Source organism: Arvicanthis niloticus, chromosome 7, assembly GCF_011762505.2.
Source record: "Arvicanthis niloticus isolate mArvNil1 chromosome 7, mArvNil1.pat.X, whole genome shotgun sequence".
Lineage (NCBI taxonomy): Eukaryota > Metazoa > Chordata > Mammalia > Rodentia > Muridae > Arvicanthis > Arvicanthis niloticus.
In genome coordinates this window covers 22,364,003-22,482,814 of record NC_047664.1, presented here as the reverse complement: position 1 = coordinate 22,482,814, position 118,812 = coordinate 22,364,003, and the positions used below count along the sequence as shown (strand labels likewise).

The 118,812-nt window shown below is 43.5% G+C and overlaps 2 protein-coding genes across 12 annotated transcripts; one reads left to right on the top strand and one right to left on the bottom strand.

Moving 5' to 3' along the window:
- Positions 1-15,410: 15,410 nt before the first annotated feature.
- Positions 15,411-42,664, top strand: Rab1a (RAB1A, member RAS oncogene family). The gene is made up of 6 exons (XM_034508480.2): positions 15,411-15,852; positions 30,640-30,712; positions 33,837-33,932; positions 38,700-38,795; positions 40,165-40,296; positions 40,445-42,664. Exons 1-6 carry the CDS (start codon positions 15,830-15,832, stop codon positions 40,640-40,642), a joined length of 618 nt encoding a protein of 205 aa, XP_034364371.1. The 5' UTR covers positions 15,411-15,829; the 3' UTR covers positions 40,643-42,664.
- Positions 41,952-64,459, bottom strand: Cep68 (centrosomal protein 68). 11 transcript variants are annotated; one of them, XM_076938084.1, is made up of 8 exons: positions 64,316-64,459; positions 57,825-58,000; positions 54,844-56,289; positions 54,103-54,225; positions 51,621-51,717; positions 50,275-50,352; positions 48,721-48,807; positions 46,316-46,457 (listed from the first exon to the last, which is right to left on the bottom strand). In XM_076938084.1, the coding sequence occupies exons 2-7, from the start codon at positions 57,957-57,959 to the stop codon at positions 48,725-48,727; spliced, it is 1,962 nt and encodes a 653-aa protein (XP_076794199.1). In that variant the 5' UTR covers positions 57,960-58,000; positions 64,316-64,459; the 3' UTR covers positions 46,316-46,457; positions 48,721-48,724. The 11 variants fall into 11 exon arrangements, 9 of the variants coding, with proteins under 9 accessions (XP_034365011.1, XP_076794203.1, XP_076794199.1 ...); XM_076938083.1 differs by having other exon boundaries at positions 46,326-46,465; XR_013111742.1 differs by lacking the exons at positions 48,721-48,807; positions 50,275-50,352 and adding an exon at positions 41,952-45,359 and having other exon boundaries at positions 46,292-46,457; positions 64,316-64,458.
- Between the last annotated feature and the right edge of the window lie 54,353 nt (positions 64,460-118,812).

Here is a 118,812-nt window from a genome sequence, read left to right as displayed (position 1 = left end):
ATGGGCAGCGATGTAGCCTCTCCCAGGTAAGGGTGGGAGGTAGCCAGGTGGATTCTGGGAATGTATGGTGGTTGCCTTGGCAACGATGTAGGGGTGGCCTAGATGTGATGTCACTGGGCTTGGAGCCTCATACCAACATCTATGGCCTGTTATACTACTGACGACCATATGGATATCTATGATCTGTGCCACAGCCTGAAGCCATGTTGATGTCTGTGGGCAATGCTGGCATCGGGAGCCCTGTTTGTAGTCTGCTGATGCCAGAAACCCCGTGGAAGCCCATGAGCTATACCCGGAGGTCCATAAAGAGCCAATTACTGTTTTGGCAGTGATATCGATGACTGTTGAGAAAGAGGGACATGGAAGACTTCTGTGACAACCCCTTCCTCCACCTCTTCACTCCTCCAAATACAAACTGCCTAGACAGGAAGCCATTGGAGAGAAATCTTAAAAATTGTGATAGAATGTTGGGGTGTAACTCCTCTCCACAATGGATCACTTCCAGCAGGGATGAGAGGGGAGCAGGACTCACTCTAGGGGGACAGACCACTGAGAGTTTGACCAGGCCCCAATGATTATATTAGATAACACAAATTGATTTTTTTTTTTTTTTTCTGGAAAGAGGTCACAAAGGCAGGGTGGTGGGCAGGACAGGATTGGGAATCGGATGTGATAGGGATGGATGATGTGAAATCCTCAAGGAATCAATGAAAATATTGGAAAAAGATTACAGAAGGCTACTGTTTTGGCCGAGTCTTACCTGCACTAGGTCCTTCCTAACTTGGCGGTTCTCAGCCTTCCTAGTGCTGTGACCTTTAACACAGTAACTCACATTTTGAAGACTCCCAATTATAAAATTATTTCCATTGCTACTTCATAAAGGTAATTTTGCTACTATTATGAATGGTAGTGTAAATATCTGTGTTTTCCTGTGGTCTTAGGCAACCCCTGTTAAAGGGATTTTCGATCCACAAATTGGGAATGATTTGTCTAAACTGATTCAGAAAAATCAGTAGTTCTTCAAGCTGTAGAGCTGGCTGCCAGATGAAGCTCTGTGAGAAATCAACCACATGAGTGAGTCTCCCAAACAAACTCACTTTAACTGGCAAGATAAGAATCACACCCTCCTCCCCTACCTTGCTCTAATCCTCTCACAAGAAGGCAACACCTGAAAAAAAGCTGAGTCAGCCTTTTGCCCCTGCCCTTGGCATGCAGGTAAAGGCAGCTCTCTTTATCTCCTGTTTCTGTCGTCTTCACTCCTTCCTGTCCATAGAAACCAAACTGTTCTGCTTACTAGGGGACAGGGCACTCCTTACAGTTTATGGGAAGAAGAGGTGCTTGTTTCCAAAGAACATAGAGCCACCAAAGATTTAACTTAGTTGTCATTAAGGCCTTCGACACAGTTTTTCCTAAAGTTTTATCAGAGCAGCCTGAACCTCAGAGGTATCAGGAAGACTGGATATCAAACTAATCACCAAACAGCACACCTTAAACCCAGAGTCAAACCCCGCCTTGCTCTTTCAAACTAAGTAGCTGCTGCGGCTTCTGTTTCCTCTTGGGCACAGACACATCTCCAAACCAGAATCCAGACAGCCTGTTTGACCACAGCTGAGCTCAGGCAGGAGGATATTCTGGAACTGGTTTTACTGTTGTTGGGCAAGAATTTTAATCTGATGTTAAGGTTGCCGTGCATAAATGCTCACTTGTCCTGCTTTTTAAAAATGCATTTATTTAAAAAGAAAATAGGCTTATATAAGAATACTATTACCAGTTTTTAGAGCTTTGGTCATGTTTCTGGGAATACAATATTTAGATATTAGAGCAGAACATAGAGGTTTTATGTGTGAGCATGTGCCTCTGTGTGTGTGTGTTGTTGTTTGACCCGGACCATTCCCCACTTTGGGATGCCAAGATGTCCCGGGCTACATTACTCCACGCTGTCCCACGTTTGGGGGCCAAGTGCTCTGGTCTGAGGGATCAGTCAACAGGGTCTAGCAAGGGAGAGAATCTGATCAAGTTCCGTTTATTGAAAGGAAATCCTGGGTATTTATAAGTACAAGCAGGGGAACACAGCTGAAGATACTTTAACACATGCGCCTTGCAGCCAGGGGCACTAGACAACAAAACAAGATATGTGGGAAAAACAAGATATCTATCAGAGTGCGCTCAGCTGTTGTAGGCTGTTGAAAAACAAGTCTCTTGTCAGGGTATATGGTGCGAGATGGCTGCAAAGCTGATAGCCGCTTTCTGCTAGGAGTCGGCTCCCAACAGTTGTTGTTGTTTGATTGGTTGTTTTGTTTGTTTGTTTTGAGGCAAAGTCTTGCTTTGTAGTCCTGGCTTGCTTTGAACCTGTAGTGATCCTCCTGCTGCAGGCATGGTGGTGCACACTTGTAACGTGGACATTCAAGAGGCAGAATCAGGAGGATCAGGAGTTCAAGGCCAGCCTAAGCTATATGAGAACCTGTCACGAAAATTGAGGGGAAAAAAAAAAAAAAGGGAGGGAGGGAGGGAAAAGGAAGGGAGGAAGAGAGGTAGGTCAGTCACTGTAAACACAGTGGTAGTCAGCAATAAGGTTCGTCCCTCCCTTAACTCTCAGAGTGTATCTGTTCCTTTTTCTATCTTGTTTATCTGTCAACAAGTTCTCAAACACTAACAAGATTCTTTCTGCCAAAGGACATTTACCCATGCTCTCTGCTCCTCACACTCCCACTTCTCCATCTAAGCAAGGACTTGTTTTTGCCTCTGTTCTAACACAGGTTGTTCTTGTTGACCTCAGGAGAGGATATGAGATGCCCCAGTTATATATTTCCATAGCACTTTACTTTATCATAACATGTTTTGTAATCATAACTACATATCTTCAGTTGGCCAGTTATTTCATTTCTTTCAAGGAGAGCATTTTTAAAAAAGATTTATTTATTTATTTATTTATTTAGTATATGAGTGCACTGTAGCTGTCTTCAGACACACCAGAAGAGGGCGTCATATTCCATTACAGATGGTTGTGAGCCACCATGTGGTTGCTGGGAATTGAACTCAGGACCTCTAGAAGAGCAGCCACTGCTCTTAACCATTGAACTATTTCTCCAGCCCAGACAGCATTTTTTTTTTTTTTTATGTGCTCACTCATGGGCCATCTTCATGGTTGGTCTTCTATTATCTGATGCTTTTATCAAGATAAACATTGTTCTAGGAAACTCTGACCCAGAAAGATAAAAGTTGTGAATAACTTTATTGTTGATTCCAGGGACTTACAGGAAGACTAACTCTTCAAAATAAAACACCAGAATGACAATTTATTTACCAAGATTCTTGGAATCTCTTCACTCAGTTTCCGAACAGTGCTGCCAGTCCATAAGCAACCCTCATACAATGCTTACCAAGGCTTCTCTGTTCTCTGGCCCCTTTTGTGTGTGCGTGCGTGCGTGTGTGTGTGTGTGTGTGTGTGTGTGTGTGTGTGCCTTCCTATGTGTGCATGTGTGTGTGTTTTGTTTTTTGACATATGTTTTCCCTTGTAGCACGGGCCCACCTTATGCTGACTGTGAAGCCAGGCTGGTCTCTAACTCACCATGATCCCTCAACCTTCTCTCTCCAAGTGCTGAGATTAGAAGCATGGCTACAAGCCTGTCTTTGCTATCCTCATTACAACACTCACCTTAACGTCTAGTTTTGAAAAAGAGCCTAATCTTGCCCTTACCTGCTCTGAGCTGCTGAAAAGACTGTCTAGACAAATGTTATGTCTTGCCGCATAAGCAATAAACTGAATTCTATCCAACAAGCTGCTTTGGTGAAGTCTAGGGAAATTTGTTTCGGTCTTTCTTCCTTCCTTCCTTTCTCTTTCTCCCCTTCTCCCCTTCTCCCCTTCTCCCTTTCTCTCTCTCTCTCTCTCTCTCTCTCTCTCTCTCTCTCTCTCTTTCTTTCTTTCTTTCTTTCTTTCTTTCTTTCTACTTTGATACAGGATCTTACTATGTTGCTCTGACAGTCCTGGAACTCACTCTGTAGCCAGGCTAGCCTTGAACTCATATATTAACCTGCCTCTGTTTCCCAAGTGCTGGGATTAGGGAATGCACTATCACATCCAGCCCATAGAGAGATATTTTTAATACTAACATCTAACAAATATGTATATTTAGTGTTTGTTCCTCCTTCTCCTGCTTTTCCTCCTCCTCCTTCTCTTCCACCTTCTCTGCCTCCTTCCTCTGTTTCTTTGCCCTTCCTAGGAAGCTGTAATTAAAGCCATGGTGGAAATCAGTGATACTACAAATTTAAGGAAATAATTGAAACTGATAGACAGTTCTCTCTCATCAATTTATGTTCTTCACAAGAATATAGACCTGGTCAGCTTTGATCACAATGTTGTGAAGAATAGATGCTTAGATTATAATTGATGGGGTAGGGTAGCTCAATGAACAGATGAAAACCAAGTCTCTGAGTGTGCACAAGCAGCTTTTCTAGATAAGGCTTTCTGGTTGAGCCTCTTGATGAAACCAAATTGAGGGGGAAGGGGAAGCCATTAATCTCAGGTCTTGGGAGGCAGACGCAGAGGCAAGCAGATCTTGGTGAGTTTGAGGCTACTTTGGTCTACATAAGGCAGGTCCAAGATCCTGCCTTAAGAATAAAACAAAAGTAAGAAAAAGAATTCCCACCTTGTGGCAGCTTGTCATGGTGGTACATGCCTTTAATCCCAGCACTCGGGAGGCAGAGGTAGGTGGATCTCTGTGAGTTTGAGACCAGCCTGATCTACAGAGCAAGTTTTAGGTCAGCCAGAGCTACACAGAGAAACCCCATCTGGATAAAAACTCTACTTTGTCAGTCTGCTATGGTTAGTTCTCATGCAGTGCAGCCTGGCCTTGACCACACTGTGTAGCTAAGAATGACCCTGTACTCTGGTCCTCCTGCCTCTGTTTCTCAAGTGCTAGAATTACAGGCATGTGTTTCCAAACCCATTTTCTTACCCTTCCACTTTGACTCAGTTCCAGGAATACCTGCTAACTGAGGCAGGTAAACACATAGGGAAGGGCTTAACAACCTGTTTGGGCTGTATACATACCCACCTCCTCACAATGTACCTAGAAATCTGTGACTCAGTCTGCAGGGAGCTATACACACACACACACACACACACACACACACTTCCAAATACACAGTTTTCTCTTGTCTAGACAACCCTTATTTGTAGATAGTTTCCATTCAACCTTTGGAGAGTAAGGGGCAAATCTGTTCTGAACTAGTTTTGGGCACATGTAAAATAGGACAGACTGTGTCCCCTGAGTGAACTTTTAAGAAAAAAAAATCCCGATTTGCTGTCTTGTGTCTATATATAATTGGGTATGCATATGATTAAAATTAGAGGCATCATGGGAAGGGACAAGCACAGTAAAGAAAGGTTATATAACTCATCTGTCAACCAAAACAGTGGCCTGCTCAAGCAAACCCCTGCTTCCTTTAGACCCCATAAAGAAGCCGCATGTCATAACCTGGGGCCCTAGCATATGCTTTCATTCATGTAGACTGCTGTCATTCTTGACAGCATAATTATAATTGGTATTATGGCTTTGCTCTTGGTAATATTTTCTTGCTGTGTAGCAGTCTCTGTGAACCTTTATTACAATTCTTTGACTTAAAGAGCAACAATCTGGAAATATTCAGTATAGACATAGACATCAATCACTGGTGACACAGCAGTGTAAGATTTTCTAGGTTTTCAAAAAATTTACCTTGTTTTTCTTTTGATTCTGGGGGTCAAACTTGAGGCCTCTGCATGCTAAGAAAGTGTTCTACCATTGAGCTACGTCTTCCCATGCCTTTACAGAATTACCTTTTTCTTTGTTCCTTTTTTTTTTTTTTTTTTTTTTTTTTTTTGAGGCAGAATTTGATTCTAGAATTTTACAAGCCAGCACACCAGAGCACTTACTATAAGATTTCTATAGGATGATGTGGTGGTTTGAATATGCTTGGCTCAAAGAGTGGCACTATTAGGAGGTGTGGCCTTGTTGGAGGAAGTGTGGCTTTGTTGGAGGAAGTGTGTCACTGTGGGGGTGGGCTTTGAGACCCTCTTCCTAGCTGCCCATGAGACAGTCTTCTGTTTACCTTCAGAACAAGATGTAGAACTCTCAGCATCTCCTGCACCATGCCTGCCTGGATGCTGCCATGCTTCCTGCCTTGATGGTAATGGACTAACCCTCTTAAGCTTAAGTCAGCCCCAATTAAATGTTGTCCTTTATAAGGCTTGCCTTGGTCATGGTGTCTCCTCACAACAATGGAAACCCTAACTAAGATATTACCATATAACTGCTAGCTGTTTTGTTCAGGGGTTGATTTAATTTGTTTTGTGTGTGTGTGTGTGTGATGTGTCTGTTAGTTTGTGAGTGTGAGTGAAGGTGATACGTGCTGTGATGCAATGCACGTATGTGCTGAGGCACACATGCGGAGGTAGGAGAACCACTTTGGGTCTTGGTCCCTATCTTCTACCTTGAGACAGACTGTTGTTGCTGTTGATTATGCCAGGATATCTGGCTCACAAGCTCCGAGAATCTCCTGCTGCCTCCCAGCTGCCGATAGCAGCGCTGGGATTAGAGGTATGTAATCCCAGCTTTACATGGGCTTGGGTGCATTTAATACTCACACTTGCTCAGCACACACTTTTAACCACTGACATATCTACTCAACCCCTGACTGTCTTTTGTTTGAGACAAGGGCTCAAGATGTAGCCTTTACTGGTTCTATGTGGGCCACACTGGCTTCAAACTCATGGTGATACTCCTGCCTCCTTCTCCCAGGTATTGGTTTCAGGCACATGCCACCACATCTGGCAAATTCTCTCTCCTTAGTGTCCTCTGATACTTCCTTTATAAAGCAGTAGGAGGAGCTTAGGGGAGTCAGGAGACAAGACCATTAACTTCCCTCTGGGTTTGGCTTCCTGTCTAAAAAGAATCAGTGGTTCTGTACTGGATGCTTTCCAAGTTTCTGTACTGCAACAGTATGCTGTCCTCTCATCAGAATTTAAGGATACAGGCTGCAGCCCAGGCTTGTTCCATGAGAAGAGATCTCAGCTGAAGGAATACAGGGATGTCAGAGCCACAAGGACTCCACCTTTTCCTCCTGGAGGTGGCAGAGATAACTTCCCTATCTCCCTAGGGCAATAGGAGAGTGTCTGCAAGTTTGGAGAGGAGATGACTGCATAGCAGTGGGAAGCACCTGAAAAGGAAGTGGGCCATAGTTAAAGGTGGTTAGGCAAGGTTGAGGATGGGGGAGGGACTATCTGAAGAAACTGGGTGCTGGTGACTAGGACATTTGAGTCCTGAGAACACTTTAACTTCATGGCCCTGAAACTTTTCATCCCTATTATTTACTATTCACAAATCAAATATTGTACCTTAGAGTTGTTGAAATAAAATGATTTAATTATGCAATCATTGTGAGCTAGAAGAGCCCGCCTCTTCCTCAAAGATTTTTTCCTAGTTAAATTTTTTTTAAAGAAAAATTTAAATAATTAGATTTACATATCTTATGTGAGAAGGTTTTGTCTACATGTATGTCTGTGTACCATGTGTGTACATGCCCATGGAGGTAAGAAGAGAGGATATCAGATCCTCTGGAACTGGAGTTCTGGATGGTTGTGAACTACCTTGTGGGTGCTGAGAATCAAACCAGGTCACCTGAAAGAGCAACATGTGTTCTTAACCAGTGAGCCATCTCTCCAGCCCATGGATACGTGGTCTGTGGATGACAGAAGTAACTTAGCTGGTGGGATGTATACTGTTAGGGCTCCCCAGTCCTGTTGATGGCCACTGCTGCCACCCTAGGGTTCAGCCACCAAGTTGACAGCACAGCAGAAGTTTCCAAAATCTCAAATTATACATGTAGTATATAATTATATGTATGCATTTACATATGTATATATAGATATATGTAGGACTAATAACAGTATTATGTTCTGAATTAACATCAGCAACAGCTTTTCCAGGTTCTAAAGTTATGTGAACAAAACTGAACAGACAAAAATATATTACAGATTTGCATGCCACCCTTCTGAGGGGCCTTGCTAATCTCCGTATCTTCCCAATTTTAATTTATGTACTGCCAAAGCAAGCAAAGGACCTTGAACTTCTGATCCTCCTGCCTCACCTCTCTCAAGTTGGAAGATTTACAGGTTTATGTGGTGACTATCAACCCCTTTCACTGAACTGTCAATCCTAACAAGCTGAGGATTGGACTAAAAGGCCTCTGACGAGCTCGGCAAACCCTCTGCTGAGCTTTACCCCCAGCTTGAGAGCCTCTCTCTGAAGCACAAGGAGACATTTTAGGAAGCTAACTCTTGCTCTCGCTCCCAGCCCAGTGTGTTCCTTGCTTTTAACTTATCACTGGCTTTGGTTATGGAGATTCAAAGAGTTTGTTATGGGGGTTGGAGAGATGGCTCAGCAGTTAAGAGCATTTGATGCTCTTCCAGAGATTCCTAGCACCACTTGTGACTGTTACAACTTTGTTCCAGGAGGTATCCTGGCAATCCAGAGCCAAGGAATACTACAAAGTCACACCACACAACAAACCTCACATACACATTTATTGGGAGGGACAAACCCTGGAGTGTGGCTGCCTCTGATGGGGGAGGGGGAGGAGAAAAGAAGTAGCAGGGAACTGAGAAGACAGGACTTCCATAGGTTTCCTTGGAAGGGCTGTGTGAGGATTGGTAAAATTTTTTGTGGCCTGATCTTGAGAGCAAGCTTAGCGGTTGGTGGGAATTTTGTGCTCAGGAATTGGTGGGATTCTGTGTCTTGTTCCTGGCTTGGGTTTGGTGTCAAGTCAGGGTCAGGATGTTTTTCCTTTTACCCTGGTCCTTTTACCCTAAGCCCATGATTGGCAGCTTATAACTGCCTTTAACTGTAGCTCCAGGGATCCATCACTCTCTGCTGGCCTCAGCAGCACCTGCACACACGGCTCATGTACTCACAAACACAAACTCCTCCTCCCTCCTCCTCCTCCTCCTCCTCCTCCTCCTCTTCTTCCTCCTCCTCTTCTTCTTCCTCCTCCTCCTCCTCCTCCTCCTCCTCCTCCTCCTCCTCCTCCTCCTCCTCCTCCTCCTCCTCCTCCTTCTTTTTGTTTTTTTGAGACAGGGTTTCTCTGTGTAGCCCTGGCTGTCCTGGAACTCACTTTGTAGACCAGGCTGGCCTGGAACTCAGAAATCCGCCTGCCTCTGCCTCCCAAGTGCTGGGATTAAAGGCGAGCGCCACCACCGCCCGGCTCTTCCCCTTCTTCTTCTCTCTTTCTTCCCATGGTGACTTTCTTGGCCTCCTTCCTTGGGGGCCAGAGAACTCACCCAAGAAGCAGCTTTCCAATAAACCTGCATTTAATCTAATCTGGTTTGTATTGGCTCATTTCAGTGGCAGAGAAATAACTTATCAATAATGATGATGATGAAGATGTTTGTGTCTCCTTCAAATAAACCTGGATGAACAAATCCATTTGGCCCAGTTAAATGAGCCAACCCTAGCCCCACAGAGCCTTTCCCAGGACCATAATTTAGCTTTAAAGCATTTCCCGCCTTGTGTTTCCTGGAAGGCGAGCGAGTTCCAAAGCCCAAGTTGGCTTTGCTCCCCTTTGACAGACTTCTATTTTGGCAGGCTTTCTCTGGGGTGTGTGTGAGGGGCACTGAGCAGAGCCTTGCACTGGCTAGTAAGAGCTTTCTCTCGAACTGAGTCTCATCTCTAGCACCAAGGCTGTGCGTGTGGCCCCCGCCCCCCCCCATGTGTGTGTGTGTGTGTGTGTGAACGTGTGAGCGTGTGTGAGCGCGCGTGGTATTCCACAGCAGCCAGCTATCCTCAGAGCACAGAGCCTTCCTTCCCACTCCATTCTTTCTGTTCTCTCACGTTGTTGGGGCCCTTGCTTCCCTGTTGGCAGGTGAGCTGGGTATTTCTGTTATTTTTAGCTCCACCTTTCCCTGCAAACTGGCAGATTCTATCTCCTTTAGGAATCACCCCTCCTTTCTGTTCCTGGTAGACTGCCCCTGGACTGGACACACATGCTCTTACCATAAGGAATCTAGTTACTCTTTAACAGTTAGACGGATCCTTTTACCTGCAGGCTCCACACAGCTCCTGGGTGCTTGGCTCACCACAGGCTCCACACAGCTCCTGGGTGCTTGGCTCACCACAGGCTCCACACAGCTCCTGGGTGCTTGGCTCACCATCTCATATTCCTCCGCGTGGTGTTGCTTTGCTTGTTGCTGACTGGTCTACACTTTGTAGTAGGCAGGGGCTCCTCATGATCTCACCTAAACCCAGACATCTCTTACCTTAGCTCCCAAAGAACCTGGACCAGTAATCCTCAAGTCAGTGTGCACATTCTGAGTTAAGTGGCTTCTTCTCTCCAATTTCTATAATGATCAAAATTTCAGCCTTTTTTTTTTCTTTTTTTTTTTGGCTGACCTCATTCATACCAGTGACCTAGCTGAAAATACTGAAACCATTTTCTTCTATACCTTCACTCACCTCTTACCATTTTCTAAATGCCTGATTCATAACTGACTACTGATATATATGACAAGAATTCTCTCCTGTCGTGAAACTAGGCAATGTCCCCCCCTCCCCCACCCCCTTGCTAAGGTCCCATGACAGGGCGGGTGGTTACTGATAGGAGAGCAGAGGTAAAGCTGCAAAGGAAAATCTTTACCTAGTGGAGATGATGGCTCCCCACTAGCCACATGGATGGAGTCCCCTACCTTAGTCTTCCCCAGCACATACACTTTAGGCCCTCCCTGAGATCACTAGGCAACATGCAATTAGGGCAAAATTGCATACAAGGAGGTGGAGAGTGTCTGGATATTGGACACTTAGGCTGGAGTCCCAGGGCCCTCCCACTCCCTGCATCCATGAAGGCATGTCAAACAATGGAGAAGTCCAGTTGGGATGGTCTTTTCAAACAGGCATAGCTGAAGCATGGAGTTGGCTGCTGGTTTGCTCTGAGGGTAGTGCTATACAATCGTATACAATTTATATATAAGTGAATTACAATCTTAATTTTTTTAATGAACTTGTTGTGGTTATTGTTATTTTTGTGGTGGTGATAGCGTATGTATTTATGTACATATCACAGCATACCTGTGGTAGTCAGAGGTCAGCTATGAGGAACCAAATCTCTCTTTCCACTGTTAGATGGTTTGAGGAACAAACTCAGATTGCCAGGCTTTCACAGCAAGCGCCATTACCTATGAGCCATCTTGCCGGTACTAATTTATATTTTTTGGATGTATAGGACTGTGAGTTCTTTTGGTGATGTTAGGACTCAAGCCCAAGTGACCTGGGTTTAGATAAGCACACTATGAAGATACAGGCTATTTCCATCAAATCAAAGACATACATCCTTTGTGTCTCCTTTCAGAGAATCCCTTCCTCCCATCCCTCATTGCTGGCAGTCTTGAAGGCCACACCCTTTAAGTGACATTTTGCACTTTCCACTGCCGGCCTTGTCGATAGTCTCAGAAGTTTCTAACTGAATGGTAATCTCCTTAAAGAGAAAGAGTTGTAATCATACAATTTTATTTTTTTTTATTTTTATTTTTATTTTTTTTTTGTTTTTTTGAGACAGGGTTTGTCTGTGTAGCTCTGGCTGTCCTGTAGACCAGGCTGGCCTCGAACTCAGAAATTCTTCTACCTCTGCCTCCCAAGTTCTGGAATTAAAGGTGTGCGCCAATTTTATATTGTTTAAGCACACATTGCAAGTGCAGCCAGGCATGGTAGGGCATGCTAGAAATCACAGAACAGAGAGCTGAGGGGAGTTCGAAGCCATCCTCAGTTACACAGTGAATTTGCGGCCAGTCTGAGTTCCATGAGAACCTATTTCAAAATCGCAAAACAAACCTGCCCTTCTCCCCACAAACCCAGATCAAGGTCCACATACATTTATTATGTACTGGATCATATATATCTAAAAAAGAGAATGGGAATGAGGGAAAAAAAAAAAAGAAAAAGAAGGGAAAACCCAGAAGGGCTGGAGAGAGACTCAGTTGGTAAAGGTGGTTGTTGCTAAGTTTGGTATTCTGTCTAAGAATCCATTTGCTGAGACAATCAAGTCCTGAAACTTGCTCTCTGCCCTCACATGTGTGCCCTGACACGTATCACCATACACCTACATATCTCTGCCCTTCTCACAATTATTCCCTGACATGTACCCCCATATACCCACACACATCTCTGCCTTTCTCACATGTATTCCCTAACATGTACTTCATACACCCACACATCTCTGCTCTTACATGTAGGCCCTAATGCATACTCCCATACACCCACACATCTCTGTTCTCACGTGTGTGCCCTGCCATATACCCCCATACACCCACACATCTCTGCCCTCACATGCCCCTCCCCCCCATATACTCACACACAAAATAAATAAATGTGAAGAAGGAGGAAGAGGGAGGCGGCACTGGAGAGATAGTTCAGTGGTTAAAAGTAATCATTGCTCTTGCAGGAGATGAGAATTCTATTCCTAGGACCCTCTGTAACTTTAGCTCCAGAGGATCTAATGCCTTCTGGTTTTCCCTGGGTACCAACACACATGTGTAAATACCTACACACAGACGCAGACACATACATACATAAAAATAAATCTTTTTTTCCTTTTTAAAGAAAGAGCCAACCTTCCTAGGAGAGTCCTTCTGCTTTGTCTGTAATGCTGAGACTCAAACCCAAGCATCACTCATGACGTATCTGTGCTCAGTTGCTGACCATACCTCTATCCTGTAGAAAGGTTCTGACTCAACTACAGGGCAGTAGCAGAGTACATAGTATTTTAATGAATTATTCTGTGATTGTAAACAAATTTCATTTTTGAGGGAGTTTCATATGAAGCTTAGATTAGAACTCACTATGTAGCTCAGACTCTCCTTAGATTTCTATCAACCCACCTGTCTCAGCCTTTCTGGTGCTGGGATCACAAGTGTGAGCCACCAGTGTTTGGATTATTTTGAGTTATTAATCTGAACTATTGGTAAAAACTTAAACATAAAATATATTACAGTTTGCACCAGCAAAACTTGCTACAGGTATGTTTGGGGCCGGGGAGATGGCTTGGTGGGTAAAGTGTTGCATACATACTTTACCCGAGGATCCTCTGTCCCATGTGAAAGGCGGTGACAGACAATGCACTCGTGCTGGAGTACAGACACGTGTCAAGGAAGAACTGTGCTATAGACGTCACACTGGTCTGTTCGTCACTTAGGTTAAAGGTTACTAGAAGAGAATTTGTTGGGAGATGATTGTTAATGAAAGAAAGTTGAGCAAAGTTTACCTCCATGGAGACAGATAGATTAAAAAAAAAAAAAAAAAAAAAAAAAAAAAAAAACTCCATGGAGTTTTGGCGGTAGTATCTCTGTATGGTGGTACTACCCTCTGTAGTGTTTTCCTTTCAGAGAGTCTGCTTTCTATTTTAACCTTTATGCTTAAGCCTATATTAAAATACCATCAGCTGGGCAGTGGTGGCGCATGCCTTTAATCCCAGCACTTGGGAGGCAGAGGCAGGCGGATTTCTGAGTTCCAGGCCAGCCTGGTCTACAGAGTGAGTTCCAGGACACCCAGGGCTACACAGAGAAACCCTGTCTTGAAAAACAAAACAAAACAAAACAAAACAAAACAAAACAAAACAAACATATGAAATACCATCAATAAAACTCCAGCTTGGACTGGAGAGATGGCTTCTTCGGTAAGGGCACTTTTTGTTCTTGCTGAGGGCCCATGTTCAGTTCCCAATACCGACAACAACCAATTGTAATTCAAGTTTCAGAGTATCAAATGCTCTATTCTGGCCTCTGAGGCCAAGAGGCACATGCATTACACACATTCATACGTACAGGTAAGACATTCATATACAAACTCACAGAGAAGTACCTGTTTCTGCCTCCCAAGGGCTGCAACCAAAGGCATGCTTCACCATGTCTCGCTTAAATGATAAATCCTAAGACAAAACTAAACAACAATAACAACAAAATCTTTGCTTGAAAAATTGAGTTTGGGGACACCAGAGTGTTTATTCTGTGAAATGATCACAGGAAGTATAGTGGTCCAGGGTTGTAAAGACGTGTGGTACTTCATTCATCCCTGTAGGGTCATTTCAGAAGTTAACATGGAAAAGAACCCAGGAGGCAGAGGCCAGGGAAACACTGAGTTTGAGGCTAGCCTGGTCTACAGAGGGAGTTCTAGGACAGCCAGGGCTACACAAAGAAATCCTGTCTCAAAAAAACAAAAACCAAAACCCAAGCACCACCACTAACAACAACAACTCTGTATGTATGGTCTGATGAGGCTGTCAAGAAACATGGAGGAATTCCAGATGGATATGTAAAGATGTACTGAGTATATGGTTAGAGATGAGAACAGCTTCTTTTGCAATTTTGGTGTCACAGAAATTCAGAATTTAAAAGTAAATCTGCAGTTGTCCTCAGGAGATAATATTCTTGCTTAAGACAAGTTGGAAGATAAACTTTGGACAGTGTATTATACTATGCCCTTTGTAATAAATAACCCAAGATAATGTGTTAAAGTTTAGTGGAGATTTAAATTCCTGAGCTGATTAAAGTTAAGACCAGTAGGTCTAAAAAAAATGTATTAATATCAGCTCTGGAGTCCATAATGAAGAGTTTCATGCTTAAAAAAAAAAAAACCACTTATATTGCCCAATTTTGCAGATGGACATAGAATTAGTACTAATTAATAAAAAACAAACAGCAGCAGCAACAACAGCAAAAAAAAAAAAAAAAAAAAAAAAAAAACAAAAACTTTATAAACCAACCCAACCCCCAAAACCAATTCAACTTTAAGTCTAGGCCTCAAGTAGGAAGACTGGTTAAGGCTGACTTTAGCTTGTGTCTTAACAACACAATGCGGAGCCTTTAAAGGTTGGGAGGTCGAGACGGAGGAGCAGTTTCAGACAAGTAAATCTGGCTGTGTGTTCAAATGGACGGGGCAGAAGAGAGCCTAGAGTAGGGTCCACTTGCTGCTATTGCAACATCAAGTTGCTAGAGTAAAACGGTTAAAAACAAAATCAGAAAAGGAGTCGAGTGAGTGAGAAAGCGCAAGGTCTACAGAGGCCGCTTGAGTTTCCTGCTGTCCTTAGAGCAACCCCAGACCCTGATGATATTGGGCCCCCGGGGGTCTTGACAGAGCAGAACTCTTCAAGCGGTCCCCACCCCGCCTCACTCTGTCCCAGGGTTCCTGGGAGCCCCCTCCCCCTCCGCTGCGGCACCGCCCTCTGCCGGGTTCCTTCCTCCTCCCCTCCCGGTGGGGCACTGACTCGCCCAGCTGCCACGTCTCACTGATGACATCAACACAGCCCGGTCGGCCTTAGCCAATCCGCTAGGGGGAGTCCGAGTGAAGTCCTAGCCAGCAGGCCAGCGGGGAGGGGAGCAGGAAGGGCGGGGTGTGGGGTGAGGGAATCCGGACGGGGCGGGCGACAAGCTCGCAAGTGCGCATGCGTACAGGGCGCAGGGCCTAGTGGGAAGCTGAGTGCAGGCTGCCCTCGGCCCCGTCAGGCTGCCTAGCGCGCGGTGTACTCACGACTCTCTTTCCCAGCGTGCCCCGCGACGCTGCCGCCCTCTGGGCCGCGACAGGCCCCTTGGCCTAGGCTTCCCCAGTTCCTGGTTCGCCGGCGGCCATTTTGGGTGGAAGCGATCACTGAGTGGCGGCGGCTGCTGATTGTGTTCTAAGGGTCGGAGTAGGGTCGACGTTTGCTCTACCGGAACAGCTTAGCTCCTTCCTCCCCTTCCATTACCCGTGGCGCGGAGAGTTGGGGCGGCGGCTGCGTCAGCAAGGGCGGTGGCGGCGGCGGCAGCTGCAGTGACATGTCCAGCATGAATCCCGAATAGTGAGTGCAGGAGAGCCAGGGCGGGCCGGGTTGAGGGCGTCCGGCCTGGGGTGAAGACCGCCAGGAGGTTCGCTGCGCAGCCCTGGGAAGGTCGGCCGGGCGAACGAGATCGAGCAGCCCGAGGGCCCCATTGTCTGAAGGCCGAGGGCCGCAGCGGGGAGGGGTCGGGCCTCCGGGCCGGATCCGAGGCTCAGCCGGCGGGGAGCTAGGTACAGCGGCTGGGCGTTGGGGAATGGGCCTCGGACACCGGCCAGGAGGGGCGCGTCTCTGGAGGCAGTGACGGCTGGAGGAGGACTTGTTTTTAAGGGGAGGTAGGTGGGAGAGCTCTGCTAGAGGGCACTGTCAGACCCTGCGCCGGCTCTGCGGAGCTGTCAGCGTCGGCAGGGAGGAAACCAGCTTTACTTGTAAATCCCGAGCTTGTTAGAGCTCTCTCCCGGTTGGGTTTCAGGTAATATGGATGCTTCTTGGGACTGCGTGGGTTTGAGGGGAATGAGAAGATGGTGAGAAGCTATTTACAATGTTTAGTTTCCTTTTGGGCTTGTCTCCAGGAAGAGTTGTGTTAAGAATTGTGAAATGTGACCCTTCTAAAATCCTGGACATTTGTGAGATTTTTGTTTTAGGGGACACATGAGTCTCCCAGTCACCTTTTGTCTCCAGTAGGTTAACAACAGCAGCAACAACAAAACTGAACTAAAAATAAACGAGAGATGTCTTTCTGGTACCACCAAATTAAAGTACAAGTTTGCAGACAATTTTGAAAAGAAACGAATGGGGCCTTTGATGATAGAGCTGTAAGTTTTAGATTACCTGGTTGAATGCCTGTAGATAGGGAATGAGGTTCCATGACGTGTCATGAAAAGTTAATGCATTCCTTTTTCTTGCTTACTCAAGAAGTCACTCTAGCAGATGTGGCACACCTGGCACCTTTCATGGGACCTGTTCTTCTCTTTTCTTGGATAGACATTTGTTGGGCTTTCTCTTTGAACCTAAAATTCTCCTATGGTTTCCGTATATGAAAATAACTTGAAGAGATGTCATTTTTACTGTACTGTAGTGTCAGAAATCCTTAAGAGAGAGGGATGTTTTTTGTTTGTTTTTTAGTAAGAGAAATCAGTATTGTCCTAAAAGCTGGGCTTATTTGTTGCTTTGGTCAGTTACTGCTAAGTGTGTCCCCATGAAAGGGCCATCCGTCAGCTCAGCTGACTTGTCATGTGTGTGTCACATGGCTCTTGCAAAAGACCTTGTAAGTTCAAGTTTTCTAAGACTGTGGTTTAATACTGAAATGTTTCTTTCATTTGTGTTAAGCAGAAGTCTTAGTGTCTTGGTAGAATTTGACATATTTCCTCCTTATTGTGTGTATATGTGATTGCAGGTGCACCGGTGCCACCGTGCTTTCGTCAGAGGTCAGGGGACAACTTTTGGGAGCTTGTTCTTCCTTTGTGGCTTCAGGGAATTGAACTCAGATAAGCACTTTATCCACAGAGCTTTGTGGTTGGCCCAGGCTTTTGTACTTCTTTAAGAAGTTGGGAACAGTTCATCTGGTGACACACTTGCTGTGTTGGCAGCCCTTCTCCCAGGACAAAATTAGTTTAGTTAAGCAAAGTTGAATTGGGGTTCCTAGTTAGATTTTATGGAAACAGAAAAGAACATGGATTTGTTATATTAGGAAGGTTTCTAATTTCTATTTAAGATTCCTGTTCTATTTGAGAAGAGTCCTATATTTGTTACATATGTATTTAAATATTTTTGTTATGCTTCTCAAAATTCCTAATACTACAACCCTTCAATGCAGTTCTTCATGTTGTGGTGACCCCTACCCATACATTTCGTTGCTACTTCATAACTGTAATTTTGCTACTGTTATGAATTGCAGTGTAACTGTCTGATATGCAGGATATCTGATATGTGAGCTCTGTGTAAGGGTCCTTTGACTCCCCCCCAAAGGGATTGCCATTCACAGGTTAGAGATATCCCCTGGAGCTGGAGTTAGAGTACTTGTGACCAGCTGGTGTGGGTGTTGGGAATGGAAGTAGAGTTTTCTGCAAGAACAACACATATTCTTAACTACTAAGCCATCTCTCCAGCCCTTGTTATATGTATATATTATTTTAATTCTGTAAATGACAAAAATTTGATGTTACTTAGTCTTTGTTTCTCTTTTTATAAAGTAGTATAAAAAGTCATTTTTACTACCTATTAAGGTAGCAGTGTGGTTCGTGAGGAGATAAACATTTTTTTTTGGCCAGCTATCCAGATCATGCTGTAAGTAGTGCAAATCATTTTAAAGTAAGCTAGGACATAGGCGTGTGAGCCTTAGCCTCGAAGGGCCTGTAGGGCCTGTGACAGAACATACAAAATAGATCCCACACATGTCAAATACTAGGAGATACAGCATGGAGCAGAACAGTGTGATTTTAGGGTAGAGTCACTTGTTCTGGTTGGCTGTTGGGTTTTGGAAGACTGTTATAGAAGAGACATGTAAGAAAATTACCAGTGCACCAGTAAGGTAGTTCAGCAGACAAAGGCCTCTGCCACCTTTGTGGGTTCCATCCTTGGGACTTACATGGTGAAAGGTGACAATTGGCTCCTGCAGGCTGTTTTCTGGTCTCGTCACATGTGTCCCTCCCAATAATCTAAACATATAGTGTAAAAAATAAAGTTATTAGACAGAAGTGAGGCAGGGAAGACTTTTCAGGAGGGAAAAGGAAGAGGAATGGCTAATAAATAGCAAGACTAATAATTCTTTTTTTTCTTCCTCCCTTAGTTTTAAGACAAGATCTCATTGTGATGTAGTCTTGGCTCTCCTGAAACAAACACCCTGTGTAAATGACGCTGACTTTGTATGTGCAGCAGTCTTCCTGTTTCTGCCTCCCAAGTGCTGACAGTACAGATACGAGTCACCATGCCCTGAATGGATAATCATTTAGTCATTCTTTCTTTTTGAGTTCTCAAGTATGCCAGTATCTGGCTTATATTTTCATTCTAGACTATGTAATAAATTGTCCAGGAGTTTGAGGAAAGGATTTATGAAACTTCCTTAAGGTTAGAGGTGATGATAGATATTTTATTACTATCACAAGTACAAGTAATATATCAATAATGATTAAGTTATAATTTGTCTCATGTGTTCTCTCTTTCTCTTTGTGTGTGTTTATGATCTGAAGAAAAACTAATTAGAAAAACTAATTTGGTAGAAACAAAAAAACCTGTTATCTTTATGTCAGAAATGAAGGTAATGTCTGAGTCACTTGCATTTAACTGAAAGTGTGATCTGAACTGTGGTAAAGTATATGGAAGGGTCAAAACTTTTTTTTTCCTGGAGATCTGAAGAAAGCTTTGACTTTTTCCACTTATTGTATGTTTGGAGAGGGGCACATGACTGCTACAGTCAGTGTGTGGAGGTCAGAGTGCAACTTGCAGAAATCAGTTCTCTCTGTCTACTCTTAGGGCGCTGGGAATCATACTGTCTTTAGTCTTGGCTATAGGCACTGAGATATGTTGCTGGCCCAAGACTTGATTTTCAGAACTAGGTAGTAAAGCAGGCAGTGATTATTCCAACACACTGACTGAAAATATTGAACAGTGCTAGGGGTGTAGAAGCTTGTACTCTTGAGCACTTGAGGCAGTGGCAGGAGGGTCACTGGAGGTTCCAGGCCACCCCAGGCCACTAATGTAGAATAATGAAGTCCAGACTGTCAACAGCTCTATAGAGATTTTGTCTTGAAAGAGAGATAGACAGACATAAACACAGACTTAATATTAGTCTCTTACATGAAGTAGTTGTCCTAATCTATTAGCTTCTACGAAAATTTTACTTATTTTTTATCATGAGACAGAGGATCCCAACCTGGCCTCAAGCTCACTTTATAACTGACGATGACCTTCAACTTCTGATCCTGTCTCTACCTGCTGAGTGCTGAAATGTGAGGTGCTGGCAGTTGAACCTATAGCTTTGTGTGTTAAAGGCTACCATTCTACCAGCTGAGCTCTAGCACTGGCCTTAAACTTCACTGTGTGCATATGTGTACTCGAAGATGAACATGTATGAGTGCTGGGCGTATGTGTATGCATGTGTGCATGTATTTGGTGGTCAAAGGTCAACCTTGGTTTCATTTATTAGAAGCTGTTCATTTTATTTATTTTTACCTTTTATTATTTTTATGTGTGTGAGTATTTCCCCTTATTGTGTGCATGCAGTGCCCTAAGAGGTCAGAAGAGGCCGTCTGAATTATTACAGACAGTTGTGGCCTCTCATGTGGTTGCTGGGAACCATGCTAGGGTCTTCTGGAAGGACAACCAGTGGTTTTAACCATTGAACCACGTTTCCAGCCCCTATTTATTTATTTTCTTGAGACAAGGTTTCTCACTGGAACCTGGAATTCACAGAAATGGTTAGGATGCCTGGCCAGCTAGCTTCAGGGATTGCCCTATGTATACTTGTCTGTTGCTGAAATGACAGGTTTGAGATACCACACCATTTTTGTTTGTTTGTTTTGTTTTTTAAATAAAGTGGGTGCTTGTGATCTAACTGATCCCCATGTTTGCCACACACATAATGAAGCATCTCCTAGCCACCAAAGTTTAAAGACTTTTTAATAGAGCCAGGTGGTGATGGTGCAAGACTTTAATCCCAGAGCTTGAAATTTTTATTTTATTTACTCTCTCTCTCTCTCCCTCCCTCCCTCCCTCTCCCCCCCCTCTCTCTCTGTGTGTGTGTGTGTGTGCGCGCGCGCGCATGTAGGACAGCCTGTAAGAGTAGCCTGTAAGAGTAAGTTTTCTTATACCATGTGAGCCCTAAGGATTAACCTGAAGTCATCAGGCTTGTTTATTAATTAAAGTGACAAAATAGCATACATAGTATGGTGGCTCATCATGTGATTCCAATACTTGGGAGCAGGAGGATTGCCTGAAGTTTGAGGCCACCTGGGCTGGGCTACATAGTGAATTACAGACCAGCCTGGGCTTTGTTTTAAAAAGCTAAACCGATCCAAACCTCACTGTGTAGATGAGAATGACTGAATACCCATTTCCAAGATGCTCAGATTAAAAGTGAGCAGCCTTCCCTGAGCTTGTGCAGAGCAGTTTAATGATGGTGATCTTTTCTTCCCATCTCTCCTCCACTTTAAAATGAGATTCCAGATTCCCTGAAAATGTTAGCAGTCTTTCAGACTTTGCTTTTCTGAAATAGTTAGAGCTGTTTCAATTAAGTGCCTCTTCCTTTTAAGCATTTGATAATAAAATTGGGCCAATCAGTTATCTGTGTGACAGTGTATTAATATCATTCCTGGCTTTCATGTAGCTTTCATTAGTGTTGCTCTTTATTTTTACTGCTTTGTTTGTGAGTGTGTATGTGACTGGTAATCAAATCCAGTACTTGCACAGAGGCAGATGGCCTCTGTCATTCTATACTCCAACCGTTGGAGAGAAATTGGAAGAAGAAAAGTAATTAGAACGCTTACTCTGTAGAATGTGATTTTTGAGTGTCTAGAGCATCACTCTCTGTAATTGTCAGGTAGACAGGCAGCTGTTTGGAATCTTTACAAAATGTTCAGGCTGAAAATCTCTGTACCCAGGAGATTTTCTAATTTTTTTGTAATCAGGAGTTTAAAGCCAGTCTTGGTCCCAGGGCAGCCTGGCCAACAGACTTGTCTCAGAGAAAGAGTAGGAGGAAAGGAGAGAAAAGAAAACCTGAGTGCCTTTAGTGAGCTATTTTAGATGTGACTTACTTTGTATTACTCTCTGCTTTAATCTCACATTGGAGTTACTTAATAAGAGATATTGGCAAAATTTTCCCTCTGTCTTTTAAGGAGAAGGGAGTGGTCCAGTAAAGTCTCCCAATACGAAAGTAAGTATATCGGGCTGGGGAAGACACGCTGATTAAAAGCATTGGCTGTTCTTACAGAGGACTCAGTTCAGTTCACAGCACCCACATGGATGTTCTAGAGGATGCAGGTTCAATTCCCATAATTCTAGTTCCAGGGGATTCAACTCCCTTTTCTAGCTTCTTCTGACACCGGGCATCCATTAGACACAGACAAATATGAAGGAAAAACCTCTTCTTGTTTTCCTGTAGAGGCTGAAGAGGCTGAAATAAATTGCTACTTTGGTACTATAACGTGGTTAAATTTTTTTAAATTTAGTATTTATGTTTATAGGTGTTTTCCCTTCATATTTGTCTGTACCTAATGGATGCCTGGTGTCAGAGGAAGATAGAAAAGGGAGTTGAATCCCCTGGAACTGGAATTTTGGGAATTGAACCTGCATCCTCTAGAACATTCTGCATCCAGTGCTCTTAAATGCTGGGCTATCTCTTCAGCACCCCTAGAATATAGGAAAAAAAAAAAAAAAACAAACCTGTGCCAACAGGGATTGAATTTATGGCCTCCAAGTGCATCCCCCCCAATCCTAAAATTTTTAAATTTGAGCCAGATAACATTTAGATAAATACCTACTTTAAATATTCATTGAGAAGTTTTTTTTTAATTCTGATTTTTTTAAAGATTTATTTATTTTATGCATATAAGTACACCCTTTCAGTCTTCAGACACACCAGAAGAGGGCATCAGATCCCATTACAGATAGTTGTGAGCCACCATGTGATTGCTGGGAATTGAACTCAGGACCTCTGGAAGAGCAGTCTGTGCTCTTAACTGCTGAGCCATCTCTCCAGCCCAGAGAAGTTTTTATTATACACACACACACACACACACACACACACACACTTACACACTTACACTTTAAAAAAGATTTATTTTTATTTTATGTGTATTGGTCTGTAGGAAGGTGTCATATCTGCTGGAGCTGGAGTTCCAGGCAGCAGTGAGCTGTCACGTGAGCTGTCATGTAGGTGCTGTGAATTGAACTGAGTCCCCTGTAAGAAACAGGCAGTGCTCTTAATCAGTGAGTCTCCAGCCCGATAGATCCACGTTTGTGTCGGGAACTTTACCTTACTAGATCATCTCCATGCTAGGCATATACTCCACCACTGAGCTTTCTCCAGCTTTTATTTCAACATAGGGTCAGAAGGGGAGTTCAGGCTGGCCTTGAGCTCCCTCTGTAGTTGGGTAGGCCTTGAACTGTGATCCTTCTGTTTTAGCTTTCTAGGTAACTTTAGATTAAATGCCTGCCACCAGGCTCCAATGGAGAGATTTGAAAACAGGAAAGAGGGTGTTTGAGTAGGGACTAATGACATGTTCCTGTACTCTTAGAGTGGGCAGAGGAAGTTTGGGAGTCTTAGGTACATAGTTCTGACAAGAAGGGTTTGTGAAGTTTATATGGTGGTCCATGCCTCTAATTCTAGGCTACTGAGAAGGCTGAGGCTGAATTGTAAATTCCAGTTCTAAGTCTTAAATGTAGAGATGCATCAGCCACAGAATATGAAATCTATAGTTAGGTCTAAGTGGCCTTTGACCTCTTTTAAATACTGTGTGGGTTAGTCTTTTAAAAGTTTCCTGAGTGTTTAAGTTAATGTATCAGTTCTGTTTTTCTCTTTCTTGTCTGTTGGATGTTTTTTATTGGGAACTTAGAAGTTGTGAAGTCTTTCTGAGAGTGAAAAGCCTTGGAAGCCCTTGCACTCTTGAACTCAGAGCAGCTATGAGCACTTACGCAAGACCTTCCCAAGATTGAACTATTGACTTCCTGTCAAGTATTAGAAAGAGGTTCTCCAACACAGCCTCCTGAGAATCTTCAGGAGCTAATGTTTGCTGGAGGAGGGAGATAACGTTTTTTCCTCAGTGGTGTAGCCACTGGCAAGGTGCCTGTGCTCCTGTAAACGCCTTAATGAAATTCCTTGCCACCCCTGCCTCCCATGGAAGTAGAGGGAGGATTAGTTGAAGAGGATCAGTGACCCTTGGGATAGGACAGGAGAGGACCATGTGAGTATGACTAAGATAGATATGAAACCCATATTAAAATTCATAATGTATAATTAATGGATGCTAATAAGTATTTTTGAAAAAGCCTCAGTTCCAAAGACTTAGTGTCAAAGTTGTATTCACAGTTTCATGTAAAGAAAAGGACTGATCTGGCTAGATTGGCTGGCAAGAAGCCACATGATCCTTAGCTCTCCCCACTGTAGGGATTACAAGTGTGCTGTGCTCTGCCCAGCTGTTTTTGTTTGTTTGGTTTGGTGTTTTTGTTTGTTTGTTTGTTTCCTTTTTTTCCTTTTGTTTTTTCAAAACAAGTTTTCTCTGTGTAGAAACTGTCCTGAAACTTGTTTTATAGACCACTAGGCTGGCCTCAAATCCAGAGCTTCCCAAGTGCTGAGATTAAAGGCATGAGCCTCCACCATCTGGCTGTTTTTTATTTTTTAATTGAAATTTTTGAAATTCTGATTCATTACTGATGTTCTTTTTTGGTCTAGGATTCAATCCAGATTACGGTGCTCTATTTATATCACATTAATTACCTTTGTTCTGAGGTCTCTCCTGTTTCATGGTCTGGCACTTGTTAGGGTTTTTGTCTTTTTGAGATGAGATCTTGCTTATGTAGCCATTGTTGCCCTGAAGCAGACTAGAAACTTGTAGGAGAGCATTCTTTTGCTGTCTCCAGAGTGTAGGCATGTGCTACTATGCTTGGCTTAATGGTTTTAACAGTTATTTATTCTTTCTTTGTTCCTTTTTTTCCCTCCTCCCCTTCTCCTCTCCCCCTCCTCCCCTTCTCCTCTCCCCCCTCCTCCCCTTCCTCCTCTCCCCCTCCTCCCCTTCTCCTCTCCCCCCTCCTCTCCTTCCTCCTCTCCCCCCTCCTCTCCTTCCTCCTCTCCCTCCTCCTCTTCCTCCTCCTTTTTTTTTTTTTTTTTATTCCCTGTCTGAGACAGGGTTTCTCTGTGTAGCTCTGGCTGTTCTGGAACTCATTCTGTAGACCAGACTGGCCTTGAACTCACAGAGATCCTTCTGCCTTTGCTTCCTGAGTGCTGGAATTAAAGGCATGTGCCAGCATCGCCTGGTCAACAATTATTATTTGAGACAGGTTCCTCTTTTTAAAATTTATTTTTTTTTATTTATCTGTTTTTTATGTGGATGGATGTGTTTCCTGCACACACATCTATATCATGTGTATGGCTGGTGTCCATTGAGGCCAGAAAAGTTGAATCTCCTGGAAGTGGTTATTGATAGTTGTGAGTTGCAGTGTAGGTACTGGGAATTGAACCCAGGTCTTCTGGTACAGCAGCCAATGCTCTTAACCCTTAGCCACTAAGCCATCTCTCCAGCCCCATAAGCTTACTTTATGTTTTTAGTTTATCTGTATATATGTGTATCTGTGTGGGAGTGTTTGAATGTTAATACAGGTGCTTGTGGAAGACCGAGGCATGGGATCTCCCTGGAGCTGTCATTACATCCAGGTGGTTGTGAGCCAAATTCAAATTCTCTGAAAGAGCAGTATGTACTATTAATTCGGAGCCATTTCTCTAGCCCCAAGATAGGTTTCTTACACTCAGGGCTGGCCTTAACCTCACAATTGAGCTGAGTATGCCCTTGAGTTTATGGTCCTCCTTTGTCTTCTACAGGCTAGGATTACAGCATGGACATGTGCTTTTGGGCTGGGTTTCTGTGGTACTGGTGATTAGACCCAGGGCTTCATGTATGCTAAGCAGGCATTCGTCCTACTGAGCTATCCTCAGCCCTGCTCTGGATATCTTTGAAGTGTGCTTAGACCGCCTCTTTACATTTGTCTGTTGCTTTATTTTTCTTTTTTAAAGATTTTGTTTATATTTATTTTATGTGTATGTTGTGTTCCTGATGTCAGCACAGGCCAGAAGAGAGTGTTGGATCCCCTAGAAGTGGAGTTATAGATTATTGTGATCTGCCATGTAGCTGCTGGGAACAGAGCCTTAGTTTTCTGCAAGAACAGTCACTGCTGGGCCACCTTCCAACCACACCCACTTCCCCTTTTTTGAGTTAGAGTCTTACTGCGTAGCCCTTTCTGATCTGGAGCTAACTAGGTTGCCTTTATCTTATATTGATCGTTGTCTCTGCTTCTCAGGTGTTGGAATTACAAGTGTAATGAATTCATCTGATTAATTTATAACTAGATTAAGGTTCTAGATTTTGGGGAAATGCCACAGAAGTCAGTGCTCTCTCTGTTCATTGCATTGTATCAGAAGTCTTATGATAACTAGAATGGTATTTTACTCATCATTCTGATGATGCTATTACTGGAACATTGTTGTATTTATAACTGGAAATGACTTTAACTTGGAGACCTGCTTGTGCCCTTTAACACTAGTGCCCTTCTAAAGCACCTGTCCCCCTTTCTCTTTTATTAGACACTGAACAGATTTTTAGTGTTCAGCACAGCTCCATCTCCCAGGGAAGAAGGGTTTAAAGCAATTATTGGATAGAGAATGCTAAAACCAGCAGTGTAATGCCAGGTGTGCTGCATGGCTGTAAAACCAGATCTTGGGTAGTGTGGGTGATCAAGAGTTCTTGGGCAGCCTTTACTTCATTTGGAGTCAGAGGCCAGCCTGGGCTACATAAGATCCTGTTTCATAAGAAGTTCCTCCCAAACAACCAAAAACCCACCAGTGCAGTAAATACTTGGGAGGATATAATTTGAAGCCACATAAATACCTTATTTTTCCTCTTAAGTTCTACCTACTAATTTTAACTTTGCCTGCAGGTTTTCCTCTTGGTGATCTACTTGTTTTCTGTTTTCCTTCTGTATGTGCATGGAAATTCTATAAGGAAGAGTTGGTTCTCCAATTTATTTAGTTAACCATTTATGCCACAGTGGAACATAGTATATATTTATTATTTGAGTTATAATACAAAATGTGGTTATATGTATTTTGTGGCTCAAATTTTTCTGGTTTTGCCTTTGAGAGAGCCTTAAAGTTTGCTCTTGTATCTTTTTTAAAAACTTGAGTAAAGATGATTATAAATTATCTTTTCTCATGCCACTGTTTTCCTAGTAAAGCTTATGGTTAGAGTAAAGCTTATGGTTTAAGAACTAGGCTCTTTAATATTACCTCTAGTTTTGGTTGCTGGCTGTGGTTTTGTTTTGCTGTCTTGAGACAACAGAGTCTCCAAGGTAACCCAAGCTGCCCTTGAACTGGTGGCAGTCTTCTTACCTCAGCCTCCAGAGTGCCAGATTATAGGCAGATACCACCAACCCCAGCTTCTGTAATGGCTTTGAATTACTTGAAACTCCATGCTCAAAAATAACATTTGCAAAATTTTAGAATATGTTAAGTTAAATGATTTTTTAAAAGGTCAATGCTATAGCCAGTAACAGTGTTTATGTATCTTCCATCCTTGTCATTGTGCTGAATAAACCAGAGGAGTTGACCTTTAAGCAGTGATACTGGGCTGGAGAGATTGGTTAAGAATACTGACTGTTCTTCCAGAGGTTTTGACTTCAATTCCCAGCAACCACATGGTGGCTCACAACTATCTGCAATGCCCTCTGGTGTGTCTGACGACAGCCACAGCATACTCATTTGTGTGTGTGTGTGTGTGTGTGTTTTGTTTTGCATGTATGCCCGTTCACCATGTACATGCAGTGGTGTCCTGGAGTCCAGAAGGTGCAGAAGGTGTCAGATCCTCTGGGCCTGGAATTACATGTGTGTGTGTGTGTGTGTGTGTGTGTGTGTGTGTGTGTGTATGTGTATATATATATATATATATATATATATATATATATATATATATATGAATGAATAAAATAAATAGTTCTTTTAAAAAAAAAAGCAGTGACACCTCAGGCATCATTGGTGGTCTAATTCAGTCTTTTATTGTAACAGGACTCAGGACAGTTGGCGGAGGGTATGCTTGTTCAGACAATGTCAAATTGGAAATCTCAAATTTGGCAACTTGTCTGTGTTTCTTTCTTTTTGATTTGTAAAAGACCTGGACATGAAATTTAGGGTCTGGCGTGTGTTAGGCAAATACTCTGTTGTACATGTACAGCCCTCCTTTACTGATGAACACATTTTAGTGTGTGTGTGTGTGTTTTGTTTTGCATATATGCTTGTTCACCATGCACATGCAGTGTCCTGTAGTCCAGAAGGTGTCAGATCCTCTGGGACTGGAGTTACATGGTTGTGAGCTGCCACGTGGATGCTGAGCATCTAACCTAGGGCCTCTGGAACAGCAGCCAGTGCTCTTAACACTGAGCCACCTCAAGTGCTGAGACTTTTTGTTTGTTTGTTTTAAACATAGGGTCTCGTGGATTTCAGGCTGGTCTAGACTCTTCTGATCTTCCTGCCTTCACCTCCCAAGTGCAGGAATTACAGGCATGTGGAACTATGTACAATGTACTAGGGATTGAATGTAGAGTATCATGTGTGATAGATATGTGTTCTCCCAACTGAGCTATTGTGACCCCAGCCCTGATTTATTTTAAAATTTTATTTTCTTCTGTGACCTCCGTTTTATTGCTGACCAGCAATTTAGATTTATTCTTTTAATTCTTTTGCTCAGATATATTTAGGAGTAAGTATACTGTGGTAATTTGGTAAAATCAAAAGGATGTTTAATAGTACATACTGCTCTGCAAATAGAGATAGGTAACAGTTTATGAATAGTCACAAAGATAATTATCTCTAAAAGTTGTATATCTTATATTGAAATTATACTTTCTTTAATAAAAAATAATTTCAATGGATAAATGGTTTTTAAAAATTCAGTCACAAAGCTAAAAATGAAGTGTACCTTCTGAAAATATGAAGTTTTGATTTTTGGGGTGTGCTCTTTTTGAAAGTGCTTAGACTATGGGAGTAGTCAGACTTAGGAAGGACAGAGAGAGTCCTTTGGGAGGCAGTGGATAGATAATCTGTTGCCTTTGGGTCATGGAAGATATTTTTTAGTGATGGTTTTTGAGTTAGTCCTAGCAGTGGTGATACTAGAATCAAAATCAAAACCTGTGCCATGGGTGGCCCCAACAAGCTAGGTTTGGCCATTCATCTTTGGTAAGCCAGTCAGAAGAGCCAAATTAATAGCAAAAAGCAGGGAGGGGGACATTTATTCAGTGCGACACATTGGGAAGAGGGGCAGAGAGATCCAGCAACACCTTGAGTCTCTCTTTAGGGCTCTGACATGTGAGGTCTAAGTAGAGGGCCACAGTTCTCTATGCAACCAATTAGTCTCTGTCAGAGTGAATTCTTGCCTACCATTGCTTCAGTCTCATCCTACAAGGTGGTCTGAGAAATTGCTAGAACTGTGTGCTGGCACCAGGCTTCAGTGCTTTTCTTTTCCTAGCATGAGATTCCTGGGGGAATCTTTCAATTCCCTGGTGTTTGTTGTTTCCAGTAGTGGCATAGCTAAAAGGGAAGCTAAAGTTTCTCTTTGAAATATTCTCATTTCTGGGCCAGGAAGTTGTTTCAGTGGGTAAAGACTTGTCCATCAAGCTTGACAACCACAGTTAACTTCCTAGAATGTACATGGTAGAGAGGACTAACCTGCAAGGGGTCCTCTGACCTCCATGTGGTATGTGCATGAACACAAAAAGTTAATTAATGTAAAAGGAAAGCTGGATGTAGTGTCACATGCCTTTCATCTCAGTCTTAGTTCAGCGTCTAGATGTATCTCTTTGAGGTGGAGAACAGCCTGATCTACATAGCAAGTTTCAGGGATACAGAGTATTAAAAAAAAAACAAAGCCAAATCAAAATAGCACCAACAAAATTCTTTAGAAAAATTTCTTTTTCATTTTAGGCATTATGGTTACACTGATGAATATATGTATAATCAGAGTCTAGCAAGTTTCCTTCCTATCCTTTTTGATAAGGTCTTAACCCTATAGCCCAGGCTGGCCTGAAGCTCTCCATGCAGATTAGCAGTCTCACCTTGGCCCCTTAGAGGGATGCCACCATGACTAGCTTTAGAGCCAACATCCCCCCCAAGCGCCCAGCTATATATGCTAGGTAGGCTCTCTACCCATGGTTATCATCTCTAGCTCCAGAACCTACTTGTCCAGGTTTCTGAAGACTTACTTCATTCAATAAGCTTAAAATGATGGTAGCATTTTATTATGTTTCTAGAGTTCAACATTCAAAATACAGGCTTTCAGGTGCTTTAAATATGTGTATGGGTGTTTTGCCTGCATGTATGTATACCCTGTGATGCAGTGCCCTGGAAGGCCAGAAGAGGGCATCAGAACTTCTGGGACTGAATGGAGTTCTTGGGAGTACTGGGACTCACACCTGAGCCCTCTGCTAGAGAAAGCCAGTGCTCTTCACCATTGAGCCATCTTTCAGCCCATATGCAGGGACATTAGACCTAGATCTAGGAAAGGATCATAGAAATTATTTTATTAAAGGATAACTCTGTATAGTGAGTCATTTGGTTTTCAAATTTGAAAGAGAGACTTTAGTTGTTGAGAGAGAGTCTCATTCCAGGCTGGCCCTCTAACTTGTTATATAGCTGAGGCTGGACTAAAACACATGATTCTCCGGTGTCCACCTTTCAAGTGCTTGCTGAGATTATATGCATGGACCACTAAGCGGGGAGAAGCTAATTTTACTAGGTAGAAGATAACCTTCTCTAGTCTGATAGGGTAGAAGGCTGGAATTTGATTAGCATAAGTCTCTTCAGTCCCCTCAGAATAGGACTCACATGAGATTCCTGTTGTTGATTCTTTGGAAGAGGAAGTCCACTCATCTGAGAGACCATGGCAGCACTGCCTCCCCTACTTGAGTGAGTAAGTCACCTGTTCAGTTGGGCACCAAGGGCTGCTGTTAGCCTTTTCAGGACCTGCAGTCTTCAGAACAAGCTGCTTGTTATTAGCTTTCTCGTAGAACTTACAATATAACATGCTTTTTATTAATGTGATTTTCCTTCTCTTTTTGCAGTGATTATTTATTCAAGTTACTTCTGATTGGTGATTCTGGGGTTGGAAAGTCTTGCCTTCTCCTTAGGTTTGCAGTAAGTTGAAATTAAAATACTTTTACAAATAATGGTGTGCTTAGTTGTACAAATAATGCAGTGTTTTTGTTTGTTTTATTTTGTTTTAGTTAGACAAAAATTAAACAATTTTATATAGAGTTAATTCTTTCAGAGTTTATATATCCAAGTGCTCCCAAACAATGTGCCCCACCCCCAGTGGTATCTTAGACTGTTAAATAACTGGTGTTTTTAAAAGAAATTCAAGGGAAAGCTGGGTGTGGTAGTACATGCCTGTAATCTTTCCACTTGGGAAAGGAGGGGTATCACTTTGGGCTTGAAGTCAGTCCAAAAAAAAAAAAATGCAGTGCAGTATGGTGATAAGTTAGCGTCTAGTGCTCGCTGTAGAGGCTGATTGAGTCCTGTACTCAATCTCAGCTGGAGAGTAAGGTGAGATACTTGGCCTGTATTAAAGTGACCTGAAAAGAAAGACTCAAGCCATATTTTAATAGACTGAAGAGGAATGTTAGCAGCTGGAAGAGTGCGGGGTCACATGTTACATGTGCTGATGGTGACACATACAATCCTGTAAATCAGATTCAGCTCCAGAGCTGTGATAACATACGTCTCTGTAGACTTCTACTTTAATTGAAATTTGAAAAAGATCTTTAAGGTTTTGTTTGTTATTTCATAAGCCACTTGGGGCTAGTGGCTACCATATTGCCTAGGCGTTTACGTCATATGCTGTCTTTACTAGCGTCTGACTTGACTAAGTTGAGGTCCATCACTGTTTGCAGAATAATCTTAGGTATTGCCTTACAGTTCTGTGATGATTAGTCTTTCCATTCTGGATTTTTTTTTTTAAGTTATTTATTTTATTTATGAGTGATCTCTCTGCACATACACCATCTTGCCAGAAGAGGGCGTTAGATCCTATTATAAGATGGTTGTGAGCCACCATGTGGTTGCTGGGAGTTGAACTCAGGACCTCTGGGAAAGCAGTCAGTGCTCTTAACTACTGAGCCATCTCTCCAGCCCCAATTCTGGATTTTTTTTTTTTTTAAATGAAAGCTTCTTTTAGAACAGTTACTTACTCCAGGTGGTGACACATACCTTTAATCCCAGCACTTGGGAGGCAGAGGCAAGTGGATCTCTGTGAGTTTGAGGTCACCCTGGTCTACAGAAAGAATTCAGGATAGCCTGGGCTATACAGAGAAACCCTGCTTCAAAAAAAAAAAAAAAAAAAAAAAAAAAAAAAAAAAAAAAAAAAAAAAACACACACACACACACACAAAAACCCCCAACCAGTTACTTGTTTTTCTGTGTATGTTTATATGGGGTGGGAGTGCACACAAGCACAGTAGCAGGCTGAAGGTCAGAAGACAGCTTGCAGGATTGGTTCCTCCTTGTACTTTTTGGGTCCCAGGGGTTGACTTAAGTTGTTAGGCTTGGTGGCAGACAATTTTATCCTCTGAGCCATCTCAGGGGCCCTCATGAATTCTTTCATTTGAAATAGAGCCTCACTGTGTATCCCTGGCTGGCCTTCAATTTCTTAGACCAGGATGGCCTCATATTTTCAGTAACCTTTCTGCCCTAGACTCCCAAGCACTGAGATTACTGGCATGTCCCAAAAAAGAGAAACATTGGGTTAAAAAATTGACAAGAAACATGATAATAAATGATCACCTATTATTATAATGACCCCCTCCCCCGCCCAAAAAAACCTACCCAGTTCTTTCATAATCAGAATCTATCAATGGGCTTGCATTCAGCTGCAAAAAAGGACATCTTTAAAAAAAAAGAAAAGAAGAATTGTGGCTGGTGAAACGAGTCAGCAGGTAAAGATGCCTGCTGCCAAGCCTGATGACCTGAGCTTTGTCCCCAGGACTAATAGGGTGGAAGGAGAAAGCTGACTATCAAGGATTGTCCTATGACCTCCACATGTACACACTAGGCATGCACATGTCCACACACATACATGGAATGATTTTTAGAGACAGGGCCTCACTATGTACCCTTTGCTGAACTCACTATTAAAGTCCAGGCTGGCCATGAATTCACAGAGATCTGCCTATCCCTGTCTCTTGAGTGTTGGGATTAAAAGTGTGTGCCATTATGTGCAACTTAATAAAGTAATATATATTTTAAAAAACCAACTATTAATCTGAGTAAGGTGTGGTATGCCTACAATCTCAGGATTCCAAAATGTGAGTAGGAGGCTCATGTTTGAGGCCAGCATGAGCTACCAGCAGGACTTCCATGTCTATGAAATGCTCTCTAGACAAATCTCCAGGGATAGTAAATGGTTTGGTTGCCATGATCTCCAAGAGAAAAGGAAGTAGAAACTGCTAATGAGTTTCCTTTTGGGGTAGTGAAATATTCTGGAATTAAACAATGGTTGTACAGTTTGTGTTTACTAAAAACGACTGAGTTGCACACTGAACGGGATCCTTACATGCATTAAATTTCAATTTAAAAACTCAACCAGGATGTAAAACAGACTCTGGAGTACATCCCTAAGAGAAAAATGAAATGAGCATTGATTTGTGGTTAATGAATTGGATGTTTGAGGTACAAGAACTTTACTGATTGGCAGTTAGGAAAACACATGGGGGGTAGGGAAGCTCTGACAATTACAAAATCTTTTCCTGACATACATAAAGAATTTACCAAAAGACGTTGTCTTAGTTAAGGTTTCTATTGCTGTGAACAGACATCATGACCAAGGCAACTTTTATAAGGACAACATTTAATTGGGGCTGCCTTACAGGTTTAGAGGTTCAGGCCATTATTATCAAGGTGGGAACATGGTAGCATCCAGACAGGTATGGTGCAGGAGGAGCTGAGAGTTCTATATCTTCATCTGAAGGCTGCTAGCAGAATATTGCCTTCCAGGCAGCTAGGATGAGGGTTTTAAAACCCACCCACACAGTGACCCTGGGCCGATCATATACAGACTGTCACAGATGGATGAAAAAAAATAAAGAACACTTGAAAAATATCTCAAAGTAAAAAGAAACTTTCTAAATAATTAGTATTTTGTAACGAGATAATTAGAACACAAAACAAGACGGAGTCAGATGTTACAAACTTTGTTTAAAATGCAAGTAAACTTTAACAAATTTTCTCAGTTAAACGCTGACTTCATTAACTGTTCCTCCTTCAGGATGATACGTATACGGAAAGCTACATCAGCACAATTGGTGTGGATTTCAAGATACGAACTATAGAGTTAGACGGGAAAACAATCAAGCTTCAGATAGTAAGTAGTCTTGGAAATTATTTTGGTAAATGTACAGTTATATATGTATTTAGTATGCTAACAAAAGTTGGATATAAAGTTTCTTAAGAGTCATGCATTGATTCAGATTTTAGACCAGAAGACATTTCCCAGGCTTTCTTTTCTCATTGAAATTCCTTCTTTCTTCCTTTTGTTGATCTATTTGGAGGATTGAACCCGAGGTCTCCCATATGCTAGATCTGTACTCTATGTGGCGCTCCATTTCAGGTTCTCTGTTGAAATTCTGTTTGTAAAGCAGACTTTACTTAATCATCACATCAAGTCAGCCTTTTCTTCTGTTAAGTCAGAAGTCTGAGCTTTCCTTGTTTCACAGTGAGCGTTACATGGCATCTGCTGTGTGTCTCTTACTGTGCTGAGTGCTAGCGCATGTTAGAAGGGATCTGGGGAGCCTCTTTGCTCATGCTTTAAAGATAAAGTTCTGTGGGTGTTTCTCCTTTTTAAAGATCATATATTCCAATTGTAGAAACACAGAATTTTGTTGGAAGGAAACTCTTAAATATGCTTGTTTTACTCTTTATTTATTTATTTATTTATTTATTTATTTATTTATTTATTTGGTTTTTCGAGACAGGGTTTCTCTGTGTAGTTGTGTAGTCCTGGCTGTCCGGAACTCACTCTGTAGACCAGGCTGGCCTCGAACTCAGAAATCCTCCTGCCTGCCTCTGCCTCCCAAGTGCTGGGATTAAAGGTGTGCGCCACCACTGCCCAGCATGCTTGCTTTACTCTTAAAAAAATAAAAAGGATGCTCAGAGAATTGTTTGTCTAGGAGAGCCAAGTTGGTGAACCATAGCTCTCCATCTTCAACATGTGTCTCTGTGCTATCCATCCTTCACTCCTACCTCCAGTTGAATGCTTATGTCGTTAGTATGAGTCTAGGTACTGCCAGCATGTCTGTGAACTTAAAGGAGAGAAAAGTAATCATGGGGTCAGCATGATAGCTCAGCAGGTGCTTGATCAGTTAAGGCTGATGACCTGAGTTCGATTCCCAGGACCTATGTGGTCCTGTGTGGAGAGAAATAACTTCCTGCAAGTTGTCCTTTGACCTCTGTGTGCGTGCCATGGCAAGGGTGTTCTCAATATGAGTATCATCACACACACGGAGACATACAGACACACAAATGGACATGTGAGTGTGTATGCACACACAGTTAAGTAAATAGGCTTTTTGTTTGTTTGTTTAAGTTGGGTTTTAATCTTTAAGAATCAGTATGTTGTAGAGCAGGCTCAGTGTAAAGGAACACTGAAGACCATTGCTCTTTTCATGGAATTGGGTTGGGTGTTGCTCTGTGCTGAAGTCCTGAAGTTTGAGTCAAAATTATTATTTTGATTTTGATATTTCTTTCTTTTCTCTTTCTCTTGGGTTTTTGAGGCAGAGTTTCTCTGTGTAGCCCTGGCTGTTCTGGAACTCACTTTGTAGATCAGGCTGGCCTCAAACTCAGAGATCTGCTTGCCTCTGCCTCTCTACTGTGCTGGGGTTATGGGGATATGCCAAGCCTTTTGATCTTGACTTAGAAAAATAACAAGTTTGCTCAGCTCCAGCCCTTGCACTGTCACCTGGTTTACTAGTTTAGGAGGTAGGTTTGAGGATCACATGGCTCTTGCTATGTGTCTACCTTTATGTCCTTGGAAACAGCAGCTCAGTGGGTTCTGTGATATGCTACTGCATGATGTACCATGTGATACACTATTGTAGAGAATATCCACTTAGGCTTGCAGCCTAGGTAGCAATAGCATATGTAGTTATTAATCTCTACAGGATTTGTATATTTGAAGTATTTTAATTTTGTTACTTCCTTTGTCTGGAAAGGATCCTGCAGGTTACTCAATTTCATCTTCAGTAGGAATTTTCTTTCCTTATCTGGTGCTGTTACATAAACATATTTAGGAAATTCACCATTTTCAAAAGCAGCTACTTTGAGTTTACAAATGGCTCTAGCTATCCATTCTTTATATTGGGCTGGAGCCAGTGTCCTTTAACTTTTTTTGGAATTCCTCTGCAGTTTGAAGCTGTGTGAATCAGGTTAATTATTTTTCTGTTGGCATCCGACCTTCATGTTGATGTGATCTCACCCTTCTTCCTGCTCAGTTGATCATTCCTTTTTGGAGTTGTTTTTGGAACCTTGCATTTTCAAGTACCTTTTATAAAAAGGGTTTCCTAAAATACAGTATGATACCATATGAGACAAACTTTTCTAAATTTCTTAAAAAATTTCTTCCCTTTGGGTGTGGAGAGGTGGCTCAGTGCACTGGGGTTTCAATTCCCAGCACCTATGCTGCACACACTGTAATTTCAGCCCCATGAGATCCAGTGCCTTCTTGCCTCTGTGGCCAACAGGCATGCACTTAGTGCACAGACATGCAGGCAAAACACTCACACATATAAAAATAAAACAAAATAAAATTTCTTCCTTGGACTTCAGGGACTCAGTGCTTATTGTTAATCTACTAAAGAATGCAAATGGAATGCATGCGTGTGCATTTGTTGTTGCATTATCCTCATTCCCGAGTAGTCTGGACATTAGGATTTAGGTCTGCTGGTTTTTCATTTGGGGGATATGTGTAAAAAGGGTATATATGGCTGCAGATATGGTTCAGTAGAAAAAGTACTTGTAAATGTGAGGACCTGAATTCACCCATGAACACGCTGTGTCGGCATGGGAGCCCACTCGCCTGTACTCCATGGAAGGAGAGACAGTGGGTTACAGGAGCAAGGGATAGCTTTGCTAGCTGTTCCATGAGCTCTGTTCACCAACAGATCTTGCCTCAGTGAGTAAGGTGGAGTGTAATCCAAGAAGATTTTAGCCTTAGGTCTCTACATACACACACTGTACATACATACAAAAAGAAAATGTGTACACATCAGAGGGGTGGGGGAGGTAGGGAAAGAATATTCTGTGAATTGGTGTTATAAAAATTTAAATGCAAAATTGTGTGTCTAACCCATTGCATTTCAGCTTGTTGGGCTGGGTTTTTTTCTTCCAAGTGCTCTAAGTATTTTCCTTTGATGTTTTATGTTTAGTCGTGATGACCAGGTCTTCACTGATAGAGTAGTCAGGTTGGAAGACCCCAGAGCGGGGAAAGGAAATAAAGCCAGTATTGGTTTTATTTTGGATTTTAGATAAGTAGCTGCTAACCTTAAATATTATTTGCCATTTTTTTTTCTTTTCTCTCTCTCTTTACCATTTATCAGACCAGGCTGGCCCTGAACTAAGAGATCCACCTGTTTCTGCCTCCCAAGTGCTGGGATTAAAGGCGTGTGCCACCACATCCGGCTGCTTTCTTTATTATCTGGAAATTTGTTAATGTTCTATGCTTTGGAGGTGTTTTGAGACAGGCTTACTATGTAGCTGTGGCTGGCTTTGAATTTGTGGTAGTCCTGCATCTGTTTCCTCACTGCAGCTGGGACTACAGTTAGGCACCACTATGCCCGATTTTGTAAAAAAACCTGTTACTATAAAGTAATTAATATGCATCTGCATTTTATTATCTGTTGCACCATTATGTTTAACAAATTAACATTAATATCTTATATCTAGTTCTCACATTTCCCCAAATGTAGTCTGTGTGTGTGTGTGTGTGTGTGTTTGCTTGCTAGCATGTGTGCCTAAATGTTAAGGTATCCTTAAAATGAGTTACAAAGTTTTTATGGCTGATAATTATCAGCCAGACATGATGGTGCACACCTTTAATTCCAGCACTGGGGAGGCAGAGGCAGGTGGATCTGAGTTGGAGGATAGACTGGTCTACAAAATGAGTTTCAGGACAGCCAGGACTACACAGAAACCCCATCTTGAAAAACCAAACCAAAACAAAATAAAAAAAGTCTATTAATAATTTCATGTGTGTGGCACATCTGTGGAGGTCAGAAGATTTTTATTTTTGAAAGAGGGTCTCACACTGTATGGCCCTAGTTGGCCTAGACCTTGCTGTATAGATGAGGCTGGTGTTGAACCCACAGAGCTCCCCACCTGCCTTTGCCTCCTCAGTGCAGGGACTATAGGCATTAACTACCATTCTTGGCCAGAGGACAACTTCTTATAGTTTCTTCCTTCTATCATGGGTTCTAGGGATCGACTTCAGACTGTTGGGTTTCCATAGTTTTTGCTGGCCTATCTTGCCTGCCTTTCCCCATTCAAAAATATTTTAGTTTATGTATATATGAATACATGTGCCTGAAGAAACCAGAGGCACTGGATGCCTTTGAAGCTAGAGTTAGAAGCATTGGCAAACCACTTAATGTGGGTACTGGGAATTGAACACCGGCACTCTGGAAGACCAACATACCTTCTTAATCATCAAGCCATCTCTCCATGCCCTTTCTCCACTTAGGAAAAAAAAATGAGTTTTAAAGGTGTTTAGAAACATTTTCCTTACATTATTTTTGCTCAGACTGAGATAGCACCTCCTTGTTACACTAGAGCATGCCAGAGCCTGGCGTGTGACAAGTAGCTGCAGCCAAGAAGGGCTCTGGACTCTATTTTTACTGACAGCCTAGCATAGCTTATGTTCTCAAAGAATTTAGAATTTGGGTATCAGTACCACCTACTAAATCATAGGCATTATCTTCTCTTCTGGATTTTAACATATTTGGTACTTACAATGCAGTTTAATAATGTAAGCATTAAATACTGCTGGCATTTCAAGTCCTAATAATCTACAATTTTCTCTCTACTTTCCCCCAAGTATGTTTTAATGGAATTGTTTGCCTTTCCTGATTGTTTTTTATAGTGGGACACAGCAGGCCAGGAACGATTTCGAACAATCACCTCCAGTTACTACAGAGGAGCCCATGGCATCATAGTTGTCTATGATGTGACAGATCAGGTAAGTTTCTAGAGAATATTATGTGTTACCAACAGAGTAGGAGGTTACTTTTTGTGTATGTGTGTGGACTTTGACACAATCTCACTGTGTAGTTCTGGCTAACCTGAACCCACTATGTAGACAGGCCACCCTTGAATGCTTTTGAACAGCCCTATAACAACTTTTGGTCAGAAATTTATTTTTACTATTCAAGAAATAAAAACAATAACTCATTTTCTTGTAGCAAATGTTAAATCTGAAGTATCTGAATTATATAGTTAATTGGGAGATAACTTAAGAGATTTACCATTACAAGCAAAAGATAAGCGAATATGAATAGGGGAAGTAAATGCTACATTAGCATGAATCATGTGCCTCTAGTTCTTGGGAGGCTGAAATAGGATCTTAGGAGCTCACGAGATTGAGACCAGCCTAGGCAACATAGCAGGATCTCGTCTCAGGAAAGCAAACACCCAAAACAGACCTAACTTGCTAATTTTAAACATGTAGTCGGGTACCATAAGTTTTGTTTGTTCTTTAGGATGAGTTTCTCTATAGTCTTGGCTGTTTATAGATAAAGCTGACCTTAAGCTTAGAGATCTGTCTGCCTCTGTCCCCAAGCACTGGAACTAAAGGCATTCACCACCATGCCCAGCCTAATGTAAAATATTTTTATGTGAGAAACAAAACAGGGAAAATTCTTACCTGGTTTTTAGTAGATTTCTCCTCCCCATCCCATGTCTGGTAGTGGGGTCTAAGATCAGGGCTTTCAGGCTGTGGTGGCACACGCCTTTAATCCCAGCACTTGGGAGGCAGAAACAGGCAGATTTGTGAGTTCCAGGACAGCCAAGACTACACAGAAGAACCCTGTCTAGAAAAACAAAAGATCAGGGATTTCTGTATGCCCAGCAAACTGTCCATTAAGGCGCACCCTAGGCCAAATAATAATAGTGACACTGTTATTCTTCATAATCAGTTTTTTTTGTTTGTTTGGTTTGGTTTGGTTTGGTTTGAGTCAGGATCTCACTGTGTAGTTCTGGCTGACCTGCAGCTGCTTTTGTAGACTGGGCTGGCTTGGAACTCAAGAGATCAATCAGTCTGTGTCTGTCTCCTAAGTACTGGAATTAAAGCCGTGCCAATGCATCCACTCATAAACCAGAATTTTACTGTTTCAGAAGCTAGGTCTTGTCAATATTTAAAATTTCAATTTAAAATTGGTCTTGCCTGTCATTAAGCTTCCACTGTTCCCCCTTCCAGATAAGTTATTTTCATGTCAGGCTTTGAGTCCTTCTTACCACTAACTGGGTGTTAGTTGATTTCTTTCCTTAGTTACAGCTAATAGTGGCCTCAAGCGCTTCTCAGGTGATGATCACCATTCTTCTCTCCTTAGGAGTCCTTCAATAATGTTAAACAGTGGCTGCAGGAGATAGATCGCTATGCTAGTGAGAATGTCAACAAGTTGTTGGTAGGGAACAAATGTGACCTGACCACAAAGAAAGTCGTAGACTACACAACAGCAAAGGTATGTATGAGGTTTGACTTTCACTGAATTATGGGGACTGCCTCTTTAAAAGCCAGTGAACTTAGTGCCCCATTCCCATTTCAGAAGGCAGTAGCAGACTGAGTCAGAAAGATTTCCCATTGTTCATTGTGCCTTTCTATTCTCTCAGGAATTTGCAGATTCCCTTGGAATTCCATTTTTGGAAACCAGTGCTAAGAATGCAACTAATGTAGAACAGTCTTTCATGACGATGGCAGCGGAGATTAAAAAACGAATGGGTCCTGGAGCAACAGCTGGTGGTGCAGAGAAGTCCAATGTTAAAATCCAGAGCACTCCAGTCAAGCAGTCAGGGGGAGGCTGCTGCTAAAATCCGCCTCCATCCTTTTCTCACAGCAATGAATTCGCAATCTGAACCCAAGTGAAAAACAAATTGCCTGAATTGTACTGTATGTAGCTGCACTACAACAGATTCTTACCGTTTCCACAAGGTCAGAGATTGTCAATGGTCAATACTGACTTTTTTTTTTATTCCCTTGACTCAAGACAGCTAACTTCATTTTCAGAACTGTTTTAAACCTTTGTGTGCTGGTTTATAAAATAATGTGTGTAATCCTTGTTGCTTTCCTGATACCAGATCGTTTCCCGTGGTTGGTTAGAATATATTTTGTTTTGATGTTTATATTGGCATGTTTAGATGTTGGGTTTAGTCTTCTGAAGATGAAGTTCAGCCATTTTGTATCAAACAGCACAACCAGTGTCTGTCAGTTTCCATGCATAAAGTTTAGTGAGACGTTATATGTAAGATCTGATTTGCTAGTTCTTCCTGGTAGAGTTATAAATGGAAAGATTACACTATCTGATTAATAGTTTCTTCATACTCTGCATATAATTTGTGGCTGCAGAATATTGTAATTTGTTGCACACTATGTAACAAAACTGAAGATATGTTTAATAAATATTGTACTTATTGGAAGTAATATCAAACTGTATGGTGATAAGTATTGTTTTAATTCCTATGGTTAAAGGGAACTAGAGCTTTGCATTATACTCAACAGCCATGTGTGTGCAGCAAGGGCACTGTAGACCTGTCTTAATAGCACAGCATCCAGTGATTGCTTTCTAGTAATAGGTCTGATGAGTGACCTAGAGAAGCTTTTATGTTGTGTAGAGACTTCACCAACTTCATTGGTTCAAGGAACTCAAACTGTATGGAAAGAATGTGTGCTTCCTAGCGCTTCATCTCCAGCCCAAACCATCTGAAGTGGCTTCACCAGCAACCCTGCTCCATGCATCTGTGGTAGAGATGGAGAGCAGCACACGCTTCCTCATAGGCAGTGATCTGGTAATACGTGCTGGCGTCTCTCCATGCCAAGTCTGATGGAACACACACCTTTTTCTTTCTTTTTTCTTTTTTATTTTTTTGGCTATTGGAGACAGGCTTTCTCTGTATCCCTGGCTGTCCTGGAACTCTCTCTGTAGACCAGGCTGGCTTCAAACTCGGATCCACCTGTCTCTGAGTGCTGAGATTAAAGGTGTGCGCCACCATGCCTGGCTTTTGTCCCTTTTATTTTTTGAGACATGATCTCACTAGGTAGCCCTGGCTAGCCTGGAATTTAAGTATGTATAACAGGCTGGCACCCCCCCCCCCCAATTCATCTGCTTTTTCCTCAAAAGTGCTGGGATTAAAGGCATGTCTCAGACGAACCTATTTTTTGAGACAGTGTCTCATAGCTCAAGAGGCCTCAAATTTCACTTGTCACCAAGGATGGCCTTGAACTCCTAATCCTCCTGCTTCCACTTGAGGCATCAACTTTATTTATCCTTTCCAATTGTAAGACTCATGTTGGAGGAGAGTTTAAGCATTAGACTAGAAAGCAGGAAATGTTGATTGCCCTAATTGTAGAAATTCTATCCCCCCAAAATAACTGAAAATATGAACCCTAGATGGGAATGATGGGAGAAATAATATATTTATTTCGGTGAAATTTTGCATGTGTGAAAGTTTTGTTAACTAGGACCTTTGAGATCCTAGACTTTGCTTTTGTCTTACTGTGGGAAACAAAGTCTTGCAGACACTAGCATTTTAAGGTGACAAAGGTTAGAGATTGTTTCCTTTGGTTTAAGCAGCAGCCAAGCATTCTTCAATTGGGGGCCTAGGGTGTGGCTGTTGACAACACATTTTATTATGGGGTCTTTAATGATAAAATATTAAACTAAAAATAAGCCAAAAATTACAGGTTTATTTTTCACTAAACAGACAATTGAAATACATGGTACAAAAATAAGTGGGAAGATTATTGTAAAATGAAAAATGGACAGAATAAATATTCAATTTAATTTTCCATCTATGAGAATTTCACAATAAAATCATAGTTTACTTTGTATTATAGATGCGCTTGTCGGGTCTATTCATCCTTATATATAAAAAGGTAACTGGAAATTCCTCAACTCACCAGTAATTGGGTCAGTATCTTTTGTATTGTAGCTGTTGGGGTTTTTTCTTGTCGATACAAAGGGAGAAAGAGTTCATAAACTATTTTCTATCATAACTAAATGATACAAAACCAATATAAGATGAAATGATGCCAAGCACAAGTTGTTTAAACTATCAGCTCATTCTGTTAGCAGAAAACATTACTTGAATTTATTTTTAATATAAATATATTTACAGACTTTGTAAAGTAAAATTCTAGTGCTCTTTCCCCACTGGCAGCAAGATGAGGGCTTCCCAGACCATTTCAGCATGCTTCGATATTTGCTTTTACATATGTGTTGATAATTGTTGTTTTGGAGGGGGAAAGAACCCATTTTTCAAGTATAAACATTACAAGACTGTTGGGGGCTCTAATTTGTTCACATAATAAAAAACTATCCCTTGATGTATTTTAAGAAATTACTGCCATAGAGTAACTTGCACATGAAGCACATTCTCTAAGTGGCCATGGCTCACCCTAACTTCCTGTTAGAAGTTCCCTCAGCACATATCTGGCCATACCTTGTACCCCTATGTCTCCTTTGGGTTCCATCTAAGTTTCAAATCAGCCTGTGTTTGAATTCTCTTGTTTTGTGCTAGAGCTTAGCTGTAGACCTGTAAGAACTCTGTCTTGAGATGCTACTTTACTGTGAATTCACTGAACTGTAAGAGACCCATTTATAAATTTTCTAAAAAGGCTATTTGAGTCTAGCCTGGCCACATTTGCACATGGAAATGGCGGTGACATCTGAGGCTGAGACAAGTTTAGCTCAAATGTAACACACACCAGAAGATATAATTAACAGTTGTGTTGATATTCCTAAATGGCATTCACAGCCAAGGTCACAGTTACACCCTTTAGTTACAAAAAAGTCTTATCTTTTTGTTACAAAGAGGATGAGCAAAAGCATAGACTGTGTTCAGGCAAGTCCTCTGCTGGGAAACCATGTCCACCGTCAGCTGAATTGATTGTAATCACACATGAACGAAGCGGAGTGCCCTGTTTGCCCCGTTCTGCGTTTAGTTGGTGCAGCTGGCTACTCTCGAAGAGACTCCCCTGGCTTTCATGCTTGTCAAATGGGTTTAATACCTGAGGGCTCCTAACATATTGGTGGGAAGGCAGTTTAAACATCAAAGAGGTAAGATGTGTTTTTAACCAATTCTAGGTTTTATAGGATGCTTTACATTTAACCTAATTATGTGCTAGAAAAGTTTTGTTTTAGCCTTTTTGAAAGCACTTTTTGCATCATGTATAGTATAAGAAATAAGCTTAACTTATGAGATGGCAGAATAAAACTAATTTGAGCTGGGCAGTTGTGGTACATGACCTTAAACCCAAAACTTGGGAGACAGAGGCAGGTGGATCTCTGTGAGTTTGAGGCCAGCCTGGTCTACAGAGGGAGTCCCAGTACAGCCAGGGTTCTCTTACATAGAGAAACCTTGTCTCAAAAAGCCAAAACCAAACCAGTAACAATAAAATTTTTAATTTGGGTCATGCCCATAAACATTATGGTAAGTCATGCTGTGTAGCAGCAGGCATGTGAAAATACTGTATTTTATATATACTTACTGAATAGCTAATCTTTTCTTCTTTATAAAGCCCTGGCCAGCTTGGACTCTAATTAACAAACCAGGCTGGCCTCAAACTCAAAGAACTACTCTCAAGTGCTAGGATTAAAGTCATGTACATGCTTATCTAAATAGCTTTTTTTTTTTTTTTTTTTTTTTTTTTTTTTTAAAAGCTGAGAAGCCCACCTTTGATACTTTGTGGAATTTGTGGTAGCCAGCATATAAACACTTTGCTTCAAAAGCTGTAACTGATGCTTTGAACAACTGATAGATATGGACCTAGATAGATAGAGGTCCATACAATTTTTTTCTTCCTGACAAGGTACTACCCATCCCAGACCACAAAGACTCCCTCCCCCCTTTTCATCACCACAGCTGCTTTAATTTAAGTAGGGATCAGACCGTGTGGCCGTTCCCACCCATTCTCTTCCTTTGACTAGTCTTCCAAGGGAAAGAGGGAGCGGACCGAGTGCCCCAGAGGGAAGCAAAAGCCTGCAGCTCAGAGCAGGCCAACTCCTGAGGCATTCTCGATATGGTTGAAGTGGAGACTAACCACTACAGGTGGCACTGATAGAATGCTGCCAAGGGACGCTGTAGAGTCCTCACTCCCTGTGGACTGTGGGCTGACCTCACCCCACAGCTCTGGCCGCTAACATTTCTCCTCTCCTAGATCCCACCCTCTATGCCTGAGAACCCCAAGTACTTGGAACCTTCTTCTTCAGCAGTTTTCTGTAAATGGCCTCAACACATTTTATCTGCTGGTTAAACAGAAGGGGGTACATGAGACCCACAAGTCTTAGTATTTTATCAAATAATTGTAAAGCCACATATTTTTGGTAGAAAAGCACCAAAGGAAAAGGCCTTAGTTTGGAGGGATTCGTGGTAAAAGAAAACAGTAACTCAAGAACCCTTCAGAGAGAAAGGCATCTTAAAGTCTGTTAAAGTTGATTTTTTCCCCTGCCTTAACTGTTTCATGGCCCTTACAAGGGGTTCTTCAGTTTTCTTCCCAGAGTGCCATCTTCACTGATGGTCCCCCCTCTGCCTGCAAGAGAGAACAGCACCTGTTAGTCATGGTGCAGAGGCAGAAATGGTGCTACCACATCTACTTCACTTTGATGCAAATACAAGTCCCCTTTACTACTTTAAAAAAAAAAAAAAAAAAAAAAAAAAAAGATGGTCTTGCTATGTAGCCTAGACTGGTTTCTATAAATCAATCCTCTTGCTTCAGCCTCCAGAAGGCTGAGATTACAGGTCTGTATCACCATCCTCCCTCTGCTGGAGTCTCTGCTCTTGACAGATTTCCAGCATTTGCTCACTGAGATTTATTTAATAAACGTTTTGTAAGAGGAAGTTTCAAAAAAAAAAAAAAATGCAGTACATTGTGGGATTCTGAAGTGACAGGTAGCAGAGGTCCCAGGACAGGCACCAGGCAACCCTGCTTCTCTTGGCTTCTATCTCATTCCCAGTATTAGATGTTACGTCTCTAAGCTGTGTCATCCCCGTCTCTGGAGAATGATCTGTGAAGGCCCTTTGTAGCCTAGAGATCTGCAGGTAACTGGGCTTTGTAGATGTTTGTGTTGTCAGAGATGCTTGGAGACACGTGCTAAATGGGATGGGCGAGACGAGTACAGGACGGGGAGTCTGGTCACAGCCCCACACTGGAGACAGCAGCACTGTAAGGATGACGGCTGCTGACTGTGGGTAGTAGCAGAGGTAGAGTGAACACAGGTATGAGAATGTGGGACACTGCTCAGCAAGACATGTAAACAGATACTGGAACAAAGTGAGTTCTACCATAGCAAGACCCAGGTTCCTGGCAAGGGTAGTGACTCCTTCAGTACCACGGGCAGTCTTCCTTCAGTACATTTGTTTCAACGAGTATTACCCCAGCCAAGTGTCTAAGAACTAATTATTGCCTAGGACAGCCTTGTGCCCTTATTAACAACAACTTCTCGATTGGGTTTCTCTACTTACTCAGCTAAAGCCCTTCATGTGGGTGTTGTTCTGTTGCTGTTGGCCTGTTGTCAGGGATAAGGGTGCAGCCGGCCAGCATGTCCAGAGAGGCTAAGATAGAGTCATATAGATGATCTGCACGGCTCTCCAGCTCACCAGACTGCTTTGCGATCCTTCCAAGGACATCCTTTAAAACTAATGGTCAGGTTATAAAAAGGTACGGTATTTTGCTCAGATAAGACTGTAATAGTGACTTCTCCCTACCCCAGCAGGGTCTCATGTAGCTCAGGCTGACCCCTAACTATCTGATATGACCTTGAATTATTATTATTATTATTATTATTTTTGGTTTCTTAGGGTTTCTTCTCTGTGTAGCCCTGGCTGTCCTGGAACTCACTCTAGACCAGGCTGGCCTCAAACTCAGAAATCCACCTGCCTCTGCCTCCCAAGCGCTGGGATTAAAGGTGTGAGCCACCACTGCCCAGCGACCTTGAACTTTTGATACAGGTATATAACACTGCATAAACTACTGTAGTGTTTATGCCTTTCTGGGGACTGAAGCCAAGGTTTTACGTAAGATAGGCAAACACTACCAACTGAGCCACACTCCCAAGCCCATCTAATCTTCTTTTAAACAGTGATGTTCCAAAGGCTCCAGAGGCTTATGTATTGGGGAAGTTTGTGGACTTTGGGGGGTAAGAAGGATCAGTGACCAAACTGGAGGAGGAATGGTTTGAGAATAGGCTAAGATTCAGTCCTGCATTCCTAAGGAGAAGAGGGAGGTGCTAGGGGTAGAGTACTCACAAATGGCTGGCTGTTTTGTCAAATACAAAAGCTGCTTGCTTCCTGTGCTCTAACAGCTGTGTTAAAAGCTCCCTAGCTTCCTGCCAGAGAGCAACATCTGCCAGCAGAGGCTGAGAAAGGGGAAGTCTTTGTTCTGCTCACAATGTGGACTAGATGGGCCCGGAAGGGAAGGAGCAGCGGGCTGGGTGTGTTGAGTCCCTTTAGGAAGGCACGTCAGGGCAAAGTGCTGGCCTGGAGCTGGTGGCAGAGGTATGTTGTCAGGGTGGCGTTCAGTCTTCCTGTGTCAGTGGAATTCTGGGGCTTTTTATTTGAAACTATGAACAGGTCACGGAAAGAAAGGCTAAAAGGGGTACAGAACAGGTTTCTTTTTCTTAAGCTTTATTGTGTACAGTGTTCTACCTGCAGGACAGAAGAGGGCACCAGATCTCATTGTAGATGGTTATGAGCCACCATGTGGTTGCTGGGAATTGAACTCAGGACCTCTGGAAAGGCAGACAATGCTCTTAACCTCTGAGCCATCTCTCCAGCCTTTTTTTCCTGTTTTTTTATTTTTTTTCGCTTTAATTGTATACATACATATGGGGGCCTCATTTGGTGTAATTCCCATGAGTCCCAGTCACATGACTCATAAGCAGTGGAGTGTAAAACAAAATGTCAGCCTATATTTCTGTAACTAGGTCAAACTTCCTTTGGCAGGGTGCTGACATAGGGGCCTCTTGGCAGTAGGGGCAAGCCTCAGTCACACTCTTGCAGTTACACTTGGAGCCAAGTAAGAGAGCAGGCTCTGAAGAACCAGTGTGGAATGGTGTGTGTGTTGACAGAAGGCTTTTGGGAAGAGGAAGTACGAAATGTAAAGACTAACTTGAAACTTGAACAAAACTGCTAAGCTTTCCAATTATTCCAGGCAGAGGGCTGGGAGTGGTTAGAGTACCAATCTGAAGGTGTCTGGATTAGTATCTGAGACTCAAAGAAAACCAAAAGCCTCTTCTGGCCAGTCTGACCCCTAAGTCTCTTCTCAGAGTAGGACAAAGTGGGGTGTTCTTGTTGGCTTACTCATTTAAGTAGTAATGGATTTATTTCAAAGTGAAAGTCAAAATAGCTTTAGGCAGCCTTCTATTAAACATGGCCTCTGTGAAGAGAAGGCCTATACTGAGCTCTTTCTGCTCAGGCTCTGTATCTTCAGGCTCTAACAGCTGCAAGTTTCTCTAGCCCCATGCTAAGTTTGTTTGGTAAATGCCAGTGTAGTCAGAAGCAATAGTTTGCTACACCAAATTTCTGCCCCAATATAAAACCTAAAACTTGAGGTTGGTTTGATGGCTTAGCAAGTTAAGGCATTTACTACAAAAGCTTGCAACCTGAATTCAATCTTTAAAAAATGTATAAGGGTAGAAAAGAACTAACTACACAGGTTACCACCTGACCACCTCCACACACATGGGATGGCACAGACAGACAGACGGACGGACAGACGGACACACACACACACACACACACACATAAATAAATCACATACCATTCATATACAAAACAACAAAAACAAAACCATTAGGGCTTAGCCACAAAGCAACACCTAAAAATCCTGTCAGAGAACATAGGAGGAGTTTCAAAACAGGCCCTCAGAGAAGCAGGGGAGGCAAATGGCTCACCAGTTCACACTGCTGGAGACCTGTTAGTGGTTGCTCTCCATTGAAACCTCTCCATGTGTTCACTTCCCAGGGTACAATTGGCACTGCCTGGAAATGTTTTAGGGTGTTAGCATTGCAGAGGTCTGAGGGCTTCTGTGCTGCAAAACATCTTACAATGCACAGGAACACCTCTACACAACAAACAGCTACATAGGTCTATATGGCAGCGGTACCAACCCTGAGAAACCTTGTTCTGTAACTTTTCCAGTAGGCACCTGGCCATCACCTCTCACAAGGTTCATCATAGACATGTTTATGCCATTTAGTTCCCATGTAAATACTCCCCCTGGAACAGGCATAACTGGATTCTTTCAGCACCTACCTGTGTAGTACTACATGACATTAGTAGCTACTAATAATCAATTTAAGGCTTTAAGGCTACATATGGGCATCAGTTCTTGGCAACAAGCAGTTAAAAATATTCTTGAAATATTCTCATATTTTGCTCAGTTTAGAAATTATCCTGCAAATGGGTTTGAGTTTGGCTTGTATGTGACTGTAACCCTGACCCCTATCAGTTCAGTCCACCCCCCCCCCACCCCTGTCCCCAAGGTTCTCTGTGTAACAGCCCTGGCTGTTTTGGAACTTACTTTGTAGACCAGGCTAGCCTTGAATTCAGATCCAACTGTCTCCTGAGTGCTGGGATCAAAGGCATGCATCGCCATGCCCAGCTCCTGCTTAATTTTCAAAATCCATCCATCCATCCATCCATCCATCCATCCATCCATCCATCCATATATGAAATTTATTTAATGTATTCTGACTATACAGTTCCCAACTCATTCCCCTAATAAGTCAAATTCTTTAACCATTCTGTTCCTGAAAAACAGACTGTTAACTTTTTTGTTGACACAGGATTCCAGGCTGGTCTCTGAGTGCTAGGTAGCAGGCTGAGCAATAACTGTCTATAGCCAGAAACCCTTTCCTAAAGTAGAGAAACCTGCCAGTTACACTCGAGCTAAATAGCAAATTTGAGGGCTTATATTGACCACCCTAGCCACAACTAAGGACTGCTAGGTCAAATTCTGGATTCCTGGGTCTGATTTTGAGAGAACCAGCTCTTTTTTAAATATATATTTTATTTTATGTATGTGAGTACACTTGTCCTGTCACTGTCTTCAGACACACCAGAAGAGGGCATCAGATTTCATTATAGATGGTTGTGAGCCACCATGTGTTGCTGGGAATTGAACTCAGGACCTTTGGAAGAGCAGTCAGTGCTCTTAGCCACTGAGCCATCTCTCCAGCCCGAGAACCAGCTCTTAAAAGTGGACCTCTTGTTTCTACACCTGTGCCATGCACACGTCACACTCAGACATCATTTCTTGAGGATTGCTGGCAGGATGGCACAGAGGCTTGCTATGCAGCCCTCACAGAGCTAGATACCTGGAAGCCATATAAAAAAGCTGAAGGAAGGGGTTACAGAAATGCCTCCAAGGTTAAGAGCACTCGATGGCTGTTCTTCCAGAGGTCCTGAGTTTAATTCCCAGCGACCACATGGCAGTTCATAATCACCTGTAATGAGATCTGGTGCCCTCTTCTGGCTCGCAGGCATACTTGCAGGCAGAATGCTGTATACATAAATAAATAAATCTTAAAGAAAAAAAAAAGCGGAAGAAACAAAAGGTTATTCAGCAAGATGGCAGGCATCGGGAAACAGCCAGGGGCAGCATGCCTATGCCCTGGCCTCAAACAAGGTGAAGCAGCCTCACATACTACATTAAACAAATTATTTTCTTAAAAAGAATGTATTTCTTGTAGGCTTGGCCCCTGGTTTGTAATAGGCTTACTTTTATGCCTGTAACTCTACCATCATGGGTCGGGGGACAGTGATGGAAGGGAGGCAGAAGGTGTTCTTTTTGGGATTCTCCTAGATGTTATGAATCTTTTCTTGCATGCATGTGGTACACATACACACTCAGGCACACACACACACACGCACACATTTGAAAATAAAACATCTCAAACAAATATAGACAGACATGCACGATGCTGGAGATGTCTCACTGATAGGATAACATACAGTTCTTCCAGAGGACCTGAGTTCATCGAATTGTACTGCTTACATCCCACTGTAGCTCTAAGGGATTTGATGTCCTGGCCACCAAGGGGGCCTGTACTCACATGCATGTGCCTTCCCAGAGGTATATCCATACTTAAAAATAAAATCTTTTAAAAAAGGGGGGAGGCATCGGGGATGGTGGCATAGCCTCTAATTCCAGCACGTGGGAGGCAGAGGCAGGCGGATCTCTGTGAGTTTAAGGCCAGCCTGGTGAGTTCTAAGACAGGGCTATTATATAGTGAAACCCTGTCTCAAAACAAACATAAGACATTATAGGGCCAGCACAGTAGGTCTCAAAGGTGTTGCTGCCAAGTCTGATGACTTGGCTTTGACCTCTAGAACCCACATAAAATATACAGGGATTCAAATAAACACACACAAGGCTACCAGGAGCTAGGAGACTGTCTCACAAAATCAGATTGCAGCTATGGTGGCTCAAGCCTGTAATCCCAGGACTCGGGCATGGGCAGAATCCTTACAGATTCAAGGCCAACCTGGCCTATATAGTGAGCTCTTGGCTCCCCCAGCAATAAGAAATGAAACAAAGCAACTACCAGTGTTAATAGTCACCTGACTACCAAATGGATGAATGATGTAGATACTTCAGGAGCTGGTATTAGTCTATGAAGAATACTCAGTATTATTAATCATGAGGGAAAGACTTTAGTGATTCATAACCAGTTAAAATGGCTAGTAAAATGGTGGTGGTGAGGTCATGGTGATGGTGTCACACTGGACCCATAGGTAAGTAAACTATGTGTATATAAACATACCCAAACAAAGTTGCTCTGTTACCCACCTGGGGTGTTATCCAACAGGCACTGAAGCAGAATCTCCCCCTTCTCCAAGACGCTCTCTGTCAGGGGGCGGTGCTCGTCTACATCTTTCTTAAATTGCTTAAGACATCAGGAAAAGAAAAGCTTTAATACTACTGCCTGTTAGTCGTTAAGATGAACACTGTACCATTGGGTCACACTAGACCTCTCTAACATGGAAGACTGGTGACATGCATTCAAGAATCCCTCAGTGGTCTACTAGTGTCAGCTTCTGTGAGCCTATAGCATACAGTCACTGTTTTTGTTTGTTTTCTGAGACAGGTTGGTCTTACAGACAGGCTCTTTACTTCCCCCTAGTGGTAGGATTATGAACCTGCACCGTCAAGCCCAGCTTAACAGAAAATTTTCCCCAGAAGAGGCTGTCTCACATAGATGATTCCATTTTGTATCCTATTGATGGTGTTCTGTAATTCAGAGGTATGGGGTTGACAACATAAACCACCCCCTTAAAATGAACGTGGTAGGTAAAAGCACTACAGCAGCAGTTTGCCACTGCACTGACCATGCAGAGCTGGGACCTCTCTCTGACCCCTCTTGACCTCCATGCCACACCATGGTCAGAGTAGTTGCTATTTTCTCAAGAGCTCATCCAAGCAGATTTCCCCTCCCAGTTACAAGCCCTTGATTCTTATTCTCATTTTCCTTAAAGATAGGGTCTCGTTATACAGTCCAGGCTATCCTTGAACTCACTGCGTAGACTGGGCTGGCCACAAACTCATAGAGCTATACTTGCCTGTTTCCTCAGTGCTGAGATTAAAGGCAAGGGCCACCACTGTCAGCTATAGCAATTAAAAAAAAAATTCCTTTAGCTACTAAGAACTGTATAAAATTGAACCCATGACATGGGACAGATATCACTGGTTAGTATTTTGAAGGTGCTCATTTTATTCTTGCATTTGTTTTTCTGTCCTTTATTCTCCTGTGCTCAGCAGTTTAGACGCTGCCTCGTCCCGGCTGCATTGAGATGACATTCCAGGATAGGAGGGAGGGGATGAATGCCAGCTCGAGCACTGAGAGTCGTGTAGCATTGAGGAAAGTGTCCTCAGAGCCCTCTCACTGACGCAGCTGTGTACACACAGGCCTAAGCTGGATCAATATGCAGGAGCAACTCCTGGCTCAGATCCTAGCTATCTAAGCTACCTACAATGCAAGACTGGCTAGTCTGGAAGTTGAGTCAGAGGGTGTTATGAGGGCTAAAATGGAGAATGTTCTAAGTCTATCTGACTTGTTCAGCTAGGCGAGGAAAAGCTACTAAGATAAGTCAGATAGAGCAATTCCTCTCCCCGGGCCTCCCCGGGCACTCTCCATGTACACAGGCACAGTGTGTTTGAACAGAGGGAACCTTCAGATTCAGCCTTCCTCAAGTTTGTATCTCTACACTATATCTAACTGCATTCCTACCAGGCTGGGACAGCTGGCTAGCCCAGGCTAGATTTTAGTTGATTCCAGGACAGAAAACAAAGGCCTTCCCGTCCAGATGAGACATGGTTCTCAGAATGCTGAGTCGACCTGGTAGTAAACTGAGTAAGCTGCAGACATCAATCTCATCCTCTGCTGCGTGGAGGGTTAGGTTCTAAAGATCTGTGTTCCTCCCTTCCCTCCAGACTAGCAGCAGGCCTGGGCTACAAACACTACCCACCAACATGTGATCAAAGTCAATCAAGGTTAACTGAGGTAGCAGAACTGACTTAGCCTCCAATTCAATATCCTTTTTTTTTTTGGTTTTTCGAGACAGGGTTTCTCTGTGTAGCCCTGGCTGTCCTGGAACTCACTCTGTAGACCAGGCTGGCCTCGAACTCGGGAATCTGCCTGTCTCTGCCTCTCAAGTGCTGGGACTAAAGGCATGTGCCACCACTCCCATTCAATATACTTTTAATCTACTATCAAGTGAACTAAAATTGACAGGTGTGAATAACAGACCTTAGTAACAAAAAGGCAGAACTAAATCCCGAAGTCCCAAACACAGGCACAAGCGATGTCGGATTTTGGGGTAAATGTGGCACAAATGTGTCCTATCACATCGCCTTGTCTGTGTCTGGATCCGGGACAGTTTCAGTTCAGCTCCATCAACACCAATCTAGTCCAAAAGAACTTTCGATGAGGTTGGTATGTTCTGTGTCACTGCATAGCTGTGGTGCACGTTAACTAATTGTCATACTTGATTAGTGTCTGTAAATCAAAGCCTAGGATTCTAACCCTGAAATATCTGCCAGAACCCCATGCAAACACCTCTAAAGCATTTTGGTTCCAGAGAATCTAATTATCCTCTTACCTCACAAGTCACCTCCTACTTTACAGTGTCAGCACTGAGAGCTTGAAATCTTAAGTAGATTTATCAGATAAAACAGTCAACTGAGCTACAAAGTTCCAGTTACTTGAGATTTTATTTTGTAAAAGTGATTTAACTCTCATCCCTGTGGGGAACAAGCCAGGACTACATATTACCCGGTACAGCTGCAGAGAAGACTTGAGACCTGTAAGGCTGGCCCTGGGTGCAACACTGAGGTCAGCAACATCTGTGACATTATACAACCAGCAGATCAGCTCTTCCAGCTGACAGCAAAATGTCTGTGGAGACAAGAACAATTGGTGGGCTGGACTGAGCTCAGTGATGAAGTCTGCCTACTTCAGGCATGTTCAGGGCCCAGTAAAACAAAAGAAGTCTACTTGGTACATCTGACTGAGCCGCTATTTACCTTGTCTGAAGGCTAAAAACACCAGCATTTTAGCACACACACTTTCTAGAGTTTTCTTTCATATGGTCATTTGTCTCCACCTCTACCCCAGGACTCCAGATTTTCCTTTGTCAGGATAATGAATGCCATACATGGTTGTGTCTCAGCCAGATGTGATATCAGAACCAGGCTCAGAATGCAGTTCTGGAGGTGAGAACAGAACTACCAAGAACAAGGACCGTTACCAACCACTAACCTTTGTATGCAGAAAAGCAGATGCATGCGGAATGAGTAAATCAAAACTACCTGAGCTCCAGTGAGCAATGGATCAGCGTCTACCGAAGCACACGGCACTGCTGCACATTACCTCATTCCCCTGCCATTTTCTTGCAGCATTAAAGGAGAATGATACCTATAATCTGGGGTCATGTATGTTGAGGGTGCTGAGTCATGCTGTTGGTGGCTGGGGAAAGATCACTTCTTCCAGAAGCTTCTCCATGAACATTTTTACCTGCACACACTGTACTAGAGAAGCTTTCTCCGGCTCTTCTGTTTTCCTGGGAAGCTTCTCTCCACTCACTGGCTCTGAGAACAGCCACCTGTCTGACACGGCTTCTGAGGAGGGGTGAGTTTTCAGCTGTTCTGAAGAGACCCCCAGCGTCTGGCTGCTCATCAGACCACTTCTGGCTCTAGAGTCCTGGGGCTGCATAGAATGCCTGAAGCAGGGGTTCTGGCCCACAGGCCCTTGAAAGGTAGTACCAGAAGGATGCTGCCTTTGGCTGGAGTCCAGTGTGGGGGAAGCTGGCTCATCACTGTCTGAGACTTGCAGTGAACTGTGTTCCTCAGCAGTCCCAGTGGGTAGGTTCACAAAGGTGGGCCTGGAACCTGAGTAGGACACCAAACTAGAGACCTGAGTCAGCCTCGTGGGCAGAGCAAGGTACTCCTCATCACTTCCCACCTCCTCTTCTGATGGCCATCCAGGCTTCACACAGGCCGAACAGCCAACATTCTGTCTGCCTTTCTCCTCCGTCTTCAGTCGGGGAGAGCCCGCACTGAGGCTCTTACCTACAGGGCAGTCCTCTGCTATGCCCCTCAGGGCTGCCTCTCTGTTCTCCCAAGAAACATCTTCAGTGCCTGGGGCTCTAGGGGTCGATGCAAGCTGCTTCCAGGATGCCAAGCTTGTGCCACCCTGTTTCTGGGATACTCCCAAGGGCCAGCGCTTAAAACATGGCTCTCTGGCTCCAGAATATGGCAGAGTAGGTGCTTCCGCTGATGAGCAATTGTGGGAGACATTAGTGGGTGACTTGAGAGTACTTGCTGGGGAAACAGAGAAACTATCCAGATCTACACCCGAGTCCTGCATGACAGGGTCAGCCAGCACATGACTTTCCAGTTGCTTTGGGAGCTGAGGCCCAGGCCTCAGTGGGTAAGTGTAGTCAAGCAGATCTTCGTACTCTTTATTTGGGTTCCAGAGTGGGGAGTGGCGGTTAGGGGAGGGAGGCAGAGAATTCGGCAGCACACAGGCCCAGTATTCTGCCTGAAAGGAGAGGTGTCTTTTACCCAGGCCTGTAGCATCACTGCCAGAGGCCACAGGCTGTGTCGACCACTGGAGCTGAGGCCCTGTCCCCACCACAGAGTGGGCTGTCTGGGGTACAGTCAACTCCTGAGAGGAGACGTTGGCTAAGGAGCCACCCTGAGGTTCTGCCTTCTCTTGGTGATCCTGGAGACTGCTGCCCAGCGAGGGGGCAGAGATGCTTCTGCTGGAGAGCTGAGGAGCTCCTGGGCTCACCACGGACTTCCACTGTGACAGGAGAGGGAGGCCCAACACCTGAGATGGATCAACTGCGGACTGCAGGTCTTCACTGTTGGCCTCGTGTCCTGAGCAAACAGTTATAGTTCCAAGGACTTTAACAGTGGGAAGTAGGTCCTGGGAGGCAGGAAGCTTGTTTTCCTCCATCTACAATAACAAGGGGGAAAGGGCACTGTGATGAAAATGAGCAGACTTCTTGTTTTTAAAGAAGAGTTTTCTTCACAAGATTAAGGGAGGAGGGTCGGGAAGAATATCAATGAAAACAAAGTTGGTCTAAGGATCATTCTGCTTAGTACACTAAGCAAAGGAAAAGACAAGGAAGGTGGAAAGAGATTTGCCGTGTGCCCTGCAGTATTCAGGGAAGATCTCAAGGTGCCCGCTGCTAGTGGTTAGTTCCAAGACTCACCCTGGCTTGAGAAGTCTCCTGCAACTAAGCCCTAACCATCTTTTCAAAAGTTATTTATTCACTTTGTGGAGAACTCAAGACTTCTGCATGCAGAAGCTAGAAAGCAATGCCTCTTCTTTGACTATGGGTCACGGCAGGTGGAACAATCTCTCAGTCACCATTAACCGCGGGGTGGGGGGTGCACCCTGTTCAGTTCATGCACCTGTACACTCTGGCAAAATGGTTGCCTCAGCAAAACCAGACCCTGGATTTTTAATCTTCAGTAAGTAACTCACCACAGAGGAAGACAGGGTAACTAACATAAGGACTTCAGAACCAGACTGACCTAATGTTAATGAACTATTTCTACCACCTTCTGTAAGGACCCCAGGTACTATTCTCTCATTTTCTCCAAGTCATGCTTACAGCCTTCTCACAGGATGGGGCTCCAAGAAGAGAACAAGCAGCCACGATGTTCAAATCCTAGCTGTTCCTGGGCTGTGGTAGGCTGAACATAATAGGTTTCCAGTGCCAGAAGGAGCAGATCTCTCTCCCACTACAGGTGCTTTAAAGATTCAGAGCCTTGCATTGGCCTTAGAACGGGGGTGGGGGGAGGGGAAGAGTCCTTGCCCCACATGGTTTTCACTAGAAAGGACGCTGCCTTGCCCTTCATAGCCATGGAGGTCAGACACAGACACTGCTATCCATGAAAGGAGCTTCAGGTTCTGACCAGTCCAAGAGGATTTGGTCTGGGAACCCACAGCCAGACTCTACTAAGTCTTCCTAGGGTCCCCTAGATGTTTTCAGATCACTAAATCAGAAGCAGGATGGGGGAGGGGTTCCCTTGTTAAGAGACCCCCTGATCCTAGTCCTCTTGACAGTGGGCTCCTGAAGAACCTGTCACTGTCCTTAAGAGCTCCTCAGTAACTCTTTGGGAACAGGAGATAACCACATAGAACCCTCTGCCAACTTCAAGATCCAGCTCTCCAAGAGACACTGTAAAACAACTAATTCCTGGATCACACAGCTCCCACCTTATGGTGACTGGGACAGAGGGTAACAGTCGAGGAAACGGACAGCCCCAAACAACAGCCCCAGCTCAGCTCCAGCCTCAGCTCCCTTCATGCTTACTCGGCTTAAAAGCTCTCCAGTGCTCACACTGGCAGAAGGAAGTGGGCCACTGAGGGGGAGGCTTAGACCCATCTGCTACTGCTTCTTTGCTAGCACTGTGGGTCTGTGACAAGAAAACTCCAGAGATGCAGCCAGGGTCAGCCTCAGCCCTCCACAGTGGCCCTACCTCTACTTCTAGATGTAGGGGCTGCTCTGGTTCAAGCCCTGGGGGCAGCAGCTTCCCAGAGTCCCATCTGCCACAGGATGGGCCCTTTGTGTTGACAGATACTTCTGCCTCAGCCTCATCTTCACCCAGGGCCATTGAGCCGCCCCTTTTAGGTTTCCTTTAAAGTCTTCAGGAACCTACAAACCAGGGAAGAAAAGAGAAAATTAGATTTTCTTGGTGTGTGCATCAAAATTCTGATTTTAAGTGAAGACACTCTTTTCTGGCCAAAGGAACGGTGACCATTTCCATGTCCAAATACCAAAGTCTGGCTCTTCCTCAGCCCTAGACCCTTTCAAAGGGAATGCCCAAGTATGACTTTGTCCTCTGTCATTGTGAATTGTCTCCCAAGAGTCAGTACAGGCATGACCAAGCAAAACACTTGGCCAGCCTGAGCTGCATAGGGTCAAAAAACAAAGCAACAGAAGAAAAAAAAAACATAGTATGAGCCAGCTGATCTGGGAGGAAGACCCACATCCCAAGGCCATCTTCCTTGCTGGAAGCATACAGAGAAGGTAGCGCAGGCTAATGGATGCCTTCCCACAGGTGGAGGTGTGTGACTAAGACACTTCCGACTCTGTCTGCTCATGAGATGCTTTTCAGTCCTGCACACCTCAGAACAGATCACTGTGTCGTAGGGCTGCTCTTCACTGGTTAGTTTCCCATGTGCTGTTTTGGACATCACATATGAATAGACTGGAGAGGTGGCTGAGCTCAGGTGAATGGAACAGAGAGTTAACGGTGAGGCCTTGCTTCAGTGTGCAGCTCTACAGATGCAGTTCAGAGAAAACACTTGGTCCCTGTGTGTGTCGTCACCTCTTTACCCCAACCTCATTAAGATGTCCAGCTTGTCTTTGCCAGGCACAGCCCCATAGTGGTTCTCTTCAGCCAATGGCTTGTTGGTTAGCAAGCAGCCTGAGTCTGGTTCTGTCCTTTCTTCCCCAGAGGATAGCAAGTTGACATATGCCTAGACCTTTACTGGGCTCAGGAGGATGCTTCTGACTATTTTTGGTAGGAGGAGACAACCAGACTATGGACCAGATGGGGCTTCTCATTCAATGATCAGAAACAGATTAGCACCCCCTTTCAGGCTGCCTTCGTGTATTCTGACCCTGGTAGCCCCAGGAAGCCATAGAAAGCTGGGTGATAACTGGGTGAACTCATGTGAGAAAGCAGAGCAACTCAGGCAGACTGGTGAGGGAGGAGCTGGGGGAGGGAAAAAAAAAAAAGAATCATCGGGATCTACAGAACAAGAGCTCCAGACAACAGAGGGAACAAGGCTGGCCTACACAGGCCAGCAGTGCTCCTCCCAGCACCGGTGGGAGCACAGGAGGAGTTCTAACATGAAGGACATGGAAGTGGGGACAAGGGAACAGTAAGCACCTAAGTGTGTACAGTCACCTGCACTGGGACTAACCTCAAGACTATAATCTAGACAGGAACAGTCTTACTTTTTTTTTCAGAGACCAGAAGCAGAAAGGTGGGCAGGAGTGGCCCCCTCATGCTCATCCTGTTTTGCTTTCACACCAGGAAATGCAACTCAGGTAGAATATGAAATTCCTGCTCCCCCTTGACTGGGCACATGGGGCTTAGGCCATTCTGACATGACTTCTGAGAAAAGCATATACTTTAAATGCAACCAGCTCACTCTAGTAAGCACCAGATCCTTCAGGACTAATTAGATCCCCCTGCTTTCTGTTAGAACCAGCGCCCAACCTTTCAGATAATAAACCAGGCATTTACCACAAACACAGGCAAGCAGTATTGGTTAGTTTTTGTGTGACTGCTATCACATGATACATATACAAACACAAGTGTTTGCCCACACATATACTTTAAAAGTGCTGAACAGGGCAAGACATACCATTCAAAACTGTGTCTCTCCCCACCCCCAAACAAAACAAACAACGCCCTCCTCAAAAGAAACCCCCCCCAAAAACAGTGCTAGGGATTGAACCTAAAATCTTAGAACCCATCCGGAGATCTAAGGGCAGCATAGCTCCTAGAACAGCCTTGATTAATGACCAGTACTCTGTTAAGGAAAGTCATTCTCTTCAACTGTGGTGATTCCCCTGCAGGCTTTACAGCAAGCAGGGGAAAAAAATGACCAGGAAGGGTGAGATTAGAATGAATGACTTGCACAGTTTTATTGTAACCGGCATTGGACCAGAACTTCTAGAGTCTGGACCACATCATTCTACTTTAGTCATATTTAAGCACAGCGCAATTTTGGAAAAAAGTTTTCTTATAACAATTAACTTCAGCCCCCTGAGTTCAACACAACCTAAGGAAGTCACACACTGAAGCCCTTTACAAAGAACATATGGCTTCATCCGTGAGATGGGTTCTTGTCGACATAGAAACAGTGCTGAGGATGAGGGTCTCGGGAGAATGACTGAGGTAAACATACCGCCTATGTGTGTCAGGATCGGCCTGGCCCTAAGATAACACTGAAGTCACTTAGGCTGTTGTAATGCACAAGTGACATCTCTCATAAGAATGGGTTTTATGGGCAAAAAGCAATGTTCAAGATTTAGGGAAAAGGGTCTGGGAGTAAAAATATAAGTACAAGTCCTGGAAGAACAGAAAGGGCTCACCAGTTTGTAAAACTCCATCATCCCTGGCATTCTAGGAAGAGCAGCTACACACCTCAGTCCATCGAAGAGGTAAGCAGAGTGTCTAACTCTCCTGCCTTCTCCAGTGTTTATCTGTGTGCACAGGCCTTTCTGCCCTCTACATCCAGCCAGGACGGACACACATAGGGGATCGAAGAAGAAAAAGATACCTGCATCACCAGCCAGATCCACTAAATCAATAGGTTCATGGTCATTTTATAATGCTAAATACGTTCAGTCCAACATAAAAAAAAAAAAAAAAATCACACTTTAACAGATCCAATATTGTTTAGACATGTAACTGCTGGGGGCTGGAAAGACAGCTCTCAGGTGATGAACACTGACTACTTTACCAGAGGACCCAGGTTTGATTCCCAGCATCTATATCATAGCTCACAACCATCTGAAACCCCAGTTCTAGGGATCTGATTGTCTACTTTGGCCTCCTTAGGCATCAGACACGCATGTGGTACATAGACATACATACAGGCAAAACAATGATACGTATATAAAAAAGTATAGCCACCACCAAGTCTCTTCTGAAACTCGGTAAATCTCTGATCTGTAAGCTACTGTACAATCAAAAAACAAAGTTACATACTTCCAGTATAAAATAGTTTAGGATATACATTCCCAAAGGGAAAAATGGGGTGATAGCGAGGAATAAGATCAAAGCAAGACCAAACACAGGAGAGCAAACACCAACTCTTGCAGCTCCATGGGAGCTGGCATCTGGGACCCATAATGGAATACTTTGGGTTCCAAAGGGCTTGGGTGGCCCTGCCTTTCCAGATGCTTGTACAGCCTCTCTTGAGTAGGCCTCAGTCCACACATGCAGCTTGCCTTTACAAATAGACCATGATCTTAGCCATTGCCAGCATAGAAAATAAACAATGCAATCTGCCCCTTTTCCTGAGAAAGGCCTGAACACAGAACTGCTAACCAAGGGACTACCTATGCTTTAGCATCTTCCAGGGCACCAGAAACTCACTATGAAACCTCTCAGTTAGTTCTCAGAACCTGCAAAGGTCACGTGATCCATCAGCTATCACTAGACGTGATCAAGTGGCTTCTCTTGTCCCATTGTAAACCATGTTCAGCACTGTGTGTACGTTAACACCAGGAAACCTGACCTTTCCTGGTATCTGTTGAGTCACCCTCAAGCAAGCTTGTCCCAGCTGCCTGGCTTCTTCCCACACATTCCTGTTTAGAGCAAATGGGACAGCACTGGCAAGTGGGGGAAGGGACACCTTTACTTGTGTCTAACGCATTCAAATAGACGAATGATTCATCAAGGAGCAAATCTCCAAACAACAAAAAATTACCCTGCATGACTCTTCAAGTAGCACCTGCTTTGGGAACAAATGCATCTATCTCAACGGTCAACATTTCTATTCTGACAAGTGCTGTCCTTGTACCCATGGCCACTGACAGCCACATTTACTGGCAAGGATGCCCCTTTCAGTTTGGGGCCTCAACAATGAAACTTCACAGGACTCGCAGGTACAGAGATGCCATAAATAGCCAGCGGCAGATCGTGTCTAGTAAGCAAGAAAGAGAGGAGTGAGTAGGAAGACGGAGCTCAGTAGGGCATGTGGCTTCAAGGCTTCTGGGAGCAAGCATCACAGTGGAGGCCAGGCTAGGCAGGATGGAAACAGGAGAGAGTTAAATCCATTAATGACAAAAGAGAAGACAGGCTTGGGATGGCCCTGAGGCTAGCTACATGCAAGGTGGCTATCAGGAAAACTGTAGTCACAGATTTTATTAGCAAAGGAGACCCCAAGAAAGGAGAGAACGCTCTCACAAACGGTCTCATCCCCTCACGTGCACGCGTGCTGCCACTGACCTCCACAGAGAATAATTGCTTCACGTGACGGGGATTCCTGAGGGGAGCTGTAGTGAGGGAATGGATACGATCAACAGACACTGCATACACATATGAAAATTTTCCTTTTTAGAATTATTTTAGAGGTTTTATCTTTGTTTTATATGTATGAGTATTTTGCTTGGATGTATGTCTGTGCACATGTATGCTATACGTACAGAAGCCAGAAGACGGGTGGGTTCCCGGGACTGGAGTTGCAGATTATTGTAGAGGCCATGTGGGTGTCAGGAACTGAACCTGGGTCCTCTAGAAGAACAGTAGCCAGTGCATGTAACTGCTAAGCCATCTCTCCAGCCCCCATATGAAATGTACAAAAAATTAAATTAAAAAAGTTTCCATCTTGTGGTCCTAGTGGCCACGGGTGGATGGTGGTGGTGTGCTGGCGCTGCCCTGACATAGGGGTAGGCAGTGGTGGGCCGGGGCCTGGTACATACTTTCAGAGCCTCTTCCTGCCACAACAGGGTAAGGACTTTAAAAGCATAAACTTTTCCAGGTCACAGAAACAATCATGAAAGGCTTGAGGGATGGCCTCAAGATCGAATGGACAGAGAACACAAAGAAGCAAGAATTATACAGATGTTTGGTACTGGTACTTGGGTGGGTGAATGGGGGGCATTTTGAGACAGGTCTCTGTGTTATATAGCTCTGGCTCTCCTGGACACACTATGCAGGCCAGGCTGGCCTCAGTCTCAGTGATCCACCTGCTTCTCTCTCCTGAGCACTCTGGTAAGGTCTTCTCAAGTACCTCTTTTTATCTTAGGCATTTTATATCAGTATTTTATAATCCATGGAATTGGCACTATTACTCTACCTACCCATGGTTTGTTTTTTTTCCCTCATCGTGTTTGGGCCTAAATTCCATTTTATAGATGAGAAAAGTAAGGCACAGAGAAGTGAACTTATCCTTAATTAGTAGTATGGAAGGGACTTAAATCTGACCCGATTCAGAGAGCCCAGCTGCTTCCCTAACCTGTAAAAATAATCCAACAACTTAAAGGCTTTTAAAGATTCCGGTTTTCTCAACTTTTGGCTTCACTTGTTCTTGTTTTCTTTTGGTTTCCTTCCTCTACAGACCTTTCATCCTGTTAGGGGATGGGGAAGCCACTTCAGTGCCAACAGAGGCCCATAAAGGCTGCCTAGAGAAGGGTATGTTTTTCAGTTGTGGGGGTAGGGAAAAACTTTTAAAAATCTTCCGTGACGATGTGAAGCTGGGTTCCTTATACTCATTATTCCTAAGTGATCCAGAATTTAACCCAGTCTGTTGGAGAGAACAAGATGAGTAGTGGCTTGTATTTTAACCAAGCCCAACCCCCAAAGTGCCGCAAGCTGTATAGCAAGACTACCTCTTTCCGTGTCTTGGACCCTATCAATTAATTCCCAGTGAGGTCTGCTCGGGCACTGTCAGTTTTTCGCTTTTTTTCCCCCCCAAATAATAAGGAACGCACTGAGCAAAACGTGGTAATTATAAAATTACTAAGTTTGGGGCATGTGCCCCCGGGCTGCTGAGACTGGCTAACAGGTGACAGATGACAAGGGTAGATCTTAAGAGATAAAAAGTGAGCCGCTCTGCTTTCCTCCTGGGATGCGTTCACTGGGCCAGGGAAGCAGCGGCCTCCTGGACGCGAGCGGCTGTGACTCCCCGATTCCCCGCGACCAAGGTCGACGCGCGCACAGCTGCATGGCTGCCAGAGGTGCGGCCCCAAGCGCTTTGCAGGCCGCTCCCGCCCGCCACAGCCTGTCCCAGCCTGTCCCTCCGCTCGCCTCCGCCCCGCACGGTCCACAAGATGGAGGCGAAGGCGCGAGGCGCCCCCGCCGCGGCCAGCCTTTGTGCCCTCCGGGCCGCGGGCCTCCCACAGGGTCCCCCCACGCGGAGCCCCAGGCACGCGGGGAATGCCCGGTCTCGGCGCCGCGACACTCGCGCCGGCCACAGCATTTTTTTTTTTTTTTTTTTTTACCTTACTCCGCACCGCCGCACGTCCGGAGCAGCTCGGGTAGCTGGGCCAGGGTCCCAGGCGGCGACGACTGGCCTCGGCGGGCACCCGCACTCCTGCGGAGGGAGGGCCGAGCGCCCGCCACGCCCTCCGCCCGTGCCGCTTCTCCGCGGAGGACGCCCGAGGAAGCAGCCAATCCGAACCCTCGGCTCAAATGCTTCTCCAATCCCCAGACCGCTTCTGCTTTGAGAGCCCGACCCCTGCAGGGACCTGGCCTATGGGAGGCCGGAGCTTCTTTCGCCGCTGCTCCGACGAGCGGGCCAGCTAGGTGTTTGCAGTCTTGGTGCTCACGCGGACCCACGCGGGTAGCAGCAGGGCGCGCTCTCCGCGGATCGACGCGTTCCGCGGGAGTGGGGTGGGCTCCGTGGGTTCAGGCTTGTGTTTGGGCCGACGTGCTCTCCGCGGCAGGGAGGTTGGTTCCAGGCCTGGTGCTCCCCTTTTACGTTGTGTGGAAACCCCAGAGGCATGCCCGAAGCAAGGCGTCGGGCGGGAGTCGGGCGAGGACCGGGTGTGTGTCCAGCGTCCCACTGCCCGCCGCCACCGTTCAGAGACTCTGAGGCTCAGGAGGCCCAGCCTGTCACACCAATAGTTGGGAGAAGGGGATTCCACAGTGTCCTGGGCCTGTGCGGTTAGAGAAGGAGCCGGACTGATTCTAACATGACAGAGACTCAGTCCAACCTGAGGATCACAAACTTGACTGCCAGGCTGGCCTGGTGCGGTGCTTCTCCTGCCTTGGCTTCCCCAGTGCAGGGAGTACAGGCAAGCCCCATCATGCCCAACTTTTTATTTGACTTTTTTTTTTTTTTTGTGAGAGTAAATTTCATCATATCCCAGGCTGATTTTGAACTCCTGATTTTTTGTCTCTGTTTTCCAAGTACTAGGTGTTTTTAAGTAAAAGGGTATTGCTGTATGCAAGTCCTTGAGTTCCCTCTTCAACCCAGAAGAAAAAAATTAAAAAGGAATTCAGAACCGAAATATGTCAAATGGGTAGTTTGCATTTTACCAGTGTGTATCCAGTTACTTGTTTAAAGGAAAAAATAAAAATAGTCCTTTAGCAGTAAACGCGGTAAATGCGACTGAGCATCTGAATGGTCTCAACAAGAAGTGTTCAGTACTCTTCTTTGATCCTGGCACACGGTCCTTCTGTAAGCGTTGTTGCTCAGTTGGAAGGGCATCGGAAACACAGAAGCCTAGGAACCACACTGCTCTGAGAGGAAGCCTGCTCAGCAGAGGTGTTGCAGCTCCCAGGGGAGACGATCCCCAGCTGAGCTGAGGAACTCGGGAGCCTCCGCCCTGCTCCAGTTCTTCAATTCCTTCTTCTTCATTGCTTCTTGGCTTCTTCTGATGAGAGAGAGTCCCACCAGGCAGCAAACCTCACACACAAAAAGATTTCTTATAGGGTCCAGGGTGTGGAGAGATGAATCCAGGCGCAGCTGCCTCTGCTCCCAGGATCTGATAGCAAGGAATTGATCAAAGGTCCGGGCTTAATACGGGATTTCTTAGGGGATGGAGCTTTTCAGGGCAGATATGTCCAAACTGAGGACTCACCAGTCCTGAGCTTGGGTTTCAAGTCCTGAGCTTGGGTCGCTAAGGGATTGGTGAGTTTTGTGCTCTGGGATGAGTATGTTTTTGTTTTAAGCTCAGGGATTGGAGAGTTTTCTGTTTAAGGATTGGTGGGTTGTTTTTTTTTCCCACCCCCTTTTCCTTGCATTGGGCCTATGAGTTGGGATGGGAAGACTTTCCAAGCCACAGGCTGGTTTGGCTGAGACAACATCACTACTGAACTGCTTGGGGAGTCTGGAGGAGGTGTTGCCATTGTGTATTTCATGAAGGCCATAAGCTGAGATGGGAAAAGTGCTGCCAGCTCCTGTGGGTACCTCCTGCAGGCTGAAGAGATGTAGCTGTTTTGACAGTTCGAGTTTTTTTGATAACTCCTGTGGTGGTATTTTACAGCGGCAGGCTGGGCCCACCACTTTGACAGCTCTTGTAGGCTCAGGGACTACACCACCTTCTTCTCACCTTCTACCCTACATGCTCCTCTTCCCCTTCCGCCTTCCCCTCCCCTCCCTAACCCCCCCTCCCCTTATTGAGACAAGGTCTCATATATTCCAGGCTAGACTAGAATCACTTTGAACATCTGAGGTCCTCCTGCCACTACATCCCCAGTGCTGGGATTGGAGACCCGTGCCACCACACCTGGCTGCTGTGCTGGGACAGTGACCCCAGAGCCTCATGTATGCTCAGCAAGTGGTCAAACAACTGAGCTCACACATCGCCAGACCCCTCCTATTTTTAATCCTTGGCATAAAAAAAACCTACTGTAGTTTCATTTGTTGTCTTAATAAGGCAAGTTGATTTTTCGGAGCTTTTTGGACATTACTGCAGAGTATGTTAGTGGTTACCAGGATTTACACATGTTCATAACCAGAACAGTAAAGTGTACCAGTGGATGAAACTTTAGCCTTCTCCAAAACAGGAAGCTGCGATTTCTAGTGAGACATTTATCCCTACGCCTGTCCATCTTGATCTCTTACTTCTGTTTTATTCATTCATACTTTCTGAATATAGGTGCAAATAGTATTTTCCATTATCTTCAAGTCTTTCAAAGTTTTATTTTATTTTTTTGTATCATTTATTTTGTGTGTGTGTGTGTGGGGGGGGTCACATACCACAGTGGGCGTGTAGATAACAGAGGACAGCTTGTGGGAGTCCATTCTCTCTTTTCACAGTATGGTCCCAGGGATTGAATTCAGGTCATCAGGATTGGAGCAATGGTCTTCCTTGCCAACAAGATGGCAATGGCGCCCATAGTAGGAATTCTGGCCCTACAGTCTGCCAGATTCATACGATGGAAATTACTCTCCATCAGGGACATTTGCAGACACTTGGAAAAACAAATAACAATAAACAAGAAAAAGGGAAGAAAAAGAAGAAGAAACACCTTCATTGACTACTCTCTTTTCCCCACCGACATGGAGAGTCCATCACCTTGTGAAGAATAAGATCAATAGCATTCCAGCTGGGAATTCAGCTATTTATTATCTGTTCGTCTGTGGCCAGCCTGTATCAACCTCCACATCTCCCCAAAGTCCCAAGGAAGATCTGAATGCTGGGCTGGTCCTGATTTACTGGTAGTTTTCATTCTGAGCTACATCAGTCTAGATTGGCTGACAACTTAGATACCCTTGGAATTACTGTCTCCCCCCCCCCCCAACAGATTTGAGTTCTGCATAGCAGCCCCATGTTAAGAACTTCAGCAGATATGTTGAAGCTTCTAAAAGAGGACAGTAGAAAGGAGTAGACGTGGCATGAACTTCACTCTGCTGTCTCACTGACAAGGAAAGAGTATAGAGACAGCTATCTGAGTGAGAGTGAGGGGTTAGGATACAAAGCCACAGTGAGATGCTCAGACGGCTCTGTCTCACGGCGTCTGCACCACAGACACAAAGGTGAAGTTAGAAGTCGTGGCTGGAGAAGTGAAGATGAGTGTTCTGTCATACAGATGCAATAGAACTGTAGTCAGGAAGCGATCCCACGGCTGTGGAGAGGAATGCAAAGCCGAAAAGCCAAGAGCAGGTGCTGTAATAATCCATTCAGCCACCTTCTGTTTTGTTCTCTAAGTTTTACTACAGTTTATTTAGTGTGTGTGTGTGTGTTGTGCCATTGCACACATGTGGAGGAGATAAGAGTTGGTTCTCTGCTTTTATCATGTGGGTCCAAGGGACTGAACTTCATTTGTCAGACTTGGCAGCAAGCACCTTCACCCACTGAGTTGTCCTTATTCAACCATTTTTTTTTTTTTTTTGTAATAACTTTAGAATTTGAAATCTGGAACAAACTGAGTTGGTTTTGCCAAATGTCTGGTGTCAGACTAGACTGTTGGAATCTGTGTTCAGCCCACAGATTGCATGTTAACATCTGTGGTTCAAAACATCATGTTATTCAGTTTCTTGAGGTTGAGCAGTGTTTTGGGCTACAAGTGGGATTCTCCCCCAAGTTTCTCCCTTTCCCTCCTCAAGCAGGCAGCAGGTTTGTTTTACATTCCTCAGGGGATATTTATGGTCGGCTGAAAGCTAAAGATGCCTGCAAATCGCCTTCCTTCCTGGCTCCTTCCTGCTCCCTCCTGCTCCCTCCTGTTTGCTTGCTTGCTTGCTTGCTTGCTTCCTTCCTTCCTCCCTCCCTCCCTTTCTTAGAGGAGGGTTTATTGTGGCTCATGGTTTCAGAAGTGTCAGTCCATCTTGGTGTGAAGAGCATGTCAGAGCAAGACAGCTCATATCCTGGCATCCAGGAAGGAGGAAGGAAATGGCGGTGCCATCTGGCCTTCTCCTTTCCCCCTTCCGTTCAGTACAGCCCCCAGCTCATGGGATAGTGCCGCCTGCATCCAGGGTAGATCTGTTCCCTCAGTTAATCCTCTCTGTGAATTCTCCCACAGACATACCTAAAGGTATGTCTCAATAAAAAGGTATGTCTCAATACTTTTAAAAGTGATTCTAGATCCAGCCAGATTAATAGAAAGATGAACCATTGGGGACTCAGTTGGTGAAGTGCCTACTATGCAAACATAAGGACCTGAGTACAACTCCCAGAACTCCTAGGCTAAAAAAGTTAAAAAAATAAAGCCAGAACTGGTGCCATATCCTTGCAATCCCAGCACTGGGGAGACAGAGACAGGCAGATCCTAGAACTCACTGGCCAGCCAACTAGCATAATCAGGAAGTCCCAGGTCAAAGAAGGACATTGTCATAAAATAAAACAAGCTGGTGACTCTTAAGGAATGACCCCTAATGTACACATACACACATACGTGCACATACACCCACACATAAATGAACATGCATGTGTGCACACACATGAAATGCCATTTTTAAAAATTACCATCACACCTGGGTATCACACCTGTGACTCATACCTAAACTATCAGTCTGAGGGCAAGAGGATTGCTGAATTTCGAGGCCAACCTGGGCTATGTAGAAGGTTCCAGGCCATCCTGAATGTATTGTGCCTTCCAGATTTGGATTTTAAAATTAGAACTCTCTCAAACGGCTGAGGAAGATCTGGAGTTCAATACCAGTGCAAACTACATGTTATGATCCAGTCTCTAAAAGTTAAAACAATAAATAGAAATAAAACTAGAATACTCTCCTTTGTGGGAGGTGGCAGGCAGGGGGACTGGGAACCTGCCAAGAGCTAGTTAATGTTCCATATGAATCTCGAGTGGTAGCACTTGCCTGTGATTCCAGTCCTGGGAAGGAAAGACGAGAGGGTTAGGAAGGAGTTCAAGGACAGCAATAGTTGTGTAGTAAGTTCTAGATCAACTTGGGCTCTATGACTCTGTCTCAAACATCTTCATACCCATAGATGTGGTGGCAAGATGGCTAAGTGGGTGGAGACACTTGTTGCCAATGCTGACAACTTGAGTCTGATTTCTGTCTTTGTTGGGGTTTTTATTGCTGTGATAAAACACCATGACCTAAAGAAACTGGCTTGGGAGGAAAGGGTTCATTTTGTCTTCCAGCTCGAAGTCCAGCATCCAGGGAAGTCAAGGCAAGAACTCTGGCAGGAATCTGTCGGCATAAACAGATACAGAGACCATGGAGTAAGGCTTCTTACCAGCTTGCTTTTACTTTATCAGGAGCCCCACAGTGTTTGGGTAACGGGGAGCGGCAGTCTTCTGGAATCAGTGACAACTCAGAATCAGTATCCAATGAGTCACTCAGAATCCTTTTCCCAATTACAGTTACTCTGGTAAAACACTTTAGGTCCTTGGGTGAGGTGGAGAAAGGCTAACAGGAAAACTCTTAGGTATTGGGAAGGTCCTTCCTCTGGGGAACTGCCCCTTAAACTGGCTCCAGTCTGGAAATTATTTGGCTGTGATTTTCTGTTACTATGATCCAATGTAGGCTTTCATTTGTTCTAGAGTTTTTCTACATATATAGATCAAACAAAAAAATGCATAATCTTATCCATTCCATTCCAGAAAACCATGATTGATTAGCCAGTCCCAAGGTCCCATATAAACCAGGATTACAGCCACTGCTTCTCATGGACGCCTGCATGGTGACTGCTCACCTTGCCTTTGCAAGTCGCCCTGCCACTTGGCCCCTCCCACTCTGAGGCACAATTAAACCCATAATATTTCATTTATCCAGTTGAGCATCAGCACCCCCCACCCTAAGGTCTGGGACAAGAAGAAGGGCACCGACAGAACTCTTCAAATGTACTGGTGCCCCTCGTTATTTTTCATCTTATAGTATTAGTGAAAGGGATGGCTTCTGGGCCCTCCCATTGTGGAAGATTAGAATATATATATATTTATATATATACACACATATATATTATATATACACACATGTAATATACATATATAGATTATATATATTATATATGCATTATCTATACATTATATATAATATGCATTGTATCTTATATACACATATATATTACAATGGTGTTTTGCATGCAAGTATGCTTGTGTATGAGGGTGTCAGAACTGTAGTTACAGACAGTTGTGAGCTGCTACGTGGGTCCTGAGATTTAAACCCAGGTCCTCTGGAAAAGCAGCTGGTGCTCTTAATCTCTGAGCCATCTTTCCAGCCCCTAAGGATTAGGTTTTAAGCAAAAAATTCACTCCAGCATCCCAATTACTTTAAGCCTTAAAAAAACTCTCCATCAACATGAAACCAAGGAATATTAGGCACCTCTGACTCATTTTCAGTAGGCCATCTTTCCACAAATACTTCAAACTCTTGGCATCTGTTTTTTTTTTTTTTTTCTGTGCCAGCTTCAATATTGAATTTAGAATCTCTGCTGAGCGACCCGTTTTTGATGATAAACTCAGCCGGATCCAGTTTTACGTTCCTTCCGCCATTATTCCATGCTGTAAAATCTGTTGCTGCTCGTATTGCCCAGACTTCTGCTTGAGTGAATAGAAACTCCTTCAGTTCTTTAGTGGTGAACTGCAGCTCCCATAGCAGCAGCTCACTTTCTACTTCACTAGGGGCTTAACCCTGAGTCTATTATAGATCTAAAGGTGACAACAGGTGGCTCCTGAGGGACAGACAGCAGCATTGCTGTGTCCGACATCTTTAGGGAAGGTCATTGCCTGCTCTACCTAGGGGACAGGATTAATTAAGTTAGACAATGGCAGAGTGGGCAACACTGCAAGGACTGCAATGCATTTCTGCTAATAGTGGACAGACTATTTCCAGGCAGAAAGGACCCCTCAGAGTCGGAATGGTTAGCACCTTCAACCTCATTAGGGTCCTCCCACACCGTAAGACAGTGGTCTTAAGGATCATGTTCTTTTAAAACTCAGTGCCCTTACTGTAACTGCTGACACTCAACGAAGCTGACAGTTAAGTTTATGTTGGAGCTCAGCTAATTGTATAATAAGGGCTTGGGTTTGGTTTTCTGAAACCTTAGCCCTATGACTTCAGGAGGAAGGAGTCTCTTCCAGTGCACCTTTAGAAACCCTTGGAACATTTGTATGTGTCTGGAGCCAGTCATTTTTATTACTCAGTTCACTGTCTTTTGTAATTTTGTTCAAAGATGCTAAAAGGAGCCAAATAGCATTTCCTACAAACGTTCAAAATTTTCAGTCACTAAGTTCTTCACACCTTACAAGAGGTGAATTGAAGAAGAAGTGAAGAAGTGTATTTATCTAGACAAGTTCTTTAAATAGTGCACACCATGGATTTTCAGTGCTCCGAATACTATCTGAGGAGTCTTTAGTGATAATAGCATCTGTGTATCAGCTGAAGATCCAGTTCCAGGTACCACTAAGCCCACAAGAGAAACTCATCCTTAAAATTCTGTTTCTCACTTTTGGTACCAACTTATTTTAGTCTGGTTTTCTAGAGGGACAGAATCAAGGGGATGAATATATATATATATATATATATATATATATATATATATATATATTCATTCATGTGTGTGTTATGCTTGTATATATATACATATATATATATAGTGTGTGTGTATGCTTGTCTATATGTGTGTATATATACATATATACATTTATTAAGACTTTAAAATATTAATGAATCACACCCAGGATGCTGAGAAACCAGTACTCAGTCCTTGAGGTTTGTGCCCCAACACTCTTGAGTGGTCCTGGAATAGTTGTCTCTCATTGGGTACAGGATAGAGTTTGACAACCAGTAGTCATTTAGTCCACAAGGCCTCTGTAGTCCCAACCTGAAAGCCCACGAAGTTCCTAAAGAGAAACTGGTCCCTATTTTACGATGAAGACTTGAGAATGCTGATTATGTTACCAGCAAAGGAATTAGGCCTGGCATCCACACCAGGGTGACTTCACCTTAGCAGCAGAAGGAAAGCTGCAACCAGCAAAGGCTAGAATATATTTCTCTGAAATACTCATTTTTATCTGGGCTGCTACCTGAGGGTGCTTCCCATAGTTGGGTGGGTTTCCTACATCAACCAAAGCAATCAGGACAAGATTCAGGTGAGACTCCCTAGTCAGATGATTTTAGTTTTTGGATAGTTGACATTAAAACCAACCACAGTCGCCAGAACCCACATGGTATAAGGAAAGAACTCACTTCTCATGTTGTTCTCTGAATTACATTCATTTATATACAGAAAACAAATAAAATAAACGTAAAAAAATTAAATTAAGAACCCTATACAGATTCTCCCCCCACTCCGCACCCCATTTTATATGAGCTAGGAGCCAGGGTCAAAGTGAGATTATGGCTGTGGGGAAAGAGGGAGAGTCCACCATCCCCTAGGAGATGATACCAAGAAGCCGTTTCTGCAGGTGGATGAAACAGGCAGCAATCAAAGCCCCTTTATAACATCCTATGTGTAAATGTTTACATTAGTGGTGAGTTTGGGAGACATTGCTTTGGCTCCCAGCAGTTCACAGGCACAAATGCATCCACCCAGGAGCTATCTGGATTCATGTATAGAACACACACACACACACACACACACACACACACACACACACACACACACACACACACCAGTTAAATTTAAAATGTGTGTTGGCTACCTTAAAGGCTGGGCACTCCTAAACCTTCCCCTGCTACTCCAGGCCCAATGGGGAAGTGGCCCTGCAGCTCCTACATCCATCCATATCCTACGGATTCATGGCGATTTCTCTCCCTGGCCCTCTGAGTCTTAGTCCACACAACTCTAAGGGTCCTGCCCATCTCCCTTTCCCCAGCCATTAGCTGCTGGCATCTTTATTGATGGATCAAAAATCAAGTGGGGACAAGGACCTTTAGCATTTGGACAGATTCCAGATTGAATCAAGCATTAGAATCCATCTCCAACACCTCACCTTTTCTGTCAAAATTAAAAACAAAACAAAACAAATAGAACAAAACAAAATCTCTTCCCTCAAAAATAAATTGAGTACAACCACAACTATGTAAATCACAGAATATGATCTACAATTAACATCCAGTCCGTTGTATTTGTCAATTAGATAAAGTACTCTATCATCATTCCCAATGTAAAGAGTTTATGATTCTATACCTGAATTATGTTTGGATTTTATTCTGCATTACCGTCTGGAAACCATGTTTTCAACTCTATTTCATATCACTCAATGCTAAACAACTAAAGTTTGCTTATGAGACTATAACTAGTTTTCAACCCCATCAGAAATCTGAGAATGAATTAAATATTACCCGAGTATATAGGAAGCACCAAACATAGCTTCTAAAACACAAACAATTGTAGAGACAGCCGACCACCTGGACAGCCCCTATTCCTTATAATGTTGGAGCATCTGTTTTCAGCCTTCTGGCCCAGAATCATCTGACAGAAATGGAGCAGGAATTATGAAGGACTTGTTTACTCTGTCTTGGCAGAACAAAACCATCAACTCTTCTGCATTGTGTCTCCTTTCCTAGACAGGTTTGTGTGTGTGTGTGTGTGTGTGTGTGTGTGTGTGTGTAGATGGATAGGGCAATTTCTGCCTGTAGCTACCTTGCCATGATAAACAACCTTGCCTGGAGGTAAAGAGGCTCAATTCTTTTTTGAAGGAGAATAGGGAAGCTGTCAGGAGTAGACATGTCTTGTTGTCAAATGATTCTTAATAATGAAACAACATTAAATGTGACATTCTGTGTATTTCTGATGTTTTAGAAGACTATCTATCTATGTAAAGTATATCTGAACTGTTAAACCTTAGCTACTCTTAGCCATTTCTATTTCTGTAAATTAAAACCACTTTATTATAATTAAATTAGGATCTAACATAACCATGAGTTTACTTAACTTGTATTACTTAATCATCTTAAACAGTTTGTAATAGCAGCCATTAGAAGGACTGGGTCAAAGCCTTGTGTTCTTAAATGAGTTGCATAGGCACAATGCCTATCTAAGAGTAACAAAGTTAATTTTAAATTTTGAATCAAAATATAGACTTATACCAATGAAAACCTTAATTCTATATCAATATATAAATTCTGTACCAATGTAAGAAATTATAACTACAATTTTGTATCAATTACAAAGATTTCTATCAATGTAAGATTATGGCTACACAATGCTTTGTTCAAGAATAGAATTTAGTAATCCATCCCATCTATTTCCTCCCTATTCAAAATTATGACATTTCCAAATTATCCCTTAAATGACAACCTATCTACAATTTGCAAAACAACCATAACCAGACACCCAAACTCAGGAGATCAGACTGAAAACTCTCCATGGCTTCTTTCTGCTGAATAGGGGAGACAAGAAATTCTTTAAAGGGGTAGAGATGGGTAGGAGAATTAGAAAATGTGGAAGACTAAAGAAAGCTAGCTTTAGCATCTGTTATCCAGTCTCTATATGCTTAGAAGGCTCAGGGCTTGACTGAAGTTCTGACTGGATCTGTCTGAAAGGCTGGATGAGGCAAGATCATCTGGAATCAGTAGCAATTTTTGAAGAAGGATGGCAAGATGAATCTTAAGTATTCCATAATCAACAAGATTTATTGACTAATTTTGCTGAAGTTTGGGCTAGAGACATTTTTATGTCTAAGCCAGTTATTGAGCTGTTCCCATGTCAAGCAATTAGCAGATCAAGTTACATGTCCTGTTCGATTTTCTCGAATTTTTTGAGATCTTCAGGAGATCTTCCCCTGTCATATCTGATCCATATCATTCTGGAAGGTGTCCAAAGCCTTTTTTGAAGAAGAGGAGGAAGAAGCCATGATGGACCAGAACCAAGTGGCCAAGAGAAACTGCAAGTAACAAAGGGTCATATAGCTGGGGAATAAGTTGGTACAGTGCTAGATCTGTCTAGTTTAGGCTTATAGCTTATAATTATAATAACTGGATTGTGTAGTTTTTATACAGGCTCATTGGGGTTGGAAATTCCAGCAACAAATTGGTGCCTAATGTGATGCTTATGACTCAACTAGCCGGAGATACTCACCCCCAACCCCAATATAAGCAGCTAGGACTGTGCTCTAAAGTTGCAGCCTACAGAGAGCTAACTGAGAGGCTCCCTCCCAAGCCCCAAGCAAACCACAACCAGAGACAGCACCCCAGCCCTGAGATAGGACTTAGTGCCACTGCCAGTTGGGGTTTCCTGAGCCTAAAGAACGGCCAAGGACCCTGGGGCATGACTGCCTGTAAAAACAGCTTTCACAACTAAAGATTAACAACTAAAAAAAAAAAAAAAAAAAAAAAAAAAAAATGACAGTTAACTTTCCAAAGCCTTCTCACAGACACAATGGGCTGATCTGGTAATCTCCGCTGAGCGATACTTCCTGTGCTTGATTTCCCATTTCCTCCATGTCTAAACAGGACGTGGGACAGCCAGACCTGCTCTTACACTACAGACTACCTTGTAGTGAGCCGCTGTGGCTGCACACGTGCGTTTTTCCAACATGGCGCTGGCCACATGTTTCCCCAGCAATAAACAATCATTCTGCGCAGCTGCTAGGCAGAAAGAGCGCCAAACCACTGGCCTATCCCGAGGCGTAATACTGGGTAGTGAGCAAGCAGCCATTCAGAAGTGAATACGTCACTCTAGGGTGTATTTAAGGGACCCTCTTCCGGTTTCTTGGGTCTTTCCGCTTTTGCTGTTACAAGAAGTAAAGCCTCGTCTGTAGTGATACCCGATTACTGCCTCCGTGTCCTTATTCGTGGGCGAAAAGGGATTTTGGGGGCGCGCGTTACAACTGGTGCCAAAAACCCGGGAACATCAAGGTGCCGCGGAAAGACCACCCAAGTTTTGGGTCGGGTTAACAAACTACAGGATAAGAGGTACACACTTTGGAAGTTATGTCTAAAATAGAAATCTTAACAAGCGGATTTAAATCCACTGTGGCCACTTCATTAATTAAACTCTTGCTCATATCGCAATTGTTTTGTGGCTACTCGGGCATATCAGAACTAAAGTGTGTTGGCAGGCTACAAAAAGGGTCTGGTGATAAAAGGGAGTGTTCAAAGAAAACACGGACTACTGCAGAGTCCATTAAGCTTGGAGACCCTCCGCCGGATGGCGGAGAGAGAACGGAGGTCAAAGGGACCCCCCTATACTTCATTAAGGAGCCTGACTCCATAGAACTGGGCAGCTCCGAAGAGGAAGCAGCCGCTTGTGCTAAAATCTTAAGTCACTCAGCCCAGCCCCACCGACCTCGGCCGGAGCCAGCGGCTCGCTCGGGCTCGAGGGTCCCCGGCCGTGCTTCTCGGCTCGGGCTGTGGGAACAGAGACACTGCGACAGGGCCTGGGTCAGACGAGTTACAGAGGCGTCTGCGCGGCTTGCAGTCCAGCAGACAGAGGAAGCCGGGCAGTGGTGGCTCACGCCTTTAATCCCAGCACTTGGGAGGCACAAGTTAGAACAGATGCCAGTGATGGAACAAGGGATTTTTACTGAACCGCGCGCCGCAGAGACGGAACCGCGCGCGACAACTGCGAAACCGCTCGCGGCGGCAGCGGCGAAACGTGGGAACGGGAGACTGAAAAATTGCCTAGAAGCGTGCTGTGGCCCGGGGTGGGAAGCTGTTTGTGTTTATTTCACAGGTGGAAACAATTTAATTTGGGTCCCCACGTGGCTGCTGCAGCCAAAATGGCGGAGCGATGGCGGAGCACGGCCTGGAGCCGCTGGCCCCCCGTGGTGCAGACGCAGCTGCAGGAGCGGGAGCCAGCCGTCGGAGGAACAGAAAGAAGGAAGCTAGATTACAAGATTTTGCCATTTAAGGCTGAGTATATCGCTGTGGGATTCTATCAAATCTTAAATTATTCCAGAGGTTTTTAGTTCAAATTTAAGGTTTAAATAAAAGCAAATGGCAGACAGGCAGGCAGGCAGAGGGAGGTTAAGTACATTTACATTTGAATTAAGACACACAGGCTGCTCTTCCTTCTGAGTCTAAAGACCAGGCCCTAAAAATATGCTTAAGGGAATTGTCTTTTGCTCTCATTGTTTCTTGTGAGAGGAGGGGTAAACCTAAGACCAAAGATTTTCAACAGTCTGTGGGCTAAACGTTATGATTATGCTGCAGAAATTAAATTTATGCCTGCTTCCCTCCATAAGTATAGCTGTGCCTGCTGATAGAATATGGTTCAAATTATTTTAATTCCTCTATATTCAAAGTTGTTAAAAATAAGATTCCTTAGATTCCTTTAATATGTGTAACAATTATTAGAGAATAAAATTGGCTTTTATCTGATATTCTCATGGGACAAAAAAGATTGGTTATTAAATTAATCCAAAATAAAGTTCAAATTTAAGTTTTATAAAGCCAAACTTGTCTTGTCCAGCTGCCATTTCAATAAATGTTTACATAAAAAATATTTTTATACCATTCCTTTACATTTCTGGTAAAGGTAAAAGGTTTACAGATAATAAATTTATTCATAATGTTTAAGAGCTCATGAAACAATATTTGTTAAAAAATAATTGCTTTAAAAAATGGGTAATGTTTTATACTTTACATATATATACAAATTTTGTTGCTTTAATACAAAAGGGTAAGAGGTTAAATCCTTTGGTGTATATTATAGCTTATTAGTGGATTTCTCTAAAGAAAATTTTTTCTACAAACTATCGCTTCAATATAGCGAGCTTTTAAAATTTTTAAAATACTTGTTACTTCAAAAAAGTATTCAAAGACAGTGTCTTTCAATGTTTGAGTCAATTTGACTTTAGAAATAACTCAGCCATTAAGGCTGGACTTAATTTAAAATATAAAGGCTAAACTCCCAGCGGCCACGTGGTGTCTCACAACCATTTGTGGTGAGGATCTAACGCCATCTTCTGGCCTATGAGTGTACATGCAAAGAAAAATAGTTTAGTTTAATCTTGAATTACTCTCAATAATTTTTAAAGGTTGTTAAGAGATATTATTTGACTAAAACCTCATTTTAAGCTTACCATAAGAGGATTTAAAACCTCTGTTTAATGTTTTCAAAGGGATGTAAGTCCTAAATTAAATCATATATATATTTTCTTGAGTTTATCTTGCTTCAACACAACTTATGTGTTGTAGTCACTGTTTAAATGTTAAAAAAGGGGTATATCTACCTTTGTCTTGTTAAATATGTTTCATAAAGTGCAAAATGTTTCGGCTACAAGATTTAATATCTCTAGCCATTTAAATAACATTAAAAATTAGTAAGGTGTTTTGGAAATACATCTGCACAACCGGTGTTGGTGTGTGTAGACCCTTCATTTTTCTTTATGTTATCCAACCTTCAGAATAATTCTGATATCTTGGATTATAAGAATGTTACATGCTTTTTAGCACAAGGCTAGAATGGATCACTAGACCTAGCCTTGGTTGTGCATGTGCCTACCTTTGTGCCCATCTCAGTACATCATTATAGAGACTTAAAATATACTTTGGTCAATCAGAGAGTTGATTGGCTCTAGCCCATGTGAAGGGGCTCACAGATGTGGCTCAAATAAGCTGTGTCAACAGCCCCACATCCAGGTGTTACACCTCTAAGATTTGTGAATGATGCATTTACTTAAAGCCATGATCTTTCTGCTTATTTAAAAGGAAAGTGGAATGGGAAGTTGGACCAGATACAGCCGTGATTACAAGCTCGGATTTCCAGCGGATGAAACCTGCTGCCCGTGGAGATTTTACTTCTTAAAAATAAATTTCTTCTGCCTTTTCTTTCCTTCTTTCTTTCTTTCCAAAGAGCCGGAATAGGCCTGCGTGATACACTTCTAGGATGTGAACTAGTATTCATAGATGGATGGTTTGTAAGCTCAAGCCCAGCAAAAACGTGACAAGGTAGCTCTAAGCCTAAGCACGCGCAGCCTTGGGGCAAGCATCCTCCCTGAAATTTGATGATCTAGGCTAGAAATAGCCTATGACAGAGACATTCTCAGTCTATGCACCCCAAGAGCTCGGCTCATTTGCACTGGGTAGATGAGAAGTCTTGTCCAGTCAGCTCTTGCCTAAATAATTGTGATACCAGATAATAGGTTGACAGCCCTTGCACTCCTGGGAGCTATATATATACTCCATTGCACAGGGATGGGTGTCAATTCTCTTTATATTTCCTTAGCCCATGCACCCAGAGGACTCGTTTCCATGGCACCTGGAAGGGTAAGGAAAAAATCTTCGGGCTATAAGCTCTTGATCGCTTACTCCCCCCCAAGATGGAGTTTGCTTGATCGGGTTTGAGTTCGAATCTTATTTGGTACTACATTTAATAGGCAAAAGGCTGTTTCATATTAATAATTTAAACAGGGAGAGATGTAGTGAGCCGCTGTGGCTGCACACGTGCGTTTTTCCAACATGGCGCTGGCCACATGTTTCCCCAGCAATAAACAATCATTCTGCGCAGCTGCTAGGCAGAAAGAGCGCCAAACCACTGGCCTATCCCGAGGCGTAATACTGGGTAGTGAGCAAGCAGCCATTCAGAAGTGAATACGTCACTCTAGGGTGTATTTAAGGGACCCTCTTCCGGTTTCTTGGGTCTTTCCGCTTTTGCTGTTACAAGAAGTAAAGCCTCGTCTGTAGTGATACCCGATTACTGCCTCCGTGTCCTTATTCGCGGGCGAAAAGGGATTTTGGGGGCGCGCGTTACACTACCTGAGATTGACACACACACACTGCCGACCACAACCTAAGGCTCAAAAACACAAAAGCCACAAGTCTTTCTACAGTTAGCCTCCTCCCTTCGAATAAAAGAATTAGAGAGAACTACAGTATCCTGAGTTGAACACCAGAGGGAGACAAAGGTACAAGAAACTCCAGATTAGGTAATAAGAATTATAAATTGATTATATATATATTCATTCATAGAGGAGACTGATCAACAGAGGGATAGGTTTAAGACTTGACTAAACTAAAGGTACAGAAATTTATAGGTCACGATAAGCAACAGAGAGGAAAATGAAGTTTGGAGACGGAGCTGGAGAAGACGCTAGAACAAAAGATGGGAGAGCTCACAGATCAGACTGAGCGGCAGAGAGAAAATAATGAAGATTGGAAACAAGGCTTGGAGGAGAATCTTTTAAAGTTATTCAATCTAAATAAAATAGACATCAGAGTATCAGAATTACAATATAAAGAAACAATTAAAATAGGGAGACAGAACCTTGAACAGCGGACACAGGAATTTACGGAACAGGAGGATCGACAAAAGGAGAGCTAGGAAGCAGGGGCACAGACCTTACAGGAGGGACTTAAAATATCAGTTAGGCAAAATACTCAGGTGGAGGCAGAAGATAAAATTAGAGAAAGCAAACCAACAGTTGTTAGAAATCAAACTTTAGTGTATCCGGTTAATATACAACAAAGACCACCAGACAATGATCATCCACAGAATTATCAGGAATTCAACTGGAAACCCATAGATATGCTAGAACTGAGAAAATTTAAGGAAAATGTCACTAATTTTAAAATGCATTCACTCTTTTAAAAGCAAATCCTGACTTCTTGAGCTATTAAAAGTAGATCAACCCCCAAGATTGGGAAGATACGGCAAAACCAATATTAAAACCTGGGCCGCAGGTGAATGAGATAACAGGACAGAATAAAACCAGAGGTAACAATGTTTCTAAAGATCAACTGCTTGGCGAGAGTCGACAAAATAAAACCAGAGGTAACAATGTTTCTAAAGATCCACTGCTTGGCGAGGGTCGCTTTGCTGAGGTAGAGGTTCAGGCTGAAGATGATGAGGAAACCTTGATGTTATGTCGCTTGACAGCCTTAAGTGCCTGGGACGAGGTCACAGAAACAGGGAAGACTTGAACCATTTTCTCAAGTCATACAAGGTCAAAGAAAACATTCCCTGATTTTTTTTTTTTTTTTTAAACAAAGGTTGACTTCTGCTATAGAAAGGAGTATATGGTATCCATCAGCAAGAAAGGGACTAATCGAGTCTTTAGCTTTTGAAAATGTGAATGCTGAATGCAAAGAAGTAATCAGACCACTGAGGGCAGGGTCAGCATCCATAGATGAGTGGATTAGACATACAGTTGGTGTTGGACCTTGTTTGCCTGATACAACCTTAATAAGAGAAGCTGCCACTAGAGGCCTTGAGATGACCCAAAATTTCAAATGTTTTAATTGTGGTAAGCAGGGTCATTTCAAGATAAACTACAGAGAAAATGTAAATTAATTTCAAAGGGAGCCTGTGTTTCTTAGAATATGTAAAGGATGCGACAAAGGACATTGGACTAGGGAATGTAGATCAACAACAGACAAATGGGCAACACTTTACCAAAAATCTCCCAGGGGGGCTCTTGCAGGCCCAATGCCAGGCAGGAAGAGTTCTCTTTCTCAGGACAATTAAACACCATTGCTCTGAAAACAGAGGTTGTGAGACCAGATAATAAGGCTTAGGCAAATTCTATAGATATTCAAAAAACCTAAAAAGGGGCCAAAAACAAGGCTCCCTCCCAAGCCCCAAGCAAACCACAACAACCAGAGACAGCACCCCAGCCCTGAGCTGGGACTTAATGCCAGTGCCACAACACAGATATCATCATTATCACTCCAAAATTTTGGCCTCCAGGTTGGTTTCTTCAAGAAGAAGTAGACATCCAGTTTCGAGGAGTTGGGACTTCATCCCAAATAAAACAAATGAGTTAATGTATAGGACCTGAAGGTCAAATAGGAAAATTAAAGCCATACATGGCTGATATAGCCATAAATTTATGGGGAAGCTATCTGTTACAATAGTGGAAAACACAGATTAATATCCCTTTAGTTTCAGAGGCTGGTCACAAAACTGGTCAGGCTCCTAATTAAATCCAGGAACAGCTAGAGACTCAACATATAGAAGAATCCACCAGCTCTTGAAATTCTCCAGTATTTGTCATTAAAAAGAAGTCTGGCCAATGGAAGATGTTGACAGATCTCAGGGCAATTAATAAGATTATTTAGCCAATGGGTTCTTTGCAGCCTGGAATCCCATTGCCTTCCTTGTTACCTAAGGAATGGCCTATCATAGTGATTGATCTAAAAGATTGTTTTTTTTTCACAATTCCTTTACATGAACATGATAATGAAAGGTTTGCTTCCTCAATACCTACCTTCAATAGAGGTCTGTTGTGGTAAATCTCCTACACAAACAAGTCTGGTCAAAGAAAACACAACTCAATATTTATGATTATAAACTGCAAGCCTAGATTGGGCAGATATACCATTTCACTACTCTATTCCCCAGCTATGAGATCCCTTAAAACCTGTGGTTTTCTAAGCCACGTTCTTCTCCTCCTTTTTGTCCTTCCACCAACGGCTCCAATGGCTCCTCCAGCTCTCCGTTGCCTACATAGCCTCTCTCCCGGCAACTTCCTCTTCTGACTCTTCCTCTTCCAACTTTTCCCCTAAGCCTTTTTCTCCACCTCCCCTTCTACTGCCCAATCACTGGCTCTAGCCTTTATTTTACAAATTCAATTGGACAGAAGGTTCACAAGATTCACTCCTCCTCTGCAGCCCCTCCCAGGAGTGGAAACACCATGAAAACAAAAGGCTGGGGCTCTCCACAACAGAGGTCATCCAATAAAAAGATATCATTGGAAAGTCTTGCCACAAGGAATGATAAAAAGCCCTACCTTGTGTCAATATTTTGTACAACAGCCATTGGAAATGATTCATAAACAATTTCAAACCCAATCAATTATTTACTCATTATATGGATGACATCCTATTGGCAGATCCAAATACAAATATCCTAAAAAGAATGTTTTTTTTTTTTGTTGTTGTTGTTGTTTGTTTGTTTTGCTTTTAGAGACAGGGTTTCTCTGTGTAGCTCTGGCTGTCCTGGAACTCACTCTGTAGACCAGGCTGGCCTTGAACTCAGAAATCCACCTGCCTCTGCCTCCCAAGTGCTGGGATTAAAGACGTGTGCCACCACTGCCTGTCTCCCTATTGAAATTCTTATACAGAGAGAAAATTATATCTTAAAATGGATATTTAAACACATAAGTGGAGTGAGAAATTAAAAATCTACATAGCAAAGGTTTCTAAATTGATACTAAAAGGATAAATGAGACTTTGACAGTTAGCTGGAATGGAAATTATTGTACCTTTTACAAATACAGAGATTGCCTCGTTATGAACACAAGATAAAAATTGACAGAGCCCCTATAAATCAGTTCAGTTATATACAATGCTTATTAAAATTTCAAGAGTCTCTTAATATAGTAACTGACTCTCAATACACAAAGGGTTGTTTTATACATAGAGACTGCTAAACTTATTCAAGATGATTATCAGTTGACTTCACTGTTTACACAGCTATAACAAATGATCAAGAATTGGAGTCATCCACTATATATAGCCCACATAAGATCCATACAGGTCTGCCAGGATCTCTAGCACAATATAATAGTAAAACTGATCAGCTATTGATAGAAGTGTGCTAGAGGCTTTAAAATTCCATAAAACACCATGTTAACAGTAAAGGTTTAAAGAAAGGATACTATTTCACCTGGCAACAAGTCAAGAAAATTGTGAGACAATGTCCTACTTACATTATATAACCAAACTCCATTACCTACAGAAAGTTACCTTAAAGGTACCCAAAGAAATAAAATTTGACAAATAGATGTATTCCATTTTACAGAGTTTAGTAAACTGAGATATGTGTATCATACAATAGAAACATATTCAAGATTTCAGTGGGCAATTGCCTTAACTTCAGAAAAGGATGATTCTGTAATTACACATTTGTTAAAAGTTATGGCCATTATGGCCATACAAATTAAAATGGACAATGGTCTGACATATGTCTCTAATAAGATAAAACATATTTTTACACATTATAATATAAAACATGTTACAGACATATCACATAATCCTACAAGAGAAACAATTGTGGAGAGATCTAATTGTACTCTAAAAGAGATACTTAACAGACAAAGGGGGCAGTGAAGACCCCCAAAGATAGATTATATAGCACTTTATTAACCTTAAAACTTTTAGATGCTAAGGAAAAAAAATCTACGGCTACTAAGAGACATTAGATTGTGGAAAAATCTACTAAACTAAATCAGCCTGTTTATTTAATGGATGTTCTAACATTAGAATAGAAAATAAGAAATATGTTATGCTGGAGGAGAGGCTATGCCTGTATTTCCACAGGAAAAGAAAAGCTATGGGTTCCTTCCAAGTTGATAAAAATCAGACATGACAAAGAGAGACCCCCCTAAAGATCTTCACTAGAGACAAGAAGGAGACTAACAGGATCAACAAGATAGGTGATCTATATGTCTCTGTACACAGAGACAACTCTGAAACCAGCTGAGACTTAAATGTCTATATACAGCCAATAACTCTTATTGGGCACAAAAATTCTCATGACTTATTATTACATACCATCCTTTAAGATGACATAAATGTAAATTTATATTATTGTTTGATTATGTGATCAAACTAACCTCGAAAGAAGGCCAGTTTTTTTTTTTTTAATTGATCTTCCTTAATTGATCCATACATCCTACATGTTCCATACAAATGTTTTACAAAATGATGTGTTGCTTGTAAGGTTTATATATTACAAAATGGAAGAGGACAAAGACAGCCCTGAAAAATTCATACTCTAGAATGCTGAGATTCTGGGGCTTTCCATTCCAGCTCCCTGCTTGATCCTACCTCAACTACACTGAAATTATTTCTTCTAAAAACTTGCTTCTAAGACATTTTCAAAACAGCTAGCTCTCCCAATTAGCCTTTCAGACTGTTACAGTAGTCAGGACCTCAGATAAGTTATAAACGTTCTCAACACATCGAGACTGAATGGCAAATGATGCCAGCTAGCCTTTCTCTGACAAAACTAATTTTCCTATTTCCCTTCATGATCCCCAAAAGAAAATTTCACCCCAATTCAAAAAACAAACAAACAAACAAACAAGAAAAGATTGTCATCCTAGTCCATTAAGTTGGGATAGATGGTTCTGTTTTTTTTTTTTAAGTAAATTATTGATAAGTTGTCATTTAAAGAGATAATTTACAAATGTTGTAGCTTTGGACAAGGAGGAAACTAGAGAGCTTAGACTCAGAGATTTCTACCTTTCCTTTCTTCTCCTCTATCCTTCTTTTTTAAGTTAAAAAGAGGGGGTAGAATAGAGAAGGGGGGATGGATATAGTAATATAAAAATGAGAGAAATAAACAAATAGAGATAGGATATTAAATTTACTCTTAAACAAAACATCATCTAGCCATAATCTTGCATTGGTAGAAATCTTTATATTTGGTACAAAATTAGTACATTAGTACAGAATTTATGTATTGATACAGGTTTAGGTATAAATCTTTGTTTATTGATATAAAATTTAAAATTAATATTGCTACTCTTAGATAGACATTGTGCCTGTGCAACTCATTTAAGAACACAAGGCTTAGACCCAGTCCTTTTAATAGCTGCTATTACAAACTATTTAAGATGATTAAATAATGTAAGTTTATAGTCAGAGAGTGAAACTCATGGTCATATTAGATTCTAATTTAGCTAATTACAAGTGTTTTCAAGGTTATTAATGTAGTAAGTAGCTAAAAATAATCAATGTTTGACAAGTCAGTTATGATATATATACATATACATATACATATCTTCAGAAATAGTCTTCAGAAATGTCAGAGATCCACAGAATTAGTTATTTTTTGTTATTAAAGATCATTTTGACTATGATGCATGTGTGCTCCTGACAGTATCCCCATTCCTCTTCAAGAAAGATGTTGAGCATCATTCTCTTCAGGCAGAGTTGTTTCAATCTTGGCAAGGTAGCCACTGGGTAAGAATTGCACTTATTCATCTGCAGATAAAAAAATACTGTCTAAAAAATGACAAACAGATGTGGGGGGGAGGGATAGTTGATTGCTAAGCTCTGCCAAGATCAGGTAAACTAGTCCTTCATAATTCCTGCTTCACTTTTTCAGATGTTTCTGGGCCAGAAGGCTAAAGATAAATGCTCCAACACTATAAGAAACTAGGAGACTCTCCAGGCGTCAGCTCTCTACAAATTATATAGTTTTAGAAGCTATGTCTTTCTACATATGTGCTTTCTACATATTTAGGTAATATTTAATTTCTTCTCAGATCTCTGATGAGGTTGAAGAATAGTTATAGTCTCATAATTGAACTTAAGGTGTTTAGCATTAAAAAAAAAGTTCCATATTTGAAAAGATAGATTTCAGATGGTAATACAAGTTAAAATCAACATAATTCAGGCGCAAAATTGTAAACTCTTTAAGATAGATGATAAAGTACTTTCACTAAATTGACGAATATGATAGACTGAATGTTAAGTGTATATCATACCTAATAATTTATATAATTGTTATAGTTGTGCTCAATTCATATCTAAGAGAAAGAGCCTTTTTGATTGGACAGGAGGGGGGAAATATTGTGGGTGGTCCTGATGCTGTTTGTAGTCTGATGTTAATTCTGCTTCCTCAAGAGGGGTTGCCCAGACAAGCAGTTGATCATGTACACAGATGATCTCATGTGAACCTTCTTCCCATTTTAACTCTTAAATAAAAGGTAGAGCCTTTGGGTGGATGCCTATAATCCCAAACCAAGGAGGCTGAAGCATGGAGATTGCTGAGAGTTTGTAGCTAGTGTGGGATATATAGCAAGACCCTCTATCTCTATCTATGTATCTATGTATCTATGTATCTATGTCTCTATGTCTCTATGTATCTATGTATCTATGTATCTATGTATCTATGTATCTATGTATCTATGTATCTATGTATCTATGTATCTATGTATGTATGTATGTATGTATGTATGTATCTATCTATCTATCTATCTATCTACCTATCTATCATCTGTCTGTCTATCTATCTATGTATGTCCACGTTTGGTTACAGGTCAGTTGTGTTTATGTGTATGAGATTCCATAAAATAGATGCTCTCTCTCTCTCTCTCTCTCTCTCTCTCTCTCTCTCTCTCTCTCTCTCAGATATCTGAAGGTATGAGGGTAGCTAGAACTTGCTGTAACCATGAAAGTCAGTGGTATAGTCCTGCATTATGACCACATTATGTCCACTGTATCCTAAAGAGCTTACATTGGCAACAATTTAGTACAGGATTGCAAAACACCTTGGCCTCAAAGATTCTCTGCATTACACTCAGCCATCCATAATGTTGTGGGGTATTCACTAGAGAAGACTACTCAGGCTTGGGTTTTCAAGTTTTTATTAGCTGGCCAGCAACTATACTAGGTATTCAGGATACTAGTGTAGCCCCCAAGCCTTCTTCATGGTGAACTTTTCAGCATGAAAACCATGCCATGGGTTGACATACTTCAGTTAACAAAAACAGTTAGCCAGAAGCAGAACTACAGAAGCCAAAAGGCAAGGTTAGTACATTTAGAGACTTTTCCAGAACTATGTCTTTGACAGACTAGGTCATTGTTTTCAGTTTTTTGGTTTTTTTTGTGTGTGTGTGTTTTCTTCAGGAGATACAGCCTATATGCTGAGTTTTACAGCCTGCACAACACTTCCATCACAGAGTCAGATGTGCTTAGGTCTGAGGTCCTGTTACATTCCCCACTGGTTTTAGTGAATGAGTCAAATCATGGACTCATCCTGTTTCAGTTTTGATGCAGAGCCCTGTTGTTAATCTAATCAGAATGAGAATTAAAGACCTGGCCAGTGCTAGATAGCAGAGTAGTTAGCCAGCGGACCAAGAGAACAGGCTGATATCAGTGATTTCCCAACAGTGGCAAGGTTTTTTTTTTTTTTTTTTTCTTGTTTTTAATTACTCTTGATCAACTAATATAGAAACAATAGCTTTTTCCCGAAGCCAGACATAGGTGTTTTTGTTGTTTTTTTTAAGCTCATGAGAAATAACTCGAAGCCTCTCCAATTTGTAGGGTCATTTCTGTAAGGGAGTCTAACTGTTGCTTTAATATCTCTAAGTCTTTATCAACGTGTTGTTAGTTTGGAAAGCATCAGAAGGGGCATATTTATTCAAACCTTCAATACATGCCCATCAAGTAGTCTCGGAGGCTCAGTTATATTGTTGTTATCCATATGAATTAACTTATAAGGCAGAATAGCAGATATCAGAATAAGGGGAAGTGCCTAGGTTAAAGGTTTTGAATATTTGACAAGTTTTAGAACTTTATAAGTCTTTTAACATTAATTTGGGCTGCTACCAATTACAGTGAGTTTTATCAGTTAATGGACCAACAGTCTGATTAGTTCTTAATCCTATGTAGTACAGGGTCTGAGTGTCTCAGCATAACCAGCAATCCTGGCCAATTTCAGGCAGGGAATGATTAATTTTATCCCTAGGGTCCCTTCCTGTGGCAAAGAATCTGATTCTCCTTTTTCTCAAAGGCCAGAATCTTTTAAAGGATTTTTTTCAGCAAGCCTGTTTTGCAACCATAATTTTTGCAACAGAAACTCCCTTGTTTCTGACAACTAGGGGGCCTAGCTGCAGGGCATGCATAGAATTGTAAACTCTGTATTTTTATTTCAAAAGGTAAATTTCTCTCTCTCTCTCTCTCTCTCTCTCTCTCTCTCTCTCTCTCTCTCTCCACACACACACACACACACACACACACACACACACACACACACACATTTATACCAGACACTAGAAGTGGGCATCAGTAAGAAAAGGTCAGGGTGGACTATGGATTGTTGGTCTATAGTCACACTAGCTAATGCCTTTCCTGTATCTGTCTTCATAAGTTTTCAGTCTAAGCCTGAGGATAGTGGGAGTTGGACCATGACCCTGTATTCATAGCCATAGTGTAAGACATAAGACTCAAGAGGGGTTAGAGGGACAGGGAGTAAAAGAGCCTGGGGCCTAATGAAACTTTAATTTTAATGGGCCCACAGTCCAGGAGACAATACATTTGGCAGCAGTATCTGTGGCTTCTGCTTTTGTGTGGTAGATCTAGGGTATAATGTCAGCCACCTTCACAGACACAGGAGTAGAGAGAATCACCATGTAAGATCCTTTCCTAGTTGGTTTCAGTGCCTCTTTGGCTAGCTGTTTGACCCACATGGTGTCATCAGACTAGAACAAGCTGAAGTTGGTGGTTGAAGTGGAAATTTCTGGTTTCTTTGGAAACTCAATTGTGTCACATGATGTTTTTTCTGGAAGCTGTCATAAGAGAGGATGTTTTGTTGAAGCAGATATGTGAGAGGACATGTGATATTTTGCTGAAGTGGACACTTGAGAGGGTGCATGGTGTTTGGAAAGAGTAGAAATAGAGCCCCATAACAGTGAGAGGTTGCTCTTGCATTCTGGCACAGTATAACGCTTCGTTGGTGTTCACTGTTTTTTGCTGGCCTCTGGCCATGCAATCCATCGCTGATCTTGCTTCTTTGCTGGTCTTCGATGATCTTCACTTGCTTTGACTTCATAGAGAGAAATGCACCAAAGAACTTCTTATAGTATTCCAGTTGATTCTTGCCATTTTCAATGACTTGTGCTGATTCAGCAGGGCCTTGTGGTTTCTGCAGCTACTGCTACTGATTCATGTTTGGTGTTTGCTGTTGATCTGGACTACTGGTATCCTGACAATGATATCCATTTTGTGATGTCTTTTGTTTAGTCTCAGTCCAAAGTAGGGTCTTAGCACCCATTCTGTGCTAGCGAATAGAGGCCATGCAATTTCCACAAACTCTGCTATCCAGAGGCAGCAATATCCAGCAGTACCTAGGAACTTTTGAATCTGTTTCTCAGTCTTTGGAATTGGGATCTGAAGGATGGCAGCAATCCTACTCTGAGCCAGGCTCTTTTTGCCTCCCTTTAGCCAAGATAGGAAGCCTTCTACAAAACTTTCTTACTCGACAAGGTCTGTAACTCTTGCAGCAATCCTCAGTGGTGCTTTTATAATCTATTTTCTCCAGGAAACTTCTGATGGAAGGGCAGGAAGGCTGCCTTTAAATCCTGGGGCAACCTGGTGGTTCAGGTATTGTTGCCTGTTGTAACCTCCCATTGGATCTCTCTGTTTAAAAGCAAAGAGATGGCTTGACTCACCACTGTCAATGGGAGGCTGGAGAGTGGAGCTTGCAGATTCAAGAGGGTGAACACATGTATCTCTGGAAGAATTGAATTCATGGGAATCAGAGATCTTAGGTTTCTTATAGGCAGGACAGGCATATTCCAGGGTAACTGGCAGGGCACCAGGATGCCTGTCTCTTTAAGCCAGGCAATATGGACTGCAATTTCCTCTTTTGTTTCCAGGATTATTTGGGTATTGTTTAATCTGGATGGAGGCAGCCGAACTGGTTAGTTGAACAATTATAGGAGCTAGGTGTTCGTTCAGTCCTGGGGTTTTGGCTTTTCCCCATACTCCCAGGAATCTTTGTTGTCAATATGAGAGATAGTGCAACTATACCTTGATTAGTGGCAGAACTTTCAGCTAGGAGATAATTCTCTGACAGAGTGCAAGATGACAAAGCTTTTCTGGGAATCTGTAAATCTAACTGTGTCTCTTCATCAGAGAAGGTGACGTTGGCTTTCACTTTATGCTAAAGGTCATCATCATTATGCTAAAGACCGGATCTCCGTTGTTAAACACCCTTTAAGTTACCTCCAGAAATTGGAACTTACTTATACCTTTAAATTTTTTAAATTTTTGTAACTTTTCCCCTAATATCTGGGGCTAACAAGGTGACAGAAAAGGAAATCTTTTTTAGCAGCTGTCTTTAATCCTTTAAAAAGGACCTAGCAAAAGTTGTTTAAAGTCTGCTTGGTTAGTGCTACTCTGGGGTAGCAGGGGAAGGTTTAGGAGTGCCCAGCCTTTGAGGTAGCCAAGGCATTTTAAAATTGAGCTAATGTGTGTGTGTGTGTGTGTGTGTGTGTGTGTGTGTCTTTATACGGGGATCCAAAGATAGTTCCTGGGCGGGTGTGCACATTTGATCTTCCAGGAGCATAAAGCGATGTAGCAAAATCTCACTACTACAGCTCAAACCCCAGGAGTCTCCTGACCACTGCACTCTTTTCTGGCTCCAAGGGACTCTGAGAACTGCTTTGTCTTGCTTCAGGTCTGGTCTCTGGGATCTCAGTGGGACCTCTAGAAGTGTTATGGGGGTAGTCACCAGAGAAGCCTGCTCAGACATGGATTTAAGCCAATATAAAGTCTTTATTGGCCAGCTAGCAACTACACTGGGTGTTTGGGATCCCGGTGCAGCATGCTGCCTTTCTCAGGATGAGCTTTCAAGCACAGAAACCATGTTCTGGATTGACTATTCCAGTTCACAAGAACAGCTAGCCAGAAATGGAATGACAGGAACTAAAAACACAAAGTTAGTACATTTTGAGACGTTCCCAGAACTATATGGATTTTGATGGATCAGGCTTTTGTTTTTATTTTTGGCTAGTGGTGCTGTCTATGTGCTGAGTTTTACAGCCTGAATGACACTTCCATCATGGAATCAGTTGAGCTGAGGTCTGGGGCCCTGGTGCACAGAGGCTCCCTGACTTGATTTTTCTTGTCTGATTTTTGTTGTTGTTGTTTTGTTTTGTTGTTGTTGTTGTTGTTGTTTTGAGACAAGGTCTCTCTGTGTAGCCCTGGTTGTCCTGGAACTCACTCTGTAGACCAGGCTGGCCTTGAACTCAGAAATCCACCTGTCTGCCTCTGAAGTACTGGGATTAAAGGCGTGCACACCACTGCCTTGCTGATTCTTCTGGTCTTTTCTTTTTTTTCTTTCAAAAATATTTATTTATTTATTATATGAGTACACTGTCACTTCCTTCAGACACACCAGAAGAGGACATTAGATCCCATTACAGATGGTCATGAGCCACCATGTGGTTGCTGGGAATTGAACTCAGGACCTCTGGAAGAGCAGCCAGCGCTCTTAACCTGAGTCATCTCTCCAGCCCTTTCTTGTCTTTTCTTTTTCATCTGTTGCTTTGTTTCTTTCGTTGGTTAGTTCGCTGGTTGCTTAGGATAGGTTCTCACATGGCTCAGGCTGGTCTCTACTTATTAAATGTTGGGATTATAGGAGTGCACCACCATACCCAACTTGAAGCAGGAATTGTTTTTCTTTAATTCAGCTAAGACAGTGAGAAAGAGGATTTATTGTACATGAGTTACACTTGACCACAAGTGAGACCAGAACTAGCCCAGCATGCCACAGGTGCAGGGCAGAGGGCCAGCCGGACTGTCTGGTTCTAAGAAAGACAGTTTCTCAGCTGGTCTTGGTGATGTTCCAGGTCCATTAAGACTTATGACCAGCAGCAGCATACAGTCCAACAACTTGTCCCAGCATCCCAGCCTTTGGCGTTCCTTATTTCTGCTCCTGAAGCCTTTGTGGGTGCATAAGCTGGTTTTACTTGGACCTCTGCCTCATCTTTTTTCTCTTGCGCTTCAGCCTGCACATTTGCTTCTTCCGCCATGTCTTCTCATGGTGCAGGACTTTCAAAGAAGACGGTGTTAGGCCAGGGGAGCAAAGCAGACATTTAAATTTTTTTCTGTTATCTTTTTATACTGTTACATCCAGCAGACAGGAGTAAAAGACCACCAACCCAAATGGCCAAATTGAAGCAAGCTTTTTTATTGTGCACAACAGAATATAGCTGGTCTGGAAGCTGTCTCTCTGAATGGGGGTTTCAGAGAGCGGTCCTGGACATGCAGAATATAATGCTTTATAGTTGAGGAGTAGGGGGTTTCCAAATGGGGGATTTGGTAGGCAAGTAAGTGAGGGTCACAGAAGTAGAATACATACATAACAAGCTGGTCATAACTTCCTCAAACAAAGGCGTGGGCACAAGGTAGGCATAACAAGTGGTCATAACAACCTCTTGAAACAAAGGCACGGTTGTCATTTCCTAGAACAGGTAGTACAGAACCATTTGCCCTTCAGCTTACAGGTGGGGCATAGCCCAATATCTGAGAAACAAATTTAATCACAAACAGGAATGAACCTAGTTTGTCTTTATTAAGATGACTTTCTTTTTTTTTTTTTTAACTTTTTTTGTTGTTGTTGTTGAAATATTTAATTTATTTTATGCATATGCATGCACTGTAGCTGTCTTTAGACACACCAGAAGGGGACACTGGAGCTCATTACAGATGGTTGTGAGCCACTTTGTGGTTGCTGGGAATTGAACTCAGGACCTTTGGAAGAGCAGTCAATGCTCTTAACCGCTGAGCCATCTTTCCAGTCCTATTAAGAAACCTTCCAAGCCCAAGGTGGATTCAGGCTGGTTTATCAATACCCACAATATTTTTATGGACTCTGAGTATGCTGGAATATAAGCTATGTATGCAAATTGATCATTTACTGATGATAAATCATAAATGTACTGTAAAACAATTTTTTGGCATGCATACATTTCACCATTTATTAAAAATAAAAGCATGGGTTGGCGATATGGCTCAGCAGTTAAGAGCACTTGCTGCTCTTGCAGAGGTTCTGAGTTCAATTCCCAGCAACCACTTGGTGGCTAACAACCATCTGTAATGGGATCCGATCCCCTCTTCTGGTGTGTCTGAAGACAGCGACAGTGTACTCATACACATAAAATAAATACATCTTAAGAAAAAAAGCAAATTTCCATATGGGTGAGATGGACGGGCTTGTCTATTTTAGATAAATGAATGGAAGGTGGCTGATGCTGTGGGATATATAATATTCTAGGCATTTTTCATTATACTTCTAGAATATCAAAAAAACTATATACAATAAAATGCTGCAAATCCTTTTTGTTTGTGTTTTGAATCAGGGTAACCTTGGATTTTTCTATATTGACCAGACTGCCCTCAAACTTACAGAGATCCACCTGCCTTTCCAGTGCTAACATTAAAGGTGTGTACCACCATTTCCAGATATACTATATTATATAGCTAAAACTATATTGCTGTTTTTTTAAGCTACAATAGTATAGGATCTGAGTTGAAGACTTTCCAGCAGTATTTGTTAATAGGACGGCATGTACAGTAGTACCAAAAGTGCATGTTCTGTGTTCAAAGCCGAGGCTGGGGTGGGTTTATGATACCACACCAACAAGGACTGTTGGCAAACAACGCCAATTCTTACATGTTTGACACTGAGTTCCGGTTGTTGCATATTCAGAAACCCTTTACTGTTGCCAAAGTTCTCACAGCCTCATTCACTCAACCTATGTGGAATCACAACCCACAACTTAGAAGGTAGGGGTTGAGTGGGGAGTGGTAGCACATGCTTGTATTTCCAGATCTGGGGAGACTGAGGCAGGAGTTCTAGGACAGCTTCAGCTACCTTGTGAGTTCCAGGCTTGTTGAGAGATGACTTGTGCACTGTGTATTTAGGTGCTGATGTCTATGCCCAGACATCTGGTTGCAGTCCAGATGATGGCTTGATTAAGCGTGTCTCATCTCTATGTTATGTAAAATTGTTGCCCATCACTTCTGATTGGCTAATTAAGAGCTGATCAGCCAATTCGCTGGGCAGAAGAGAATAGGGTGTGACTTCTGATCTTTGTCAGGAGTCCCAAGAGATAAGAGAGGAGGGAGGGAGAGAAGGAGAGAGAGAGAGAGAGAGAGAGAGAGAGAGAGAGAGAGAGAGAGAGGAAGAAGAAGAAGAAGAAGAAGAAGAAGAAGAAGAAGAAGAAGAAGAAGAAGAAGAGGAGGAGGAGGAGGAGGAGGAGGAGGAGGAGGAGGAAGAAGAAGAGGAGGAGGAGGAGGAGGAGGAGGAAGAGGAGGAGGAGAAGAGAAGAGAAGAGAAGAGAAGAGAAGAGAAGAGAAGAGAAGAGAAGGTAAGGTGTGGCGAGACCATGTGGATGACCAGAAGGATTCTCCATGAGGTTGCAATGAGAGCAGCCATGAGGACACACATGGACCAGAGCCAGGGCAAGACCAGATGGTAAGTAACGGGGCATGTGGTTGGGTAGTAGCAGCCTAGTCAGGTTAGCACACCTCAACACCTACCAACTTAGGCTTGAAGCTTGTTAATAAAAATACCAGGTCTCTGTGTCCTTTGTTTAGGAGCTAAAGTGGGCTAGAGTGGGTGTAGACGAGCCTGAAGTTATTCGGGAGCAGAAGGGACATAAGAAAACCTCCCAAGAGATACGTCTCCACAAACCAGCTTGAGTTGTATGAGTCCCCCCCCCCCCCCTTTCTGGAAGCTGTGGGTTGGGAGGCAGTGTCTGTTTTCATCACTGCAATTTTAGTCTAACACCTGATCAGGAATGTTTCCTTCTAGCGAATTGTACAATTAAGTCCTTCTAGAAGTGCTTACAATTAAGTAGACAAAGAGTCAGTGTTAGGAGCCATGCTGCATTTGCTGAAGTAGCTATATGCTCGCCATTAGAAGATGGCACTGGCTTCCTGTTCCTGGTTCTTCTTGGCCTTGGTGTCTGCAGCTGTGCGCACGAGTAGGCGCGAATTTTCCCCGTTGATAGTACTATCAGTGGATATGTAAATGAGACCCCAGTCTGTAAGCCAATGAGGACAGATCATGTCTCTTTGATAGTATATAAGTCAGTACATTCTGGGGTTTGGGGTCCTTCCTTTGTTCTCCATCTTGCATCCTTCTAACTAAAAGAGCTGTAACAATAAAAGACGCTGTCAGAAGAATCTTGAGTGTGATGTGCTCCTTATCGGCGAGGTAGCGTGTCGCAAGTCAGCATGCATGCTTTACGTTAGGAAGGCAACACATGAAGTTCCAGTGGAGGAAGATATCTCGTGGTCAGGAGAGCTTCTTAGAGGTGACCACGTTTAGCTGAGGTTAGAAAGAGGAGAAGGCATCCATAGCTGAAGAGGGAGGGCAGGAGTTCTGGGCATCCTGCTATACAGAGGGTCAAGTGTGGGCCTGACTCAAGATAGTGATGCCTGGACTGAGGTGGGTGAAGGGAAGAGCCACCTTGATGAGACAGGAGGGGAAGGCTGGGCTTCCAGAATGAGGGTTTGGTTTCCCTGTCTGTGCAGAGAAAAACCTGAAGATTTGAAGGTGGGGTGAAATAATCTGGTTTATGTCCTGCTGTGGAGATGGCTCAGTGGTTAAGATCATGTCCTGCTGCTCTTCTAGAGGACCCAAGTTCAATTCCCAGCACTCCAGCTCCAGGGGAGTATCTGCCTTCTGGCTTCCATAGCCACCTATACTCACAGGCAGCACATCCCCCCTCACATATGCATATTCTAAATCCCTTTGGACATATGGGCTCTTGTTAGGGAGACACTGAGCTGTCCTGGTAACAGGTAGTAGGAACCCAGACAGGGCACCAGCTGTGGACATGGAGGAGACATAAGACGCTAACACTTTGAGGCAGAGGTAGATGAGGTGGTGGTGAGTGGAGGACGGAGGTGAAAGCACAGAGTCTGACTCTGCGGTTGCTGGCCTGCATTCCAAGTTATGGGGAAAGGGAGGGCATTAGTGGCCAGAAAGACCACTCTGGGTCCTAATAGCAAACTCCACGAGTCTGAAGGGCTCACCTTGGGTTGGTGGCCACCTGACCATGAACTGGCTGAGGTGGTAAGAAGCAGGTAGCTAGCTAGAAAGCAAAACATGAAGCCTGGGAATCCAGCCATTTCCTCTCTTTAGAAGTAGTTCCATGTGCTCTGGGGTAGGGACAGCTGCGGGGAAACAGGAGGTAGGGGAGTTGGGTTGACTGAGATAAAACATTGAATAAGAAGCAAAACACCTGGCTGATTTCACCAGCTCTGTACCTGCTCTACACCTGCTCTGCACCTGCTCTGTATGCGCTGAACTTGCTCTGCACTTGCTCTGCACCAGCTCTGTGCCTGCTCTGCACCTGCTCTGCACCTGTTCTGTGCCTGCTCTGTACCTGCTCTGCACCTGCTTGGTTCTTGCTCTGTACCTGCTTTGCACCTGCTCTGCACCTGCTCTGCACCTGCTCTGCACCTGCTCTGCACCAGCTCTGCACCTGCTCTGCACCTGTTCTGCACCTGCTCTGTACCTGCTCTGTACCTGCTCTGCACATTATCTGGTCTCAACTCAAGTCACCTCACCACTTGTGTAACCTAAACAGCTTTTCATCTCACTAGAATAGCTTTGAAAATATTTTCCAGATTATCTTATATGTCTGTTTAAGCTTTCTGCCTACTTGGTGTATGTAGGGCATGTGGGACCTTGCTACCAGACAGGCATAAGAATGGTAAGGTTGGGCGAACTCAAATCCCAGGAATCTTGAAATTGAGAATGGCAGGAGTGGAGCCATTCCCTATCTGCCTCTACCTTCTCTGGAACATGTAACCATAACACCCCAGTGAGGATCATGGGCGCTAGGTCATGTAGCATAAAAACAGTAGCATGGAGTTCTCCATGCTAATGAGGTATCTAGACAATCTAGATAGGCCCCAGGCATTCAGCCAATGAGCTGCCCTTCCTGGGCATTCATTCCTGCAAAAGGTACTTAATCCTGTACCCTGAATAAAGTGTAAGCATTCACATCCACCATCAAATAAGCCAGTATTAACAAGAAAGGGTCGTCTTCACTAAGGATCACCGTGGGGAAGGCCTTCATCTTAAAAGAGACACAACTAGAACTCCTGAGCAAGGCCTTCTCTCTTCCAGCCTCTCCCATAGTCTTTGGCATTCATTCTGCATCAGACCAGTTCACAGGAGACTGTGGACTCCCTGCTTTGGACTTTGACCTGCCTTCTCCCAGAGGTGCTCTGACCACCCCCAGCGGAGAAGCAGAATGTGGTCTAACAGGTGTACCATCTGCATCCATGGAAACTTCATCTTGAATTTCTCTGAATAGACAGGCCTCCTGAGCATTGCATAACAGCGATGTCCCAGAATAATTTACTAATGTACTAGTGTCTCTGTATGCCTGACTAGAGATAAAGAAGCATATTGGTGACCCTGGACAGCTATGAAATATCAATTTCCCACTTTAAAACGGTAATTATCAGAGTGGCAGGCTCATTTAGTTGTTCTGAGGATTAGATTAGATCATATAATAAGCCTGGCACCTGGCAAACCAACACTTGGTCACAGTTGGCAGACAGCTAAGTCAAAAGGCATGAAGAATGTCTTTAAATAACATAGAGATGTATTTTTTTTCAACTCCTATTTTTAATGCTGGTTCCTAAATGCTTTAACCTCCCTTCTAGCCCACCACCCAACAGAGGGAGTGGAAAAGAAAGGATACGGGGAAAGTGGACCTGTTTAGAAATGGTTCCTTGGAGTAACTCCTTTCTGTGTTGTCTGGAAATCAGCAGTTCAGTTCACGGGTCAGCAGTGACAGCTTGATCCATTCACAAACACTTCACGGATAGATCAGCAGTCCAGTTCGGTATGGTTGGGATAGCAAACACAAACCAGCAGTTGTGGCATGACTTAGCAGAGACAGCCAGGCCTCAGCGTCAGCACCGGTTGGAACTTCACCATGGCCTCAGGTGGCAGGGCTGGTCTCTCACAGCAGGCCACTCCTCTCTATCCTTGAATCTCCAGTTCCATCGCACTTCTTAATGTTCAGACCGTTCTTTTTCTCTTTCTCTCCCGTCTGACCACCGCATACTTGCACATTCTAGTGACTCCTGCTGGCAGGCATCTGTGTGACCGTCTCTGTCTGCACTGCATGGCATGCTGGCTAGTGGGCCTCTAGGTATTACAGCCTGCCTATGTGGTCTGTGCGGCCTGTCAGGGTGCTTGATTAGCCTGTGGCCATGTCTGTGGGGAAACTGTCGTGAATTTTGACTGAGGTGGGGGCGATTGATGTGAACAGAGTTTTCCCACTATTTCTGCTTTACTTCCTGTCATAAATGTCTGTCTGACTTCCCTTAAAGATGACCGTGACCTAGCCTGCAGGGGTGGAGGGTTTTTGTTTTGTTTTGTTTTTTGAGATGGAGTTTATTTGTGTACCCCTGGCTGTTTTGGAATTTGCTCTGTAGACCATTGCTGGCCTTGAACTCAGAGATCTACCTGCCTCTGCCTCCCAAATACTGGGATTAAAGGCACACACCACCACTGCCCAGAGTAAGATATTTTCTTAATTAATAATTTATGGGAGAGGGCCCAACTAATTGTGGGTGGGGCCACCCCTGCTCTGGTGGTTCTGGGTTCAATAAGAAAGCAGACTGAGCAAGTCATAAGGAGCAAGTCAGTAGCAGCGCCCGCCATGGCCTCAGTGTCAGTTCCTGCCTCCAGATTCCTGCTGTATTTGAGTTCCTATTCTGACTTTCTCGGACAGGAACAGTGATCTAGAAGAGTACGCCAGTAACACCTTCCCTCCCCAAGTTATTTGGTCATGGCGTTTCACTGAAGCAATCATAACCCTGACTAGTACAGATATATTGTTCTCTCTTAGAGAGTGCTGAGAAACCAACTCATTCAGAAAACTGGTAGAAACAGATTTAAGCATTTCTCCTGGCTGAGTCCTCCCCTCCCCTCCCCTCCCCTCCCCTCCCCTCCCCTCCCCTCCCCTCCCCTCCCCTCCCCTCCCCTCCCCTCTCTTCTCTCCTTTTCTTTCTCTTCCTCCCTCCCTCCCTCCCTCCCTCCCTCCCTCCCTCCCTCCCTCCCTCCCTCCCTCCGTCCCTTTTTTCTTTTTTGACAGGTTCGCACTATGTAGCCTAGGCTGATCTGAAACGTTGCAGCCTCCTTCTTCAGCCTTTGAAGTGCTGGGATTGTAGGCATTTGCCATCACCCTGGCTCCTTCTCCTGTTTTTCTATGTGAATCGTACCACCCCATACATATGGTTGGTGGTGTTTTCTACTTAATGATGTGTAAGGAATGGTGGTCCTGTCATCATTTTATAGGCTATCCTGTGTTACAGGACATTTGTTTTGCCAAAGTAAGAAGTAAAGGATACTGCCAGACTTGAGGGCCCTCCGAAGGAGCACATCAGGACTCATGAAGGACTCTTATAGAACCAACGAGCACAGGTCTAAAGGAGCTTCTTGTTTTCACTGGCAGTTTATAGAGACTGAAGGCAAGGAAGGGACTGTACCGTTGGTGCCACAAAGGAGCCGTAATCTGCAAAATGCAGGCTGTGGGAAGCTTTCTAGCCAAATAGAAACACGTGGCCTGGAAGATAGAACAATTAGTTGCAGATCATGATTATTAACTTGAAACAAGGTCTTACTATGTAGCCCAGGCTGACCTTAAACTTGTGATTTCCCTGTCTCAGTATCCTGGGTGCTGGGATTATAGCTGTGTACAGGCACACTGGACCACAAATTGATGTTGAGACAGGGTCTCGCTCTATAGCTCAGGCAGGTCTTGAATTCACAGCAATCCTTCTTTCTTGTGCTCCCAACTGCTAGAGTTAGGAGTGTGAGACACCAAACTGAGCTAAGCAATTGAGGATAATACCCTTTTGTTGTCAGTTGGTCAGTTGGCAGTGTTGGCTTGGGAAATCAGGCTTAAGACTTGCACAGTAAGCAAGCCTGCTACCTCTGAGAGCGTTCTCTCTCTCTCTCTCTCTCTCTCTCTCTCTCTCTCTCTCTCTCTCTCTCTCTCTCTCTCTCATTTTGAGAGTATCTGTGGCTGGTCTGGAACTCATGTAGATCCACCTGCCTTTGTTTCCCGAGTGCTGAGAACTAAAGGAACAAACCACCAAGTCCAGCTTCTGAGCCATATTTTGTAGAACTTTCTAGACACATTTGCAGTAGTATCCTACTGAAAATGAGATAGCCTGGATGCAAGCAATCATTTAGGTCACTAAAAATGCTCCCCTTAGGTTAATGCCAATTGTTTGTATGGCTTTCCTAGCATATCTTATAGCTGCCTGCCATAGAAAACTGAGTCAACAGCCAGGTGGTGGTAGTGCACGCCTTTGCTCCCAGCACTCAGGAGGCAGACCCAAGCAGATCTCCATGAGCTCAGAGCCAGTTTGGTCTACAGAGTGACTTCCAGGACAGCCAGGGCTACACAGAGAAACCCTATCTCAAAAAAAGCAAGAGAGAGAGAGAGAGAGAGAGAGAGAGAGAGAGAGAGAGAGAGAGAGAATGAATAACATCTTCAGTTTTTAAAAATGTTAGATATTTATTTTATTAATTAATTATGTGTGTATGTGTGTGTGCATATAAATGTGTTTGTGTGTGTATGTGTGTGCCTGTGTGTGTATGTATGTATGTATGTATGTGTGTGTATGTATGTATATATGTATGTGTATATATGTATGTATATGTGTGTGTGTGTGTGTATGAGTAGGTCAGAGGGCACTTTTCCAGAGTCAGTTTCTCCTTCCATTGTTTATATAGATGAAACTTGGGTGGTCAGGCTTGGTGGAGGACAAGCAATTTTATTCACTGGATTTTTTTTTCTCCAATGACTCAGTCATTGTTATGAAACCTCAGGCACTATTCCGCTGTGATCTGGTAGAGGGGCCATTTCATTATCTGGTGTCATCATAACCACTCAAAGCTCAAAGCTGAGAATGTCCAGCTTCCTCCCTGGGTGCAATCGGTGTGTGTGCTTTCCTTGTTTGCTGTGGAATTGTAATCTCTGCTCTCTCTCTGTTCATCATCACAGTCTAACAGGGTGTCCTGTGTGCTGTAAAACACTCAAGCATTTACTGAATTAGATAACACTTGGGTGACTGGGTGATTGCCAGAGAAAGCCGTATAATTAAACTTGTTAAATCATTAACCTTAATTTTAGACACATCTCTAAAGCCCTTGAGTGTGGCTTTGGAATCTGTCCATACATACCTGAGTTCTAAATTGTTGAGTCTGGGTGGTGCATACCTTTAATCCCAGTGCTTGGGGGGCAGAGGCAGGCAGATTTCTGAGTTTGAGGCCAACCTGGTCTACAGAGTGAGTTCTAGGACAGCCAGGGCTACACAGAGAAACCCTGACTCGAAAAACCAACCCCCCCCAATGTTGCGTCTGACTGCTGACTGGTGGGAGGGCTGGATTACATGTTAAATGTGCTCACACACAGACAGAATTGCTGCTGGTTTGTACAGCAGGGGAAATAAAGGTAGAGATCGAGGAAAGAATCCTGTTTCGCAGGCAGTGGTGGTGCACACCCTTAGTCCCAGCACTTGGGAGGCAGAGGCAGGCAGATCTCTGAGATGAGGGCCAGCCTGGTCTACAGAGTAAGTTCCAGGACATGCAAGACTACACAGAAAAACCCTGTCTCAAAAAAAGAATTCTCTTTCTTCAGCTGTAAAACACTCAAGCATTTACTGAATTAGATAACACTTGGGTGACTGGGTGATTGCCAGAGAAAGCCGTATAATTAAACTTGTTAAATCATTAACCTTAATTTTAGACACATCTCTGAAGCCCTTGAGTGTGGCTTTGGAATCTGTCCATACATACCTGAGTATAAGGTTAAAATGACCTATAATCCTACTCTCATGAAAAGTAGCTCTCAGTCACCTTAAACATTTAGTTTTAATTGTGTGTGTCTGTGTGTGGATATGTGTGTGACAGTGCAGATGCCCTTCGTGGAAGCTAAAGGTATCAGATGCCTCCTAAACTGGAGTTGCAGGTGATTGTGAGCCACCCACATGGGTGCTGGGAATTCAACTCCACTCTCTTACAAAAGCACTGCGAGCTCTCAGCCACTGACCATCACAAGAACAGCTACTTCCATGATAGATAACAGTATTGAAAAGTGCTATCTTTGGAATCCAGCACAACAAAGTTCAAATGTGTTTTTGTTAAAGGAGACCAAGGGGGCAGAAGCTGGCTCAGTAATTTGGAGTGCACACTGCTGGATCATGAGGACCAGAGTTCATATCCCAGCACCCGTGTCAGGCAGCTCCAGGGCATCCGATGCCTTTCTTCCTGGGCCTCTTTGGGCACCAGCACGTATACATACGTATACATTTACACAAAGACATACAAAGACACACAAAGACACAGACACACACACACACGATAAAAATAAACCTAAAACAGCAAAAAGATAAAATATTCTCTCTAAAACAAAAACAAGGAATTTGAGGGGTGGAATAATAGCTCTGTCTGTGTAAGCCTCCAGCTCAGTCTCTGGCACCTATGTGAGAAGCAGGTGGAGTGGCCGCTCGCTTACAATACCAGTGTTAGGAGGCTGAGATGGCTGGGTTCCTGGGGCTTACTGGCCAGCCAGCCTAGCCTAACCACTGAGCCCCAGATCCCAGGGAGAGACTTTGTCTTAAAAACCAAGGTGGACAGTGCCTGGGGAGAAACCATGAGATCTGTGGCACACACACACACACACACACACACACACACACAAACAAGGAATTGGTGAATTGTATGGAAGGTTAAAATGACCTATAATCCTACTCTCATTAGTTTTCCTATTAAGACATCTGTTTAAAGAATACTGCCTTGGATTTATTAACAGCACTTTACTAAGTAATCACAATTTTCCTTGACAGCCAGCTGAGGAGAACACAGTCTCTTCATTTCAGTCTTTTTTGGTGATTTTGCTTCAAGACAGGGTCTCACTAGTTGACTCTTGCTGGCCTGGAACACACAGAGACCTGCCTGCCTCTGCTGGAATTAAAAACGTGCCCCACCACACCCAGCCTCCTGATAGTACTGCAATAAGTGCAGGTGTTCAGATGTTCCTAGTGTATTTTGATAAATGTATATGGTGGCACCGTTTTTACACTTAGGAATAAGCTTTTATTATCTGTGCCATGTGTGTGGTGCTAGACAGTGCTGGTGGCCGCCAAGGTACAGAGCTATCCTGCAACTTTGTTGGAACATGAATAGGCATCAAAAGTGGTTTGTAGCCCGGCGGTGGTGGCACATGCCTTTAATCCCAGCACTTGGGAGGCAGAGACAGGCGGATTTCTGAGTTCGAGGCCAGTCTGGTCTACAGAGTGAGTTCCAGGACAGCCAGGGCTACACAGAGAAACCCTGTCTCAAAAAACCAAAAAAAAAAAAAAAAAAAAAAAAAAAAAAAAAAAAAAAAAAGTGGTTTGTAGAGTGGACCACATGTTTGTACAATAGATACAATGTGTTATACAATGTATCATAACTCAACATATGTATAAAGCAGTGGTTCTAAACCTGGGGGTCACATGATCCTTTCACAGGGGTCACGGAAGACCATTGTACCTTACAATGTAGACACAGATATCTACATTATGATTCATAACAGAAGAAAAATGACAGTTATGAAGTAGCAATGAAAATAACTTTATGGTTGGGGCTCACCATAAGTGAGGGACTGTATTAAAGGACTGCAGCATCAGGAAGGGTGAGAGCCCTAGTATAAAGGAATGCTACTTGATGTTCTGTTACTTGGCACTCTGGGAACGACAACAAATGGGATCTGGCCACTTAACAAAAACCAAATAACTCAGAGAAAGGACAAGTTGGGATGACATCACGGAGATGAAGCTTAGCTAGTGGGCATCAGCAAGCCTAAGGGGACAGCACGAGTGGCCTCTAAGTCCTTGTTACCGGGAGGCTGCTATAGGAAAGTTCGGTTAGATCACCCTAGCGTGGCTTCTAAGTCTGGTAATGCTTCGTAGGCCTCTGATTAAAGCAGCTGCTGTTATTTGGAAAAGTCCTAAACCATTTCTCTGAAAAAAATAATAAAGGTGAATTTGGCTCTGAGATTGTGTACCCCCACCCCCATCCCTGTGTGTGTGTGTGCGCGTGCGCGCATATTTGAATGTGCAGTGAGGATTCATACATAAGCACTTCCATAAGAAGACCAAAGCAAGACACCTTCCTTTGATGCCCTGAGCTGGGGTCTCTCACTAGTTCCTAAACTTGCCATTTCGCTAGGCTAGCTAGCCAGTGAGTTCTTGGCTCTTGACCCCCAACCCCCATCCTCCAAATGCTGGGTTTACAGACATAAGGAGCAACTCCAGGCTTCTACATGGGTGCCAGGCATTTGAACTCAGGTTTTCATGCTGGGAGAGCAAGCATACAGCAACCTTCTCATCCCAGACCTGTGCTTTACTGGTTTTCAACAGGCCAACATGTAATACAATGGGGCGTGTTGGCGTTTTCCTTGGCAATGTGAGTCAGATGGAAGTCTCTACTGTCAGTTGGAAACAATATGGGAAAATGAGTTTATAAGACAGACATGGTACCCTGGCCTCCCTGATAATCCCAAAGGTAGACCCATGCGCGGGACAAACATCCACTCCCAAGTAGTCCATGGTCCCTACACACCACGGGCACTCTCTAAGGACTGAGTAACACCTTCCAACCCACACTGATGAGGACTTCAGCTTCCAGCTGCCCTTTTTTAATGTGTTCAGCCCAGCCAGACAAGCATGAACAAAGATGGAGGACCGATGCCCTGACGTGCCACCTTCCAGGCTGTCACAGAGACATTGTATTAGTACCCAGAAGGTGGAGCTGGGCTGCTCGGGCCAAATGGTGAGTGCTAGGAGCTGCCCTTGTGGAACAACTCAAGTCGTCCCAAGCTCCAAGTCACTCCAGAGTGACGTCCCCACTCCCCACTCTGGACACGTTCTGTTTTCTTCCTTTGCAGGACAGAGTGCACTCTCAAGTATTACTGAAACCTGGAAAACGGCATCCAAGTGAGAATATGCAAAAGTTAAAAGTAGCCTTCCCATAAGAGTCCTCAGGACGCTGTGTCCAGCAGCCACATTCTCCAGGAACAGTCAGAGCACCGGAAGCACATTCTTGGCATGTAAAGAAATGTCATTACTTTCACTTCTTTGTCAGGCACTCATCTGAGTGGGGAAAGGCACCTGAGCTAAGATACCAAACAGCGGTGATATGAACATTCTCATCGAAGATGCTTACGACACAGGGGCAACACAGTGAGAAAGCTTGAAGCAGTCGAGGCTCGTTCATGAAAATCCGCATTTGTCATGCAGCAGATGCTCACGGGAGCTCAGCGCTTGACTGGAAAAGCGAATGTGTCCTGTGGATAAAGTGGCAGCAGACACTGCAGACTCGTGCACGGGGCCCGGTCTGGGCTTCAGCAGATGTGTCAGTCTGAGCATGGGAGATGGCTGCAGAGGAGACTTCTCCACATGGATTTTCATCCTCCTTAAACCTCTCTGGGTTGTGAGCTGTGTCCTGGTGCACTGCTTTCAGTTTGTGCTCACAGATGTGCCCTCTGTCTCACTGACCGATGTGTGTTTCCTGAATGCCTCCTGGCTGCTGGCTCTCAGCCTCAGCTTCTTATATATTTCTTGGGAGGCTTTCAACTTGACATTGGCTTGGCACTTCATGGAAACTATCATTTGTCTGGGTTTTTTTGGTGGTTGTTGTTTTATAACTAGTACTGTGGAAGCAAAGATCACGGGGAAGTAAACACGCCAAGTGGTATGACTCATAATGAAAGCACCTGTGATTCGAGCTCTCAGTAATGCTTGCTATACTGGCTCTTGGGTAGTACTGAAACAGATTACGTAAAACTTGTTACTTAATAATGTAATGTCTCACATAAGTATCTTCAAATGGATCAGTGGTTCTCAACCTGTGGGTTTTGACCTCTTTGACAAACCTCTAACTCCAAAAATATTTGCACCATGATTCATGGCAGTAGCAGAATCACAGTTATGAAGCAACAAAAATCAATTTATGGTTGGGAGTCACCACAGCATGAGGGACTGTATTAACTAAAGGATTGTGACATTAGGTTGAAAACCACTGGCCTAGAACAACACTTACGGCAGTGTTGTACAAAGTGGGCAGACGGCTGGGAATGCAACTGTATGGAAGCTGAAAACTCCTGGAGCCTCTGAATGTAAGCAGCACTGACTGGACAGTGAGAGAGGGCACCTGTGTGCACTACAAGGCGGTGTTAAAGCGGCCAGATCCAGACTTCGCACATTAGTATCACCTACAACATTTTTTGTGTCACGTCAATGTCCAGCCCCAAGCCTAGATCCATTGACCTGGAATCTTTGTGGGTGAGCACTGGCAGCTGTTGAGCCTGGGTTATCCTAATGGGACTTCAAGGCAGAGAACCACTGGCTGGAACTTTCTTTCCTCCTCCTCTTCCTCCTCCTCCTCCTCCTCCTCCTCCTCCTCCTCCTCCTCCTCCTCCTCCTCCTCCTCCTCCTCCTCCTCCTCCTCCTCCTCCTCTTCTTCTTCTTCTTCTTCTTCTTCTTCTTCTTCTTCTTCTTCTTCTTCTTCTTCTTCTTCTTCTTCTTCTTCATCTCTGTGACTGTGGCTTTTTCTTTTCTCTTTACAGGTGTCATTTGAGGCTTTCAGAGGAAGCAGACTGTCAGGGACTGCTCTGCCAAATGTTGGAACCCGCACTGCCCAAATCCTGGGGGCCAAAATTGTTAGAGCCCGCACTGCCCCAAGCTTTAGGGGCTAAATTGTTCCGGCTTGTACTGCTGCTCCAGTCTGTGGGTCAGGGTTCAGCAAGAGGAAGAGTGAGGACGGACTTGAAGAATGAAGATCAGACAGAGTGTGATTCAGTCCCGTTTATTCTCAAGTCTCTCTTCCTAGTCCAAGTCCCAAGTCTCAAGTTCCAAGTCCCTAGTTCCAAGTCCCTAGTGCCTCCAAGTTCCAAGTTTTCCCGCAGCTGTCTTCTGTCTGCCTCTCGCCTTTTATAAGTCTCACTTCTTAAGTCATGCCTTTAAGTCATACACACCCAAGGGAAAATCCTGGGTATATAGAACAAGATGTTATCAGAGTGTGCTCAGCTGTTGTAAGCTGTTGAAAACAAGTCTTCTGTCAGGGTATATGGCTCAAGATGGGTGCAAGGATGATAGCCGCCTTCTGTTGGCTCCCCACAGCAGACACATAGGTTTCTCTAGTTGGTGCCATCTGCAGCAAGAGGGTAGCATTTCAGCCAAAGACTGACTCACTGGAAAGAATTCAGATGCTTCTACCCAACATCAGTGGATAGACTGTGGATCTTCTGAACCTTAATGGAAATATAGACAGTTGTCAAGATGAAAAATGAAAACGAGGCTATAATTATTCTATAATTAAAAGCCAGAGTAGAAAACTGAGTGTGCAGGCATACACCTTTAATCTCAGCATAGGCAGAGGCAGGTGGATCTCCGAGTTGAAGAACAGCTTGGTCTGCAGAGACAGTTCTAGGACAGCCAGGGCTACAGAGAATCCTGTTTTGAGAACAACAACCAGGGTAGAATTGCACCAAAATATTATCTCTATTTCTCAGCAAGATCACAATTGGTAGCCAGATGCAAAACAAGCCAGAGTCTCTATAGATAATTCCATTCCTGGCCACACAAGCTAAAGCTTTTGGAGAATTATGTGGAACCGAGTTTCTAGCAAAGACCATGGGGCAGGAGCACCCAGGTGCTGAAGCTTCTGGGTCTGGGATGCTCAAACAGTCACATGCTCAAGAATCAGTGGTGAGCTTGTCAAATGCAGAATTCACCAGCCTACCCACATGGCTGCTCGACCAGCAGTTGTCAACCTCAGATACAGATTGGAATCTGGGCAGCTTGAAAAATGCCAGGGCTTGGGTCCTTCTCCCAGAGAATGTGATGATCTGGCTTGATTGTGTATTACTCATTTTTACTGTCGCCATGAATGAGAGTTTGAAGGAGAAATGTCCCTCTTCTGTTATGGGACCTTGACGAGGTAGATCTGTGCTGGAGGAGGTCCATGTCTGGGGGCAGGCTTGGAGGTTTTATATTCACCCTCCATTTCCTGTTCTCTCTCTCTGCCACCTGTGTGTGGTTAAGATGTGATCTCCCAACTCCCTGTTTCTGTCCCCATGCCTGCCTTGTCATTATGGAACCACAGGCCAGAACAATCTCTTCTATGAATTGGGTTTGGCCATGGCATTTGATCACAGCAACAAAAATGTAAGTACCGCAGCATGACAAGTACCCAAGAGAACACTCATGCAGGGACGAGTGTTTTGATCTCAGCCGATTTAGCCCTCACAGTGAGGAGACTATGGTAGAGCAGAACCGAGAAGCTCACTTTACAATGGGAAGAATGCAGAGAGAGGGACACTAGCCTTGTTTCCTATTTTCCTCCATTCTGTTCTGGCCCCAATTCGTGGATGTTGCTACCTATACCCAGGGTTGAGCTAACTCCACCCCTGGAAACGCCCTGGCAGACCCAGAGCTGAGCCTCCCCAATCTCCCGAGGGAAGCTAAGCCCAGTAACACTGACAATGAAGATCACTGTGTGAGCCGTGTCCTGGAGATGCTTCCTTTAGATGCTCCCAGTGGAGTCCAACATGCAGCCAAGATTGGGAACCACTGGAAAGAAAAATGCCATGTGGAGGGTGCAAAAGCCTAGTTTTTAGAAGGCCGAGGCAAGAGGACCATGGCGTCCAGGTCAGCCTGGGATACATGGTGAGTCCTTGTCTCAAACAAACACACACACAAAGATATGGGAGGTGGTGGTAGGGACTGGAGAGAGTGTTTGCTGCTCTTCCAGAGGAGCAGAGTTCAGTTCTCAGTATCCCCACACTGTGGGGCTCACAACTGCATACAACTTCAGCTTCAGGGAGGCCAATGTCCACTTGTAGCTTCTGTGGGTACCTGCATATATGTGCACATAACCCCTTCCCAAACAACTCTCCCCTCCCTCCCCCCTCACACAAAGACAAAAGCCAAATTAAGTCTTTCTTTTCTCTCTTTCTTTCTTTCTTTCTTTCTTTCTTTCTTCTTTCTTTCTTCCTTCCTTTCTATTTCTTTTTTTCCTTCTCTTCCCTTTTCTTTTTTCTTCCTGAGACAGGATCTTACTATGCAGCCTTGGGTGACCTTTGTTAGAAGTCAGGTGACTTACCAGCCTATCTTCAGGGGCTCAGTGTCAAGAGCCATATCATCACCTGCTGCTACCAAATGCAACACATTTCCACTGTTGCTAGAGTCACAGATTGTAGGGGTGATATTTAGAAATCGGCACCCGGTCTGGCTTGTTCCTGGACAGCCACCATGTTCCTGTTGTTCCTTGCCTCTGATGGAACTCTGGGTAGATGTGCTGGCCCTGGCACCCATGAGATGCCAGCATGGGGGATGGCTCTGCCAGTCCACCATGCTGCATCCACAAAGCTCGGCTGAACCCCAGACAATATCTGCCATCCTCACAGTACCCAGTAGAAATGAGACTCTTAAAGCTTAATGATTATCTAAAGGATTTACATATTTAGAAATGCTCAATCAACAAGATGCCCACACAATTAGAGTTGTTACCCAATATCTAACCTTTTGATAGAAGCTGCTAGAAGTCGAAAGGATGGCTTTCGACTCATCTGTGGTTCCCCGTGGCTAATAGCCTCCCTCTTCTCCTCCCCTTCTTCTCTTCTCCCAGCTCCACCTCCTCTTCTACTGCCTAATCTCGGAAATCCACTGCAAATACAATGTAGCAGAATAAGTATCCTGCTACAAGACATTCTCCATATGCAACAGACATAGCCATTAAAGGTCCTCATCATTGCAGCCCACTCTCCTTTTCTCTCTGTCTGTCGTCTGTCTCTCTCTGTTTTTCTCTCATGTTCCTGCTCTGAGTCATCTTTTTGCTCCCTCCTCCCCCTAAATCGCTTGCATGACATCTGTTGTGTGGTGTGGTGTGGTGTGGTGTGGTGTGGTGTGATGTGGTGTGGTGTGGTGTGCTGTGGTCTTGGTGTCCCTGAGCTGCCAAGGTACTCCTTTTGCCACTTAACCCTAACAGCCTGGAACTCACTGTGTAGACCAGGTTGCCCAGGAACTCACAGAGATCTGCCTACCTATGCCTCCTGAATGCTGAGATTAAAGGTGTATGCCACAGTGTTTGGCTTCCTGGTTGTTGTAGTATCCTTCTTTCCTTCTGTCCCTTCTTTCTTCCCTCCTTTCTTCCCTCCTTTCCTCCCTCCTTCCCTCACTTTCTTCCTTCCTTTTCACATTCTATCAGCAAAGGATTAGAGGAGACTAAGTACTAGACATCTAAACTGAGGGCAGGAAGGTTAAGTGACTTTCCTAAGGATACATAATGACTGCACAGGTGGCTGCAGGGCACAGGGTCCCTGTCCCATTGTCTGCCAGGAAATACAAAATACTCAACAGAGCAATACCACTTTTAGTTTTTAAAAGATCTTTACACCTTCCCACCATTTGTAACTTCATATGTATAGCCTTCAGTATTTATAAAGGGATGCTATGTGCCTAGGGGAAATCACTAACATTCTTATCTGGCCAAGGGTTTACTGACAGGGATTTGTGCTTGTCTCTGCCTCTAACTCTCAGAAGCTGGTTAGATTAGGGATCTGATGGAGATCTTAGTTGTTTGTTGATTTTCTTTCCTAAATCTGTACAAATAGATGTATATCTGGTATATTGTGATTATCAAGCCTATGCCTTTACTTTTGATCAGGCAGTGGTGGCGCACACCTTTGATCCCAGTGCTTAGGAGACAAAGGCAGGCGGATCTTTGAGTTTGAGGCCAGCCTGGTCTACAAAGTGAGTTCAAGGCCAGGGCTACACAGAGAAACCCTGTCTTGAAAATAGCAGCAGCAGCAGCAAACCCCCAAATATTACTGACTTTCATTTTATTTTTTTGGTACGGGGTCTCATATAGCACAGGCTAGCACTGAGCTTACTTCACAGTGAGAATGTTTTCTGATCCTCTCATGTCTACACCCCCTTGCTAAGATCACAGGCCACAGCACTGTGCCTGGTTTTATGTGGTGCCGGTAACTGAACATCAGGCGTTGTATACGTGAGGCTAACAGCTAAGGTTTATGCTTTTTAATGCTCACTAGGAAAGCTGAAATTGCTTGGATATGGTATCGTGTCCATCTTCTCAGACAGCAGCTGATTGTGGATGAGGCTGTCACATGGCCTTGTTCTTTGCATGAAGGGTTGTCTGTGTATAGTGAGAGAGGGCTGCTCCCTTGCAGAGCCCTTCAAAGTGTGAGTGTGTATATAGCCATCTTAAGACTCAGGAATGCTAAGCAAGGGTCTTGGTGCCTGTTTTTATAGAAAAAGTTTCATTTGCCTGAGAACAAAATTGCTAATAAAAAACCCGCCCACACATGTCTGCTGTTGAACTTCAGCTGCCTGAGAATATCGTCTTCATGTCCTGGGGGACATATTCTCCATCCATTGCTCATTCCTTCTATTCTCTTCACAGATATTTACTGTGTGCTTCTTATGTTATAAGGTAAGCTTTGGGACTGGGCCACGGCAGAGAGAAGGATCTGGATCTTTTTCTGGAGGCTAAAGTCTCTCCAGGTAATCCCTGCCAACAAACAGAGACTACCTGAGTATTCAAGGGAATGGTAATGATTCCGTCTGAAGCGGTGCATGTTAGCCCTGACAAGTATTAAAAACACATTTGGATCTGGGAACGTAGTTCATTGGTCAAATGCTTACATAGCCCATGTGAGGCCTTAAGTTCAGGCCCCTGCACCACCAAAAGACAACCGCAAGCCTACAAAAAGCCAAAACAACAAAAATAACCACCTTGACCTCAGAATTAGAAATATAACTTTCCCAGGAATAAGCTCATTCCAAAGGCTTAGTTCTGCCTGCTATCTTGAAAAGGACTTTAACCTAAAAGAGGAAACTCCAAATTTACAACTGGGTTTTATAGAACTTGATAAAAGAGGACCCTTTCTCGAGTCACAAAATGTGTAATTTTTTATAAAAAATAGTTAAATAGAAATTCATATCCTTCACAATGCAAATACATTGATAATAATAGAAATGATAATGGTAATAATAAATTGTTAACCAAAGAGCATATGCAAATGGCCAGTGGGCACATGAAAGATGCTCAGGAGAGGGGGGGAGGATTGCTCAATGGGTAGTGTTCGCTGTTGTAAGCACGAACACCTGAGTTCAGATCCATAGAACGCACATGAAATGGCCAGATGTGGAGGTGCTTGCCTGTAAGCCCGGTGCTGGGAGGCAGGGACAGGAGGATCCCTGGGACTTGCTGACCAGTCAGCCAGCCAGGGTTTGGTGAGAGACTGTCTTTTAAAAAGGTAGAAAAGAGGAGGGCGACGGACTGTGACCTCTGGCTCACATATGGGAGTGGACCTGTACATATGCACACATCTGCACACACCATACCACAAGCCAAGCATGTTGGCAAGGGTGTGAAGGAACCAGAGTCCCTGATGGTAGGATGGAAAATGGCAAAGCCACTGTGGAAATGGTCTGACAGCTCTTCAGAAGGCTGAACAAGAGTCTCCATCTGCTGGGCAGGAGTTCCTCCTGGGGTGTGGGGGGAACTTCTCAAGACAGCATGTGAAAGGGGAGCTTTTAAGACATGATGTTTATAGGGAGGTGAAACAACAAGATGTTCTAAGGGGAGGTGAAGTATGCCATCATGCGAGGAAGTAAATATCTAAACATAGCTTCAAGAAGACCCTGAAACTGACCAGATCCACTAGGCCCCTCCCTCCCCAGGAGTGTGCAAACAATAAAGCCAGCTGAGAGTCCCTCTCAGAAAGGCCTAGCAGCCTGAAAGAAGCAGAAATCTACCTGAGCTGCCTGGGAGACCCTCAGATAAACTGAGTTGCCTAGAGAAGGGTCAGACCAACTGATGGACAGGAAAGGGCACTGTCCAACCCTCTGAGCTGCAGGCAGGTTACAGTGAACTCCAGGTTCCCATTTTGTGTGCTGTGGCCCATACTGGGGTATACTTTACTGGTATATCTGCTTTTTTTTTTTTTTTTTTTTTTTTTTTTTTGAGTCATTTCTGCTCTTGTAAGTAACTGTTCTCATCTTTATTCCTGCAATTATCCCCAATAAAACTCAGCAAGTTGGACCCACATTGTTGGTGTCCATTGGTCTGTCACTAATTCCCTCCATGAAGTAGATGTTTGTTTTTAGTGTCCCACAGTTACTTTCTTACCCAGCAATCTACATGTAAAATATTGTATTGTTTCATTTATTTGCGTTATTTTATTTGTTTGTTTATTTATTCTTTATACAGAGTAAGTTTATTTAACTGACAGTTTGAGAAGCTGGGATTCCAAATGTCACTGGTTCGGGCAGTGCCACTCCTTGGTGGGAAGACTTACATTACTATGTACCTGGCCTCTTCACCCTCCCCCTAATAATGCTACTAGGATTCGGTCATTAGGTCTCTACTCTAATCATCTTAGTTAACCATTTCCCAAAGGTCCCTTTCTAGACACCACAGTCTGATTAAGTGTCTACCCTCTTACTACCATTAGCGAAGATTTAGAGGAAGAAATGCCTGCATTGAGTTCAGGGAACAAATCCCAGCGTTCAACGCCTAGCTCTTACTGGCTCCTAAAACTCACGTCCTTCTAATAAACAAAAATCCCATTAAAATAATCCCAAAGTCTTAACTTAATCCCAGCGTAGGTTCACAAGGCTCGTCTGAGATAGTTTCAACCTCTTGTAGTGGTGACCCTGGAGTATCAAAGCAAGTTACACTCTTCTAAGATACAGGGGTGGACAGGCGAAGGGATGGGCTGGGCTAGTGATGGTTAATGAGCCCAAGGAGGAAGCAAAGTCAAGCCAATGAAGCAAACATCTAATCCCAGCCCTCAAAGTTGCCGTCTCTCCTGTGGGGCTTTGCTGGGCTCCGTCCCTGCTTCAGTCTTCACGGGCTCGGGTCTTCTTGGGTTTCCTCCGTGGCTTGACTACTACCATGCCATGAGGCATCATCACCTCAGACTCTTTCCACAGAGACTCAAATCTGAAGGCAGTCTTCTTCCTGGTCTCACTGGGTTTCCTCTTCAGCCGTGCTGAGAACCGCCAGGACTCCATAGCTAAGTTCTTCGTGCCTCTACAATCCCCTGCACAGCAGTGATGCTGCCAAGGCCTGGGGCTTGTAAGAGGCTGCATCCGGGCCCCTCGGAATCATGGCTGAAGTCAAGGAACTCTGCCAGCAAACTAGAGTTCCCAGGCAGCTTTGGGGCTCTTTTCTGGGGTCTCCTCAAGGAATCCTTTTTATTGCCAGGATTCAACATTGGCAACCTGTGTTTATCAACTTTAATCTTCTTGGCCAGAGGTTGTTCTGGAAAACATTTCCTCTTAAGATCCCGGTGGCTCTTCCTTTGGCTACGCCACTCTCTTTTCTTTTCAGTAAGCTTTGTCTTCAAAAGATCCCTTTGCTCTCTCATTTGACTATAAGCCATTAAGAGCAGCCGCACTGCAGCTTGGACGCTTGCTGTTTCGAGATCTTCTCTGCTAGGTACACTGGTTGATCGCTTGGAAGTTCCGTCTTCCAAGATGCATCTGGACCAGGGCACAGGAAGCCAAACTCTGTGCCACAAGGAAACAAGAATGGCCTCTACTTCAGTTCCCAAGAGAGTTCTCATTTCCATCAGAAACCTCACAAGCATGCCCCTCACAGCACACATTCCCAGGAGCCTTCTGGTTCTCTGAGCCCTCACCCAGACTGTAAGCAGACTGTAAGTAGTCTGTTCTTACAGTATTCTGCTGCTCCAGACTCCACAGCCCTTCCCTTCTTAACCAGCACCCAAAGGTATGCCACATGTTCACGGTCAGTGATGTAAAGGACATTTTACTTTAGAAAGAAAAAAGGAGGTCTACTTAGCTCTTGTCTTTTTGAAGGCTGGAAATCCAAGAAATGATGTGGGGAAGGTGCCGTCTGTCTCTGTCTCTCTCTGTCTCGAGGTGTGTTTTTTTATTTATTTTATTTTATTTTTTTATTTTAGTAGAACAAGCTATAGAAACAAAAACTGGACACTGGCGGTCTAGGGTGGTGGGGCTTGCAAGGGACTGAGTCAACGAAGGTGACTCTTTCGAAAATGACAAGACGTTCTGAATGTTATGCTGTTATTTGCACCACCTGAACATGTGAACAACAATCTAATTATGTATCATAATGGTATGGTATACAAATTCTACCTCTGTAAAATTTTGTTTAAAAGCTTTTGAATGGGGCTAGAGAGACCTCTTAGTGATCTTCCAGAGGACCTGGAGTCAACTCCCAGCACCCACATATAGCCATTGCTAACTCCAATTCCCAGGGATCGAATGCCCTTTCCTAGCTTCTGCAAGCACCAGGCACACATGTGGTACATAGACACACATGCCCGTTCATACACATAAAATATAGTTTTTGGAGGTCAGGGGCTATTGTGTGTATCTCTAGTCTTAGCTACTTAGAAAGCTGAGGCAGGAGGACTGTTTTCGTCCAGGAGTTTGGTACCAACTCAGGAAACACAGTCAGAGTCCATCTCTTTCAAACATTTTACTGAAAACTCTAATTGAATTGCAATCCTTGTAAAATTAATTGCTTTTCCCTGTGCGTCAAATTTTACCAGAACAAAGAAGAAAGATGAAGATGATAGTTTTTGAGACAGCATCTCCTATAGTGCAGGTCTCAAACTTGCTGTGTTGTTGTGGATGACCTTGGCCTTCTGGGTGCTGGGATAACGGGAGTGTGGCACACGTCTGGTTTATGAGGTAGGATGGACCTTGTTCATGTCTGGTAAGCACTCTGCCAATGAACCTCTGGTCTCAGCTCAAGGATAATATTTTTATATTTCAAGAGAATGTATGGAAAACCACAGTTAAAGTGCTGTTAAACATTTTTTTTAGTTGATACCTTAGTTTTCTCTAGTTTCTCATAATTCCTGGGAAGAGTCTGGAGAGATTTGTTTTGTTTTTTTTTTCCAACCAAACTGTCTATTTTCTCTGTAGTGATGTGACACATTACCCTGTGCCAGTCAGCTTTCCATTATTGTGACAAAATGTCTGAGAAAAACCACTTATAGAAGAAAAAATTACCAAGGCCTGCTGACTTATGCTTGCAGATCTATCCCTTAAACAGATGAGGGCAGGAGAATTGCCTCGACTTTGAGGCCAGCCTGGACTATGGAATGAATTCCAGGACAACCTGGGATACAGAGTAAGACATGGTCTCAGAAAGGAGAGATTGTATATTATACTTGACTGGATCAAGAATTACTAAGAAAGCAAGCCTCTGGGCAAATCTCCAAGGGATTTCCTAGATGGAGTTAATTAGAGGGAAGACCCACATTGTGGGTAGCTCCATTAATCTCCTAAGAAGAACCTGGAATAAATTGAATAACATTACAGATAATACTCCACTCTTTGCAATGTAGACTCACCTAGTCCTGGCCACGCTGTGGGTGTTCATTCAGCTTTGGGGCCACTTTAATGTCAGAAGACTGGTCTTCTTAGATGGGTTTGGCTGTGGGTGAAGAAGCCTGCAAACTGGTCAACCAGCCCAGGTGATTTGTGGAACAGAGATCAAAGATCCACCAAATGACAGCCATGGTACATATGCCTCCAATCCCAGAATTCCAGAGGCTAAGGCAGTAGGATCATGAATTTGAGATAACCTGGGCTACACTGTTCTAGGCCAGTTGGGTTGTATAGCCAGACCTCATCTCAGACAAACACAATATATCAGTGCTACAAAGTACCTAGCAGAAAGCAAGGTGCCTTGCTAAACGGGCATCACAGATAAAGAGAAAAACCCATATGAACGGTAAATATGATTAAGGAGACTCCTCTTGCCCACAGTCCTACTGCCTCTAAGACTCATTACCCACACCTGTTAAAAGAAAAAGAAGCAAAAAACCAACAACAAACCAACAGAAACCCAAACTAAAAACCTGTTTTGTTTTGTTTTCAAACAGAATGCAACATATTCAGTATGCTTTATGTTAAGAGTGAGTCAGGCCAGGCAATTGATCATGCCTTTAATCCTGGCACTTGGGAGGCAGAGGCAGGTGGATCTCTGAGTGTGAGGCCAGTCTGGCCTACACAGTGAGTTCGAGGACAGCCAGGAATTTGTAGAGGAATCCTATCTCAAAAAACAAAACAAAACAAAACAACAACAACAGCGTGTTGTTGTTTTTAAGCTGTCACTCACCTTTACAGTCTGGAGCTATCATGTGCAACTATGAAGTCTGTGCAGTTCACAGCTCCAGGGAGAGTCATTCACACAGTATACGCTCTGAATTATGCCTTGATGGAGCTACACAGCGTAGCAGCCAGAGCAGTATTAGCAGAACATGTTCCCAGGGTTCCAACATGGTTTAACTCAGCATGTGGTCTAGATGTATGGATTAACATCAGTTATGATGGACGGGCCAGAAAGCTCTTCTAATAAGGGTGTGTTCTGTTTCATCTATTAATCCAGATGTCTTTCTTTCCCTAACCCAAGCCCTGATGAAAAAGACCCAGCTGAGCAGACGGAGAATGAGCCTGAATGTTCTCTGCTGAATTTGCTGTTTTAAGGGATCATCGCTTGTAAGGCTTCTTCTGATGTGTGAGAAGAGTGGGAAATGGGCAGGGGTCACATTTAACATCAGTCACCTTTACCTGGGGTTTCTCTATAAAAGAAAAAGATGTTACCATCCC

What these genes read in the sequence shown, in the direction of transcription:
- Cep68 (XM_076938081.1), bottom strand. Translation starts at nt 57,959, where the DNA reads ATGGCCCTGGGTGAAGATGAGGCTGAGGCAGAAGTATCTGTCAACACA. An exon ending in CCCTACATCTAGAAGTAGAG is followed by an intron (nt 56,290 to 57,824) that starts GTAGGGCCACTG and finishes TTGTTATTGTAG; the next exon opens with ATGGAGGAAAACAAGCTTCC. An exon ending in CTTCTCTGCAGCTGTACCGG is followed by an intron (nt 51,718 to 54,102) that starts GTAATATGTAGT and finishes TGATGTCTTAAG; the next exon opens with CAATTTAAGAAAGATGTAGA.
- Rab1a (XM_034508480.2), top strand. Translation starts at nt 15,830, where the DNA reads ATGTCCAGCATGAATCCCGAATA. An exon ending in TCTATGATGTGACAGATCAG is followed by an intron (nt 38,796 to 40,164) that starts GTAAGTTTCTAG and finishes TTCTCTCCTTAG; the next exon opens with GAGTCCTTCAATAATGTTAA. An exon ending in TAGACTACACAACAGCAAAG is followed by an intron (nt 40,297 to 40,444) that starts GTATGTATGAGG and finishes CTATTCTCTCAG; the next exon opens with GAATTTGCAGATTCCCTTGG.